General features: G+C 36.2%; 2 protein-coding genes and 2 long non-coding RNA genes across 5 annotated transcripts; 1 reads left to right on the top strand and 3 right to left on the bottom strand.

Annotated features, from left to right (window-relative positions):
- The first annotated feature begins 14,495 nt into the window (after positions 1-14,495).
- LOC149794109 (uncharacterized) lies at positions 14,496-23,603 on the top strand. The gene is made up of 3 exons (XR_016422959.1): positions 14,496-15,841; positions 16,942-17,016; positions 19,605-23,603. It is a non-coding gene; the product is annotated as an uncharacterized LOC149794109 (long non-coding RNA).
- Positions 17,030-26,144, bottom strand: LOC149794108 (uncharacterized). Its single transcript, XR_016422958.1, has 2 exons — positions 25,050-26,144; positions 17,030-17,786 (listed from the first exon to the last, which is right to left on the bottom strand). It is a non-coding gene; the product is annotated as an uncharacterized LOC149794108 (long non-coding RNA).
- A 7,181-nt stretch (positions 26,145-33,325) lies between these two features.
- LOC149794107 (uncharacterized) lies at positions 33,326-70,524 on the bottom strand. Of its 2 annotated transcripts, none has more exons than XM_089968080.1 (9): positions 70,495-70,524; positions 63,118-64,327; positions 61,312-61,548; positions 59,625-59,845; positions 52,245-52,522; positions 51,015-51,135; positions 45,846-45,966; positions 41,259-41,374; positions 33,326-37,730 (listed from the first exon to the last, which is right to left on the bottom strand). In XM_089968080.1, the coding sequence occupies exons 2-9, from the start codon at positions 64,319-64,321 to the stop codon at positions 37,695-37,697; spliced, it is 2,334 nt and encodes a 777-aa protein (XP_089824206.1). In that variant the 5' UTR covers positions 64,322-64,327; positions 70,495-70,524; the 3' UTR covers positions 33,326-37,694. The 2 variants fall into 2 exon arrangements, with proteins under 2 accessions (XP_089824206.1, XP_089824205.1); XM_089968079.1 differs by lacking the exon at positions 70,495-70,524 and adding an exon at positions 70,271-70,482.
- Positions 70,525-80,757: 10,233 nt separating this feature from the next.
- LOC149794106 (glyoxylate reductase/hydroxypyruvate reductase-like) lies at positions 80,758-86,622 on the bottom strand. Its single transcript, XM_089968077.1, has 3 exons — positions 86,292-86,622; positions 83,788-83,958; positions 80,758-81,431 (listed from the first exon to the last, which is right to left on the bottom strand). Exons 1-3 carry the CDS (start codon positions 86,593-86,595, stop codon positions 80,833-80,835), a joined length of 1,074 nt encoding a protein of 357 aa, XP_089824203.1. The 5' UTR covers positions 86,596-86,622; the 3' UTR covers positions 80,758-80,832.
- Positions 86,623-121,896: the final 35,274 nt, after the last annotated feature.

Raw genomic sequence — 121,896 nt, 5'->3', positions numbered from 1 at the left:
GTATGAAAATCTGAATAATTATCTAAGTAGAATCTAGATATATACTGCCTTTAGAAAAGAAACAAATAATCTTGAAAAACAAACCAACTTATAATTGTTATGTGATGCAAGAATCTCAAGCCATTGGCATTTATGTAAATCCGCATTGATGTGATTGTGATAAAAGACGAAGCAATGGGGTGCTCAGTCAACTCTTATGTACACAAGTTCTATGCAGGAGAAAATAGAAACATAATATCATTTGATATTATTACTGTATTATCACATTTAGTCAATGGATGTCATGTGAAAATATTAATAAGAAATTAATACTTTTTATACAGGTAACTTTAAATTTTCATCAGTTCAAATTTGGAAACAATTCTATGATAGGAAACAGTAGTGTAGAGTATACATCTCAGTCTAACAAAGTGTGTAACAACTGAAGAGATTTAAAATGCATGATATTCTTGGATATTTTCTGTCCTGCAAATACGCCAAGTGTTGCTCTTACTAGTACAGTGATATGCCACATGGAAATCTTTTTGTGGAATAGTGTGTGGACTAATGAATGAACCATTCTGATTGTTAAGTACAAAATTTTCATTTGTTTACAATGTTTGATTTGTATGGGCTGGTTGGAAATGCTTAACAAAGTTTGATGAATTAGATACATTTATTGACGCTAACCTGAAAATTTACTAAGTTACAAGTATGATAAAAATTTGCCATACTGTGTGAAGTTTTTAGCATAATACCAAATAACTCCACTTCATTTCTTTTTATTACATATCTGTTGTTTGATTTTATAACTACATCAGGCATATGAGAAGACAAGAGTTTTTCTTTCTTTCTTAAAAGTAGTTCCTAACATTGGATACCATGACTGAGATGACCTGTATGAAACAACCAGACTGTGATAAGAAAGTAAGGTTTGCAAAGCAGCTAGATTTCTCTGTCCCATGGGTGAGAAAAGGAAATCCCAGTCACTGGGTTATATTATTTGTCTCCCCAAGAGGCTATTTTGATGTAACCTGCGACTGGGATTTCCTTGTCTTGGTACAAACACTGACATTATTTTTCTCACCCAGTTTTTTCCAGTTAAAATAACCATGCATTTATGCAATATAGTTAGTAGATTCAACATATATTGTATTAATGAACTACTATTATTGCCTCTCACTTTATATAAAGGTCATCAGGTCTTGTACTCTTTTATGAAACTATGAATAATTATCAGAGTAGAATATAGTTATATATGTCACACTTAGAAAAGAAAAAGTGATAGAAGTATTGCACAACAAGCTTTTTACATAAATGCTGCCCATTAGACTGAAAATGTTAATGAGGTACTGCCCATTAGACTGAAAATGTTAATGAGGTACTGCCCATTAAACTGAAAATGTTAATGAGGTACTACCCATTAGACTAAAAATGTTAATGAGGTACTGCCTATTAAACTGAAAATGTTAATGAGGTACTACCCATGAAACTGAAAATGTTAATGAGGTACTTCCCATGAAACTGAAAATGTTAATGAGGTACTGCCCATGAAACTGAAAATGTTAATGAGGTACTGCCCATGAAACTGAAAATGTTCATCCCATAAAGATGTTGTAGAATATAGAATCACAACATTCTGATTGATTTTATTTGTGTTGGAATGTCAGGAAACAAATGCTCATATTCATATAATAGCTGTTTTAGTTCACTCTTTTCAATCTCGACCAAAACAATTTTATCATACATGTATTTATATAGCAAAGAAGTTTAATTTCCACTTACTAGGAGTGTTATTGACATAATGTAATCATTTACTTTCTTTTTAATTGCGTGAGTTTGAAAATGATTTGAGGTATGAGCAGGGAAGACTGAATTCTATCACCGGATCAAACTCCCTTTCCTTTGTATTTGTGTCATACCTTAATTACATTTATGACTGAGTAGAGTGAAGATTAGTTAATGCTACCTACAAATGTTTGATAACTTATATTTGAAATCAGAGACATAACTTTAATGGTCCATATACAGCATGTCCAAAAGTTATTTCAAAATATTTATAAATGATTTCCTAGCAGCAAACAACAAATGATCACCAACATCCCAATTTGTTCCTGTACCAAGGCAATATGATTGAATCATATTCTTCAAAGTTTGATGCAGTTAAGCCCTTTAAACTCTTTGATACCTTTATTCATGCATAGATTATCAGATTGGACAGAATTTTAGATGGCCAACAAGTATGAAAATGAACCTTTATCAAAGCTTTCACAATGGTTTTAGTTTTAATATTTCTCAACGGAATTGACTTTTGAAATCTTGTGGATGCACACATTATGATCAACAAGTATTGGTTGCCTGACTTGGTCTTAGATGAGGGATCAACACAGTATACCATTATTCTGCTAAATGGTTCCTCAAATGCAGGAATAGACTGCAGATCAGCCATAGGTTTCTTCTGATTGGATTTCCTACTATTTGTCAAGTATGACAAATCTACAGTATTTAGAAACAATTTTAAAAAACAACTTTGGCCAAAAAAAACGATTCAAGATCTTTTGATAAGTATTGTTGACTCCTAAGTGTCCAGCCAAAGGAGTTTCATGAGCTAGACTAAGAATTTCCTGTCGATATGACTTTGGAACAAAATTTGATAGCTCACTGACCTCTCATCACCAGTAGGTACCTCATGGTCTCCATTTTCTCATAAGGGCCCCATTTTCACAAAATAAACTGGGACTTGTGTGGATTCAGTTTAGCTAATAGTCCTCTGAAACAGATCTAAGGATCTTGTTCCTCTTCAACAATGAGTGATTTTCTTTTGTCACCCTGATTAGAGGGAATGAGTATTAATGAGAATCACTGTGGTCAGCGTATATTGTTTGCTCAACACTAGGAACAAAGTGACCTCATCAAAAGATTGACCAATAAATGTATCAGCTTAAGGAATAATTTCCTGATCAACATCATTCTCAAGAGTTCATTCTGCCATAGCACTAGTAACTGCACAAGCTGGGTATAAATCAGGAATTTCATTCTCAACAGGACTAATTTTTTGATCCAAACAAGGCTTGTCATTTACAAGTGGAATAGCCATGGTCTTATCTCCAGCATGGTCATTACATAATAATAAATAAATAAATACCCTCAATTGGTAAAGAACTCAATGCTCCGATAGTCATGGGTCGTGAGACTTAAGTCTGACACCACACTGACATGATGGAGAGGAACATGAACAAAGTCACACTGTACTCCCTGAATAAGAACAATTTCACTAGAAGACCCCTCAGACAAAGGCAAAGTGCCTGATAACAAAAGACTTTAATAAGCTCCTGTGTTCATTAATATTTTAGTAGAGGTAGGCTTCTTAGAATCACCGACAAGAGATACAGAACCTTTCAATCATGAATGGTTCATACTTCTCCAAGTAGAATCAGACAGGTTTGTTTGACCCAATGATTTAATTGCTTTCACTACCCAACCATGACCTTGAACTCTTAGAAATGAGAGCAATTGGAATAACTCTGTCTTTATTATGTTGCTTTTTTTTTTCATGGATAAGGATTTATTTTCTGTCTTATCACAAGTCTGATTTCTAAAAGTTGTGCCAGATTGAGATATGAAGTACACATATAATACTCTGATGATTTTATTAGCTGCCCCCCCCCCCCCAGCTCTCAACAGGAAGACTTGTTGATAAATGAAACTTGGTGAGTCAACAAATAATCATCAGCTATTTGAGCAGCAGTTTTCTAAGTGTTCACTTTCTGATCATCAAGATAGATTTTAACAATTCTGTGAATGCTAGTTTTTAATTTCTGTACTAATGGGAGCTGTCTAAGGTTATGGTAATCATGATCGACATTGGAAAAACACCAACTATCTAACGGTTCTTCTTTTTCCCTTTTAAATTCAACAGTTCCAGTTCCTTTTCTACAGTTCCTAAACCTTTGTCGATATGCCTCAGGTACCAACTCATATTGATCTACTTATCTGTCTTTAAAAGAGGGTGCCAAACAAATATTTCTGGTAACATCAAAACTTTAACTTTTATTTAAAGCGGGGGATTGCACTTGCCAGTTCTAATACTTTTAATCTAAATAGTATTTCTCGATATCTTATTTCTGCATCCATATTTGCTTATCTTGTCACTGCATTTATATTTCCTGTTCTTTATTTTTGCCACTCTGTTTCCTCTTTCTGCATATGTGACCGCTCCAGTGGCCTAGTGTTTAGAGTGTCCACCTCAGATGCAGGAGGTTGTGGGTTCAAATTCCAGCAGAGTCATACCAAAGACTTATAAAAATGGTACTAACAGCTGCCTCGCTTGGCGCTCAGTATTAAGATGTTAGTGTTAGGACTGGTTGGTCTGATGACAGGATAATGTGACTGGGTGAGACATCATGCTACATGTCTCTGTCATGATGTCCCAATGCTAGACATCACTATAAAGTGCCACACTGCAGACATCATAGTGATTTGCCTGAAAAATGATTAAAGCTACGTTAAAAATTCAAATCACACAAACATACTCTCTATTTGTGTGTGTGTGTGATTTTTAAGGTAGCTTTAATCAATTTAAGTCATATCGCTACAATGTCTGCAGTGTGGCAGTTTATAGTAGGATCTAGCAGTGAGGCATCAAGCCGCACGTAGCATCATGTCCCACCAAGCCACATTATTCTGACACGAGGCATACCAGTCCTAAAACTAATCTTTTAATTCTGAGCTTCATGTAATCCTGTACAATTTGTAAAAGTTTTTGCTGTGACTTTGCTGGGGTGCGAATCCACGACCGCCTGCATCTGGGGCAGATACTCTAACCACTTAGGCTACCATAACAATCTCTGCATTAGTATTTACCTCCCTTTTTTCTCTGCATTTGCATTGCTCTCTCTCTCTCTGCATTCAGATTTGTTTCTCTTATTCCTTTTCTGAATGAGCATTTCTACATTTCTTTATGAAGACCAAGTTTTGGAATTCAGATTCTATTTTTATATACCCCCCTCCAACAACATCCTTTAATTTTCCATCAAAACCAGAGAGACATTTACAAATCAAACCCAAAACATTATCAGCCAAAAATTAAGTTCCCGCCAAATACTGAACCAAACTACCCTTCATCACTTGTTTGGTTAAAGATACTTTCGCTTCTGAAAGATCACAATGTATGGCATCCTCAAGCAACTAGTCCTTTTTCAAAGACTCTTACCCTTCATGGGTAGGATTTAAAATAAAACTTTCCACTTTAGCTGACATTGTGAATACTTGCAGATTTCGCTTGGGTTTTCAAACGTGCAAAATTAAAATCTGTATTAGGGACAATGAAAATTTAGAAACAAAGTCAATTTACATTTAAAGAATTTTTAAAATATTTTTAATGTTTTAAAGAAATTCAGACCTTGGACAAGCCCCCAATTTTTGTTATAACATAATGATTATAAACTAAGTAACAGACTGAAGCAAAACCAACAAATTTTGTAAATTCAACAAACAATTTATTTCTCTAGAATGCATGAAAATTCAGAAGACAATATTGTGAGTTTCAATCCCAAATAATCCTTTATGTTCTAATACAAGTTCAAAAGTATAGAATGTTCTGAATTCCAATAGTCTTGAATGTCTTTATGTATCAAACTGATGTGATCCTAAATGTCTTTGAATGAGTCCCCAATAATCCAAAAGTTGTGATTTAGTCCAAATAGTCAAATTATATGTTGTTATTTCCGTGGATAATTTAAACAAATGATTCTCCTCAAACTATATATAAACACAACAGTAAATGATTCCACATACTGAACGTAAAACAGAAACAAAGACTTTGCTTACAAGACCGATATATACCATTTAACTTGACCAAAGACGCAATATAATTTCCTGGGGAAAACCCCGGCCTTGAACTCAGTTTGAAGTAAATATTTTTAAAAAGACAATAGTCAGATGGGCCAAAACTCGACTCTCACACACAAAGGTCAAGCACACTTTATAAATTAAATTTACTTAACACAAACATATGCTTTTTATATAGTAATGGTCATATAGATCATGTTAGCATTTCAATAATGGGTGTCATTTTATCAAATTTGATTATACATACCTTTAAATGGCAAATATTGACTTTATTTGGATTCTCATACATCCATATACCTTTGGAAGGTCATTATTTACATGCCCTGAGAAATGCATGTGGCAAAATAAATGTTAAATTGAGTGGACATTTTTTAATGTGGTCAACCTATAGCTGTGATCCAGTGGAAATCAAATTAAATGTCGCTTACTGTAATGTCTCAGTGAGAGCAGCGCATACTGAAAACAAATTCAAAACCAGTTATTGGGTACGATAGACCCGATGTCCTCTTTTCTTAATCCACTTTAATGCCTGGTCATTATCGTAAAAGTCCATAGCGATCAGTAATTTTTTTATTGAAGTTTTTGCTGGCAATTCAGGTGAAGATTATTCAACAATCATGATTAAATGGACTTCATTGAACTATTTTAATGTTAAATTATAAAACAACATTCAACAAGTAATATTTCATTTAATTTCAGTAAATGTGTCTACATGACATTGTCATATTCTTTATATAGATAGTAGTGCTGTTGTCTGTTTTAAGTGGATAGTTTTTGTTTAGTTTAACTTTTTATTTAATTTAGAGCTACGATGCTCTGCTGTGAGCTGAGACGTAGTTTTGGCAATGAATATTTTGAATGGAATGATATATATATACATAATTAACTTCATCTTGTGGTGCTTTATCTGCATAATTCATTAGTTTAATTTATGTTACTTAATCACAATGTATTGAAAATTGACAAATTCTTAAACTATCAGAATTGTATGTTTCAGAGTAAGACAGTGTCATCTGTTAATTATAGGGTTCGCACAGCCATGAAGGGTCAATGAGAAATAAACACCTCATTTCAAGGCTTGAAAGTAATATATTATTTACCTGGGTCATTGAAATTTCTTGAATTTTGGATAATTACCTCAAAATTAGAATATCATGGAAATTTTGCTTTCGAGTAATTTACTTTATTCTGTGCTAGGATGGGAACTAGTTAGATTTCATCTGTGAGCCATTCTGCCATTATCAGAATCCATGAGAAGTAGTCAGACAGTGTGAATAGCAACCCTTTTAAATTACTGCATGTGTACCATGTGTACTCATTCGCTTGACCTCGTGTTTACGTTAAGCAAAGATCGATCGTTAGCAACATTGTCTTTTATTTAGATGAATTTGTAGGGGTTGACTTTCTTTTCAAAGCGAATAAACATTTTCAAGAATTTGGTAGACTTTTACAAAGTTATAGTATAGACAGAGCTATGGAAAAAGCTGCATGACATCGACACAAATGGTTTTTGTAAGTATCACGTTCAAGACAGAATCTTTGAATTCAGCAATTACTTCAGAAATATTATTTGAAATTCCTTGGGGGTTTGAGTACTACAAGAAAAGAATTCAAATCATGAACTGAAAACTTAAATTTTACATTATTTGATATCACTGTAACAAGATAACCAGGTTGGGGTCAGATTATAATGAAGAACACTAATGATGATAAAAAAAACAATGTTTATTTATGAACGATTAAATGAAAAAGACTTATTTGTGCGCCAACAAAATCCAAATATTAGATAATAAACAAAATATGCATGAACCTGATAATGTACTGTGACTGAAATGATTTCTGATATGCAAGAAAAAAAATTAAATAGTAAAAAGATACAATAATTAATGATTCAAATTGATTGCACACACAAAATGGAAAAAATGATTCACGTAAACATTGACAATTTCCACATAAATAGTGAAATATGATGAGTTTTCACTCAAATAGTGACATATGAAATGAAAGATTGGGACATGTATCTTGCAGAGCCTTACACAAATCCAAAAGATCTCTGCCCCAATGCTCTGTGGAATGGTTGAGGAGCCACGACAAACTGTCTGCCCCTCCTGATCTGCCTAAAGATCCATAAAATCTCTTGTTCTCTGCAGACCCATTTGTCCAGAAGCCTTGTTTCTTCACCACATCATGACTTTTCATCTTCTTCCAGGCCAATGTCACTCCTGACAGCAGCACACTGGGTATATCAACCCAAATTAGCACCACGGCTAAACACCACCTACAGTACAGCGCATATATGGAGATACAGCATAACTATCACTCTGTCCATCGTTCACAACTACACTCAGCATTCACCAGTCACCATTCATCAGTAACTGGCCATCAATCAATCAGTCAGCGAAAATATAATAATTAAATCTGTGTACTACAAATGAACGGTCATGTATAACAGCACGTAATGACATTATGTACTGTATACTTGAGTTTATTTTATACACCTTATATTTTCGAGATTACTATACAAGGGAACCTGTGTTTGACAAGAATCTTATAGTACTTAATGTAACACCTTCTCTTCCTTAATAAATACAACATTACTGCAAATTGTTCTGTTAGGTTGCATACAAGTAAACTAGAAAAGAGATCATAACATTGCATTATACGACACAAATCGGAATTAACTAAAACGTTATAGTAAAACAACTATATCCTATAATAAAAATAGGAAAATAATATTTAACTCACATACCTCTACAGCTGGAGATCGTGCATCATAAAGTGGACTGCTCACTGACAAGACTCATCGTAATGTGATGTTTAGCTCTACGATGAGGTAATTTATATACAGACCATACACTGCCTGTGTGCTTAAGATATATCTGTTTTCCCATCATAAACACTTTGCTCATGCAGCATGGGATGAATCGAACTAACCATTTTGAAATAATATACGATATACATAAACCACCCTCGGGTAATGCTGTACACAGAAATGAAAACCCCGAGTACATGTATTTAATCCAAATGATAAATCATCATCATTGGTGACTCAGTCTCGAAAGACCATGCGAATAGCGCCCATGGGGTGTTGTCCGTCTCTGTTGGCATCGTCTGCTGTGACTGTGCAGACCTATACTTGAGTGACAGTCCCTATTGCAATTGATGCAGTTATACTGGGAAGTCTGTGTTACTGTGGTTGCTGCCACGTTCTTCTTTCTCTCACGTTTCTCCGCCGCCAACTGGCCTCTCCTCCCATCAGTGACCGATATGCCATTGTTTACCGTCAGTCTCCAGGTGCCTCGGTCCTCAGCCAGCTCTTCCCAGCCATCGGGTGAAATGTTGCATGCCTTCATGTCCCTTTTGCATACATCCTTGAAATGGAGTGAGGGGCGGCCGACTCTTCTCATGCCAGTGGCCAGCTGTCGATATAGGATATTCTTTGGCAGCCTTCCATCCTCCATGCGTCGGACGTGTCCCAGCCAACGAAGGCAGTGTTTGCTCAGCAGGGAGTATATGCTGGGGGTACTTGCACGCTGCAGGATCTCGCTGTGTGGAACACGGTCTTGCCAGCTGATTTTCAGGATGCGTTTTAGGCACCGTATGTGGAAGGAGTTGAGCCGGCATTCTTGCCTCATGTAGGTACTCCAGGTCTCACTTCCATATAGAAGGGTGCTGAGAACGCAGGCCTGGTAGACTCGGACCTTGGTGTGCTCTGTCAGCACATTGTTTTCCCACACCCTCTTCGTTAATCGAGCCATGATGGTGTTTGCCTTTCCAAGCCTTCTGTCCAGCTCCATATCAATCGAGAGAGTGTTGCTGATGGTTGACCCCAGGTAGGTAAAGTTGTTGACTGCTTCCAGGATGACACCGTTGATTTTGATGGAAGGGGTAATGGTAGTATCTTGCACGCTGATATTTGTTTTTTCCAAGCTGATGGTGAGACCAAACTGCATGCAGGCATCAGCAAAATGGTCTCCTAGTCTCTGGAGGGCTTCCTCGGTGTGGGTCACAAGAGCTGCGTCATCTGCAAAAAGCATCTCCCTGATGAGCACAGCTCTCACTTTGGTCTTTGAGCGCAGTCGGCCAGGTTGAACAGCCTCCCGTTGGACCTGGTGTGTAGATATATGCCATCTGTGGACGTATCGAAGGCGTAGGACAGGAGCAGGGAGAAGAAGATCCCAAAAAGTGTTGGTGCCAGCACGCAGCCCTGCTTCAGGCTGCTGTTAATTGGGAAGGAGGTTGAGTAGGATCCATCATACAGGACTGTTCCCTTCATATCTGCATGGAAAGAGACTATCATGCTGAGGAGTTTTGGGGGGCAACCGATCTTACTCAGAAGTTCAAAAAGGCCCTTCCTGCTGACCAAGTCAAAGGCCCAGTGAGGTCGATGAACATCATGTAGAGTGGTTGACCTTGCTCTCTGCTCTTCTTTTGGAGTTGTCGTAGAGAGAAGATCATGTCTGTCGTCGACCTGCCTGCTCTGAAGCCGCACTGAGATTCCGGGTACACACGGTCCGCCAGCAACTGCAGCCTGTTGAGTAAGATGCGGGCGTACACTTTACCAACGATACTCAAGAGCGAGATCCCTCTGTAATTATTACAGTCACTGCGGTCGCCCTTGTTTTTGTAAAGGGTCACAATTGTGGCATCGCGCATGTCTTGGGGGACTACTCCTTCTTCCCAGCAGAGGCAAAGTAGCTCATGCAGTGGTTTAATCAATGTTGGTTTTCCACATTTGATAGCTTCGGGCGGGATGCTGTCACTACCTGGTGCTTTGTCGTTTGGAAGGGAGTCGATTGCTTTGCTGAGCTCCTCTAAGGTTGGCACTTTGTCGAGCTCTTCCATGATGGGCAGATTCTTTATGCTGCTGAGGGCTGCATCGGTGACTGACGTTTCTTGGGAGTATAGCTCTGAGTAGTGCTCCACCCATCTGGCCATCTGTTGCCCACGGTCTGTGATCTTCTTTCCCATCAGAGATTTCAGTGGAGCGACCCCTTTCACTGTAGGGCCTAGAGCCTTCTTGATGCCACTGTACATACCTTGGATGTGTCTGGACTCGGCACTGCGCTGGATCCCTTCACACAGTTGTTGCCAGTACTCGTTTGCACACTGTCTAGCGATGCGTTGGGTGTTACTTCTGGCATTTCTGAGAGCAGCAAGCATCCGTTCATTAGGACATTTTTGTAAGCTATGAAGGCTTTTCGTTTCTCCTCGATTTGTGGTTCCATCCTTGATAGGTGTGCGTTGAACCAGTCCTGGCTGGGTCGTTCCTTCTTGCCGAACGTTGACATAGCTGTACTGTAGATGGCACCCTTCATGGCATTCCACTTGGCTGTAGCGTCGTGCTCAGGCAGGTCCTGGAGAGCCTTGTCCAGGGCGGACACATACTCCTCCACTTTGGCGGGGACTGACATCTGCTCGGTGTTTATGCGAGGACGTCCTTTTGGTTTTGAGTGGTGTAGTGTGTGTGGCTGTAGTCGTACTCTGCTGCTCACGAGGGCATGGTTGGAGTCGCAGTTTGAACTGTGGTAGGTTCTGGTGGAGAGGACACTGTTAAGGGCAGAGCGCCTGGTGATGACCAAGTCGAGTTGGTGCCAGTAATGAGATCTAGGGTGTTTCCATGACACTTTGTGTTGTGGCTTACACTTGAAGAAGGTGTTTGTGACACACAGGCCATGGTAGGTGCATAGCTTCAGCAGTCTCTGACCGTTTTCTTTGGTCTTTCCAGTGCCATGATATCCGAGGCAGGTAGGCCAGGACTCGTGGTCCGCACCTACTCTGGCATTAAAGTCGCCGAGGAGGAATAGTGGTTCATTTTTGGGGCATCCTTTGATCTGTTCGTCCAGCTGCCATAGAACTGATCCTTTGCATCTTCTGACGACGTGAGGGTTGGGGCGTAGACACTGATGATGTTGACAGGACCCGAAGCAGTGGTGAGACGGATAGACAAGAGACGCTCAGTACCCCTTGTGTGAGGTTCAACCGAGGCCAGGAGATTGTTTTTGATGGCGAAGCCCACTCCATGCTGGTGGGGCTCCTCAGGTTCTCGACCCTTCCAGAAGAACGTGTAGTTTTCTTCTCTGAGGGAGCCACTAGAGGCAAGCCTGGTTTCCTGGAGGGCAGCTATGCTGACATTTAGTCTGGTGAGTTCTCTATCGATGATGGCCATCTTTCTGGTGTCGTCCACTTCTCTGAGGTCGTTGGAGATGCCTGTACACATGGTGCGCACATTCCAGCTTGCAAATCGAAGAGCTGGAGTCTTCTTTATTGGTTTCTTGTTTCTTTTGTCTGGTGTGGAATTACCGTCTGCTTGTCATGCTGAACCAGTCCTGGCTGGGTCGTTCCTTCTTGCCAAACGTTGACATAGCTGTACTGTAGATGGCACCCTTCATGGCATTCCACTTGGCTGTAGCGTCATGCTCTGGCAGGTCCTGCAGAGCCTTGTCCAGGGCGGACACATATTCCTCCACTTTGGCGGGGACTGACATCACCAAACCACTGAGCGCCAGACACTCACTGGAGCAGGCAGATGATGGCGGGTCAACACCTTATTGACCGGTGGCTGCCTGGCTTGAGGCGGGCGATAGTTGGCCAGTGGGACACGATGATCCCTCCCACCGTCAAAGCTGACCCGTGGCGCCCGTTCTCTACGCCAATCGGGTGGGACTTATAACCTGTAAACTGTCAGCTTCCATGTTTTTTCCTCACTCTGTAGCGAGACTGGAGTGTCCTCTCCAGGGCGCAAGCCTGGGCGTGGAGTATGGAGATCCTGGGCTTCCCAGACGTCAGGATCCCCCTCTTGTCCTTGCTGGTGGGGTCCAAAGGAATGCTGAGCGTGACATTTGGCACCAGTTTGGATGCAGGAGCTGCCGGAAGGAAGTCGTAGTCGACCCCCAGCCACCTTAGGGACTCCGCTCCGGATTTTCTGTCTGGGTTTACTCCCGTAGCCTTTCCTTCTCCCGAAGAAATCCACAAGGCAGTGGAGCCAGAATCCAATGGATGGGACTTGGTAGGTTTTGAATCAGAGTTTCCTTCTCCTAGATGAACTGCCTGACAAGGCTAATGAGCTTCATCTGCCCGGGTTTGGAGTCAGAGTTTCCCTTCTCTTAGACTGGTTGCCTGCCAAGGCTAACAAGCCCAGTCTGCCCACCCAGTTATACCACCGGGCACTCGGTCGTGCCACACAGCAGGCTCTGTTAAAACAGGGGGCCCCGCATGAAGGTGCTGCTGTGGACACAATAGTGTAGGAGAGGCCATAAGCAAGTAACCTCCTGCCCCACAAAGCGAGACAGTGGTCCCACGGCGATCACTACACCTGGGAAGGAAAGGCTATGAGAGACGCTTCACTTTCCTTTGGCAAGCGGGACATCAGGCCCAGGCCTCGCACCCCCCCCCCATGATAAATAAATGATAGATATATACAATTCAGTGACAGTCACAATGGCGCTAATCAACAGAAATGTTGTTCGCCTTTGATCAGATAGTTCATGTGACTTTAGTTCAAATGAACTTTAAATGGAAATCTATTTCATGTAATCATTTTTAAGGTTACCAATACACCAAAAGAATAAATTGTAAGTTTACCAATTTTTCTGGTCATAAAGTCAAAATGTGCCCCATTTAAATATCTGGCATTACTGAAGTTATGTGTCACCAATCCATACTGTGTCCCATCGCAACGCATGAAGTACAACTATGTTCCCATAATTCCTAAGGTACAATTGTGTTCTTCGCAAAAGTAACCGTTACATTCTAAGTATTAATATTATTGAATGGAATATGGGTTGTTTTGGTGGTTGCTTTGGGGCTTTTGGTAAATCAGTAAGTACCAAAATGTTTTAAACATTGTTTCTATTACCATCGTCTTTCATTGGGTGGATGCAAGGGATGTTCAGATTTGTTCTTTATTTGTTGTTGTTGTTGTAGGGTTTAACGCCATTTTTCAGCACGCGATAGGCTATACATGGCGGCCAGTATTAATGGTGGAGGAAGAACCCAGGAAAACCCCGGAAAGAACCACCGACCCACGAGAAGCTTTCTCACATAACCACATTAGCCGAATCTGAGACTCAAACCGACGCAGACAGAGGTGAGATGGCAGTGATCCGTAATGGTGAGCACTTTAGACCACTGGGCCACTCGGTGCCCCGAAATAGAAATAGATATGGAATAGATGGAACATAATACGACAACATGTGAAATATATTGTTACATTAATTTATTTATTGACAGATATAACATATTAAACCTGAAAAAATCCTTTATTTGTCCCATTAAGAATTTGTTGTTTGTATATTTGGATAGATATATGGTTCCTTGACATATAAGTAGGTAATGTATCAGGTATAATTTATACGGGTACTTTGTCTGTTATCAGTTGACTTTCTATATATATCACAGGGATATATTGCAGCAAGTTCAATAGTTCAATGTTTAAGAGTCGCCGAGGTCCTGAAACAGGAGGTAACATTGTAACCGTTCACTTAAAAATCAGCAACACATCTTATACAGCTAAAAATCATTTTTGGTAAAGAATGAGGTCTGTCGGCTTAATAAATGTTATTTTAGTACATTTTTGGAGGTATTGGGATTTATTTTAATGAAATGTTGAGAATCAAGACTGAATAGGAAACCATTATTAAGAATGAATGAAATTAAGTTGCTATAGTTTTTTGACAAATTTCCCTGATCATGGTACATTTACAGTGTTGTGAGTTTAGAGCCACAATACGTCAAAGGCTTAGGAGAGGAAAAGTTGTAGCATGTGAATAATATAATTTAGTTTTATTAAAATGATGATTGTGTGTCTATGATTGTTGTTAAATTTCAACTCATGCATGTATTTCGATATTTTATGCATATCCCATAACTACAATACTTCCATTCCTTGAACAAGACATGAACATTTTTAAACATGCGCACACATTAAAAGATCTTCAAATCTAGTTCTGAAACTTAAGACAAATTTGAACATTCATACAGTTTCCTTTTCTGTGTTAAATACGAGCTAAATAAACCCGTTTTATTTTCTCTAAAACTAAATTCCTTGAGAGTGTACAAATATGTAGATTATCTAGACTGAACGAGAGATACAGATTTTGTCCGAATAATTGGTCATCTGAATGATCAAATTATTTGGTCAATAATTAGAACTGTTAGTGGCAGTCATCTAGATTAAATGTGATTGAAATGTTGCATCTGAGACTAAACCAGGATTTAGTCAGTCTTCAGTAATAGTGTAGCTTCCGAACACTAATTGTACATTTGCCTTTAATTAGCAGTAATTAAGTAAATATTAACATCTTTTGTAGACATTTGAGATGGATTCTACTCATATCTGTACTGGCATGTGTTGTGCTTTTATCACCTTGTAAGTCACCACTGATGATTGATGTACAGTTATATACTTTGTCTTGGATTACAGAATGCCTTTGATTGGACAGTTATGAGTCAATGCTTTATTCGATTGGTATTTTTGTATGCCAAATTACATACTGCCATATATGCACCAAATTAGCAACAAATTGGTTGATGAATAAATTTTCTTTTAATTTTACTCTCCTAATTCGATCTATATTCTAAAATACAATTTGATTATTCATCATACTAATGGAAGTATAATTGTTTGATATGATTTTCAATCGTTTGCTTCTGATTTGTGTTATTTTGTACTATGCTGGTGTCATTATCAGCAATTTCATTAAATTTATTTGGATTGCTGCCCTTTCAGTCTTAGCTACATATCTTACTCCTGCCAAAATAGCTTCCCATCTCCATCTGTACTGGCCTTTTTAGGATGTGCTTTTGGGTACAGTTCCCTGTTGTTTTCAGATGTAGTCAATAAACTTCTGTGAAGGGCCACAGGATAATGTATAATATAGTTCTGTTTATTTCACAGCTCTATCTGATCATGCAAAGGAACAGTGTAATGTTCCTGCCTGCCAACAAACCGTTGGTTCCACCACTTCAGTGGCCCAAGATTCGGATCGAGAGACTCCCGAAGCACTCATTTGTGAGTAGTTAAATGGTTTGTGTATTTAGCAATCATGAAATAAAAGTAGAAAAATAGGTGAATAGCAAGTGCAAGAAGGGGTTCCAAAGACCGATGACTGCTTAACATTGATTCATTTCAGATAGCGTTCAGTTGTAGTGATGGTAATAAGTGTGTGTGTGTGTGATTTGGATTTTTAACATAGCTTTAAAAAAATTAAGTCATATGACTATGATGTCTGCAGCATGACAATTTATAGTGATGTCCAGCACAGACATGTGGCATGATATCCCACCCAGTCACATTTTCCTGACACCAGGCCGACTAGTCCTAATATTAACCTCTTAATACTGAGTGCCAAACAAGGCAGTTGTTAGTACCATTTTTGCAAGTCTTTTCTATGACTCGGCCGGGGATCTAACCTTGTGGTAATAAGGAAGTTTGTGACTGTTTAATATAATTTGCATACTTACTACATTTAAAGTAAATAACAAAATATAAGATAAATAATCATATTTTAAAAAATTTCATATTTCATATGCTATGCAATATTAAATTGATTAAAAATCTCTCCAAATCAAGAACTGTTTAGTTATTAAATAGAGAAGAAAAAAAACTATTTGTACTAAAATCTTACACTTACACTAAGCCGACCAGTCCTAAGACTATTTTTAATGCTGAGCACCATGCGAGGGCAGCTGCAAGTACCATTTTTATAAGTTTTTTATATGACCTGTCCAGGGTTTAATCCTGCGACCTCCCACATAAGAGGCAGATGCTCTAACACCAGAGCGATCGAAACTCAGATTGCATTTTGAGTAACAATTTTTTTGTTTTTTTTTAAGACCCTGTACCCAATTATTACGCATGTACAATATATTGATAAACTAACTCATGAAAGTTCCTTCAAATTTGAGTATTTTTAAATGGATATGCTTTAAATACTTTATTCTATCATTGATTAACTGGCACTGGCTTAACAAGATTATTTGTTCATCTATTTAGACAGGAAACACTCATCTGGTATTATCTGTGATTATATGTAGCTTCAACAAAAGTAAATATGAATTATTAAACAGTACCATTAAATACAATAGGTCACAAGTCTATTATACTTGTAGGCGAGGCTGGTCATAAGTAGAGAGGCATGGCCAAGGTGGAAATCTAAGCCACAACCCAACGAAAAGGAAATAATGGTTAGTGAGAATAAATCTGAATTTGTTTTGGGAGTTTATGTTTCAAACTTGTATTTGTATTGACTGGCAATTAAACTATGATGCTGTATAGGTGACAGTACCTGCATTAGAAGGTAATGAAATATAGATTTTGCTGTAGCACTTCAATAGTGAGATTTACTTTTATTGGAATGTTTTCATTTTCCTTAAAGTCATACAATGCAATATTTATTATAGTCCAGTTGACACGTTAAGCCACAGCGAGTGTCTTTGAGCGAGTCAGTTAGTGTTGACCTGACAATATGAACATTGTTCGTGAATGTTATTCTAAAGTTCAGAACTCACATCACCTCAAAAGTGGGAGTGGACTAGAACAAAGACTTTGAATCTGCTTGATGCCTATTGAGTTATGGGGGTTGAGTTAATTACTGAGGCTACAATAACTTCACAGCTAGTATACAGTAATATCACTCATACTTAATACAGTGTGAGTTGATTTGATATTAATTAACACCAGATCAGATAAAAGAACACAACTCCGAGAGATACTGCTATTCATAGTCCATATATATGCTGTAATCAAACTGCTATGTGGTTCCCGGGTGACCGATTGGTCTAAGGTGCTCACCTTTATAGATCACTCCCATTTCATCTTTGTCTACATTGGTTTCATTCCCAGTCTTAGCCAACATATGTATGTGAGAGAGCTTTAAGTTTCCCTTTAGTCCGTGTTTGTTCCTAGGGTTTTCCTGGGTTCTTCCTCCACTAGATATTCTGGCCGCCATGAATAGCTGAAAAAATGGCGTTAAACCCACAATAACAATCAAAATGCTGTGGATGATTGGTTTAATACTTTTCTTAATTTACATTTCTTTCTATCACTAAAGAATTAATATTAAGATCAGCAGTATTAGTTAAGAAATTATTGTGAATTGTTTTTAAAATATATTACATATCTTGAAGAATACCAATTGATCATGTTAGTAAAATATGTCTCAAAATGCTCAGGACTGAAAGGTTTATCCCCCCCAAAATAATTAATAAAATAATTGGACATATTTATTTAATATGCATGAAAATATACTCAGGTCATCTACAGGTGTTAACAAAGTTATATCTACCTTATGTTTTAAGAAGTTTTTGCTGAATCATGCTAATACAGTTTGTGTGAAGTCTCAAAAAAGCCTCAAATGTGTGCAAGATTTAAAAAAAAATATCCTAGGATTTTCACAGGTTCGTCTTTTACTGGCCACTATGCCAGTTTTAGCAAAGCATATATTGTGCTGAAAAATGCCGTTAAACCCCTAATAACAATCATACTGCTCTAGATAATCTGAACAATATTTTTTTATATAAAATCCAGTTTCTTTTATATGTCTATAGAGAATTAATATCTGAAATACTAGTTCAGAAATTCTTGTGATTTCCTTTAAATAAGTTTACTCTTTAGTGGAAACAATAGCCAAGGGAGATAACCAGAAGCAGGGCTAAACATTATTCAAGGCAGAGAGGCAAAATAGGGTATTATTTACCATAATTTGAGTTGTCTACCTTAGTATGATTAAGTTAATCTGAAAGGCCAGTAGACTTGTTTTAGCAAAGCCATCAAGTTGGTTAAGATTTTTGTAATACTTATTTGGTAAGATACAATATGACGTTAAGCCAAAATCATGGAGTGTTAGAAATGCTATCAAGCTCTAAATGAGTAACAAGTTAATTTTTTACTTCCAAAACCAAATTCTTGAATTAATATCGGGAATAACAAAATTATCCACATAGGGAGTAATAACAAAGCTCTCAGTATAAGGAATAACAAAATTATAGATAGAAAAATTCCAAATTAATGATAATCCCATCCCCATTTTCAGTAATTTTGGGAAACATTTACTTAAAGTATCTTTGATCAAAAGAATACCTATATTTTAGGAAATTCATAAGATTAGTTCCTCATTGTAATTTTTCAGGATAAATGTTCTGATTCATCATTTTCCTGAAACATTAAAATTATGGACTGTACTGTGAGATAGGTGTGTTCATTTTTCAATGGTTTCTTGTTTCTCATGTATTGTGAATATGCCTTCAAAAATGGACTAGGCCCTGGGATGCCAAGTGGTCTAAGATGTTTATCTTTACAAATCACTCACATATCTCTTCTCTGTCTGCGTAAGCTCAAGTCTTGGCTAGACAAACATGGGTATCTGAGAATGCTTGCAATTTTCTACCCATGGGTCTGTGGTTCTATCCAGGGTCTTGTATAGCTCTGCATCTGTATGCATAGATATTCATATGCTGAATACTATATGTTCTAGTGCTCAAATAATATGATTGTCCAGGGTTACATATCTGGAAAAAGGTACTTTTTTCAGGCATAGATTTATCAGTGAAGAATTATTAATGCTGTCCAATGTCTATTGTTTTAAAGAAATATATTTCAGTAATCTTTCAAAGTTGGTGGGGGATTCTTTAACAAATATATTCCATCTATTGCATACATTTGTCACCTTTTCAGTTGTCATATCCTTTAAATATTTTCCCGTTTCACTGGAAATTTCTGATTGTACATGATACTAATGAAAACGATTCGATAATGGTTTCTTTTTCTTTTTCAGATTTTCGGGCATCCATTTCCACCACTAAAATTGTTGCATTTTTACTTAAATTTTAATGTACATGCTATTGTGATAATTGCCTCTAACTCTAACTCAGGTTTTCTGTTATGGTTGTACTATGAAAAACTGGCTGATGTAAATTCCATTTTATAATTATTTATAAGAGGAAAGCCTTAAAAATTTGATCTCACTTTCCAGATATGTTTGCCTAAAAATTGATTTTTTTTCTAGATACACACTAAATCTAAATGTTTTTATTCTTTAGTTTTCTTCTTTTCATTTCCTCATGAAATGTTTAGTGTATACATTTATAAATAATCAAAATTTCAATTCACTTTTGATTACTATGGTTTATTATCTTATTGTTTAATATTTATTCATGTAAACAACCTAAATAGAAAGAACTCTAATAAAAAGAAAACATTTTAACCGCAAACACTCCCATGATATACTTAATACCAAACAGTCTTTATCAACTTTGATGTAGAATTTTAGAATTTGGTTCCAATCATTTCCAGATCTAATGTTATGACGAGTGTGAAATTTAAGAAAATATTGACGTTGTGGTAATGTAGTTTAAACTTTTTTTCCATCAATTCTATTTCCTGATAAATATAAAGAGAAATTAACTGTATAGGAGGCTAAAATCAAAATTGGTTTCATGACAACACAATTCTTATTTTGCTTTATTTTTCACTTTAAATAACTCTGGGTTAAAATGATTTGGTTGCAATTGTACCTGAACAATAAACTAAGAGTTCATTACAGATAATTCTGCAAATTTTAATATCTTCCTTTTTCTTTGTTTATTTTTTACAAAAAGTATCCATGATTTGGATTGCATAATTTTAACTTTCTGCACACATGGCATGGAGCTTCCTGCCCATAACTATTTCATCCAAATAAAACAAAACGAAAGTGTCCAAAAATCTAAATAACAGATTGTTTCATTTGGCCTCATAACGCTTTCTGCTATGGTTTTACATCTTGAGTAATAAAAAATGGTCAAGAGAAGGTAAATGGTTTGAAATGATTGGTTTATGCACTGCTGGAAACGTCTTTAATGCATTTATTTTCCACTTGGCTGTGAAATATTTACATAAATTTCAGCCATGATTCTCTTAATTCAAAAAATAGTATGACCCAAAGGATATTTTCATGCCATTTGTATGAAGCTTTAAACAGATCCATGAATCTAAGAATTAAATAGAAATTTTAAAACCCTTTCCTGTTTTCCCACTCCCATGCACCAGTTTGGAACAGGAAAGTTGTCATGTATTAACCGTAAATTCTCAGTTCCTTAAAAAATAAATTAAACAGAAGCCAGCTGTTCGTAAGGGAAGTTGTTGGTTGTTCAAACAAATGGACAAAGTATGATGAGAACCAATTTTGATCCCTCATGCATCATGATGGCATTTATTCTTCCAAGAGTCAATCACATTTCCACCCCACCCCTCCTCTTTTTCTAGGCCTGAATAAGAAATGGTAGGTAAAATTATGGGAAGGGGTACATTTTTCGATTTGTAGTACTTGTCTTTATCATTTTATCATTGTCAAAGCCAGCTATTCATAATGAAAGTGGCTGTTTGTTCAAATAAATGGACAAAACTGTTGACCCCTCATGCATTCAATCGGTGTTCCTCTGTGAGTGATTTCACAACACTTTACAATCAATGTTTCATATTTCCTTTGAATTCCATTCTTAACAGCAATTTATTCTTCTTTCAGAAAGTATATTTGCACACTCAAAATTCATTAACACCATTCTTTTTCTGCATTTTATATTTGTTTGTTTTGTTTAGGGAATTAGTCATGTGAAAAGACGGACGCAGTTTAATCAGTTAGGGGTTCAATTAATCATTTAGTCAACTTTTGTCCCACATATGGGTGACTGGTTCTTTACTATATCAACCACAATCATCATCTATCAACAGTTGATTTGAATACATTTTAAATTTGTGAAGAAATTCCTTTTGTTTTGATGACTGAAAACTCATTGTGAAAAAAAGCAACAACAAAAAAACAAACCCTAATTCGATTTTCAAATTAAATATCAACAAAATTTATCTTTAAAACAATATAAATAACAAAACCCTAACATTGATTTGAAAATTGAATTCACTGTTTCGGTGACTAACAATCCACAAAGGTTAAGAAGTTTTATATATAAAATATATATAATTCAAGTCTTTGTCAAGAAGAACAACAATTACTGTGTATATTCATCATAATGATAACTCAGCTCACCCTAGTCTCTGTATCTTTCATAACATGACCAACTTTTCATTCAAAATTCATTTTCATCCTTCTTTTTGCTTTCTCCACTTAAAACAATTACTAAAAAAATGATTACATCTGTATCAATCAAATGTTTATTGTTTAATCAAAATTTCTTCACTCAAAATCTGGACTAATTAGTTGCTGTAGTAATGGTCAAAATTTGACATGAAGCATTTCATAATTTCAATATCCAGAAATCTTACTGATATTTGTAAATTCTTTTCAGACAACAAATATATCTCTCACCTCCTGCATAAAGTAAAGGATAATAAAATTAGAAATGTGTTTGTTTTTGCTTGATATCAAAGCTAGGTGGGAGAATTCAAAATATTTGTTCGGGTACATGTCAATAAAAAGAAGTCCTAATTAGCCTCCAAACAAATAATTCAATCCTTAAATGGTACATTCTAAATTAAGGAAAATGTTTTGTCTTTCAGTTAGATTCTTTTTGATCTTGCTTAGCAATTATCCATTTTCTTTCAAATTCAAGTGAGAAATTGTAGCCATGCACAAGGAAAGTGGTTAGGAACTGGTCTGCTCAGCACAGAAATTGTAAAATGAAAAGAAAAAGTTTCGCAAAAATGTCTGCTACTCTGATTAATTCAGTCTGCTTTACTAAATTTATGTATTCCTGGTATTAAACAGTTCAGATATTTTTAATAGACTGAAGGATTCATGCTTGGAAATCAATTTTTCTGCAAACTGCGATTTGATATAAAACTATTCACGTTTGTAAAGTTTTGAGATGTTTTGTTTTTTGAAATTTTAAACACGTCATCTAATCATAAGATTCCACATTTCGAAATTTGTGCATCTAAAGTTTTATCATGTTTTCCTATTACTATATTCTGTAAGGCTCAATGGCCATTATTAATGAAACATTACAATTTGAATGAGTGGCTCATTTTTGTAATTTCGCGATTTTGCGAGATAACCTGAGAGCATTATTTGCTTGTATTGTGAAACTGGTCCATTACCATCAGTAAAATATCTGGACCAACAAGCTGGTGAAGCATCGATGACAATTTATGACATATTAAAGGAGCAAAGTGTACCGATTGAACAGAACAGGTCCAAAGACAAACCCTGTAGAATGCCAAAAACAAAGATTAACTAGACTTAAATGTGTCATTTCAGTCAAATGTGAGTTTAACCATAGTAATTATGGCTGTATCCCGAATACCAAACACATACTGGATATGCTGAATATATCAATGTATATTGTGTCAAATGCTGCAGATAAGTCAAGGAAGGAAAGAACTGAAATCTGGAAGGTCAAGAGGAGTGTAGGTCATTGGAAGTAGTGTACATTTGCTCCTTGACATTAACTTTAGTAATACTGAGTCAACCCCATGGACCTCCTTCTTGCACAAAAATTAAAACATTTTATAGACAACCATTTTGGTGTCACCCCCTCTGATGGTGTCACCTGGTGCGGTCCACACCCCGCTAGTGATGCCACTGGATCTATGCAGCTATAAATTGTGTTATTGGAACTGAAGTAGATTTATTTCGCTGCATGAATTATTTTGTGACAGCAGCTTCATAGATGAAAACCAAAGCCACTCACCCGTAATGGCATTCTACTTTTAGTAGTGCAAAATCGTGGAGAACACTTCCTAACAGGGTTGCTGGTGCATGCTTGTCATCGAGAAATGAATGCAAGCACATATTAATTTATTTATATGTGATGTAATAAAAATGTTAGGTTCTCTTTATCATACGGAGGATTTTCTCAGTTGTAAACAAAAGTGGAGGATTGGCTACTGACATAGGTATTTGGTACAAGTAATTTTATGCAATTTAATGATACACAATGAAGACTGTAGAATATCATCTTCAGGTCTATGATAAATCCATTCTAATATGTGGCCATGTTTATGAGTTGGTTGTCTAACTGACTTCGAGGTTGAGGATATGAATCAGATATAAGAATTTTGATGTGTATGGGCTTCCAGAACAGTTAAAATTAAAGTTAAAATAAGTTTTTGTTCTTCAATCAAAATATGTTATTGTGCTAGTTGGTCCTAAATAAAAATGGTGCCAATCTGCGATCCATTATGGATACTAAGTTAGCCATCTTGAAAATCTTGTTATGGCTACTTATCCTGAATGGCACTGATCTGACCTCAGTTACCTTGAAAATCTTGTTATACTGATAGTCTTTTGAGATGGATGGTCATACTGACAAGGAGGTTTAACAAAAACTTCTTGTTTACTTGGTCCTAACATCTAATATGGTTACCACAGCAGCCATCTTGATAATCGTGTTACCACCACTGTTTGTAGTATGAGCTAAATGAGGTAACGACTTTTAAATGTGCTGCATAGATGCCTTTTATATTTCCTCCACAGTTTTGGCTCGAAATTCCCCAATAATTTTGATATTGTTTTCCTATATTTACTCTGATAGTCTGTTAAAAAGCAATGGATGCACAAGCATTTGTTTTAATGAATATCCATCTTAATTTAGCATGAATTTTTAAATATAAATACACAAATATAGATGCAATTTGATGAATGTGGACTCAGTTACAAACATATACATCCAAAGACGGGGCCCCGAGTGGCTGAGTGGTCTAAAGCGCTTTCTGTTACGGATCACTACTATCTCACCTCTGTCTGCGTGGGTTCGAGTCTAGGATTCAGCCAATGTGGGTATGTGAGAAAGCTTGCCAGTAGCTTCTCGTGGGTCGCTGGTTCTTTCCAGGGTTTTCCCGGGTTCTTCCTCCGCCATTAATACTGGCTGCCATGTATAGCCTATCGTGTGCTGAAAAACGGCGTTAAACCCCACAACAACAACATTTCAAGAGTTACTTTACTAGTGATATGTTTCCATGTAACATACACCGAAAGAGAAACGTAGTTAATTTCGGCTCAGCCCTGTGAAAATTACATCTGTCTGCATATTGATTATCTTAACTTTGAAAATTGCTTCAATAGCTTTGAATTTACTGAGAATACAAATAGCAGCATGTATGAAGTCTAGATTTCCCATTTAATTGAATTTGACCAAATTTGAGATAATGTATTCTTGCAACAAATTCTTTCAGTATTGAAGAAATGATGCTGATGCGTTATCAGATATGGATGAAGATACAAAAATAAGTAAATCCTTTAACTGATCTTTTTCTAAGATTTGAAATCAACATATTTTTACCTTACCTGGACAGGTAAGTTTATAATATGGCTCCACATCCGCTGTCCATCATCCCTCAACATTTGGTATTTTAAACTTCCTGTAAAGAACACAACCAATCTGAACCTAATTTGCAGGGAACATCACTAAATGAACGGTTTTCAAGTTTTACAACGATGCTGATTGGCCATCATATATGGCTGCTGTCACACAAAAAAAACAATGACTTCTTAAACAGTCAAAAAGAATTTGACAAAATTCTGTACAAATATTGGCGACATTAACTTTAAATTACTTATAACAAGATGCTCAAATGTGCCTGATATCGCTCTCATGGTTTACACAGTGGGTTTACGAAGTATTATCAGAGCACAATTTAGGCAAATTACCTCCCAAACATTATATCATGCTGTTTTTACATACTGTACTCTACCCTGATGCAAATTTTCTGAAAGAATAATGACACAATTAGTATGAAGTCTGTCACCAAGATTTTAAATATATAGCCCCCAGATCTAGAGAGGTATCCAACAAAACTAATCAGATGCAATTTAGCTCATTAATATGTGCAGAGGTCGCTTATTATAGGACCTAAAACTTGTCTAAGCTCAAATTCTGGTTGGATTTGGTCTCTGTAGTGGTTATCAGCCAATCATATACAAGGTTACCTCATTATTATGCACAGATCTTGTTCCAAATCAAGCTTGTTTAACATCTTGATAATAGACCAAAAGCCCCTTATTGGGATGTTCTTGCGCTTGTGTAAAGATTACAGACCAAAAGCCCCTTATTGGGATGTTCTTGCGCTTGTGTAAAGATTATAGACCAAAGCCCCTTATTGGGATGTTCTTGCGCTTGTGTAAAGATTATAGACCAAAGCCCTTTATTGGGATGTTCTAGCTATTGTGCAAAGATTATAAACCAAAACCCCCTTATTGGGATGTTTTAGCTCTTGTGTAAAGATTATAGACCAAAAGCCCCTTATTGCGATGTTTTAGCTCTTGTGTACAGATTATAGACCAAAAGCCCCTTATTGGGATGTTCCAGCTCTTGTGTAAAGATTATACACCAAAAGCCCCTTATTGGGATGTTCTAGCTCTTGTGTAAAGATTATACACCAAAAGCCCGTTATTGGGATGTTTTAGCTCTTGAGTAAAGATTATAGACCAAAAGCCCCTTATTGTGATGTTTTAGCTCTTGTGTACAGATTATAGACCAAAACCCCCTTATTGCGATGTTCCAGCTCTTGTGTAAAGATTATAGACCAAAAGCCCCTTATTGGGATGTTCTAGCTCTTGTGTAAAGATTATAGACCAAAAGCCCCTTATTGGGATGTTCTAGCTCTTGTGTAAAGATTATAGACCAAAAGCCCCTTATTGGGATGTTCTAGCTCTTGTGTAAAGATTATACACCAAAAGCCCCTTATTGGGATGTACTAGCTCTTGTGTAAAGATTATACACCAAATGTCCCTTATTGGGATGTTCTAGCTCTTGTGTAAAGATTATACACCAAAAGCCCCTTATTGGGATGTTCTAGCTCTTGTGTAAAGATTATAGACCAAAAGCCCCTTATTGGGATGTTCTAGCTCGTGTGTAAAGATTATACACCAAAAGCCCCTTATTGGGATGTTCTAGCTCTTGTGTAAAGATTATACACCAAAAGCCCCTTATTGGGATGTTCTAGCTCTTGTGTAAAGATTATAGACCAAAAGCCCCTTACTGGGATGTTCTAGCTCGTGTGTACAGATTATAGACCAAAACCCCCTTATTGGGATGTTTTAGCTTTTGTGTAAAGATTACAGACCAAAAGCCCCTTATTGGGATCTTCTAGCTCCTGTGTAAAGATTATAGACCAAAACCTCGTTATTCGGACGTTCTTGCGCTTGTGTAAAGATTATAGACAAAAACACCTTATTGGGATGTTCTTGCGCTTGTGTAAAGATTATAGACCAAAAGCCCCTTATTGGGATGTTCTAGCGCTTGTGTACAGATTATAGACCAAAAGCCACTTATTGGGATGTTCCAGCTCTTGTGTAAAGATTATAGACCAAAAGCCCCTTATTGGGACGTTCTTGCGCTTGTGTACAGATTATAGCCCAAAACCCCCTTATTGGGATGTTCTAGCTCTTGTGTAAAGATTATACACCAAAAGCCCCTTATTGGGATGTTCTTGCGCTTGTTTACAGATTACAGACCAAAAGCCCCTTATTGGGATGTTCTTGCGCTTGTGTACAGATTATAGACCAAAAGTCCCTTATTAGGATGTTATAGCTCTTGTGTACAGATTATAGACCAAAAACCCCTTATTGGGATGTTCTTGAGCTTGTGTACAGATTATATACCAAAAGCCCCTTATTGGGATGTTCTTGCGCTTGTGTAAAGATTATAGACCAAAAGCCCCTTATTGGGATGTTCTAGCTCTTGTGTAAAGATTATAGACCAAAAGCCCCTTATTGGGACGTTCTAACTCTTGTGTAAAGATTATAGACCAAAAGCCACTTATTGGGATGTTCCAGCTCTTGTGTAAAGATTATAGACCAAAAGCCCCTTATTGGGACATTCTTGTGCTTGTGTGCAGATTATAGACCAAAACCCCCTTATTGGGATGATCTAGCTCTTGTGTAAAGATTATAGACCAAAAGCCCCTTACTGCGATGTTCTAGCGCTTGTGTAAAGATTATAGACCAAAAGTCCCTTATTGGGATGTTCTAGCGCTTGTGTAAAGATTATAGACAAAAGCCCCTTATTGGGATGTTTTAGCGCTTGTGCAAAGATTATAGACCAAAAGCCCCTTATTGGGATGTTCTAGCTCTTGTGTAAAGATTATAGACCAAAAGCCCCTTATTTGGATGTTTTTGCACTTGTGTACAGATTATAGACCAAAAGCCCCTTATTGGGATGTTCTAGCTCCTGTGTAAAGATTATAGACCAAAGCCCCTTATTGGCATGTTCTTGCACTTGTGTACAGATTATAGACCAAAAGCCCCTTATTGGGATGTTCTTGTGCTTGTGTAAAGATTATAGACCAAAGCCCCTTATTGAGATGTTCTAGCTACTTTGTAAAGATTATAGACCAAAAGCCCCTTATTGGGATGTTCTTGCGCTTGTGTACAGATTATAGACCAAAACCCCCTTATTAGGATGTTCTAGCTCTTGTGTACAGATTATAGACCAAAAGCCCCTTATTGGGATGCTCTTGAGCTTGTGTACAGATTATATACCAAAAGCCCCTTATTGGGATGTTCTTGCGCTTGTGTAAAGATTATAGACCAAAAGCCCCTTATTGGGATGCTCTAGCTCTTGTGTAAAGATTATAGACCAAAAGCCCCTTATTGGTATGTTCTAGCTCTTGTGTAAAGATAATAGACCAAAGGTCCCTTATTGGGATGTTCTAACTCTTGTGTAAAGATTATAGACCAAAAGCCCCTTATTGGGATGTTGTAGCGCTTGTGTAAAGATTATAGACCAAAAGCCCCTTATTGGGATGTTCTTACACCTGTGTACAGATTATAGACCAAAAGCACCTTATTGGGATGTTCTTGCACTTGTGTAAAAATTATAGACCAAAAGCCCCTTATTGGGATGTTCTAGCTCTTGTGTAAAGATTATAGACCAAAAGCCCCTTTTTGGGATGTTCTAGCTCTTGTGTACAGATTATAGACCAAAAGCCCCTTATTGGGATGCTCTTGAGCTTGTGTACAGATTATATACCAAAAGCCCCTTATTGGGATGTTCTTGCGCTTGTGTAAAGATTATAGACCAAAAGCCCCTTATTGGGATGCTCTAGCTCTTGTGTAAAGATTATAGACCAAAAGCCCCTTATTGGTATGTTCTAGCTCTTGTGTAAAGATAATAGACCAAAGGTCCCTTATTGGGATGTTCTAACTCTTGTGTAAAGATTATAGACCAAAAGCCCCTTATTGGGATGTTGTAGCGCTTGTGTAAAGATTATAGACCAAAAGCCCCTTATTGGGATGTTCTTACACCTGTGTACAGATTATAGACCAAAAGCACCTTATTGGGATGTTCTTGCACTTGTGTAAAAATTATAGACCAAAAGCCCCTTATTGGGATGTTCTAGCTCTTGTGTAAAGATTATAGACCAAAAGCCCCTTTTTGGGATGTTCTAGCTCTTGTGTACAGATTATAGACCAAAAGCCCCTTATTGGGATGCTCTTGAGCTTGTGTACAGATTATATACCAAAAGCCCCTTATTGGGATGTTCTTGCGCTTGTGTAAAGATTATAGACCAAAAGCCCCTTATTGGGATGCTCTAGCTCTTGTGTAAAGATTATAGACCAAAAGCCCCTTATTGGTATGTTCTAGCTCTTGTGTAAAGATAATAGACCAAAGGTCCCTTATTGGGATGTTCTAACTCTTGTGTAAAGATTATAGACCAAAAGCCCCTTATTGGGATGCTCTAGCTCTTGTGTAAAGATTATAGACCAAAAGCCCCTTATTGGTATGTTCTAGCTCTTGTGTAAAGATAATAGACCAAAGGTCCCTTATTGGGATGTTCTAACTCTTGTGTAAAGATTATAGACCAAAAGCCCCTTATTGGGATGTTGTAGCGCTTGTGTAAAGATTATAGACCAAAAGCCCCTTAATGGGATGTTCTTACACCTGTGTACAGATTATAGACCAAAAGCACCTTATTGGGATGTTCTTGCACTTGTGTAAAAATTATAGACCAAAAGCCCCTTATTGGGATGTTCTAGCTCTTGTGTAAAGATTATAGACCAAAAGCCCCTTTTTGGGATGTTCTAGCTCTTGTGTACAGATTATAGACCAAAAGCCCCTTATTGGGATGCTCTTGAGCTTGTGTACAGATTATATACCAAAAGCCCCTTATTGGGATGTTCTTGCACTTGTGTAAAGATTATAGACCAAAAGCCCCTTATTGGGATGCTCTAGCTCTTGTGTAAAGATTATAGACCAAAAGCCCCTTATTTGGATGTTTTTGCACTTGTGTACAGATTATAGACCAAAAGCCCCTTATTGGGATGTTCTAGCTCCTGTGTAAAGATTATAGACCAAAGCCCCTTATTGGCATGTTCTTGCACTTGTGTACAGATTATAGACCAAAAGCCCCTTATTGGGATGTTCTTGTGCTTGTGTAAATATTATAGACCAAAGCCCCTTATTGAGATGTTCTAGCTACTGTGTAAAGATTATAGACCAAAAGCCCCTTATTGGGATGTTCTTGCGCTTGTGTACAGATTATAGACCAAAACCCCCTTATTAGGATGTTCTAGCTCTTGTGTACAGATTATAGACCAAAAGCCCCTTATTGGGATGCTCTTGAGCTTGTGTACAGATTATATACCAAAAGCCCCTTATTGGGATGTTCTTGCGCTTGTGTAAAGATTATAGACCAAAAGCCCCTTATTGGGATGCTCTAGCTCTTGTGTAAAGATTATAGACCAAAAGCCCCTTATTGGTATGTTCTAGCTCTTGTGTAAAGATAATAGACCAAAGGTCCCTTATTGGGATGTTCTAACTCTTGTGTAAAGATTATAGACCAAAAGCCCCTTATTGGGATGCTCTAGCTCTTGTGTAAAGATTATAGACCAAAAGCCCCTTATTGGTATGTTCTAGCTCTTGTGTAAAGATAATAGACCAAAGGTCCCTTATTGGGATGTTCTAACTCTTGTGTAAAGATTATAGACCAAAAGCCCCTTATTGGGATGTTGTAGCGCTTGTGTAAAGATTATAGACCAAAAGCCCCTTAATGGGATGTTCTTACACCTGTGTACAGATTATAGACCAAAAGCACCTTATTGGGATGTTCTTGCACTTGTGTAAAAATTATAGACCAAAAGCCCCTTATTGGGATGTTCTAGCTCTTGTGTAAAGATTATAGACCAAAAGCCCCTTTTTGGGATGTTCTAGCTCTTGTGTACAGATTATAGACCAAAAGCCCCTTTTTGGGATGCTCTTGAGCTTGTGTACAGATTATATACCAAAAGCCCCTTATTGGGATGTTCTTGCACTTGTGTAAAGATTATAGACCAAAAGCCCCTTATTGGGATGCTCTAGCTCTTGTGTAAAGATTATAGACCAAAAGCCCCTTATTTGGATGTTTTTGCACTTGTGTACAGATTATAGACCAAAAGCCCCTTATTGGGATGTTCTAGCTCCTGTGTAAAGATTATAGACCAAAGCCCCTTATTGGCATGTTCTTGCACTTGTGTACAGATTATAGACCAAAAGCCCCTTATTGGGATGTTCTTGTGCTTGTGTAAAGATTATAGACCAAAGCCCCTTATTGAGATGTTCTAGCTACTGTGTAAAGATTATAGACCAAAAGCCCCTTATTGGGATGTTCTTGCGCTTGTGTACAGATTATAGACCAAAACCCCCTTATTAGGATGTTCTAGCTCTTGTGTACAGATTATAGACCAAAAGCCCCTTATTGGGATGCTCTTGAGCTTGTGTACAGATTATATACCAAAAGCCCCTTATTGGGATGTTCTTGCGCTTGTGTAAAGATTATAGACCAAAAGCCCCTTATTGGGATGCTCTAGCTCTTGTGTAAAGATTATAGACCAAAAGCCCCTTATTGGTATGTTCTAGCTCTTGTGTAAAGATAATAGACCAAAGGTCCCTTATTGGGATGTTCTAACTCTTGTGTAAAGATTATAGACCAAAAGCCCCTTATTGGGATGTTGTAGCTCTTGTGTAAAGATTATAGACCAAAAGCCCCTTATTGGGATGTTCTTACACCTGTGTACAGATTATAGACCAAAAGCACCTTATTGGGATGTTCTTGCACTTGTGTAAAAATTATAGACCAAAAGCCCCTTATTGGGATGTTCTAGCTCTTGTGTAAAGATTATAGACCAAAAGCCCCTTTTTGGGATGTTCTAGCTCTTGTGTACAGATTACAGACCAAAAGCCCCTTATTGGGATGCTCTTGAGCTTGTGTACAGATTATATACCAAAAGCCCCTTATTGGGATGTTCTTGCGCTTGTGTAAAGATTATAGACCAAAAGCCCCTTATTGGGATGCTCTAGCTCTTGTGTAAAGATTATAGACCAAAAGCCCCTTATTGGTATGTTCTAGCTCTTGTGTAAAGATAATAGACCAAAGGTCCCTTATTGGGATGTTCTAACTCTTGTGTAAAGATTATAGACCAAAAGCCCCTTATTGGGATGTTGTAGCGCTTGTGTAAAGATTATAGACCAAAACCCCCTTATTGGGATGTTCTTACACCTGTGTACAGATTATAGACCAAAAGCACCTTATTGGGATGTTCTTGCACTTGTGTAAAAATTATAGACCAAAAGCCCCTTATTGGGATGTTCTAGCTCTTGTGTAAAGATTATAGACCAAAAGCCCCTTTTTGGGATGTTCTAGCTCTTGTGTAAAGATTATAGACCAAAAGCCCCTTATTGGGATGTTCTAGCTTTTGTGTAAAGATTATAGACCAAAGTCAATAACAATACATCCATGGAAAGAAACACTTCATGAAACCAATAATTCAGATCAAAACCTACAAGCAATCCATCATGACCTTTAACTCTTAATCCTAAAGAATGCTACATGTACATTGGAGAGCTGCGCACAATTTTAATGTGTTTCCATAAGCTATTTTTTGCTTACATAACAAAATGCTATGAACTTTGCTGTACAACTCCATCACAACCTATACCTTTGACTAATTGTTTCCATAATGTAAGGTTATTTCCACCCCTACAAAACATACCACCATGACTGTTACCTCCGACTATTCCTCACTTGACACACTTATCTCTAGTTTAATGAATAAGAGGATTTCAATATTTTTGTCATCTTCATTTTATCTTGCATTATTTTTTTTGTTTTACTTTTTCTCCACAAACGATTACATTTGTTTTGATATTTTTGTCAACAAAAATTCAGCCATATCTGCAAAATGACTTGCAGAAAATGTGTGAAGTGGCAAGTATTGTGTGAATTTGCTTCATTAAATAACATTACCATCACCAGACTTATAAATCTGTCTGTGAATATACAGTTTAATAAAATTAAAAAAGATATATATAAATATGCCTTCTGATGAAATTTACTTCCTCTTGTACTACTCATATCCATGGGCCATACAGTTATACAATCAATAAAAATGAGACTTAAATAACACAGCCATCTAAAAACATGTTAGGTGCTTTGAAGCTTACTCACACTAAAACATTATGACTTTCTTCAAAGACATGATTTTAATGTAACCTACCACACACTCTTCAAGGAGAACAATTTTCTTGCTGTACAAGAGTCTTCTTTAAGATACCCCCACCGCCCCATAAAAAACAAACATAGGTGTATCATTATTTTAAACATTTATTGCCAAGTTATTTTTATATCAACATACAATGAAGTCCAAGTGGACCTGACATCGCTAACCTGGCTAATGTACCTTAACAGTTGACCTTTGACTGAGCACTGTAAAAACAAAAGCATATTTAAACTATCTTCCAACCTTTATATCAAGTTCCTTTTAGTTACTGTACTATTGTTTGATAAAAGCTAATTGCCCAAACAAATGCATAATTAACATGCATACATTTCACCCATAACTGAACTATTCTAACATATTAACCAAGTTTGATTGAAATATGATGAACAGACACAACAAAGCTTGGCCAATCAGATGCACATCATCACATTAAAGAGTGTGTATCTCGTTTAAAAAGCCTGTCTAAAAGCATAATGATATAAGCATACTTCAAAAAATGGATCAAAATTTGATCTGAATTTGGTCTAATTAATATGCATAAGTATTGCTCACAATTAAACTCGTTAACAGCCAAATTATATAACCTTATATACCAAGTCTGATATACATCAACTCAGAAATAGTCTCTAAAGTTGTAACAAGTGATTAATTACATCACCTTATTATCAATCAGATTGTAATCAGACAGTACGTAGTTCACCTCTATTTTTACTAGTCTCCAGTAGTTATTGTTAACATTATCATGCACACACAAAAGTTTGTTGCAAGTAATCTTGGCCCATTTTCTAACTAAATATTTTTTTTGCATTCTTTTATATTTACATAAAAATGTTTAATGATTTAAAATGATTTTTAAAAAAAACTTGTAATTGACATGATATGGCCAGTTTTGTGCTACCATACTGTGAAGTCACCCACCCACCCATTTACCTACTGTGACAAGGCAAAAATGACAAAACAATAATAAAAATAACATATAAAAGCAGTGGTACTATAACGAGCTAATAATACAAAGACAATTTTATTTCTGTATCTTTTTAAAAGCAATGTTCTTGTTCATCCACAGAACCCACTAAGTAACCTTGGACTGACAGCCAGCAGTATATAGTTCAGGAATAAATAATTACCCTGATTAGCTACTACAGGTGAGGTCTCACATGAAAAGCATACAAAGTGCAGTCCACTCTACTAATTCCAATACTCATTCATATGTACAATATACAGTTAAGCTGCCAGGGTAAGATATCCAATAACAATGTATAGTCATAATTATAGAAAGTTTACCAAAGAATGAAAATAATTGTTCCTACTTTCATCTGCACTAGTCAAAAAGGACCTTCCAGTCTGCCAATGGAGTGATCTGATCAGGCTAATAGGCCATTCTGATCAGGCTAATAGGACATTCTGATCAGGCTAATAGGCCAATCTGATCAGTCTAATAGACCAATCCAATCAGATCAAAGATCTCATTAATATGTATGGATCTTGTTGATATAACCCTATATGCCAAGTCAGACAAAATTTGCAACAACTAAGGTCCAATTTACTATCATCTTACTGGACAGGAATGAAGATGGCATGAATGCAGGTAATATTAAGTGTGACAGTAATACTTCTAATGAAGGCTTTGTGCAAATGCACTATTTTTTGAAAAACAGGATCCCGAAAGATCTTTAAGTTTTCTATTTTCTCAGCATTGTTGAATAATTAGCATTACATTATATTTGAAAATAAAACATATCTCTTCATGAAACATTCTATATTGCTACTTTTCATAGTTGGTGTGAACTGTGAAAACAATATTGGGTCTAAACCAATCAGTATGAGTAGTCAGATAAATGTTACAACAACTCCCCTCATACTATACTCCCAGATCAGAAATATGGCCTCAAGAGTTGGTTGTTGTTGTTGTTGTGGGGTTTAATGCCATTTTTCAGCACACGATAGGCTATACATGGTGGCCAGTATTAATGGTGGAGGAAGAATCCGGGAAAACACCGGAAAGAACCACTGACCCATGAGAAGCTACTGGCAAGCCTTCTCACATACCCACATTGGCCGAATGCAAGACTCGAACCCACATAGACAGGTGAGATGGCAGTGATCCATAACGGAGCGCTTTAGACCACTCAGTGACCCACAAGAGTTGGTATCAAGCTCAGCAAATCAAAAGCAAGGTCACCTCATTAATATGTATGAATCTTGCTCATTGCCAAACACTTTGAAATCTTGATGATATAAACATGCATTCCAAGTTTGATTCCAATAGGACCAAAATAAAGCCTCCACAGTGGTAACGAGATTAAGCAAATTATGTGCATCATGGCATAAATATGCATAGATCTTGCTTCTTATAGAATCTATCTGAAATCTTATTAGCCAATATTCTAAATTTGATAACAATTAAATTAGAATATGGCCTCTAAAGTGGAAACAAGCAATTGTTGACAGATGGATAAAACAACAGATGCATGTCCATACCATAAGCTTACTATGGCCAGGTAACTAAAAATTAGCATGCTTGCAAATAATACAATCTAACTATGTGGCACTGCTTGGACGAGTTTGCAATTAGCATGATGGCACATTCAGTTGGTTTAAAATGAGGAAGTCTCTATTCTATGATCTTTCCATTCTTTTTATACATATTTTTGTAACATCTGTAAATGACCATGGATGTTAGAATTTCTTCTCATTTCTTCAGTTAACAAAAAAAAGTCACATCAAAACACTGATCTGAATAGACCTACATAACAAAATGTTTACAAAATCAGTAACAACTGCATAACATGTGGCAAAAAAAATATCTTGCCAGTGTACAGAGTAAATGTGATATTTAATACAATATCCTTAGAGTCTGTAACAATACATCTCTGGGAAAAGGGTTATCTTTCAAAGAAAAATTAACAAAAGTCTCAAGTAATGCAATGAGGCAAAGCAGAAACAAAAGGCATATTTCAGCTCACAATAGTCTTATATAGTGAGCATAGCATAAGAATACATGGCAAGTGACATAATGTCCAGTTTTACCTAATACATGTGTAAAACTTGTACACACACATATCTTAGCCCTGGAAATGTTATTAAGTAGGCATAATTACATGTATTATTGTCTCCAAAGCTGTGATGGTCTCTGTCTGTATGTCCATTTGTCCTATCTACAACTTTAGATGAACATTCACAAAAGCTGGTGCATTTTAGTTCCCCATTATGTTTTATGTTTCCAGCTCTGACACCCCCCATGAGGGGTCAAAAGTTCTAAGGACACAACGTGCAATTACTGACAATAAACATTAATGAAGTTTTGTATATGAAACATACATACATCCAATATTGACCCCTGAGTCTGTCTTTTCATATCCCCAGGGACTTGGACCCTGTGTTGTAACTTGGTAACTATAGATATCCCCACCCTATAACAATATATACACTTATTGGGCATGAAAAGGCAAATTCACACATATCAATCCTTAACAATAGGGACTTAGCCCTTAACCCTTTGTGACTTTTCTAAGAAACAGTAAAGATTCCTACTCCTATAAACATATGTTGGACAGGAAAAGAGAATACACATATGAAGCTAACCACAGCTTCTGAACAAAGAACCCTCGGTACTTGGACAGCAGGCTTAATTCGGGGTGATGGTCAAGATGTGTCAAACAAACTCATATTTAAGATTGCTATCCACTTCTGACCTAGAATTCTTAGCTATACAATCAGAAAAGAACACAGTGCCTAACTATGATGTTATGTTTGTTTCAGATCACATGACAATGTTTCCTGTGGTTAGAAAGAGATACAATTAGTGGTTAATACCTTTTAAGGTCCAAAATCATAAACCAGGCATAATTTGTTGAAGAACTTTCCAAATAAAAGTGCCTGAGAAACTGCCCTAAACACAGAAGTTACCTGAAGTATGTATATGTACCAATAGACAAAATGAACAGACAAGGTAGCACCTATCACATTTGTCCTGGGGTATAAAAATGTCACGTTTCACATTTGTGTTACCTTTGCCAACATACCATCCAGTCATGTTTGTCTGTGGGTCAAGCACCATCCCCATCACCACCACCCCAATGGTTAAAAACTTAAAAAATTCACACAGAAGTAATGGGATGGTGAGATTGATACTAGCATGAAATAAACCCAACTTTAAGATAGAAATGAACAGAAAAGGATTTCTTAAACAGATAAGTATGTTCTGCTGCACTGCCCAATATTTGATGAAGCCAGCCAAATGAATTCCTTGATATAGGCATATAATCACATCATGACTATATGTATCAGCTGAAGTATCACATAAACTGGGTCTCTGATGCATAAAAAGACACCTCTAATAATGTCTGGAATTCATTTCAGCTTAACTGATAATGTTTTTTTTTTAAATTAAAAAACAACTGTATTCTTATCACAGTTTTGCATAGCAATCTTCCGAGTACTGGAGAACCGACATCAGACTGTCTGGCGACAAACAGGGCAAGTCCCAGACTGAAATGATATTTTAAAGATGTAAAATTATATCTTCAGAATCAAAAATATCTATTATAGCACAGCTGACAACAAAGATATACTGCATACGCTCGCTTATAAGCCAGGTCTAATTGCAAACTGCACAGACCAAGATCTGCTATTGCATAATGTGCCAGCAGATCTAGGTCTGCAGCTTATTAGGAGTAATCAGTAGAACAAACAACACTGACCCTGATCTGGCAGCACAATACATGATGGCAGGTCAGGGACTATTTATACAGTATAGACAAACCGCTTTCATGGAACCAACCAAGTACTTACCATTCTAGCTATAAAGAGGGCATGGCAACTGTATGAAGTATATGACTTTCATTTGAAATGAAATCTATGAAATTAACAACAGTAAATGTAGGAAGCTGCTTGCAGTAAATATAACATTACTAAATGACTTCCAAAAATTTCATAAAGGAATATGAGTTTAAGATATTTTTTTTACAATAAAGCATTATGTACTTTGCAATAATATTACTATGTCATATTGCTAATTAATATGACACTAGTAAAGGTAAGCATCATGTAATTAATATAAATCTGAATATCAATTTCTGGCCCAACACCACAAAACATCACTGTTCCAGGGCAGAAGATTGTACTGATAATATTGTATGAAGATATTAACATGAAAACAAGTGTTACTTTTGTCACTCAGCTGTTTTTTTAAAATATATACCTCAGCTTGTGAATGTTCATCACGCACATACGGAAGCTACAGAGGGGAAAGAAAAGCTTGAAGCACAAAGTTGCTCCATCACTTGGTTAATGTCTATCTTCATTCCTAGACAGTATATGTATTTCTCAGCATAAAATGAACAAGCCATTTACAAGGAGCTTATCCTCTAGATCTATCCCAGGCCCAGGGACCATAACCAAAATTAATAACCAAAGAAGCTGTTCATAATGCCATACTTAAAACACTTACTTGGCATTACAAAGGGAGTTAATCAGCTGGATTGCAAGGTCTGTCTTTACCTCCAAGGGTCTATCCTAGAATCACGACTTGGATACCCTCGAGATCAGCATCCAAGAAAACTGTGACAGGTTAGTGGTTAAGGTATCAGACACATGACCAAACAGCTGCAGATTCAAGTCAAACCATCTAATCTGCCTTTATATATTATCAACTATCTCAGGATTAGTTTAAAGTCATGGGTCTCATTGCTCTTAGAAATTAAATATGACCATCAATGCTAAAAAAAAAGCCCATTACATCAGCATGCTATCAGATTTTGTCAAAATATTGCTTACGGGTGTTTGGGAAGTCATTTGATTTTATCAATATTTGTTTGATGATAGATTGGTATCGCATGTACAAGACAGACAGCCATGTATCTCAAGATGCTTACAGCCAAACATAGTCAAATTCTGCTGAGCAGTTGTTGAGAAGTGTTATGGTCAGACAACTAAAAATGTGTGCATTATCCATATGGACTGAATCTGGTCTACAAAGTTCAAATGCTTTTCTAGAACTGAACATTGATGAACACTCTGAACTGGATGGCAAAGGTCAATAGCAAGCAGTGTAGTATCATCTATATTTCTAAATTACCAACTTCCAGAAAAAGTTCATTCTTACAGATTTATTAATGTGTGTGTGTGTGTTTTGGATTTTTAATGTAGCTTTAACAATGCTATATCGCTATGATGTCTGCAGTGTGACAGATTATAGTGATGTCTAGCATTGGGGCATCATGCTGCAGACCTGTAGCATGATGTCCCACCCAGTCACATTATCCTGACACCAGGCCAACCAGTCCTAACATTAACCTCTTAATGCTGAGCACCAAGCGAGGTAGCTGTTAGTACCATTTTTGTAAGTCTTTGGTATGACTCAGCCGGGGATCGAAGCATGACCTCCCGCATACAGATTTCTTAAACAGCTTCTTTACATCAGCATGCATGTGATACACAGAAAACTGTAACTGGCCAATGTCATAAAATGTGATCTAAATGGGCTAATTATATCACACTGCATGGCATGGATAATAAATGTATAGGCTTCTATTTGAACAAAATCATTCAATAAATGTTGTGTCAATCAAGTTTCCAGGTACCAGTATATAAAAACATTTGCCACTCAAAATAATCCCCAAATTGTATAAATTGTCTAGCTTTGTCAAATTCATGGACAGTTGGAGCCAATTTCTCTGTCATTTCCTCATTGGCCATGATTATTTAATGTGAATCTGTTTATATTTTAATGTTTTTAAAGTCCATTTTCTTTTTGTTTTCTTTAGTCTCAGTATTTGCAATCCTTAATCGATGAAATTAAATACTTTATAAATAAGAAAACTTTGACAGAGGGAAATCCTGTAATTCAAGTACCAACAAAAATGTCTTTATTTTTTACAAAACGAAAAAAATATGCACATTTAAGAAAATAATTGAAGCCACAGTACAATACTCTTAGCAATCATCTCTTTCATTATAACACAATAGTTTGGGTCAACTGTATTATGTAATGAACTAAACTATCTTGAGAACAGTGTATGTACCAAACCACATTTAACAAGAACATGTATGTAACCATGTAAAGCAAGAACAGTGTATGTACCAGACTATGTAGAACAAGAACATGTATGAAACCATTTACAATGAGAACAGTGTATGCACCAGATCACACTATAGCAAGAACAGTGTTATGTACTAGACTACACTATAGCAACAGTGTATGTACCAGACCACACTATAGCAAGAACAGTGTATGTACCAGACCACACTGTAAAAAGAACAGTGTATGTACCAGACCACACTACAGCAAGAACAGTGTATGTACCAGACTATGCAGAACAAGAACATATATGAAACCATTCACAATGAGAACAGTGTATGTACCAGATCACACTATAGCAAGAACAGTATGAACCAAACCACAGTATTGCAGGAATTATTAAATTTTCTCAAACATGGTTTTAAATAGAAGAAAAAAAGATATACAGTGAACCCTACCACCCCAAACAAAAACACATGAGACCAAATTTAATTTTAGGTCTTTTAAAAGGATTTCAGCAAATTTTCACCTGACAATTTCACTGTAAACAGGATTCACATTAATGCCTTAATAGCATAGTCACGTAATTACTAATTGGTCATGACTAATGTAATATTTTAACAGCATACATGTAATTACTAATCAGTCACGATTAATACAATATTTTAACAGCATACATGTATTTACTAATCGGTCATGATTAAAACAATATTTTAACAGTATACATGTTATTACTATTCTGTCAGGCTTAATCTTCATAAATAGTTATGAAAGGAATGGAGATCAGATACTCTTACGTGTTCTGTATTACCTAGACAAAAATACTGGCATTTAAAAAGATAAATTCATGTACTCTCACTTTTTCTGTGGGGGAGGGGGGAGGAACAGACATAAATACTGGCATTTAAAAAGATAAATAGATAAATTCACGCGCTTTCGCTTTTTCTGCACGGGGGTTGCGGTGGGAACAGACAGACTGATAGTATACATGTTCTTACCTTGGCTAGCCATGCTTTTATGCATAGTGGGTGGAAAAGGTGTCGACATGGTAAGTTTGACATCACTTCCTGCAGTTCCCAAGGGCAGAGACATATTGGACATGAAACATTCTGTTCTGTAAATGAAAGAAAACAGTGTCTGATTTACTGCTAGTAACCTTAGTAAATCACCTTAAGTTTAGAAATACTATTCTTAGGAGAGTTATAGATACATGTACATCTAAATTGTTTAATTTTGTTCAGGATTTTAATCTTGCTTAGATATATTTTAGATATTTCAGATCCAATCAGGTTACAATATTTAAGGTAGACAATTCTGAAAAGATTTAGTTTTGCGATCTTACCTGGGGAAGTTAAATTAGTAAAAAACTATCTTCACTGAAGTTTGAACAACAGTACCTGCCAGTCTCTAATGAGTACAAAGATAAACACTATTATCACAAGCATGACCTTCAACCCCTCCAATGAACTACTAAGTTATAATGTCACATGCATGACCTTCAACCCCTTCAATGAACTACTAAACACTAATGTCACATGCATGACCTTCATCCCATCCAATGAACTACTAAACACTAATTTCACATGCATGACCTTCAACCCCTCCAATGAACTACTAAGACCATCAAAGTCAGAGAGTACAATTTAATATTGAATGCCACTGTCCAATAAATGTTAAAGATGGAAACTTGGTGTATTTTTTTAATTTAGCATCAGTGTGGTTGTATTTATCCAAGTGTGTGCACAAGTGTGTATGTGTGCATGGTATATGTGGAGATGATATATGACCATGCTATGTCTACCAAATATATTTTGTCTGAAAGTGTATTAAATGCTTCAAAGAAACATTTATTTTATTCAAATTTGTTAACTCCAGTACTTTTCTATAGTCTTATATAAGTAAATATTTTATATTAAAAATGTACAATGTTGCTTGTTTGGATCATGTGTAATGACCCCCAATAGGACAACAAAACACTTTTTGAAAGTGAAAAGTCAGCAGGTACAATAATGTACCTATATTAACATAAATCAGTCTGTGTCTATTACACCAGACAGTAATAACAATCTCTAAGCAGCCTCAAAAACAAATCTGTCTATTACATCAGACAGTAATAACAATTTCTTAGTAACTATATAAACAAATCTGTCTCTATTACATGAGATGATAATAATTTCTAAGCAACCTCATAAACAAATCTGTGTCTATAACATCAGACAACAATATCAATCTTTAAGCAGCCTTTTAAAAAAATCAGGAAGTAAGAAACAATTTCTAAGCAACCTTATAAACAAATCTGTCTGTCTATTACACGAAATAGTAATAACAATCTCTAAGCAACATCATAAACAAATCTGGGCCAAACTGGTACATACTGAAAGTCACAACAAAGCTTGCCAGGGCAGCACACATTGTTTGTTTATTCATTATTGGCTCAAGCAACAGCAAAGTCAATGATCATAAGCAACAGAAAGCTAATGAATGAATACTATATACGCTGTTAAATGACCTAGATACATGAAATGCTCGATTTCTTCTCAAAGATGTGTCAAGAATTAGTGAAGTGTACAATATGGTTGTGATCTGGAACATAGGTTATGGATATGGACTGATGAAACCAAAACTTCTGGCACTATGACACTGGATTCATTGCGAGCGGAATGCATTCTTATTGAGAGTGTTAACTTATACCCTGTGAAACTGAGGTATTTTTTATTCAAACTCGATGAAGAAATTGTATGGTGATGTACCACATATGAAAATTTTGGACTTTATGTAGTTTGTACAACAAATTCTGACCATATGTTTTATCACTATAAACTTATGTTCTTGAGGAGAAGTAACAAGATTTTCAAGATGTATGCCATGGTGGCCATAAGTAATTAGGATTGCCAACTTTTGCTAATTGGAGAGAGGGATGGATGACAGATGAAAGACACTCCCACAAGCTCTCTTCCGTCTATAAGCAGCAGAGCTAAAAATGGTCTAATTGCTTTGGTGGTTTTTGCCATCTTAGATTTGTCATCATGTGGATGCTTACATTATTGTAAAAAAAGTTTATCATGTACTCAACTTCAAGTAACTAATAAAAACTTTCACATTACATGTATCATGTTCATCCGAGGGAGGCACTATGAAATTTTCTGTTCTACATCTCAGGGCCCTTTCAGTAAAATGTTTGGAATGCATTTTATTCAACTTTTCCTTTATTCCACCCCCTTTATCTGACTTGATACCAAAGCAGTAATTAACATGATAATATAAAGCATGTATGCTTTTAATTGAGTCTAATAATACAACAAATACTTCTGCAAGTTGAAGAGCAAAACAGTCTGCATTTAATTAGCTTCCCACAGAGTTTTTTGTTGTTGTTATAGGGTTGAACACCATTTTTTGTTGTTGTGGGGTTTAACGCCATTTTTCAGCACACGATAGGCTATACATGGCTGCCAGTATTAACGGTGGAGGAAGAACCCCGGAAAGAACCACTGGACCACAAGAAGCTACTGGCAAGTTTCTCACATACCCACATTGGCTGAATTGGAGACTCGAACCCTGGCAGAAGTGAGATGGCAGTGATCCGTAACAGAGAATACTTTAGAGACTACTCGGTCCCTGTGTGGTAATAGGTATACCTATTCTTAGTAATGGTGGTCATAGGTATACCTATTCTTAGTAATGGTGGCCATAGGTATACCTATTCTTAGTAATGGTGATCATAGGTATACCTATTCTTAGTAATGGTGGCCATAGGTATACCTATTCTTAGTAATGGTGGTCATAGGTATACCTATTCTTAGTAATGGTGGTCATAGGTATACCTATTCTTAGTAATGGTGGTCATAGGTACACCTATTCTTAGTAATGGTGGCCATAGGTATACCTATTCTTAGTAATGGTGGCCATAAGTATACCTATTCTTAATAATGGTGGCCATAGGTATACCTATTCTTAGTAATGGTGGTCATAGGTATACCTATTCTTAGTAATGGTGGCCATAGGTATACCTATTCTTAGTAATGGTGATCATAGGTATACCTATTCTTAGTAATGGTGGCCATAAGTATACCTATTCTTAATAATGGTGGCCATAGGTATACCTATTCTTAGTAATGGTGGTCATAGGTATACCTATTCTTAGTAATGGTGGCCATAAGTATACCTATTCTTAATAATGGTGGCCATAGGTATACCTATTCTTAATAATGGAGGCCAAAGGTATCATTTGTAAAACTTGAAAGCTTTCCGTCATTCTTAATATTAAAGGTTTCTCTTGTTTAGTAACAACTGCCGTATCTGAACAAACTGGAAAGAGCTTCATGCCAGAATGGAATCTTTCTGTTATATTCTGTTGAGTGTTGTTTTGACAGGAATCCATTTAAAATTTAGCTTTATTTTTAGTAGCCATATTTAGTGGTGGATTGGCATCATATGAACAAAGTCTAAACGATGTTCATGCTAGGGTGTTTTCCATCAAATTTTGTCAAATTCTGATAAGCAATACTTTTAGAAGTTGTCAATTATGGCAAAGCTGCATCATTTGATCAAAAGTGAAAACACATAATTCCAGGATGCTTTCTATTAACTTTGGTTAAATTCTCTTTAGCGACCTTTAAAAAATTCAAATCAATAGGTTTCTTACCGTAAGCACTAAATCTGGGTCAGGTCTGTGATATAAAACAATGTTATTATGCAAAAACCATTGTTCTTGTTGTAGTCAATGAACTTTACTTTTGATATTTGTTTTTCTCCAAAATCAATAGGCTTCTTCCTTATCCCAAATGAAATCCATCCATAAATCTGGCAACCATTGACAATGGAGAACTTTTAAGATTTTATGGAGAAACCATTTTTCTTTCATCTGATTAAATGATCCTGACCTCTGACCTTTTCAGTCCAAAACTGACATGGCTCTTCCTTACCCTTAGTGCAAACCATTCAAAAAGTTTTACCATGGCAGATGTTAGAGAATATGAGTTATTCTACAGAAACCGTTTTCATATTTTAGTAAATGACCATAACCTTTGACCTTTAGGTTCTGAAACAGATAGGGTTTTTTCTTACCCTAAGTGCAAGCTATCTGCAAAGTTTGGTAGCTGAAGATTGTGGAGAACATGAGTTAATGTGAGGAAAACAAATTTTTTTCTATTTGGACAGATAGTGATTTTGACAATTAACTTATGAGTTTGAAATTGATATGGTTCCTCCATTTCTAATTCAAAGAGTTTGGTAACAGTAGGTGATGGACAACTAAATTTACTGTACAGAACCAAGCTGGTAACAGATTAATAGATGGACATCACAACATAATAAGCTCTGCATTATGGCAGGCATACAAAAACAGAACAAATTTTAATAAAAACTGAATGTATCTATGTTGTCTTTTATACCTAAATACTAAATTCTGATACTGAAAATTAGGTGAGAATAACTCATAACTGAGGGAAATATACTTCATTTTGAATAGAAATAGATATATGTAAAGACAGAAAACATCAAAATTATTGATGCCTACAATAAATTCTGTCAATATAATTTTACTGCAATAAATGAAAGCCACTTTTCTTTCAAAGTTGTTTATTTACCTATATCCTCTGCACTGGCAATTCTGGTGGGTAGGGCATCTATTGCAGCCTTGGAAGCTGGGGGTGGGGCCTGCTCTCCCAATAGATCTGGGTATACAGCTAACATCTGCAGGATCACATTCTACAAGAACACAAGGTTTCCATACTAAATCATGAAAATGAAGCTTTACACATAGCCATGCAGTGTAATGTAATTAGCCCATTTAGATCACAGCTTATGACATTGGCCAGTTACAGTTTTCTGTGTATCACATGCATGTTGATGTAAAGAAGCTGTTTGTTTTAATAATCGTGATGAAAACTGCATGTACAGTAACGAGTTATCTAGGCATCATTTTAACATGAAGAAATTTCATTTTTAATGAGCTATCATTACGAGTCCGACCTGTCAGAAGTTATCAGCCTCAGAATGTTAAAACTGGATTTTCTTTTTGTGTGGTCAGTATTATGCTCAACCCAAGTCACGCGTATGCTCAACACAGGTCACAGGTATGTTCAACACAGGTCACAGGTAAGTTCAAAACTGTGCAACTTTACTGATGTGTTGTCATGTCAAAACAAGAACACTGGGAAATATATCATCATAAATTTCACAATTCCTGTATCAATAATGCCTGAAAAATGAACATTAAATAAAACATGTCAGTGGAGCACAAAAAATAGGCTTTAATGACCTACTATTAAAATGATGAATCAGTATGCTTGGCCTCAACAAGTTTTGTGATTCTTGGAAGGAAGTTTGGAAGGAAGTACACACGTATAAGCTTTATATGTCTAGATACCCTTGAATGGGTGGACACTATACCGTCCAAAAAGAATTTCCATGAATTCAAGATAAGACCATTATTTCTTTTCAATGACTGAGTGTTGAAACCGCCTACAATATCTTTGAGCGAACAGATATTCAAATTAGTCACTGTGGCAGAGATAGAAGACTTAAGATCAGTACCATTATCCTTTAGGATCAAACTAGACACACACGATTTTCAACATGCTCCTTGTGGCAGTCACATTGGTTGTCTGCAGGGTACTATATTGTCATCAGGAGCAACAAGATGTCACAAAACCAGACAACCATCAAAGTCTTCCAGTAAAAAACCCATGTTCATAAGAATTTCAAACAGTCAGTAAAAAACCTACGATGATGTCACTCTCGACTGTTCTCTCATTACACCAACATAGCAAGGCTGCATATCTTAAGCTGAAATGCATCAGCTCCATTTGCTCTTTCCTTTCTGTTGATGCCACTGTAACACTTGTGTTCCTTAGTATTTTCAAGACTGGACTATTGTAATTCCCTACTACCTGGTTCATCTCAAGATCTACTACAGAAACTTCAAAATCCTTAGAGTGCAAAGAACCTAGCACACTTCTTTCCTGCTCTGTAACCTCCATTAACTACCCGATTAATCCAGAATCAAACAAAATCTGTTCACTATGCTGAATTTCATAGACTGGCTCCAGTCCAATATACCTATCTGAACTCATCCATGTGTACACCACATCTAGAAATTAAAGTTTCTTTTCTAACACTCATATTTTCCTTGTCCCCACTATTAAAATGTATTCAGATGAACCTTCTTTTGTGTACCAGAGCCTTGATAAATGGAACAAATTACCAAGGACTCTGTGATCTAATTCAAAAGTGCTCTTAAAATTCACCCATTTCTACTACAAGAACAGATTTAAAGACTTAACAATGTTTACTTCCTTAATTATTGGAAGCAAGTTTTTCTTGTGAAATTTCATGGTGTTTGTTTTTTAATCATTTTGTGTATATCTCTTTTCTGTGTTATTTTGTATATCACTTTGAGCCTCTAAAAATTAGGTGTTGTGTTAAGGCTACATTATTATTAATGTTGTTATTATTATTATTATTATTATTATTGTTGTTGTTATATATATTTTCATTTAGAAGTAGCAATAACAAGATTTTTAAGACATCTATTGTGGTGGCCAAAGTGGAAATCAGATTGTAACCATTTTCATTTTGGACCATCTAGATATGTCTTTTAATAAAAATCCCATGTTGATATGATCATCCATTCAAGATAAAGTAGTTGTAATAAGGTTTTCAATACGACTGCTGTGATGGTTAATATTGGATGTTCAAGCACCACCATTTTTATCTAAGCCTGACTGAACATCAAAGAAGTCTTCTGGTGAAAACCCCATGGTGACATTACTGGCTGTAACAGCAAGACTTACAAGACTGCTGTTGTGGTAGCCATACTGGATGCGACATGAGCACCGTTATCATTTAGGACAAAACAAACATATTAAACATCATTAGAAGTGAAAGCCCAATGTTGATATGACCATACATTTTAGAGGAGTTGTGATAATATTTTCATATTGGATGTCTGAGCAGAATCATTTAATTTATGGTGCTCATACCATACCATTTTCATTTAGGACCAACCAGACATCATATGAAGTCTTTTAGAGAAAACTCTATTTTGATATGGAGAAGATAAGATTTTCAAGATGGCCACTATGGCACCCATACTGGATTTCCTGGTGGGACCAACTAGACATGGGATGAATGTGTGTGGAATGTTTCATGGCAATTCTCCAAATAGTTTAGTAAGGACCAACTAGACATGGGATGAATGTGTGTGGAACATTTCATGGGAATTCTCCAAATAGTTTAGTAAGGACCAACTAGACATGGGATGAATGTGTGTGGAACATTTCATGGGAATTCTCCAAATAGTTTAGTAAGGACCAACTTGACATGGGATGAATGTGTGTGGAACATTTCATGGGAATTCTCCAAATAGTTCAGTAAGGACCAACTAGACATGGGATGAATATGTGTGGAACGTTTCATGGCAATTCCTCAAATAGTTAAGGAGTAGCAATAAGAAATTTATGCTAAAAAATGAATAGATGACTGACAAATGGGCATCCCATAAGCTCTTCAGTCTATGATACTAGAGGTACCAGTAGCATTCATAAAAATCACATTGTCAATACGTACATATCACATAGTAATCCATCAAAAACTAAAGAATCAGTTTTGTTCGAAATATTCAGTGATACACTGCATTCAGCTGAAAGACAGAACAGCAATAACAAAAACTGTGGGACACTAATTTGTAAATCTGTGAATGATGGCTAGGCGATAACCTTAATATTATTTATTTATAAAGTCTCACGGCAATCCATCAACAAGAAGCCCATATGGGCCTGATATTGCTCAACCTGCTTAAATAACTTATTACATGACCATTTTTTTAAAGCAGGCTTAACACAGTTTTTAAAAAAACCCAAATTTGATATATTTTCATTTCAAATATTTTACTTTATCCTGATAAAAAATCGTTCAAACAAAAAAGATATAAATAATGAATATGCATCATGTCTTGCTCATAATCATTTGTCATCCTGGAAAAGATGAAAGATCACATTATTAATGTGTATAGATCTTGCTCATTATTGAATTACTTGAACATCGTGAAGATAATACCCGCATAAACCCTTATAAACATCAAACCAGAAATGTGGCTTCCAGGGTGGTAACAAACTCTATAAAACAGATTAAGATCAAGTCATTAATATCCATATAGACCGCTCTGGTGGTCTAGTGGTTAGAGTGTCTGCCTCAGATGCAGGAGGTTGTGGGTTCGATCCCTGGCCGAGTCATACCAAAGACTTACAAAAATGGTACTAACAGCTGCCTTGCTAGGCGCTCAGCATTAAGAGGTTAGTGTTAGGACTGGTCGGCCTGGTGTCAGGATAATGTGAATGGGTGGGACATCATGCTACATGTCTGCAGCAAGATGCCCCAGTGCTAGACATCGCTATAAACTGCCACACTGCAGACATTGTAGCGATATGACTGAAATATTGTTAAAGCTATGTTAAAAATCATAATCTCACACACACATTAATATCCATGCATCTTACTCATTATCAAATATGTCAAAGATCATAATGATAAGAGTGTATATTCCAAGTTTGATTAAAATCAATTCAGCAATATGGCCAGCAGAAATCATATGCCAGATTACCATCAGTAAATGCATGGATTTTGCACATTTTTCACACTTCCAAGATCTTGAGGACATAAGCTTATATTTAAAGTTTGATCAAAATCAAATAAAAGGATTCCAGATTGTTAGCAAGCTCAGCCAATCATACGGAAGATCACCTTATTAATATGTATCTCACTCATTACTGAATTTGCCCAAGAGCATGATTATAAAAGCATATATTAAAATATGCCTTCCTTACTGGTAACAAGCTCAGCCAATCTGATGCAAACTTGTCTCATTAATATGCACGGGTCTCACTAATGATTAAAATAATCTATGATCTTAATGATGTAAGCTTAAATTTCAAGTTTGATCAATTAAAGTGGCTACCTGAGTGACTACAAGCTCAATCAATCAAATGCAAGATCACCTGTTTTATGTATCTTGCAAATTCTCAACATTGTTCACAATTTTAGTCATACAAGCCGATAATCCAATTTTCATTGAGACTTGATGAGAAATATGTCTTCAATATTGGTAATTCCATTAATATCATAGATCTTACTCCTGATCAAACTCACTTTAAGATTTCAATAATATCAGCATTTATTCCACATTTTACCAACATCAGATAATAAAAAAATGGTCTCCAGAGTTGAAACAAGGTCAGCCAATCAGATGCAAGATCACCTCATTAGTATGCATGGTTTTTGCTCATTATCAACCTCATCAGAGATTCTGATGATACAAACACATATACCAAGTTTAACAGAAATTTGAAGAGAAATATGGACTCCAGCATAGTAACAAGCAAATGATGATGGACCAATCACACAAGATGGACGGAAAATGGACACAGAGCCATACCATAAGCTCAAATGGCCTTATGATCAGGTGAGCTAAAATCTGCAAGACTAGTTGTGCTAACGAGTCTGTATCATACACTGCATTAAGCTACAAGACAAAAACAGCAATAACTCTTATAAAAATTGTATGAGCAAAGCGATTTGTTGAGGTGATGACCATACGATTTACCTGTGTACAGCCAGGGGTATAAAAAGTACATTATGTTTATACCCTGACTGTATAAACTGAAATTTCATGGAAGTTTAAAAAGAATTAAGAGCAGTAAGTGTCTAATAAGTGAGGTTTCACTATATTTATCTAGTGTGACAGCTATAGCACTGACTTCAAACATGACGTCAAGAATATCTCTGGACTCGGTGGTGATCATGTAATCCAATGGTGTGAGTTCCAAAATGCGGATGCTGAATATTCCAGTCTCTAGATCCAAGTCGTCTGGAGTTCTTCTGCAGGAAAGAAAAAGGCAATATGGTTTGACATGCTTCAGGAGTCATAAAAGCTTATGAAAACCAGTCACAATCAAATGTTAATGAATATGCATTGAAAGCCAAGTAAAAATAACAAAGACTTTTACTTTCAGTTAATGATATTCTTCCACAAGAATAACCATACAACATTAATAACTTATGGAAAAAGAAATTGCTAAAACATAATCACTGAAGATATAGAATCACTTCCTGTGAGTTAACTTCAACTTTTGTTGAAATCCAAAGAAAAAACATTACCTACGAAGAAAGCAGTGCCTTTCCTCCTCAAATGGCATATCCATAAGTCAAGAACCAATGAAATTGTAATTTTGTGCAAAACCACAGATCTGAAGATGACAACCACAAAAACAAAGTAATTCAAAGCTTGCAAAAGGCAGTGAGATCATACATGATTTGCAGTGATAACATTGGTTAGAACATGAGACTAAGTACTACAGCATATGTTTAATTAGCTCTGAATATATTTTCTATTAAAACATGTTAACGAGGTGCAAGATATATACTCAAGACTTTATTCTGTAAAACAGTGCAGTTCCAATGTAATGCTGTACACACAAGGCTCCCAAAATTTTACTTCACTAATCTGTACAAGATAACTCGGGAGAAAAGCGGCTCCTATTTGTAGGTAAAGAGTGCATTTCTCATATGTGTTATGTTGAGCAAACAAGTGTTTCTTTATCCTATAGCCTCTGATCATTTACCTGTGCACTATACCTGTTTAATGTACAATTAAATCCTCAGTATCCAAAAATGTAGCTGCACATGGCATGTTTGGTTTTAATTCTTTTTTCTCCTGGTTGATTAACAGTTCTGCTAAATGATTTCACACTGTGTGACACAGCACCAAGCAAATAACTGCAGACCTGCCAACCCTAACAAGACTTTCTCAATAAGGTAGATTATTTGTTTTCCATAAGAAGGACCAGTTTTCAGAAAGGTGTAGCAAAATATTATGTACTGTATTATGTACTTGTCCAGCTGGAAAACATGCATCTAAAAGTCCAGAACTATGATTTAAGACTTATGCAGTTACTGAGTTTAATTTTATGTATCAACTGAATACTCACAACCAATCCATGTCTGATCGAGAGCCGTAATCACGATTATCACCTGGTGCCCTGTGAGGGGATATGAGTACTGCTCTTAATGAAGGGTTACTTCTTGCTGGACTTGTTTCCTGCATAACCTGTTGCTGACCAGTATGTGCATGACGTCGCAGATACTGGCAGTGCTCACACTCACACTCAAACTCATCATCTGCCTCTCCGCTGTCTGAGGATTTTGATGAAGGTGTCATACAGCTGCTGCCACTGTGAACAGTTTTCTTTTGGTCATCGCTAGAACACTAAAACATAAAAAGACCTGATGAATCAGTATAATGACTGATAAAGGCAGGGTTGCTACTCATTTTTATATATTACCAGGCTCACAGCTGATCTGTTTTTACAATAGATGGTTCTCAAATTAGCTTCCACTCTGATAAAACATACTTAAAGTTTGGTAGGCATCATTTTAAGTCATACCAAACATATAGCTTGATTTAACTTGTACATTTTATGTGAAAATTCCATTGTTTCACTTTTCATACTGAAAATTGTATTGTTGTGATCTTGCTTGCATACTGTAGCTTGTATTATTGTGATTTCAATTACAGACTGTAACTTGTATAGTTGTAATCTCACTTTGCATATTATGGCTTGTAATGTTGTGATTTCACTTTGATTATTATGGCTTGTAATGTTGTGATTTCACTTTGCATATTATGGCTTGTAATGTTGTGATTTCACTTTGCATATTATGGCTAGTAATGTTGTGATTTCACTTTGCACATTGAAGTGAACAGCCTGGACCTTTATCTGGGACACATCATGTTGTTGGCTACAGTGTACATTGTTATTTCTATGGAACTTGTAAAGTGTAGCATCATTTATCTGGGACACATCATGTTGGCTACAGTGTACATTGTTATTTCTATGGAACTTGTAAAGTCTAGCATCATTTATCTGGGACACATCATGTTGTTGGCTACAGTGTACATTGTTATTTCTATGGAACTTGTAAAGTGTAGCATCATTTATCTGGGACACATCATGTTGTTGGCTACAGTGTACATTGTTATTTCTATGGAACTTGTAAAGTGTAGCATCATTTATCTGGGACACATCATGTTGTTGGCTACAGTGTACATTGTTATTTCTATGGAACTTGTAAAGTGTAGCATCATTTATCTGGGACACATCATGTTGTTGGCTACAGTGTACACTGTTATTTCTATGGAACTTGTAAAGTGTAGCATCATTTATCTGAGACACATCATGTTGTTGGCTACAGTGTACATTGTTATTTCTATGAACTTGTTAAGTGTAGCATCATTTATTTTCATGGGTCTCAACTTTTGTGGTTTTGTTAAAAAATGAAGACATTTTATGGGTACTTAAACTCGTGATTTTGCAAGTCAGCACATTTAGAGGCATTTAATTTCATAGATTAACTTCTACAAATACTTCAAATAAAGAATACAAAGAACAAAACTATGCTGACAACAAATGGTTGCTCCAATAATTAAAACTGGGGTGCAAAACATACAAATCACAGGATTCATGAAGCCCGCCCACACATTTTATGTGAGACCAATGGTGTATTTACTTACTTTTGCAGTGTGGTCCACTTAGGTCAAACCAGAGTCAATTTAAATGTCCAAGTTGTATAACCCCAGTTAAAACAATGCAACCCCTTGAATGAGCACAAATCGAACACCTGTTAAGATCAATCGCTAACTAAACTGACAAAAAAAAGGAATCACTCCTCTAAGTCTGCATCATGCATGAACTAACTTCAAACACTAGATTTAACTTAAAACTTCATGAATGAAGCCAGTTCACACATAATGGATAACTGCAACTCTGTGAATATTCATGAAATAGCAAATTTTGTGCTCCACTGAGAATGCTAACCCAATCATATTGTCAGATGTTGCTAGTTTTTAAGGTGAGCAATAAATTAACGAGCATGCTTGCATGGTGGGGTGGTTGGGAGGGGTTTTAAGTTATGTGATCAGTTAAGTATTCTCAGAGAAACACTGTTTACATAAAAAATTTCTTTCTCATTCAAATATATTCCCCTATCACATGAATTGTACGAGAATAGGTAATAGGAGGATGGACTGCTAATCATCTGATCTCAACCCTGGGTATCTTTTGCGGGAATGATGGAGGGATTCCCTAATGATAAAGATAACCTGTTCTCCTAGTTACACAAGCAACATAGCCTAGAGTCACATGATCTGTGACTCCTAAATATGGTTAAGATAATTACTGATATTTTCTTAGTAACAAAACTTCAGTGAAACTGATAGGCTGTGTTGTTTGAATTGGGTCTGCTGGTCATCTGGACTGCTGACACCAGACCTGCCAGATTCAAAGTTTGCCTCCGAAGATAAGCTTCTGAGAGGAAAGCTTTGCTGACTCTGCATGGCACCCTAAAAGCTTGTTCTGTATCTTGGATCAGAACATTACGTTTGTACATGAGGTTTACAGAGTTCGCTCTAATATCATTAGTGGTAATCTTCATGAGGGTCTTGTTGGACTTCTGAGTATGCCAAGTGTACAACCCATTTCAGCCATGATGCAAGGGCTTGAGGGATGATATCTTATTTCCTGGCTGTCACTGGAAAAAAGAGGCACTTGTGCATGGATGTAGTGCTTGAGTGTGTGAACAGGATCTTGCATGGCAGCTGCTCTTAAACCTGTATATGGAAGACAGCAAGCAAATGACAACTCTTTTACTGCAGACAGATGGTAACTTATTTTGGGCAAACCATCCAATCTGAAATGAAGATTATTTAGGTCAATGGAAAGGGCATGTAACTTGCTCACCCTGCATGCTGAAGCTAAAGCTATAAGGAAACATGGTTTATATGACAGTAACTTTAGCAAAATGTGGGCTAAAAGACTTAATTTTATTTTAATTGAGCCATGTTAAAAACCGTGATAGATTCCATTTTGGAAACAGAGTGAACGATTTTGGTTGATTGAGATCAAAATCAGCTAAAAAGAAAGATCTTTATCATGCCCAATATTGCATCTACACCACTCCCTCGATAACTCGTGAACCCGCTTATAACGCAGTGTCATGCGTGGATCCCATTTTTAAAACCCGAAAATACCCCAAAAATGTATCCCTATTTGTTCAACTTGAAGAAAATCATGATCAAAAGTGGTAACAGAAACTTTGATGTATCACTCGTTTTATCGTTGAAAACGGTAGATAGGACCTGGAAATTGTAATCAACACTATAAAATATCAAATTTAAAAATAGCTCATACAATTTTTTACATTTTCTTTCCAAATGACATTCCTAGTACACCGCAATTAACGATATGTAAGGAAATTTCTATCAATGAAAATGTCACTTACGCCGAGTGGAGGCAGTACTTTAATAAATAAAATACAAATTAAATGATTTTTTTATCAATTGAAATTTGTGTTATAGTTCCATCTTTTAGTTCCTTTTAAGTGTAATTGTCATAAATGCAATGTGTCCTCTTGTAATTAAATGTAAAATGCGTCAATCTACTGTAACAGCTATGTCCGCGTGTGTTTCTCTGAGAACCTAATTAAGTGTCGACTGTGTTTTGATAACTGAATTGCGGAAGTATTTGTTGTATTGTTGCACTGAATTAAAAGCTGGCCTCCTTTGTATTATCACGTTAATTATGTCTTTTGAATTAAAAACAAGGTGGAATAAAAGAAAAGTTAAAAGGCACAAAAAGTGGACTAACTTAAAATCTAGCGGCTTTGGTCGTATGAGCTCACTTCTTTTGAGCAATCAAACATTGTAATAAACGTTATTGTGTATGCAACAGAAACTACCTTAAATTAAAGATAACAAGGCAGCCAAGCAAACTGAACACTTCATAAAATATCGAGCTTGATTTCACAGATACGGACCATTGTGGGCAAGCGAGGTTCATAGAATTCTTGAACTGGCATTTAGAGATATCCTCAGGGATGATAAGAAATTTCATTATTACTTCCACTGAAATCACGACAATAACACTATACTAATTGAACAATAAAAAATTGAGTTTCAACGTAAATGTGTCACGAAATCAATGTCACATCTTTTTGAAAATAGGAATCTTGTTTGGTGGTGTATCAACAGTTAGTCTAGTTCCCAAATTATGACTACCAATTTGGCAAGATACTACTAAACACCACTACGGGAACCAGACTCATCAAGAAAACAAAAAAAACCTGACGCAATACACAGATTTTTCGCGTACACATGATGGTTGTTCAAACCAGTTGGAATGACCTTTCATATGTTGGACATTTTAAAACTTTTTTTTAATTTAACTGAATAACGAACAACTTCATTAGAAAAAGCATGTTATTAAAAGTTATTATTGACATGATTGTAAAATGAGGATTCAGTCATTAAACAGCCCAGTTCCCTAACGGTGGTCCCTCGGTAACTCGCGCATCACTTATAGTGCAGTCTATGTTTGTGAACTCCGTTGTTCGCGAGTTATCGAGGTAGAGGTGTACCATAACGCTAGAATGTGTCTGGAGCAGTAGGCTTGATAGTAATTGGGGCCAACTATTTCTCCTCATAGAGTCAGAGAAAAAACTTTGGCCAGTTAAGGGACTGAGGCACTCCTAGGGATGTTGTTACTGATATGGCACCAGTCCCCGAAAACACGCCAATTTGCCTTATAAGCCTTCTTGCTCTTGAGATTCTCTCCACAACTGAAGGTTTGAATTGTTTGTCTCACAAGGCTCTCCAGACAAGAGCCAAGCATGAAGATGGCAATGGTCCAGGCAGAGCTGCAACACCCAGACCATAGTTGCTTGAAATGATTTGGACTGGCTAGAATCTTCCCAGACTGAATAGCTCAGTAACCCAATACTTGTCCCATTGGAGAGGAGCTATCTGAATTGCTCTGCATTCCTTATCCTGTAACTTCTGAAGAAGAGGAGGTACATGGAAGGGTTTGGATAAATCAAAACCCTATCCAAAATTACCTGAATCAACCAATAATTTTGTTGTTGTTGAGGGAACAGGGTGATTCAGTGAGCCTGAAATTGCAGGAGGCAGCCACCCACTGGTAGAAGACAAAGTATAAATTAGCAATTCACCATGTTACTAACTCACTAATACTGTAGCCCAGGCTTCCCCTGTCAAGGTATTACACACGTTACATGGCATAACAATGTACCCTTAGTACATATGATAAAAGAATCATGGTTGTCTTCCTTTGTTATGAACTTTTTGCATTTCATGCATTTAACTGACATTTCAACTGAAACAACACAAGAGAAAACAAAGCATAAATTAGCTAATATCACCCCTGTTACTAAGAAAGTAGCTGAAAATGGTGTCCTGCTAACTCATAAATGAAAACACGAGTTCAACAATAGCATGCTGAAATATGATCTTAAGTCCATAAAGGTGATAAAGTCATACAAATTTAGAATTTTTAAAAAAAACTAATGTATACAGCCTGTGGAAGAATGTCCAAGACAGTAAATCCAATTTTAAATTTGGATGGTCAAGATTTATTATTAGATGGCTTGGATCGTTGGAGGTATAATGTATAATATAAATGTTATCAGTACAGCAGCAAAACTTAAAAACTAGCAAGACTTGACAGTGGCAATGGGAGGTAATTGGAAATTGTAGGCTGGATTTGTGAGGTAGCAGTATTATATCCCTAATATTAATGTGACTGGGGAAAGTATACGAAGGAGAAATAACTGGACTTGATTATCTATGTCTTTGAGAATGCTGCACTTGCTTATCTGAACAATTTCTGAATGTTTATGCAACAAACATTTGTGTTTGCCAAAAGACACGACTGATGTGCCGATTCAACGATTTTGTCCAAATATTGGTGAAGTGTGAGTTTCAGCGCCCTGCAGTAATTAGTGCTTATACCAAGTGTTTCACAAGAAATTGTGCTTCTCAGCAATAGTTCTATTACTGAGTAGCCATGCTGTTAGTGGGAGTGAACAGGCATGGATAAAATGAGACATGCTTTCATGATGATTTTAATCTTTTGGAAACAGTTTCAAACCAATGAAGAATGAATTTGAACAAGTATTGAACCTAATTTTCACTATTACTCATTTATTATTCTTTCTATCATTTTTAGTAATACTGGTGTTCAAATACCTTATGCTTTTTCTTCTTTTTCACTAAACTAACTTATGTCAAAGCACATATTAAAGGCTGTGAGTGGAAATTACAGCTACCAAATACCATATAGACACATGAATAATGAAACATTATAAGATGCATCAGAAGTTTTTTGTAACTGGTTAAAATAAGTAAATATTTTAATACCAGATTACAGAAATTATATTGATTTATCAAACAGAAATTATACTGATGTAACGAACAACATTGTTGACCTCTAGGAATGAAACACATTAAGAAAATGGAGGCTTATTTATTGTATCAGGATAATTTTGTCACTAGGTCTTTAAATTCATGGTTTGTTGCAGAAACGTGCTCCATGAAAACTGGTACCCCTTAGTGATATTGCAGTACTATCTAGAGCATGTCATGTCATTTGGTTGTACTCTATGTTGTTCATTCTAGGATTTCAAACAAACTGCTTGGACCTTTATCTGGAACACATCATGTCATTTGGTTGTACTCTATGTTGTTCATTCTAGGATTTCAAACAAACTGCTTGGACCTTTATCTGGACCATATCATGTCATTTGGTTGTACTCTATCCTGTTCATTCTAGGATTTCAAACAAACTGCTTGGACCTTTATCTGGAGCACGTCATGTCATCTGGTTGTACTCTATGCTGTTCATTCTAGGATTTCAAACAAACTGCTTGGACCTTTATCTGGAGCATGTCATGTCATTTGGTTGTACTCTATGCTGTTCATTCTAGGATTTCAAACAAACTGCTTGGACCTTTATCTGGAGCACGTCATGTCATTTGGTTGTACTCTATGATGTTCATTCTAGGATTTCAAACAAACTGCTTGGACCTTTATCTGGACCATATCATGTCATTTGGTTGTACTTTATGCTGTTCATTCTAGGATTTCAAACAAACTGCTTGGACCTTTATCTGGAGCCTGTCATGTCATTTGGTTGTACTCTATGCTGTTCATTCTAGGATTTCAAACAAACTGCTTGGACCTTTATCTGGACCATATCATGTCATTTGGTTGTACTCTATGCTGTTCATTCTAGGATTCCAAGCAAACTGGATCTTAGGCATATCATGTCTGATTGTTACAACCAATACTGTTCCTTGTAAGATTTCTACAAAATGCTTAGACTATTACATCACCTGAAGAACATTATGCTATGCTATGGCAGATCTGAGTGTAGTGTCACAGCTGATTACAGTTTACATACATGTATGAATATCAGTCATGTGCATTTCAACTGAAAGTATTATAAACCTGTAATTACCTCACTCCTTGCATGCTCCTCATCTCCTGACTGTGCTCTGATGCCACTGATGTTTTCACACAGCCCAAAGGGAGCAGTGTCTGGAGTATCCACTGTGTTAAGTAAATCACTCAGCATTCTATTAATTCCACCACCACTGGAATCATCATGAGTAGTCTCCCCCAATCCCATTGACATTTGCCTGCCATCGCTCAAGGTATCTGTGCTCCTTCTGTTAAATCCTGAAGACACAACAAAGCAAAATTAAAAAACATATCAAACCATGCCCACTGTCTAAATGAGTGGTGTGTGCTGAAATGAGCAATAACATGGGCAGAATATATGTACTTATGAATAAAGAACATGCTGGAGAAAATGGTGTATTATAAAAATGAAATTTTCTTATTCATATAATTTTAGTAAGAGAAAAACCTAACTGCAAAACTGTAATTCTCAATAGTCAATATCATGAACTACTTTTCTTGCTTTGCCGTAAAAGAGAAAAAATATTTGTTTATATTTTGCATACAATTTGAGAACAGTTTCAAATGGACAAGACATGACAGTACAGGATGGATAAAACAGGACAAAATGCGCTGGACAGGACACTGGGCAGAGTGGATAGATAAGGGTAATGATACATGCCTCCTCCACAGAATATAATCTAAGCAAAAACAGGGTTTGTGGCAAAAGGGGCAAAATATAAATGTACTGATGAAACCCTTTCAATTATCTGCTTTTTATATAGACCTGACTCCACTTCCATTTACCCTTGAAGCTGCATTAAGTAAACACAACTTCTGTTGTCAACTACTCACTCTCACAGAACATTTAAACCAGGTATAATAACAAAATGACCCTTGGTGTAAAGAGATAAAGATAACCTACTGGCAGACATTACCTGTCACTATATGAATTTTGGTCTAAATAATCCATTTGTCTTTAAAACAAGAGTAGACTAAACAGTACATTATATGCCTACAATGTGGTGAAAAGTATCAGACTTTTAATTAAAATTAAAAACCTTATTTTACCTTATGTCTACTTTGTCTTAAATGCAACCAAACCACAAAATTTGGTCATGGGAAAAGACAGAACTTGAACAATTTTTTTGAAACTATTCTGCTTCTTTCAATCTCAGTGAATTTGATCTTTGACCCCCACCCACAAATTATAGGTGCCTTTCTTAGCTCAAATGCAAGATATGTACAAAAGTTTGATCACAGTTGGTGCATAGGAGTTGGGTATTTTGTGGAAACTCTGATCCTAACCACTGCACTTCAATCTCTAAATGCTTGAGTGTCTTCCTTGTCTCAAATGCAAATCATCTACAGTTTTACCCGAGCATGTAATACATAACTTAATTCATTTTGTGGAAATTATTTTCCCTTCTTGCAAACCATGTGACTTGGCCTTTGACAACACGATTTTCCCATACAACATGAGCATAATAACATTAGCTTGGTAAAAACAGATCGAGTCTGTTGTAGAATACTGCCATATCTTTCAAACTAAACTAACCCCACCAAAATATCATTTAATGATGAGATACTTTTATTTGGTAATAATATTTAAGTGACAGATATTGCTACTGCATGTGGATGATTGCCGTTTCAATTTTTCCCCCAGAATTTCAATGGCTGGAATATGGTATACATAAATTCTAAACATAGTAGAATGCACATGAGTCTCATATTTGTTTACATACGATTTATGTTTTGTGTTCTATGTTGATCAGCAACTGACTCCCGCTGGCGGAACCTGTAAGGTAGATAGGGGATAGCAAAGTGAAGGGTTGACAGGACTTGAGAGGAACCTGCACTCAGTCCCTGATGGCTGGAGGGAGCAGACAGGGAACTTTGATATGCATCAGCCTGGTTAGAAGAAGGAGTACTGATATGATACTGCTCTGGTTTCACTTGCCTTTCTTCCCTTCTGTTCCTTCCTGAAATTTACCAAATGTTACAATAGTCAACAAGGTTTACAGTGCCCAAACAAAAAGTGGAATTTATACATGTGCATGCATGTGTGTGAGATCCTGAAATTAAAATGACTCTACCCTAACATTCTTTCCTGAAAATTAAAGAGGCAGCCACCACATATTTGTGAGATTCAATATAAAACCACTGAAAGATCATATGACAAATTGTGACAAAAAAGAAAACATTGATGCACCTGACTAATAAATGTACCATTATACCCTTTACTTCAAGAATCTTCTTTACTACTGCAAGAACAAACCAACAGGCTTCTTCACTAAGCCAAACCGGAATCATGTCTGTTTCCGATGGCATTGGCTTCAAAATCTGCGTAGGTATGTAGGTTTTTTAAACAATATATATATATATATATATATATATATATATATATATATATATATATATATATATATATATATATACCAGATCACTTAGGTGCACAATTCAATTTACATTTTTTTACATCTTTTTTCAAAAAGTATTTCTTTATTTATTTTATAAGTGCTTTAAGTACTGGTCAAATGCACAAATCAATTTTGGAATTAAAAAATGTACCATGGGAGAAAAAAGTGCTAGTCAGTACCTAAAAATAGGGATGGTTGGCCAACTGAAAACATTTTTTATGCTTTACCCATGAACAAGCTAACCACCACGTTTGGTCTAGGTCTGTGATGTATAAATTCCATTTATAACACATCAGTGAACTTTTTGGACTTCTATTTTGTGGACAAAAACATATGCTTACAAATATGCTAGTCACATTTCATTTGTCTAAACCGAATGCTTTTGTGCAATCTTGCTAACAAGTTTATTAAGGCAAACATACAGACAGAACCAAATTAGAACACACCTCTGCAGCAGTGGGCACATAGAGACAGAACCAAACCAGCACACGCCCTCTGCAAGCAGTGGGCACATAGAGACAGAACCAAACCAGCACACGCCCTCTGCAAGCAGTGGGCACAGAGAGACAGAAACAAACTAGCACATAACCTCTGCAAGCAGTGGGCATCTAGAGACAGAACCAAATCTGCACACTCTCTCTGCAAGCAGAGGGTACATAAAACTCCGAGGCTGATATGACCATCCTTTCAGAAGAAGTAGCAATAACCAGATTTCAAAATGGACACTAGAATGTATGTCTACATGTCATAATTTTCATTTTGTGACCAACTAGACTCTAGGATGAATGGGTGTGTAAAGTTTCATGGCAAACCTATTAGTTCAGGAGGAGTGATGACAAGAATGCCAACAGCTGGAAGATACACAATGACCTAGCCTCGTCTGGACTTTTGTCAACAGAACGAAATGAAGCAACTAAGGATTTTATTTTTCCCATCATAAGTTTACGGTCCAACTGCAATCTATTTGGAAAAGGCAAAGGACAATTATCAGAAAAAATCTTTAATACAAATCCACTAAAATTTAGAATTTTTAAAAAGCGGGGGATGGTATGATCACCAAGAATGGTTTTATAACGGAAGAATTACAGTAAGAGAAATTGAAATCTAGTTATGCATTACACGTTTCTTTACCATAATCTTCATCCGCTGAAGTGTCAGAGTGCTCACGATCCAGCAATGTAAAGCTGTGATTAGTTTTACCAAACTGTTCGGCTGATTTCCCCATTGTAGTGTCATGTCTTATCACATCACTAGTATCATTTATAGGAAATCTCTGTTCTTCATTTTCCATCTCTAAATTATGATCTATATCTGAAATTTCAGTGACAGTCTTTCTATCTGTTATTTTAGCCACATACAGTGATTCTTCACACATTGAACTAGTGTCTGTGATGGTGGAGTCCGAGGACACACTGGATAGCTTCAAATTATTCTTGATGTTACTCTTATTTTTCTTGTCCTTCTTGATATGTCTCTCAAAAAATTTCCTCTTGTCAAGCTTATTCAGCTGCTTTACGATACCATTCTTCTTACTGTTCTTCTTCGGACTTGCAAATTCATCACTCTGGGACGAACTAGATGAAAATGCACATGAACCGACTGGCTTAGAAAGATTACCAAACTCAACTAATTGTAGTTTCTCATTTTGAGCACCTACATTATTTTCCATACACAGGAATGCATCAGAATTCTTCACTGTATCACTCCTTTCCTTTGCAGCTGTTCTTTTATGTCCATTTTTTCGGAAACCAAACTTCCCTAACAAATATTTTCTCAATGCTAGCCCAGAACGTCTCCATTTGTCCATCATGGTATCACGACTTTTTGCTTTGATGTCACCATTTTGCACCATCAATTCCTCTGTGCACTTTAATTTACTATGATCATTCAATAGTTCCACCACACGTATCTGATCATCCAACTCATTACTGATGCCTGTTCTCATGTTCAGGGTCTGGTTACTGTTGCTGGGGTTAACATGGCTTAAGCTAGGTATATCATTTTTACTTTGGAAACTATTATTATGTAGTTCATTCCATGGCAAATTTTTTCTGCTTTCAGTTTCAGCATTTAAATCCTGAGTATCTGCCATGTTGGTGAGCATTTCACCATTCTGATATGCTGGTCTTCCAGTATGTGGAATACTATGAAACTGCATGTTCTCTCCACAAATGCAATTAACCTTCGAGTCATACTTAGCCTTTCTATGATGTTTCTTAGAACATCTGTGCTTTTCCTTGTCTGATGTGTCAAGCTTTAATGCCGACTTCTCCTTTGGTCTTGCTCCACCATGAGAGCTGCCTGGTCCAACATGTGCCTCCATTTTCTCTGCCATTTCTATCTGAAATCTGAACAAATTACAACTGACAAATAATTATAAATTATAACTCAGGATTTTGGACCCAAGAGACCCCATTATGATGTGGGGAGTAACATAGAATTTTACCAATTAATGGGCCAAGGACTTTCCGATCCTACTGGGTCCAGACAAAATTGTGATTATGTGATCTTCTACTAAAGAACAGAAATGAAAAACCAAAGGATAGGTTTGGAACCCAAAAATATCCCCACCCCACCCAAACCTGAGGATCAGAAGACCTTCCTATTCACTGGAATTCTTACCATGTATATGCATCTATGAACTATAAGGCCCAATTACCGGAACATCTTAACTATTACTCATACGTGTAGTACTGTACCGTTTGAGGCAATAAATCTATGGTTTGAACTTTGGAATCACACTGGTCTGAAATAAGGGCAAAGTGACTTTTCCCTCCTGTCTAAATAGGGTAATTTGATAGGAAAATATGAAGAAGGGACCTCAGGGTACAATTTCATAATTGCAAAGTGAGTTTATCAACAAGTGGTATTTTTCTGGTTCTGCAAATCAAACAGTACTATAATACATAAAATACCCACTTTATAAAAAAATAAAAAAAACATCCTTTCTTAAATTGGAACACGAGGGCCAAGTCAACCTTACAGTTATGAGTAAATGACAGATTTTTAAGCTTATGAAAGTAAATTCATACATTAATGAAAATGTGGAGCGAAGAGAAATGTTTGGTTTCATGCTTTACTAAATTTGGGATGGTCATTTAGAATATGATTTACATTCAATCTTCCCATCTCCATTTACTGAAAGTAAACCATGGGGATGTGTGACCTAATTTTATTCATATTAGAAAAGACCTTGTCATTATCCAATAACATGAAGCTATATGATAGTTAGGTAAGTACTCTATAAGTACTTCATTAAGTTATATTTACTATAATTTAATGTAAACTGGAATAACCTTGAGTAACAAATCAATATGAACATTTTATCTAGTCCATGTTCAATATGTACTAAAGAATAAAGTGAGAAATAGTAAGCATCGTAATGAGCGTAATATTAATATCTATGCAATATGGTCACAACAGTCTGAAAATCTAGAATTCATTTATTGCTTTGGGTTTTTTAAATGAACTTTTTATCAACAAAAAAATTCTAAGGTTGGCTTCAAGAAAATTGGGGTGATGGGTAGGGTGGTCTGGAAAATTGGATTCATGACTACTTAAAATTGGCAGTGTTTTAAGAGAAAAGTATATTGGATTTTTTTTTAAAAAAATTGTCTTTTTGTTTTAGCACACAAAACATAAATTGATAATAATTTGTGATAAATGGCATGTAATAAATAAAAACTATAAAAGATTTACATTTGTATAAGATTACTTTAAAACTGACATGATTAGCTACTGTTCTGCTGATGTGCCATTAAGTTCTACTACATACACACACATACTACATATATACTACATACATACACACACTACATACATATACACACAGTACATACATATACACACATAATACCAAAATTCAATGCTATGGCTCCTAACAGCATACAAATTTTTTTACAAACATTTTTAATACAGCAATAGTGTGTTTGCATGTCATTTGGCTTTTTAATGTAGCTTTAACAATTGTTCTGTCATACTGCTACGATGTCTGCAGTGTGACAGTTTATAGTGATGTCTAGCACTGGGGCATCATGCAGCAGACATGTAGCATGATGTCCCACCCAGTCACAATATCCTGACACCAGGCACTCACGTCTGTGTTGATTCTGTAGGAGAGAAGGGACTGCAACTTTTGATGGTGGGACTCCTATATTTACCAAAATGGGAGTCCTGGACTCCTAGTTTTAAAATCCTAGCGAGACCTCTGTGTTTGGGACTAACATTATGTCATTATTATTATTAAGAAAATACATGAAAAACTGTGTTATCTTCATCATAAAAAGCTGCATAAGGCCAATGAAAGCCTTTGTACCATCCATTTTTAAGGAACTACTTCAAGGTTGTCCAGGACTGACTAGAATCCATTTCATTTGCAAACATTAGGTACAGAAAAACAGCTCATGCTCAATTTTTATTCAAATTCCACTTTTTGCTGCTAATTGGATTATTCATAAGTGTCAGTTGCATTTCTGTTTCACTATATACAGATTCCATATTGCTGTACACTGCATCCAAGTCTGTGGACAAAATGGTATGGAATTGTTTTTATTATAAGTTATTCTTTCACACACTCACTGCTAAATGGTGCATAAAACCTAACTATAGTACAAGTCACATGGGTTATGTGTGCACATTTACTCATATTAAATTAAATATAAATTGTTCTTTTACAATTTAACACTAATTTTCTTTAACCAGAGTCTATTCAAGCCTGATTGTTGAATGCTCTGCCCCTTAGCTGTCACCAAGAAACTTCCAGACAAAAATCTATTGCTACTGACTTCTATAACAGTGGCTATGTACTAAACCTGGGTCCTACAGAATCTATGATGGGGTTGGGGTTTGGATTGAGACAATGAAATTCCAGTCAAGGGGTTACATTATTTGTCTCCCCACAAGGCTTGCAGAGTGGGGAGACATATAATGTAACCCGTGACTGGGATTTCCTTGTCTCGGTCCAAACCCCAATGTAAACTATTTTTCTCACCCAATATTTTTCTTTACAGTAGTTCACGTGCAAAATGTTTACATGCAGCTCTTTATTAAATATATGTTAATAAGGGCTGTGGTTTGACCCTTGCATCCAAAGTACACAGTTCATAAATGTGAACTAAGAAAAATAACAACATAAGACATCGCATAGTAATAAGGTATTATCACATTTAATATATGGATGTTATATGAAATTGAAAATAAATAATTAATATGTATTACAAGGAAATGTTTCATTTTCACCAGTTTCTATTTGAAAAGTTATATTATAAATAATGAAATGATACGGGTACTCAGCTCTATTGTAGTAATACAAGCTGTTAACAGTTTCACGTTGCATTAGATTATTCATGGGTAATTAGCGATCTGTGTCACTATCGTATATAGCTCTCCTTTTCTCTGGAGGTGAAACTGTGTGACATACTTGTGTTGTCCTTAATATTGATTGTAAAATTACCCCATGTATAAAAGACCCTGCAAATACGGACCCTAGCAGATAACCATGTGCTAAACTTTCAAGTTCACAGATTGTTTGAAAATGTATTTTTCTGTCTTGGAATTATGGCAAGTGCTACAGTGAAATGTGCTTATGGATTAATTGTTTGCGGATAAGTGATTCCTTCTGGTTGGTAAATACATTATTTGTCATAAAATATTGTAGGCATATTTTTTATTCAACTGGGGCACAACGAAGATACTTAACAAAATTAGAATAAAGTATGTTTGACATAACACATTTCTGGCTGTTACTAAGCTTTCCGTAGTTGTTAAGTGAGTTGGAGGCTATGAAGTATATAGGTCTATAGTCTATGTGCATGGATCAGTGTTTTCTATTATAGTTCATTTCACACAGCATTGAGAATTTTATCCTATCTGTAGCAATATTCAGGCCAGAGTCATTAACCCTTTACCTCATAGAGCATAGTGACAAAGTGCAGCACGCTATAAATAGAACACCTGTTACCTAGTCGACAGCATATGCATAGGCCTGCCTGTGAATTGTTAAGCAATGTAGTGTATGTTACGTTTAACAGCAGTTTTAACCATTTTACATATTTGGTACACATCTATTATATGTGGAAAAATGTAAGAGTAAAGTGCGATTGTTATATCTGTGTAATTATTTTTCACGGAAGAATTTGTTATGTGCTTTAAAATTGAGAGAGAACTCGTTCACCGTCATGTCAGTGAGGCCGCGTGACCAACCATAGCTGCCATTTCCCATACTCGAAATTTACATGTTTTTCGTCTGCGTCTACATCACTAAGTCATCTGAATTTGATAATCAATAAAAACTAATTGCTGCCTACATAAATATCAGAGCCTTTACCTAAGTTATTGAATCTTTCATAGTTGTGATTCTAATTGTGAAAACTTCGTAAGTACTGAATGAAATCCTGCCTGTGAACTGTTAAGCAATGTAGTGTATGTTACATTTAACAGCAGTTTTAACCATTTTACATATTTGGTACACATCTATTATATGTGGAAAAATTTAAGAGTAAAGTGTGATTGTTATAGCTGTGTAATTATTTTTCACGGAAGAATTTTTTATGTGCTTTAAAATCGAGAGAGAACTCGTTCACCGTCATGTCAGTGAGGCTGCATGACCAACCGTAGCTGCCGTTTCCCATACTCGAAATTTACAAGGTTTTCGTGTGCGTCTACATCACTAAGTCATCTGAATATGATAATTTATAAAAACTAATTGCTGCCTACATCAATATCTGAGCCTTTACCCAAGTTATTAAATCTTTTGTGGTTTTGATTCTAATCGTGAAAACTTCATACGTACTGAATGAAATCCGCGGCCGCCATTTTGGAGAGGGGAGATTATGACCCAGTTACTTTAAATAGCAGATATCGACCAGTACATAAATAGCGACCACGTGATCTGACATAATTGTCATTCACAGAAATGAATGTAGTATCTAATGGAGGGTGTGTGTGTTTCCCCCGAAGGTGGCGCTACGAAAACCAGCTCAAAATGGCTGATGTTTACAGCAGGCGTCAAAAGGCGCTTCCATGCAAATTTTGTAGAGGTGTCAAAAGGCGCTTCCATGCGAATGGAGTAGAGGTGTCCAAAGACACTTGCATGAGGTAAAGGGTTAAATGTAGCTAACAGTGCGTAATTTGTTTCACACAAAGTATTTAAAAGTCTATAATTTGTTTCACACAAAGTATTTAAAACTACTTAGGTAGCTTTAGCTACCTTTAATGATAATGACCTGAAAATGTACTGAACCAGGCCTGCATGTATGACAAAATTGACCATGGTGTTTGGAATGAACTAGCACAATACCAAAAAGCTCGACATCATATGCGTGTGTCTTTGTCTCTCTTGAAATGGTTTTGTATGGTGTGTTCTCAAGGATGAATTGACTTTAAGTTACTAAGTTTCTGTTATATATTTGTTGTTGTTTGATTCAGAACAACTGCATCAGGTACAGCAGAAGACAACAAGGGTTTCTCTTTTTAAAAGTAGTTCTGAGTATGTGGACACATTGACTGAGATGACTAGACTGAGATAAGAAAAGTAAGGTTAGCAAAACAACTAGATTTCTCTTTTGCATGGGAGAGAAAAATAAGAGCATGTAGAATGGAATCATCACAATATAGGGTAGTATGAATTTGTTTAGCAATATGCGTAACTTACACTGTGACATCACAGCGTGTGAAATTAAACTTGGATTATACTGGATTACACATTTAGGTTTATTTCATCCAAAAATGTCAACATATTTTAACACTGACATTGCCGTAAGCATATCTCGGGAATCTAAATAATGACCTTCCAAAGGAACATAAATGTATGCAAATCCAAATGAAGTGAATACTTGCCATTTCAGGGTATGCAGAATCAAATTCTAAAAAATGATATCCATTACTAAAATAGTCGGTGCTGAATGCCTACATGACCCGTGCTATAAAAGAAACGGGATATCACTATCACCACAATTGTTTGGCATTTCTTCAGAGTACCATACTCCACGCATCTATATTGAATTGTGCTCTTAAGCATGATTTTATAATATTCGCACATCTATAACAGTTTTAAGTTTAATGGCATTGGAAACTTTCTGACTTCTGGTAAGAATAAAGGACTAGATTCTTCGGACGGATATTTGCTATACAACATAAGCGGGGTGGGGGTGGGTCAACGTAACTTCATTATCCCAGTCTACAGGACCTTTTTATTTACGCTTGACAATAAAGTTAAGGCTGCTAGGTGTGCAAAAAATGATGTCGTATTGAGAAAACAAAACCACGCTGTTACTTCTGAACCTACCGAAAATCAAAAATACAAATCCGAATGGAGCGGGGTCATATTGTCTTCCGCCTTGATTGTCAACAATGAGACATCGACCGAAAACGACAAATTCAGACTTTTTCTGGTACAATTTTAAGTTTAAAGGAAAACATTATATGAAGTATTTTGACTATAAAAACAATACATATATGCCTGTTTCTTGCATAAAAAGAGAATATATTTTATGTCCCACCAACACTCACCGGAAACGATGATCTCCTATCCTAATCAACACAACTCACGTGGATAGGTCCGGAATGTAATAAGTGGTTAGCGTTCATCCGTTACAATGGGTCATAAGTTATTTTAAAAGATTACCCCAATGAAATACTGCTCGTTACTTTTTTCATAGTATCCCTTACAAAAATTAAACATGAAATGACACTCAATTCTGATTTGCAATACTCAGTTGATAAAAATTAAGGTATAACTTTTTTTTATCTGCGCTTAGGGGATTGGACCGATTTGGCCCAATCAGGCCCCGCCCCGCTCACAGGGGTCCCACGTCTTAACACACACACACACACACACACACACACACAGAGAAAGTAATTTTACAGCGATGGAAGAAAATTTTAAGTTCAATATAAAAGAAAACGTGTTTAAAAGTTTATTTCCATATGCTGTGAACACAGGGGGCCCCGCGCGTAAATTCGGGGGGCCAAAATGGTCAACACCTTTGCTAAGGCCGCTACTGACTGTCAATGGACTCGGTTTGACTGGGGAAGAATAAAACCCACTACAATGAGCTAACATAATTTTTTGTATTGTTTGTGCATTACTGATATTTCTACCAACATGTTGCATCAAAACAAAATGCACACCAAAAAACGAATAGTAACATACAGTGATATATAAACACTAACAAACAGGGCCGCAGAGAGCGATCACGGGCCCTGGGGGTAAGAAAAACCCAGGCCTCTCCTAGTTCTTGTTCAAACCAAAATGTTCCTTTATAAAATTAAAAGTGTTGTTCGGCCCGGGTCCCCTTACGGGCCCGGGCCGCGGGGATAAATCCCCATCTGCCCCCTCTCTCGGCCTTGCTAGCAAAAAACTGGAAAGATATATTGATAGTACAAACTAGCGAGAAATACTATGCTGATGCTAGCCAACCAAACAAAGACAGCAAGCACGCTACGGTCTATTTCAATATTTCTTAGTAGGTGACTATCATAGCTGCGAAATTACTCGAGCAAACATCGAGTAATATTTTTTTTTTATAATTTTTTTATATATTTTTTTTTTTACATAATGGCATAAAGCTACGTTGCACTAAAGTTAATATTCAAAGAATTTAAAGAAATGTTTCACGAGTTTAACGTGAAAGCGGAGGGGAAGGCATACAAGTTATACAGCTGAATAAGATTTTTGCCAATGTGTTGGCTTCGCACATCTTGAAAAGATATACTACAATGATTCAGAAAAGGTGTTGATATAAAGATTTCATTAAAAGACGATAACATTGAAATTTTTAGCATCTAAATTCTCACCATCGACTACAAGAAACAAACTGCGAGTTTCCTGGTATATACTAAAATTAAATTGTTCTCATTTATATATCTGATCACCAGAAGTTTAACTAAACTTAGACTGTTGTAAATAAAAAGATGTAAGCCTCATTGTACAAACAGGTTGGACAGATTATTACAATAATAAAAAAGTGTTTTTTTTTTTCAATCCAATCTTGTCTTGTCGCACTTTGTAACACCACATAAAACCATATTACGAGGTTGTTTTATATACATTTATTAGTTATTATTTGTTTAATATGGATGTGATGACTCTTTATGAGAATAGATTTTAATTGCATCGGAATATTTACTTGGGCTTCAGAACCAAAATAAATGCTCATTTTGTATCCCTCTACATTTTCATTTGTTTATTTAGCTGTATTCCTTGTTGACAATTCGCTAATTTATGTCCTCACCCCATTTATTGTATCATCAAGTGTGCTTCTTAAATCAAGCCATAAGTAATGCTAAACAGTATAAGATGGTCTATGTTATATATATATATATATATATATATATATATATATATATATATATATATATATATATATATATATATATATATATATATATATATATATATATATATATATATATATATATATATATTGTGAAGTGTCAAATTTTGAATTACAGCGAACTTCAAAGTTGAACGCACTGAGCATTAAAATGTTATCGCATTTAAGCCAAAAAGTCTTTGTGATGGGTCACTTCAGCCTTTCTTCGTTCATCGCCCCCATGTCAGTGTAAACTTCAAAGGGGCAGAATTCCAACTCAGCGTAATTGACTGGGGTATCTTAACACGGTCTTTAGAAAGTAAACATTTGAGCTACCAACCCTAACCGTTTGGTAGGAACCCGTGTCCACTTACCATTTTTTCAAAGGGAAATTGTCACGCACTGTTATTCACAGATTCTGAGCTGTCAGACCTGATTAATGGAATTATTTCTTTGGGAAAAATAAGGGACCGCTGCCTACGATTGGGCAGAAAAAATTAGGCGTACACCATAGAGCAATCAGACTTTAAGATTGACGACCTTAGTCGAAATTCTTTAGTCTGAAAAGTTCCTAGAAGAAGAAACGTAGTCGATTCCGTGGAAAGCCTAAAGAGAATAGTGCTTTCATCGTGAAACAAGAAAGATCAAGGTGGTCGAACTGTAAAAAGAAAGACAGGTTTTAGTGCTAGGATGCACAAGTTCTGAAAGAGAACAACAATAATGTACGCAATGTTAGTTTCACTTAATATTCTATTATTTGATTGTTTGTTTGTGCAAATGTGCGTGCTATTATTAGGTTTCCTTATTATGTATCGTCTATTTAATTTTATGGAAATGTGTTGATGCTAGAGTTGTTATGCAACTTATGTTATTCACTTTCATGGAAAGTGTTGATGCTAGACTTGTTATGCAACTTATTTTATTCAATTTCACGAAAAGTGTTAATGCTAGAATTGTTATGCAATTTACCTTTTAATTATACAGTTATTAGTTCACTGGTAGAACTGACTGCATGCGATCCAAATGTTCATATGTGTAGGATTTCATAGGGTTATATGAAATAACTTCCTGTTTGTTAGGACGATACAGATTATCACGAGTTAACGATAATTACCTAATTATATCCGATTTTGTAATGTTTGAATAATCTTGTAGGTTAAGGATTGCTGTGAGGCACAATTTGTGAATTTCATGTAATAGTAATCTAACATGAAGTAGCATGCAAAAGAATACGATAATATTCGATAGACGCTCACGTGGTAATTTAAGACCTGCCGCTGGAAAGCGAGATCAATGTCCTACCGTACTATGTCAGAATTTACGCAGTGTGTAGAGCCAACATGCTCTGAGTAACGCAAGTGAATTGTATGTACCGCTAGAGAGTGGGGTGTACATAATTTTGCTAATTTTGTTTTTTAAGGAACAGTTTTCTGAGAGAAAGACGGGAAAGTCTGAAGATAGAAGTCCGGGGAAAGGAAGAACGAAGTCAGAATAAAAGGACCAGGAAGTCTATGAAGGGACAAAGCATAGAGCTTAGGAAGAATGAACTTGGAGACGTTGATATACGGTCCAGACAGGAAGGTAATGCAAGTCGGTCGTGGAGATCGCGCTCTTTTCACCTCTCGTTATGATATGAAATAAATCCCAGTTGGATAAATTCTATTGATATAATCTAACTTGAACTGGAATTGCCGTTATTAATTTGTTCTTAGTAAATTTGTTATTTTCTTGTCAAAGGGGGCTCGTATTGCTTTATTTCATCTCAGTATTCTCGCTCAGTTCACTGTTGAAATTCCATTTCTCTTTCACTCCCGCCGGACTATAATATCGAGGGAGGTCATCCTCTTGACAACGCCAGCCAAATCCAATTAACCGCCCCTCTTACTAAGGGGGCGACGTTACACACACACACACAGACACACACACACACACTTGTTATGATAATGTATATAATTTATGAGGCTACGTCAGTGACGTTATGTGTTGTTTTTATTTTAAAATACAAAGATGTTTCCTTCAAAACATGTTGTGCCTGAGGAAGCACACAGTAAATGCGAAACTAACTGCATAGACTTATCAGCGTTTGTGGGTTTAAAAAAAATCCCAATTCTTAATTCATTCAAAGACATTCTTGATTATATCATTATGATACATCAAGACAATTTGTACATCAACTCATTAAAAAACCCTTGGTACAGTAGCACACTGAAGACTTCAAATTCAGTCGGAATAATCTGAAAAATCGCAACCTTTTTGTCATAATTTGCTTGTGTATACATTTTTTGTGTTCGGTAGATTTTTGCGATACTCTAATTCACAACAATCAATTTATTATTACCTGCGTGTCTACGTGTTTTTTTTTTTCTTCATGTGTGTGTGTGATTCAGTATCTACGCTTTGGTTATTGTCGCCATTAGCAGACGTTCCTTCGTTGACTATTTTCATGTACATTAAAAAATTATAGAAATCATTAAGTATTGATATGGTTTTTGTTCACTCTCAAAGGTTACACAATAGAAATATTGTAATATAAAAACTATTATCTGCAATGAAATATACAATTTTTCGTGGACTGGATTTGTAAAATATATTTATTCTCAGACTGTCTTTTTACAGTAATGTGTCTAGGCTACTGCTGTATGAACTTTCTGTTTTACAGTAACGTATTTATGCTATTGCCGTATGAACTTAGGCTAAATAGGCATCGGAATTAGGTGTCTCGTGATTCCATTTAAATAACTGCAAGATAAATTTGATGTACTACTTTGTGCGTACCAGTGAAGCAGTCCTGAGGTTCCATCCCGTCACACACAATTTGTTGTATTCATGTACTATCATGCTAAATTTATCGTGACATATTTTATTATCGCTTTACTCACTATCTCATCTATACTATTAAAGCTACTAATAATAGAACTTAAACTCTCATCCATGGGTGCTAGCATGATTTTTTGGAAGGGGTGGGGTCATTCTGTCAGTCACGGCCGGGAGAGTTAGTTGTGTAGTTCCGTGCGTAAGCAGTCTGAAACTAAAGCTAATATTTATTAAGCGTTTTTAACAGAATATTGTTACATATTTTCAGCTTTATTTGCATGATTAAATTTGTAGGAATGAATATATATATATATATATATATATATATATATATATATATATATATATATATATATATACACACACACACACTTTTTAATAGTACAGCAAAAAATTCTAAAAGACAAAACAAAGCAAAGTGAGCAAAAATTATGAACAAAAGAAGGATTGCGATGATGATATTTCATTAGAATAAACCGCTTCAAGCGGCGATGGCCCTCATGGTTGAGATTCCCTATTTGGATGTTTAAAGGACAAAATGTAGTCATGAAGTACTAACACTGTCCCAGTTAGAAGATTACAACTGCTGAGTATGAGGTAAACAAGCACTCAGTAATACTGATATTAATGGTTGCAGAAACGTTTTGAAATAGTTTATGAACCTCTGATCCCGCTAAATACTTTGCTTATACCTATGATCAAAAATCCAAGCAACAAACCCACTAATGCCAAAACAAATAAAATAACATATTCAACAAGAAAAGAAACGAGTTGACTAGCACTCTTGATAAACAAAATTACCACACTACGACCATCTAAGATGCTGCTGCTTTTTTCCCTCGATGAAATATATACTATTTATCAATTTAAAAAAAAATAATAAGAGAACAAATTGCATTTGCCCCCTGCTGAAGCAGTAGCATAGTTTGCTCCACAAGAAGGTGCGAGTAATCCTCACCAATCTCTTTTCTTGCCTCGGTTTGGAATGATATCATGTGCATAAGTAACCATAACTACCATTTCCCTCGTTTGTTTTGTTTTGCAAGGTGAGTTATATGACATAACTCTCATTTCGTTCATCTGTATGTGCTGGCGTTTTCCTTTAAGAACGTGTATAAACAGGTGTTATTCCTCATATCTTTGGGCATACCCGACATCCTCGTACACGTAAGGTTGCACATGTGATTGCTGGACAGTAAGGGTTGGTATCAGTAAGTAAGGATGTGTTTTGGTTCAGGAAATATGTGCGTCGATCCCTAACGACACGCTTTGCTAAGACGAGGTCGATCCATTGTTTTAAAGAAAATTCCAGTGATGAAAATATGTTTATTATTTTTTTAATTTTTTTAAAATTTAAACATGCTTTCTTCAAATTCTTTTTTAGCATTAAAACATTTTGCTTTAAACGTTTTATTCGATATTTTCAGTTAAATGTACTAAAATGTTTATTTAAATTTTTAAGAATTGTATCAGTTCTCATTGAAACTGTTTTGTCTTTAAATTCGTTTTTTTTGCTTTTTTAATTTTCTTTAACGTTTTCTTTAAAAACTAATTTTTTAAAATATTTTCTTCAACAATTCAATTGTTTCGCTCAATTTGTAATCTTTAAAAATTACTTATAATTTTTAGGTATTTGATATGATCTTTTATTTGTTAGTTTGTTTTAAGGAGTCTGCATCATTTGCATTAATTTTTAAAAAAATATTTATTTGGTTTGCGGATATATTAGTTTCCGCTAAGCCTCGGCCATAAAATAGAATATTCCGACTTTATTGTTGTTGTGCTTATCATTGCAACTGTCCCTTAAATTCCGTGACAGACTCGGAATTTAGAATTACTTTAACTCTCACTCTAATGAGCGCCATGTTTGGATTTTAAAAGGGTAAATTTGAATGTTTTTGGCCATGATGTGTCGATCAGTACGTGTGCGTGTGGGTGGTTGTAAGACTATGTTGGTCAGTAGAAATCGGTGCTTGTTTTCAGAGTGACCAGCAATATTATCTCCTGTTGGACACCAGAGTGCCATCCTGTTAAATTTCTCTTTGTCTCTACAGTTCCATCCCAGTTGACGTTTTCAAATCCCCATTGTGTCCCTAGTTGAATTTTTTTCATTATAAAAAAGAAAAAATTATATATTTTTTTTAAACATATCGCTCCAATCGCTTTTACACAAAAATAATTTAAATAGTTTACACAATTATAACATACTTCTTATTAAAAGGAAGGGGAAGGATTATCAAGAATATTTACAGAAAAAACAAGAAAAAGAAAACCACCACCCACTCCACAACCCAAAACATCGAATTAATGATCGTCTGAGTCTATCACACGCACTCTTTACCCTAAGCAACACCAGAGCTGGAACAGACGGTGAACGTTCTCATAAGCATTATATAGCAATCAGAATCTGTGTTCTGTTCTACGCGGAAAAGATGCGAGGTTACCGTCACTCAGTGATTGCTGCACAAAGCAAACCAGCATTCTTTGCTTCGCAGAGAAAATATTTTTACGTAAACTTCCTTATTTATCTTTTTATCGCCAAAGGGCGGGTATAAGTGAGTAAGGATGTATGGTGGTTTACTAGATATACCCATTGTTCAGAAAGGCTGTTTTGATCAGTATGGGTTGACGCTGTTTTGCTTGTGTTTTTTTTTTTTCTTCTTCTGTTTTGTTTTTAAAATATTATTTCTTTAAAATATCAATGTATATTTTAATATCGTTTCTTTATTTTAAAAATATCATTTCACATACTGTCATTCATAGATTGATGCACAAACCAAACCGTTATTCTGTGCGTTCTGTGCCTCGCTGAGTAAGCACTTTTCAATGATCTTCTTTACTTATCTTATTGTCACCCCACACCACCCTATTCAGATTATGCTTAGCAGAAGAAAAAAAAACTCTTTCTTGACTGGTTCAAATAAGAAATTTATTCCTAATAAAAACTGGGGGGGGGGGATCAGGATACTAGGGGTTAGAGGGATATAAGAACTAAATATGTTGGGATATCTCTTTTGTCTCCACCCTGTTAAATTCTCATAAGACTCCAGAGCTGCCGTCAATGTTATTACTATGGACGATCTTAACATTATCTTCACAGCAGATCCCCGGTGGTAATGCTATGGATGATTTTATAATTAACTCCCGAGAAACCCGGAAACCGACCCAATATATCTGGAGAGTGGACTATCCCCATAGCCCTAGACCCATATTTTGGGACATCATGCCGACTCCGTTTACTATCTATTGCTATATGATTTTGCAGTTCTATAGGTTCTGGTACTAAATATAACACGTATCTATATATGTATGAAATTGTACAAAAGTCTGACAAAACTGGATACAAATGAACATCATCAAATGCCATTTAATCCATTTGTACAAGCTTAAGCAAGACCCTTTGAACAGGCTCTAGAAATGGAATACACGGCAGATCATTCTTCTTTGTTATTTGACGTCAATGGATCAAGCCAACACTTTTGCGGTTGCTTCCTTACGATGCAGATGTAGAAGATGAATGTTGCTGAGTACCGGCAGCCATGGTAAAGAAGTAGGACGTAGTGTTCCAGAGATTATGTTGTTTTGAGCTAGACATCAATTCACTTGGTGTAGGATGATCGAGCCCAGGCAGGAGCGCAACACTCTGCTGTTGAATAACAGAGGGCCAGTGCTGATGTCTTTAGTGTCTGAGTACTAGCGCCCCAGGTTGAGCCAGCCAGTTTGCAGAGTAGGTTATTTCGAGTGCTAAGCTTAGCTGTAGTTTTCTTCAGGTGCTTGTAGAATGTCAGTGACCTCTCCTAGAGTGTCAGTGACCTGTTCAGAGTCACCAAGGTATGTTGGCGTTGGGTCGTGTTTTATTTGCTGCCCACTGAAGAGGATGCAAAGCTCACAGTTCGCAGTTGCATTGTTAAGGTGAAAGACGCCGCAGACTGTCTTTGTTGCGCTTGGCTATAGACGCCATTTCTTGAAGCAATCCGTCGTATTCTCCAGGTCCTTGTTCAATACCTCTTCAAGCTTCAGACCTCTTCAAGGTCTCTGCCAGTGTTTCACTGTACATGTACATCACTTCACACCCAGCAGTCTGCTTGCTTTCGAGACGCCCAATCTTGTTAGGTTCGTTGCCGGAGGACATGACAGCTATTTCGGTATGGAGTCTAGAGTGACCTTCAACATATATTGTAAACCACTCCCTCGTAGCTGAGCCCTTTTTCTGCTCTCCTGGCTTCAACCTTCCACGTCATCTGTGGACCACACCGAACCGCTTCCGGACAGGACATGGTCATTGTGCAGTTAACCTTGTTCGATGGGGTCAATGACTCTTCCTGTTGCTGTGGAGCTCTACAGACCATGTAACACGTTGTGAACAACTGTTCACCAATGACAAAGTTCCCCATAGGACTGCTGACTATGAACCTAGCTGATGATGCCGCTGTTGTTGTTGTTTTTGTGGGGTTTAACGCCATTTTCAAGCATACGATAGGCTATACATGGCGACCAGTATTAATGGTGGAGGAATAACCCGGGAAAACCCCGGAAAGAACCACCGACCCACGAGAAACTACTGGCAAGCTTTCTCACATACCCACATTGGCTGAATCCGAGACTCGAACCTGCGCAGACAGGTGAGATGGCAGTGGTCCGTAACGGAGAGCGCCTTAGACCACTCGGGGGATGATACCGCAGTTAAATAGCTTTGCACGCACTGCACGCGATAAATAAGTAAATGGATCAAGTAAGATACTTTGTGTTTAAGTTTGTTTGTAAGGTAAATGACATCAAAGGCCAATTATCAGGAATCCACTGACAATTAGTATGAGGCGTGCACCAATGTTTTTCACGTGTCGATGACGTGGGTCAAATCATACGGCAGGTTTATCGCTATAGTATAGACATATAAGTTGATGAAAAGTGTCTCGCTTGCGACCCGAGCTGCATTTTGTTATCCCGTTATATAACTTACCATACAAGCTTTAAACACATTTTCACAAAAATACTCTTCACACAAAAGTTGCCACCAACGACAATTTCACTATTTGCAAACACAAACTAGACAAAAACCACTTGTCAACTGGATCTGATTTGGGATATGATACAGAAACCACACAATTTTAATGGGGGCTAAAAGAAGATAGAGTTCACCAGTTAAGGATATACTGACAAAGGATGTAGTACAATACAACATAATGTATGGATATGCATGAGCACGTAATAGATCATTTTAAGATCTGATACTGCACGCTTCAAGATTTCTAGAAGCAAAATGTCAAAAATGTAAGTCAAACTGTACATGTTATTTTGGAATAAAGGACCTGCATTTTAATGTACTATGGACATCAATCATTTAAAGAATATAAATGTTATTGATATTTTCTTTATTTTCTAAGGTTATCATGCATTTCACAGCGAATATCTCTTTACTAATGTAACGATATTCAGACAAACAGATACGTGCAAGTCACAGACGATTGAGGAACTTTAGACTCTGGTTTGTGAACACTTGTCCGCTGTTTCATAGCATTTACATATTTAAATAGTATATACCTTCATAAGATAATCTTTGACTTATTGACCTATATATTCTCTTATCTATGTGACAGAAATATAGATGCAGATACAGAGATGAAAAGAGATAGAGCATGTAAACTTGTGTTATTATTATGTCTTTATTTACATCTTGCTGATGAGTTACAGTGACTTGTAACAAAACAATATGGCACAGTTATACTTTCACTCGACAAGGCATTTCCTGACCCAGCAGGGCAGCTGAAATATTTCTTGCAGTAAGTTCTGACATTGCATTTCTGGATTTGTACGTAGCACTGGCGATATGAGGGAGTATAACACAGTTGTCCAGAGTCAGTAGTGGATGATTTGTGGGAAGTGGTTCTGGAGTTGTAACGTCAAGACCCGCCCCTGCAATCTGACCAGTACTAAGCGCCTTGTAGAGAACATCTTGATTCACCAATCCTCCTCGACTTGTGTTGATGAAAATTGCATTTTTCTTCATCTTGCTGAAGGCTGCCTCGTTAAATAAACCCTTGTTCTCATTCGTAAGAGCACAACAACAGAGAACAAAATCTGAGTTCTTAAGCAACTCATCTAGAGACACAAAGTGAGCACCAACCTCCTTGGCACTTTCTGTTTCAATGGCATCATTATACAACATCTTATCAACTCCAAAAGGCTGGAGTCTCTTGGCAACCGCTGTTCCGATACGACCTAGTCCGACTATCCCAATGGTAGCGCCATCTAAGCCTTGTCCACATAACCAGAGAGGTTTCCAAGTACCCCAACTACCATCCTTAACGGCAGCAATGCCTGAATAATAACAATAATAACATTAATAATAATAATAATAATAATAATGACGACGACGACGACGACGAAGATGATGATGATGATGATGATGATGATGAAATGGTTCGAAAGCTTGACAAAACGGGGTGAAACAATTTTTAGACATCTTACACAATGTAGAATGTACAGTAAGGCTTAAACAGTCCCCTCATGAGCTGAAAAATATCCCGGTCACAGAAAATGAAATTCGCTAAAAGTTGCTTAAGGAACATTTCGAACATATTTTGTGAAATGAAATAATACAGTTTCAGAGATATCTGGAAGAGAAGCATGTGCAGAATACATAATGCACAGTCCCTGGATCCCCTGGAAAGAAGGAAAATGTTACTAAAAGCTTATGAATTCTAGCAATCGACCACTGATAGTTTCTTTACAAGCTGGACAAGATTTTATGAAACTATTTTAGCGATATTTAGAAGAGAAGCAAGTGTGGTGCAATGGGAAACAAAAAAGAGAAGAAGGAAAAAATATGCCCACACACCAACACTCAGCATGAGGGCACATGCTGGTGAAATCATTCGCTTTATTTTTCAGTATTTCTTTTTGACAACTACATCCAGTTCAAACAAGTCGGTCACGTTATTTTTTCTTTCTTTTAAAAGCAATCAAGTTGTCAAGGGTTCTGGTCAAATATTTAATCTACCATACCCTTATGACGCCAGATACAATTAAAACACGCTGACCTAACCCAACTCACGAACACCGTTCGTGATCTTGCAAGAGACGTAAATTGTATTTACATATTGCTACATGATTGAGTGTATTTTTTGGAACTTCGTGCAGCTCATTATACGCAGAAATATCGACACAATGACACTAATTTACATGCCACAGAACAACTGTTGTTAACCATCAATTATTCCTTCTACTACTAACAAGACCTAAGTTTTTATTTTTGACCAAGAACCAGGTACACTCATATATTTTCTTATATTAAAAAGAGAATATATGAGTGTGTACCTGTTTCTTTGTCAGAAAATTAATAAAAAAATTAATTTAGTAAAAGAAAACGCTGTATTATCTATGTGTTTCTAGAATAAAGCCAATGTTGAAACATATCTTGAGTTTCAGGTATGGCCTTTAAACAGTCGTGCACCCAAACAATCCGTTAATGTGACAAATAGCTTTATTTCGTGCGACCAATCGACTCATTGAACATTCATCAAGTCTCAGTCCACGCGAGATAGTGACGTCAGAAAAAGGACTTCATACGAAATTCCATTACACATATAAGACTGCATATACGACATTGTTACGTTCTTGTTAAAACGTGTTAACTATGGTTGTTATTGTTGTTATTGTTATAGGGTTTAACGCCAAGAGAGGCTATGCATGGTGGAGGAAGATGCCGGAAAAAACCCGGATAAAACTCCGACCCACGAAAAGCTACCGGAAAAGCTATCTCACATATCCACTTTGGCCGAGCCTGAACCTCGAACCTACGCAGACATAGGTGAGATGGCAGTGATCCGTAAGGGTGAGCGCTTTAGACCACTCAGACACTCGGGTCCCCTGTTAGCTATGGAATTTATCACAATAATTTGATCATAATGCAGCAATTGATCATCAATACCGATTTTATTTAAAATAGTTGATATTGCTGTGATGAGCAGCAATAGTGTATCATGTAAAACTGATATGGTAACTTTGAGTGTAGTAATTCCTCATTCATTTAAACACTATAATCAGATCATTTTTTAACTTCATCATATCATTTAACACAGGAGAATTTTAAGTCATTAATCTACAGCGAAACTTTGGAACAAACTTTATGACATACCCTAGCCACCATAAACACCACCCTACGTCTGCAGCAAAGAAACAAATATACCATCGTTTTTCTCATTACTTCCATGGTCACAACTCATCCTACTGTACGTACACGCGTGTCTTCAACCAGAAGTCGTTGCCTTCATAGAGTACATCACAATGTCTAAACTGTTATGTACATCTGCCGATCACCCATAATAACATTGCATTTATCTGCTATATCTGTTGCGCGACATTACGAACTACATATATACAGGGCCGCAGAGAGCGATCACGGGCCCTTAGAAACATACGGGTCTTTCCTAGTTCATGTTCAAACAAAAAGTTTCTCTTATACAATTAAAAAGTGTTGTTCGGCCCGGGCCCCGGGATATATCCCCGTACCCTCTTGTCAGCCATGTGGATGAGTGCAGGTGTCCCCATGCCCCAGGATTTACTTTTACAGGCTAAAGTCTATAATATGCTAGCGTGTGTGTGTGTGTGTGTGTGTGTGTGAGAGAGAGAGAGAGAGAGAGAGAGAGAGAGAGAGAGAGAGAGTATGGATGACCTTCCTTTAGCCTGCGTGCAGTTGCAAGCAGAAGTGACACAGTCAGTTCTGCGGTAGCACTCGTCAGGACGTCCGGGGTGAACCCCACAGATATGTTCCTCCGTAAACACTCCACCACGTCTATGTGGTCATAGCCAACCGACATAGTGGCCACGGCCCGCAACATGGGACCTGCAGATGGAAAACACGCAAACAAACATTTCCTTTTTTGTTGAAGTTAAAAAATAATAAATAAGTATTAGGACATAAATGAACCATTCATTAAAATTCATTAAAGGTTCACAATTGCACATCTACCTGTTTTCTTATATGGCTAACCTTGTAAAACCTAGATCATGACCCGATATTCGTATCAAATGTTGCAAAACAAACAGTAACAACAAAAGCTAGAACAAATGTCATCGAATTTAAAGTCTGGCATATTGTGATCCCAGATGGTGCCATATCTTTAAAACCTTTTGGCATATTGTGATCCCAGATGGTGCCATATCTTTAAAACCTTCTTCGGTATGCTTAGCATGTGAACCATATACTATAGCATTCGTTTACTCCCCTTCGGCTTGTATCCCCCTTGTGATTTTGAAAACGAAAAACACCAAGATAAACAAAATCCACGAACTTGCTCATTTCATTAATTGATTTATAATTTCTAACTCGACTACCACCAATCGGTCCCTAACATTGTACTTTTCTTCACATTTAAAATCAAACGTACGTTTTTGATGACAACGAGGAGCCTGCTCACTGTCATTTTCCGGAAGAGGTGGATGCAAGGCCTACATATACATTGAAAGTAAACACTGTGAATGTATGCAATGTCTAATGATAACATTTCCACCCCCAAAAAATTAAAGGAAAAAGGGAGCTTGGTGACATCCCTTTACATATTAGCGTGACGGAATTTTATGGAGCTTACCGAACACTACGATCTACATCTCTCTTGTTGATTCTAATATCAAGAACTTTGACACAGAAACTTAAGACACAATAAGAGGACCAGTATGATGGTGAAAACTTCACTTTTACAACATGCTAACTTGTTAACAAGCTCAAGTCTAGTACTAAATGGTAAAAATCAGGTAGACGAATAATTCCCAAGGAGAAAAACAATGCCCTGGACCTAAATCAAAGTAAACATCTTACTCTACAAATAATAATAATCATCTTGAAATATAGTCAACAATCGAGACAAAACTTATCTCTGTAATATGTTGTTTACAACAAAAAAAAAAACAGACTAATCAGGTAGGTCCAAATTCCAACCCTCAATTATAGACAAAGGTCAATCACACACTACAAATTAAATATACATAATAATATAGTGACAACATTTTTTAACGGCGTAGTTACAAAACAGTTCCCAACATCTCGAGTTAATTAAGCTCTTCGTCAGTGGAAGAACCCCCCCCACCAACATAACACAAAGCCGGTGTCTTACCTGCCTCAAACGGTCAATTTAGCTGATATGCAGGTCAGGTTATTATGTGGAATCATTCCAACTTCTTTCATTTATATGATCTTGAAATCAGGCGTCCTGCTTGCCGTAAATGCAAGATTCTTACCAAGTTTAGTAATGATAGACGGCCGAGAACTCGAGTTACGGTATGGAACGAAACGTGCTGGGGGGTGGGGGAGAACATTTTCCCATGTATTCTCCCTAAATTAATCTGCCTTTATAAAAAAATTCTCTGTTGTATGTTCAAAATAGAGATTATTCTTTCTGCAAATAAATCATTACAGGGGCAATACCCCCTGATTAATTATAGTTACTAATCATGATGCTAGTGACGTAGTGTTATAGTTATTTATATAGAATTAGATTTGGGGGCCCAACGTGCTTATTTCGCACCAGGCCCGCACAGCCCTAAAACCGCCGATGTTTGAACTCGTGCATCTTTATCTGTCTGATGATTGAGGTGATATGTAAAACCTCGTAAAAACAAACATCTGCATCACGTATTTGGGTCAATTCGGGTTAAACTGGAGTACAATCATGTGCCACAACTTCCCATTTACCTAACCGTCCACTACTAATCTCTTCTTTTATGGACGACATACACTTGATCCCATCAGAAAAACGAGAAGTTCGTGGTAACACCCTTCTCTGCTCACCATTTGGGTATCCCAAGTTTCTCCATGCCTTTAAACTGATAAAATCAAGTGCCTGTGGTATTGACCTATTTAAATCCCGGTGATACGTTTACAGACAATTATATATATATATATATATATATATATATATATATATATATATATATATATATATATATATATATATATATATATATATAGACTGGTGGAGAGTTTTATACTTGCCATTGCACCACGATAGTCAGTGCTGATATATTAATTTTGGTATATATTATGATAGCGAATACAATGTTATGTTCAAACCATTCGTAGGAACTGATACATATCTAGCCTAGAACATTACTAAGATGCATGGATCTCAATTTTAGAACCCATACTCTTAGTGCAAAATGAAGGTAAAACATCTTTCTTACCTGCTCGATCTAGTAGCTCTTTATCAATCTTATCAGTCAAGAGACAAAACAGAGCGTCCTTCCCCTCCACATTTCTTAGAAGCACGTCCCGAGGAACGGGATCGTCTGAATCCCATTGACAGATGTCACACGTTTTCTTGAGGATGTCTACTCCAATCTGGGGCACTCTCCTGGTCACGTAGACAGATGGCCTGGATGACATGATGGCTGTGGAAGAGAAATAACGTTTCCTGATGAACTGTTTTCTACAGACTAAATACCGAATTCTGAACCCCGCTTTAACCAGCCCTTCAGTAGACTGCATTTTAACGACACTAATATGTAGGGGAGGCCACTCTGCACGCCGTTTAAAAATTCATCAGGAGTAAGGTAACTAAGGTTGTGTGTGTGTGTGTGTATATATATTGTGGATTATACAAGAAACTGAACTTTTTAGATATGTACTTTATGCAAATTTACCATACGACGTTTGCACAAATTATACAATCACCGAACAGTACTTTAATTCAACTGAAAAACACGTACCAATATTTAAAGACCCAAATTCACTAATGAGGTACAAATCAATGTCGCTGATAGGTTAACTCATTATATACGTTTCTTTCCTTAATGCATACATTTTTTTTTCTATATCAATATAAGTCTATGATTCCCCCCCAAAATCAATGTAAACAATAAATAAAGCTAAGATCTGAAAATATCGCAACCTAAATGGTGTATATCAATGCCTCCGTTACTGTCGCTAGTGTTATTAGGAGCCAGTTCTGTCAGATAAAATGAAAAATAAAACTGAAGATTGAATTAAAAAGTTTCTGAATTAATCGTGTATACTCTTTGAGAAATCTAAAAGCACATTTTGAATAATTATACCCTGATCATTCATTCACGAGACTTCAGAATGTAGGTCGCTAAGGTCATGATACAAGGTCCCTCATTTACGCACGACAAGGCACTCAAAATTCACTTGTACGTTTTATTATATAAAAAAACACAAAAACCAACAAAATAAATAATTATTGTTGATGCATCTTTTTTTTACGTGCCATATGTTGTGATGTTTTTTGATTATAAAAGCTGGGATACTTACTTTACTTGGTCCAAATAATTTGAAATCGAAATCAAAGGATTGAATAAGCCCTTCGAAAATGTAATCATGTTTCATATATGTCTGAAAATAAAATCTTGATAAATCTATCAATTAATATTTTGACAAATTTTAGCATAAATAATGCTTAATAATACGTACGTTACCGATACATACGTGACAAAGATATACTAAACAACGGAACACGTGATGATAGCCGGCCAACTTTGCATGCTGAAAGGTGTCATGCCGCTTTCTTTCAATTCTCAGTAATAAAAAAAAAGCACCAAGTACAACGAGGTCAAGCCAGTAAAACTGTGTTATACTCTATGTACTAAAGCCCACCTATAGGTAAGCGATTCCAATTAAAACTTTTGATTGACGCTTACGTTTTTATTGGACATGAATCAGTAAAAAAAAGAAAGAGAAGATATTATACATTAAAATATAGTGACCTCTTTGTTTACAAGCGATGTACTCACTGCGTATAAAGTACTGATACATACGTTACAGAGAGTAACGTATGTATTAAGACTTAATCCAGAACAAAAATGATTGTCAGTGTAAAATATGACTACAATTTAGATCTTGAATTGAGCTCTACTATACAGTTATTGCTAAAAACACAATATTGTATACATTTTAAAAAGTTTTCAAAGTGACTATGAATGACATGAGTATATTCGGTAACTAATGGTTGAAGGACTAGAATAAAAAAGAACAAATCTTTAGTGCGAAGGTAAATTATAAACAAACTAGGATTTTTTTTAATGCAAAGGTAAATTAGAAACAAACCATGAGTGTAAATATTTATTTAAAAAAATAAATTAATTTCAGCTATACTCAATACTTCACGTGATAATTTCGTAACGTATTATCGATACCTACGTTATTAGTCCCCTACCGGTGAAACCGGGGGTGGGGGGGGGGAGACTCTAGGTTTGCACTGACTCGTTCTTGTCTTATGTTACGTGTTTAGGATCTACTAATAACTAGAAAAAAGTGAAGACATCAAGCTTTTTAAAATTTAACAAACAAAGTAAAAAGGAAAATAAATGGAACTTATGGTTTTAAGAATCAAATCCAAAAATAATCCAAGAATTAAAAATTAAAAGTCCTAATAATATAATGTCGAAAGGCATTTGAGTTCAAGTCCCAACGAAAATCCTAAATGGACTGTGATAACGTATACTATAGCTAGTATTGTGTGCTGTTATGTCTTCAGTTGTTTGTTATTCCACAGACAATAATATTCCGGTGTTTGAATTCCGAATAAAATTCACAGAAATGTCTTTGTCCAAGAATTATGTATTAGCACTAAAATATTTCCAGGAAAACGAATTAATCTGTTAGAATCCAAATAATTTGAATACAAATTAAAATGTAACTCTAAACTGGTCACAACAAAACGAACACCTTGACATCAAGTGTTTTCATGCCCAAATTGACTAAATTCTCTATAAACATCAGTATTAAACATGACTACTGCGCAATTCCGGTAAAACCAGAATTTCGAAATAGAGGCTGTTTACATGTAAAGTCACGTATTCCCAGTACGACCTTGACAAAACCAATCATTTTACTCCAAGAATAAGATAAAAATAGAAAGTTGTTTACTTGACTCACTGATTTCTGAATCAAGGTCGGGAACTAGGTCAGTTTTAGGTGTTTACGACAAAGCATTAAGGTCAAACTAATGTCTGGAAAATGCCAAATTCAGTAAACAAAATTATATTACTTTAACATGCAATACATTTTTTTTAAAAAACTTACAGACAATTAAATTAAAGCAAATATAAATTAAATCAAAAAGACATAACACTTGTTTATTTTAGAATGGCCTAAACAAAAAATGAAATACAAAAGGCCTACAGGGAACACCAGACGGCTAAAGGTCCGGTGTTCCTCCCAAAAGAGAGAGCTAGGCAAAGGCAATATTATGTGCCATCGTCACAAGTAAGTAAGAAGAAAAGCGAGGAGAGAAACATGAAAAAATAAATTAAGAAACAGACTTTCACGGCTGAGATAAAAGAAAAAGAAGAAAGCACAAGTGAACAGACAAGTGGATATGACAGCGATATTGTACCAAGAACTGAAGAGCAGAATGATCACCTGATAGTAAGGATACCATTTTTTAAAACTAAAAGTAACAAAGGAAAATGTTTGCAGATGATCAGACGTAGAGCTCTTGCGCGTTCCCACAAAACTATAGTATTCTGAAATCTGATGTTTCAAACCCGAGAGTAAGATAAAGACAGACAAAAAATAAGAAAACTGAGCGACTAAGTAAAAAACTCAGACTGTTGACAGCACCTAAGGAATTAACATCAAGTAAACGAGCCGTTGCAGATGTTGAAAATTTATGCCTGACCTCAAGAAGACGGAATCTTGTAAGAAGAAAACTCTTTGTATGCAATGCAGTTTGTCTGAAATAAAAGCGTCAAAATAGTTGTTTGAACTTCCGTGTTTTACACTACGACACGTACGTTACCATTCTACGTTACAAAAACATTTTATAAAATACATTAGTTATTTTGTTTTATTTTAAAAAATTCATAAATTCAATTAATTAGGCATAACATTTTTAATCATTTTATCTTCCTATAAAATATAAAATAAGTCATAATGATTATATCAGATCAATGCTCATGTGAAAAATGATGATGTTCAACTGTCACATACAGGAGAAAATACTAAAATGACGAATGTACGTGTTTAACATGGTTAATCAAACATATTTGTAATAATTTCATGCCATATTTTCATGACCAAATGGGAACCAAGAAAACTGAGTGAAAACACTATTAAATTTAATGAACAGTCTCTTGTCTTGTGTATCTGATACATAGATTATATTTTTGGTTGTTGTTGTTGTAGGGTTTAACGCCATTTTTCAGCACACGATACTCTATACATGGCGGCCAGTATTAATTGTGGAGGAAGAACCTAGAAAACCCCAGAAAGAACACCCGACCCACGAGAAGCTACTGGCAAGCTTTCTCACATACCCACATTGGCTGAATCCGAGACTAGAACCCACGCAGACAGAGGTGAGATGGCAGTGATCCGTAACGGAGAACGCTTTAGACCAATCGGCCACTCGGGGCCCCTATATTTTTGGAGTGATTGGAAATGCATACACATTTCAAACTTTCGTGATTATATTTTGAATCGGAAACTGTTGTAGTTAGAATGGTATTAATTTGACAACATAAAATGTTTCTTTTATTTATGTTTTGAATATTCATTTTTATCAATTAAAATGAAATTTAAGATACGAGAAATTTTGGTAAAGATGCATTTTACTTTACGCACATTTATATGTCTTTTTTCATATCTCATAATAGCAAAAGGCAATAATATTTTGAATTAAATTTATGTTAAATTATCGCAAAATACCTAATTATACATTTTTCAACCATTTTCCCGGTATAATTTCATTTGTAAATCATAAAAAATACTTTCAAATACGAGAAGATGTCTTGTAACGTATGTATTTCGCTTGAGAATTAAGGTTTAGAGACCATATTTGTGAGTTAACATAAACAAAATATGGGTCAATTGGTGTTGTTGAAATTTTTACAGTTTAAATTTCAGATATTTCTCTGTAAAATAGGCGAATAAAGTTGTGGTTTCTAGATCATTTTTTTCTTCCATTTTTATACGTCTGATTGCGCTTCATTGGTGAATTTGGGTCTAAAGCAGCAGTGGTTAATTTCAACAGCTATAAAGCTATAATTTATCGAGTTCTATGAATCGGCCATGATAGGGCAACCAAATAGTTAAGAATACGAGATTTCTAGCAAGTTCACCTGATATTTATTATTTTAATTTTGGATACACCATAGTTGTCGTGCTTGGATACGGCAACTATAATAAAAAATCCTATGAACATTTTTGTCAGGGCCGTCATTTTGGGGTTGGGTGGGGGAAGGGGGCATTGCCCCTTCCCCCGCCGAATTTGCATGTGCTGTAAAATTGCTGTAGCCTATATACGAAAATTAACAAGCCCATCAAGTTTTGCCTGCCCCCGAAAAATTGAAATGACGTCGCTGCTATTACTATCTCTCTAATCTGTTATTCAGCCCGAGCCAGCGAGTTGATATTTGCATAAATCAAGTTTTGCTCCCCCCCCCCAATGAAATTTTGCCCCACCCCCCTGAAAAAAGTTGAAATGATGTCCCTGTTTCGAGTCCCTAGTAAAAATGATTTAAACCATCCACTTGTGTAGGGATACGACAATACTAACATAACAATTCATACTGACAGTTCTAGCGAGAACAGCTCTATATATTATTTTTAGCGATTAGTACTTTTCTAGACCAACGTACTCGTGTCAGGATATAACAAAAATAACATAAAATAATTCGTGTGAGCACACATTTATTCTGAATGTTCGCAAAAACACAAATCATGCCTCAAAGTCATATTGTAAAGACTTCAGGCTTTGTGAGAATTGTTAGGAATATTTAATCATGAGATAATACATATTTTAACCTACTGTATATGAATGTCCTGCGTTGATACACACTTAAAAATCAAATTATCAAGCATTAGGTACTCTTTGGATGTAATAATACTAGGGGTGAAACAAGTAATTGATAAATCAATATTTTTACTATATCGATATTCATATCGATACAAGAGGTGAAGGATCGATAAAAACGATACTTACCCATACAAATTATTTTATTCTTCACAGGTCGTGAATAATTATTAGTCGTTTTTTTTTTTAATTGAAAATCGGAGACATGCGTAGCAAGCTCATGCATTATGTCCATAACAAAGAAAAAACTATTGAGAACTGTTATGTTTATTTAACTTATATTATGTGATTGACTTTTGTCTATGACTGAGGTTTGTGGATGGAGTCTTTGCACAACCGACTTTTGTCACGATTGTATGTGGTGAAAAAGATGTTTACTAGAATTTTCCAGAGCATACTATCGCGTCGTAGGTCAAGTGAAATATGTATAAATAGGGGTTTGATAAACAAATTATTCATTTCTGTTGCAAGGTTGGTCATTGGAGTCATTCACATTTGTGTTCAGATATAATTTTAGAGGAATTATTTAAATTATTCACTGGAATTACTGGAATCACAAAGTGCTCATTGACTTCTGGGCTAGTACAATACTTTGGGATTATTGAGAACTCATTCAAAGACATTCAAGACTATTAGCTCATTAGGACATTGAAGACTATTGATACATCAGGACATTCAAGACTATTGATACATAAGGACATTCAAGACAATTAGAATTTATTCGGAACATTCTATACTTTTACACTTGAGATAGGACATTTTGGATTATTTGCGATTTAATTCACAATACTTTAAGTGTCTCTTAAAGTTTCACTCTGTAACTTAGAGAAATAAATTGTTTGTTGATTTTACTAAACCTGTTAGTTTTGCCTCTTTCTGTTACATAGTTAAAAGACTTAGAATCGTTAAGAGAACATCCATTCACCTTCTACAAATTTGAAAACAGAAGATGACTAACTTGCATGGCTTGAAAAATGCCAGATCCTCCTCGCCAATTCTATTTTGATTATTGTATCCAATCAGAATGCGCAGCTAACAAAAACATTTATCAACGTAAAAAAGACGTTCCAGATTTGTTCCCCGTGTATGATTTAAGTACTCTTCTGGACATGTAATAACCAGTTTTATGCGATGTTTCTCTGTTGCTTCACATCTTGTCTACTTATATCCAATAAAAGGGTTACAGTTCCGGTGTGTCTTGCAGTGAAATATGTTACATTCCATTGTGACTGGTAGTTGTTGTTTGTTCAATTCGAGAGTAAAACAATAGCCTCCAATCAGAACTAACTGTAGATTATTCACTGCATGACACGCCAGAAGTACTGGCATCCAAATTCAGTAGAAATATATAAAAAGCCACAGAAACACTTCGTGAGAAAGTGGTTTTTAAATGAGATGTACAATACTTGAATAATACATGGGAACCAGACTGGAATGTCATCATTTACGCTGATAGATGCAATCAGCGACTGAACCTGCCGATGGGATAAATACATTTTTAGCGCAGAATCGAGAAGGGGTCAGATTCCAACTACAAGAGTTACAGTCACCTTGTTAATTTGAAGAAGAGAATGGAATGCTTTTATTAATTTCCCTTTTCACTCATAGAAAATAGTTTATATTCGCGGCAGTTATTTTGCAACTGCATGAGGTACAGTGTAAAGGTTTTAGCTGTTAATCATTTCCGCTATCATACTCAGTTCTAGGTAAGATTTTGCTTACACTAGGAAACTGCACTGTTTTCTTCTGTTCTGAAGATAACACCACAATGCTTTTCAAATTTAGTCGAATTTATGAAATTGGTAATAAAATCTTTTAATAAGCATTCATGCAGCGCAAATCAAAATGCGTGGTGACAAAGACGAGCCATGCACCTGATCAAACAGAACGGCCTAAAATCACTGGCACCTAACATGTAGTCTGTTTGGACGCATTATTGTATGTTTTCAAGAATGAGAATGGCATATTAACAGATGATTAAGTCTGTCTGTCTTCAATCTGCATGATGGAAACAACCAAAATGTCAACACACATAAAACGGTAATACGCTGGGAAAGTGTGTGTGTGTGATTTGGATTTTTAACGTAGCTTAAACAATTTTTCAGTCATATCGCTACGATGTCTGCAGTGTGGCAGTTTATTGTGATATCTAGCACTGGGGCATCATGCCGCAGACATGTAGCATGATGTCCCACCAAGTCACATTATCCTGACACCATGTCGACCAGTCCTAACACTATCCTCTTAATGCTGAGCGCAAAGCGAGTCAGCTGTTAGTACCAATTTTATAAGTCTTTGGTATGACTCGGCTGGGGATCGAACCCAAGACCTCCCGCATCCGAAGCGGATGTTGTAACCATCAGGCCATCGGAGTGGTCTCGCTACTAGTGAGAGAGACTTTTTAAAGATGAAAAGACCATCAAGGTGACACGTGTATCGATAATTTATTGTATAAAAGGCTGTGTATCGTGAAGTGTATAGTTACATCCCTAACTAATACCACTTTAGATGACGTGCCAAAAGTACAAATCCCTGTTGGAGATGACCAGCAAAGAAATGTAGTTAGGACATTTTTACTACGATCCAGGAAATCCACCTCCTTGTACAAATATCAATCAATTGTATAAATAATTGAAACAGAATAAAATAAGAACAGCTGAACTAAAAGAACGATTAACTGAGCAATATACTTACATATATTACATAAGAAAGCCAGGAAAATATTTGTTTATTATAGAGTTTGTTAGTCAAATGGATGCATAATGGCAGGCAGATATAGTCGATATACAACCATACGAAAATACAATAAAAGATAAGCTATATTTTGACGGTAATAAATCTCTTTTCTAAATACGCTTTGTATGAAAAGTTAAAACGAACAAAGAAGATGACATATATGTGGCTGTTAACATAATCTTTAAAGAGGGGAAATATGAAATTCGAAGAAGGAAAATAATTGTACAACAAAAATTCAAAGTATTGGAAAAAGGAAACATCCAATAATTCTCAAACTGAAGAGCATCTGTAGTGGAAGTGCTAGCTGATCTATAGATTGTCCCATGTATTTAAACCCACCTACAAACCTAATTGTCTTTCTATAATTTCTTGTTCTCCTTTCATGAAACAATCAAATAAACTCCATGCTGACGGAAATATATTTCTGGTTGTTGTTCATTATGGTTTTTGCTGCTTCATCTGTATAATTTATTACAAGTGTCTTGATAGATAGGTATATGATAATTGGACATGTGCTAAATCAATAATGGCATGAGCTTAAGATAGCTAAAATTCAAATTGCATTCACTATGTCTTAGACCGGACAGCTCTAGTGGCCTAGTGGTTAGAGCGCCCGCCTCGGGTGCGAGTAAATGGTTTGTGAGATTCGCTGTTGCTCTTTGTGTGTGTGTGTGTGTGTGTGTGTGCGCGCGCGCGCGCGTGTGTGTGTGTGTGTCAGAGAGAGAGAGAGAGTATGGGTCACTTTTGATGTCATCCTTAGTAGTAGAAATAAGTTTGTTTACTTCCTAATGGAAAATTTAACACGAACAATCATAGTTTCAAACTGAGATTTAATATTTTGCAAACAAATTTTCTCTATAAATGTAAGAAGCGTATGTGGTGATTTTGTCATGTTGCACTGAAATATCAAATATGAGAGAGAGAGAGAGAGAGAGAGAGAGAGAGAGAGAATACACGGGGCTAAATGTTCTATCTTGGAATACAATCTCTATATACCATAATATAAGCAAATATTGGTGACTTGGACAATTTAACAATATTTTCTGCATGCTACTGGAAAATGATTAAATGAACTTAAGCGGTGATCAATGAACCTATTTTTGTATTGTTAGAGTTACGTAAACACAACATCCTCTTTATAACTTATTTTGTTTAATTTTATCCATGACTTTGTTTTTAGAAAGTGTCTCATTTGAGTGAAGTTTCAACAGTATCGCAGGGGAAAGACCAGCAAGTCTTAGCTTTGGCCCAAAGCATACAATATAGTAATGTTGGTGTCAAGTCAAATGCAAACTTCAAATTGAATATATATGTTACTGACTCTAGTAGTTCAGATTAATAATTTTTGGGTGGAGCGAAAAATAGCACTTAATTTTTTTTTTTTATGAAGCTATAAACTTGCTTTCCACGTCACCTAGTAACAAGAGTTTTAATACAAGCTGGATTTTATAAAGTATTTTACAAAAATATGTGCTATTAAAAGTATGTGCTATTAAGGTAGGTACAAACTAAAAAACACCTATAAGTTTTTCAATGTTTACAAACTTTGACCTTTGCTTCGTCATATCCATTATAAAAAATACAAGACTGAAGTTATAAATTGACTTTTAAAAAGTGAACTTTTTCATTGTGTGAGTATCTTACGGATCCACCTTTTAATACAATTAAAAATATCGCCTGTTGCTGGCCTCTAAGAAGGTATACAAAACAAAAATAATTATATGCACACACGCATCAAGACTCACAAAATGGTGTTCTTTTTCCTTACCATTACCTGTCAGCAAACGTTACTATTATTCATTGTGAGATATTTGCAAAGATAAATAGTACTTGAAACTATGAACATTCAAATGTGATTATATTCTACGACTGGAAAATATATTAATGGTTAAGCAAAAGATATGTTGCAGTGGCTTTGTATTGAATTGAGATTACATGGTAACACTGTTATTGGTGATTGTCGTTTACACTGTTTGTATCGTACAAAGTATTAGTGATAGATCGTATGCTGCAAGGGAAGATTTTTTTTGTCAAATACCTTCTTGAATATACATAATGTAAGCATTTTTATAGTATTCACATTATTAATTACCGTTCAAACATTTAGGAACCGCAATAAAATGCAACACAATTTACACTTAGGTTACATGCAGTACACGTTTTAGTGTAGTGTAGGAATCAGAAATATCAACGTAAATGGATTCTGTAAGAATTTGTTTTTTAGGAATGTTTGCCGTTCCATTTATTGATACAACATAGCAAGTTACCAACGTATAAATCAACGTTTTCTTCTTCTTTATATCATCCGCAAGCTGATGTCCGAGTACAGGTACGGCTGTTAGTAAAAAGTAATGTGATTAATCGGGAAATCTGATGGTAATGCCCAAGAGTCCGTGTTTTCAACTGGTACCGAAGGCATATACTTTTTTGTTCGTCTTCACTGAGAAAAAAAATAACATTTTCTTACGACTACTATAATGTGGAACACAAGAATATGATTCATGTTCAAAATATGTTTACAGTGTCGGTTTAGCTTGAATTCTGGCAAAAGAAATGTTTAAATATCTAGATAATTACATACAACTTAGTTGATATATAGCATTCCATTATAATGACCCTGAACACAGTCAAACGAAAGTTCTTCCGCCTGACCAATTTAGATTTTGTTTTTCCGATTTTTGTTGTTGTTATTGTTGTTGTTGTTGTTGATATTTTTCTGGTCGATTCTAATCGTAATTATTGTGCATATCTCTGGTGTCAATATATCCATAATTTATTAGGCAAAAGGGAGAATAATACTACACCGCAGACATGAAAGTTCTGAAAATGACGTCCTTGAAGATATCTTCTTCGACAGACTCGTGATTGTATGGAATAGATTTTTCAGAGCACCATATTTCCTCCTATAAAGTCCAATCGTTTTCAACTTTTGCTTTGACAGAAACTTTTATTACGCGCACATTGAATACAATTTTAATCCGTCACTTGCTAATGAAATCGATGGAAATTAGTTAAGATAGTAAACAATCTTAAACCATTTGCCTGTGTAATTACATTTCACTTGGAGGACCTATTCTGAATTAATGTGCAAATCTTTTGTTGTCATCTGTTGGGCTAATTTTCTTATTTATTTCATTGACAATTGAAATTGACAATGCTTATATTTTATAATAACCACATGACATGTTTCATTAGTTTGTTTGGGGATGGAGGGAAGTTTTCCGTATATGCACCCCTCCACGGGCAAGATCATATAAAATAATAATATGAAAAATAAGGACATATGGAATAATGGACCTAATTTTGAAATAAAGTTCACCTGTACACTATGTAAAAATTGTGGCAGTGACTTCCTTTATATGAAGGTTTAATATTTATTAAGCAGATTATTGTTATGATTGGATTATCAAGACCACTCACTAGTTAATTGCTGTAGTTGGACCTAAAGCTATCAAGTTTGCATCAAAAATCTTAATGTTCCAAGAACATTCTGAGCTAAATGTGACTTGCCTTGCCGAATGTTTTCAAATTTGAGCTTGGAAGTGGTCAAACATGAATTTGTCATTGGGACAAAATCAGATTATCTCAATAGAAAACACATTATACATTCAGAATATTATAAGACAGGCCGTAAGACCCAATCGGAAACAATTTCGTATGGTATCAGTTTGTACGGGGGTGGGGGGGGGGGTAAGAAGGCGGGTAACATTGTGTTTCTGACCCGCATGGTCCATTGATGCATTTACAATCTCTTATCATACTGATTTCCAGGATTTCAAACGCGCTGGAAAACAAGCAGCAAAGCTTCCACCAGCTACAGCGAGAATGATTGCAAGCCCTTCCAACGGATAGAGACCTGCTACCAACATCAGTCGTAAGTGGATTGACAATCGCGTGGTGTCCCTACGCGTACGTGATGATTCTGTCAGTGAATAGCCATCGCTTGGTGTCAAGCTTTGACAAACTCTCCAACAGGAATGGGCTACATCATTGCCCAAGTTGTTAATGTCATATTACTTGAGATAACTGTTTGGGAGAGCGTGGTAATATTAATGAATCGCAAAGAATATCAGGTTGAATAAACAGATGTTGAACAATATCATCCCATGCCATTTCGGTGACGAAAAGTAGTGCGAAATTGTGCTCACGCAAGGCTGAATCACGAAACATATAAAATACATCTGCGAGCAGAATACGCAGATACAGATTATGACTGTCGCCTAGGTTTTGACAACGAAACGCAGACAACACATTATTCACATGTGCATAGGCGCTGACGCGATACATTGCCGTATGGAATACCTCGATCATTGGTACTTGAGTTCAACAAACTTGTTCTAATCCCTCATGCACTCGTAGGTATAGATTCCTTTTCATCAATGGAACCACGGTATCGACTAGTGATTATGAATTGATCATTGCTATTTGCTGCAAGTTCGCTTACGAATTTATCCAGGCTGAAATTGACCAGCTACAAGTGGCCCAATTAAAGTGGCCCAACCGAAACGTAAAATATTTTCCGTCGTGTAATGGAAGAGATATACTGGTGAATTTGGCGCTGGTGCCAGTACTTGCATTATTAAGTGGCCATCATAGCCGTAAATGTCATGTAAGTAGTACGAAATGTGTAGTTTGGTTATATTCACAACTGCATGCGTTGTGTGTAGGTCCTCTATTTGCACCTGCAATATGACAGTGATCATGAATTTTTATATAAACGGAGTCGAAAGTACCATCACACATCATGCAGTGCGTGCCAATTTAAACCAGTGAATGTTATCACGCTTTATGATCATGTCTACGGAGAAGAAGCGTTCTTGTCGGGTCAAATTCTCAGCAACATCGAAAGATTTAAGAAACATCCCAGCTTAGCCCAAGAAACGATACAATATTAGTTGATCGGTTGCCCCATCACATCTGAATACAGTGAAACAAATTTCGCACGGAACTCGTTCAGCTAATTGTGTTATCTCTGCCTAAACTTCGCTGGAACATTCGCTTCCCATATTCCCTTGTAATATTCAGATTCCCTATACATGATTATATGGTACTTTTATCTTACGTTGAACCTATGAACCATTCATATAACTCAGCAACATCAGATCAATCAAGGTCCGTACAAGCGAATGTTTGCTTTGCACATGTAGTGATAGTGCAAGCGCATAAAACCTTTATTCCAAACAAACATTTTTAAAACGATACCGGGTTTAAGATCTTCAAACTTTTGGGGTAAGGCATATTGTAACCTGCACCAGAAATTATGTCGCTAAAATTCGGATATTGCTGGTCTTTCAATGGCAGTTACATGTTGTCGTTCGTCCTGTCAAAACATCCACTGACTGCATTTTTCAGATTTATAACCGACCGCGTCGGATCATACTTTGGCGTTGGTACGTAACTCGACCCGCGAAAAGAATTTAATGAGGAAATATCAACTTTAAGTGCCATACATCTTCATAGAGACCATCCTGAGCCAGTGTTGGTATAATTTTTCGAAAATTCTTTTAGTGCCGTTGTCGATAACAGCGATACTACGTTTAAGTCCCTCTAATATTATAACTTATCATTCTGTATGATTTAAGATCACACGGCCACTGCTGTGAATCTACGGGTTGCAATTTTGAACCCATCATTGTCTGACTATTTATGTGGCATAGCCAATGTAGGAATCTTCTTTCGATAAAGGTTTCCTACAGTCTGTGCTCGGTGCATATGCTTTCGTAATAATCACATGATAATCTTCATAATCATCAGACGGTTTTATTACTGGGGTCGTTGAAGAACGGTAATAGTGGCTGCAATACATAGGCTCGAGTTTGCTTATGCTCAACTATACGTGCGATATTCGGACGCTTGCTTTCCGGGGTAATTTCGATATTTATTCATGCTGCTTTTGCACGAAGCTCTCTCGTGGACAGACACGCAACAAACGCTAGCTCGTGTATGTCAGTTTATTGAACCTGTTGCTATTTGCATACTGCGCCCGAGCGAGGATTGTTTCAGTTGTTGTACTGTTAACTCTGCTGCCGTTTCAACTGGCTGTGATTTATCCGAGGAAAGTATTGTGGTTCATATTCAGGTCCTAATAACTCAAGTATGTGAAATGAAACACACTAGGTTACGTCGAAAATTCGAAACAGAGACCTGAAAAAGAAAAACACGAAATTAAAATATTAAATACTATGACTAATGAGCTATTTAGAAATAAATTGTTTCCATGTTTACTAATTTAGAAACAATATCTCCTTTCTTCTTTCCCCGATTGATGTTATGTTGTTCTTAATATTATCAATAGTAAACTAAGGGGAAAACTGATTTATAAAAAATCGTTCTCATAAGACGAGAAACACACACGGTCCCCACCCACCTGCACCACCCGCGATATGAACAGCTCCGCAATAAGATATTGAGAAAGTCATCACTATTCAGTGTACGTACATTGAATTGTTTGACAACGATTTCTAAATTCATACACCTTTGCATCCCGTATTACCTCTATTTAATTTAACAAAATTAGGTTTACAAAGAAAATAAAAAATAAAAAGCACACAAAACAAATCAAGATATTGGTTTTCTTCTGTGTCAACTTCTGTAATGTTCTTTTTACAATTATGTGTTATGCAATCCATCTATTTTCTATATATTTCACGTCGTGTTTTTCTGTATATCCTTGCATTGACCATTATGTGTATATGAAGCCTATATACTATATTTTCTCATAAGTATGCCGTATGCTACTTGATATTCTAATTAGTTCTTGTAAATAAGAGGACCCTCGAGTAATTATGATAAACTTGCATTATATCCTTATATCCAATGCCTACTTTAATTTTTTTTATCTCATTGGAACACACACACACACACACACACACACACACACGCACACACACACACACACACGAAAACACGTACTCACACATAATAACAAGTGCAACAATCTTGTTGTTTTCTTTCCGAGTTTCCTTCCAAGTGCAATTGTCTACATGTTCTTCTTGTAAGTGGATTTTGTAGCTGTTCTTTTGATGCTCTGTTTTATGCACATAATTCGGACGTGGTAAGATGCATGATGACCTATTTAAGCCCAAAACTAACAACTTTGCAAGTTAAAGGTCAAAATATGTAGTAAGAAAGAAATTAAAAATGTTGCTTCTTAATCAAATGCATGCATATTTATTGTGGATATAACACTTACGATATTCGTACAATTCCTACACTCTTTGCTAAAGATAAAATATATAACAGTTTTATGCGTTATGAATCAACTTACTCAATACTTTAACAACTATGTCATGGAAATTTCATACATCTCTATTAAATGGCAGAAAGAACTTATAGAAACGTTTCCTTTTATGTCAATATATAACTTATGTAAAATTTATATTAATAACAACCTATTTCGCATTGGAATTATGATTATACAGGAGCAATGTATACATGCACACATACACACCTACCTACACACATAGATATATACGTACGCTCGTACACACACAGGTATGTATATATATATATATACAGTGATGTCCAAATTCACGATAACTACGATGGGTATTGCAATCAAGTTCAGTCACGTATATATATATATATATGACTTGTCTATTATAGTTTACATGTTGACAGAGTCTCACATTTAGCAGTACAGAGGATGGACACGTATGCCTACGTCTGGAAATTACTGGACCATTGTAAGCTATGAAGACGGAGAAATGAGCAGTGTCATCGAAACCCATTTTTAACGATGCAGGTAAAAATGTTCGTTCAACAAAGTATAGTTTCTACGAATAATGACCCAGGACAACTAGCGGAACCCGATGAAGTCAATGTAATGAACAAATCGACGGATCAATCCAAATCACTCACGATAAGTACAACGATCCTGTTCACTCAGATGACAACGAAATAAATTTTGAAGGATGCGGAGAACAACTGATAATTGGATACAATTTGGTTACAACGGCTACTATACATTATGATTCAGAAAAAGTGATGGAGTTAGATGACACCAAAAGTTAAGGAGGAAATCGATGGATATCTTAATCCAGTTAACTCATGTCATGTACATTTTGGTGATCATATCCATCCATTTCATTCAGCTGACATTGAAACAGATTTTGAACGACGCAGAAAACAAATACAAATTGAACAGAATATAGTTTCGACACATAAAGACTAAGAGCAAGTAGTGGCTCCCAATGATGTCGAATTAACGATAACAGCGATGGGTATTGCAATCAAGTTCAGTCACGTGAGCTGCAATTCGAGGGACATCGTGTGAAAACATTATTTGCATCCTATGTGCTTATTTTGAACGTCCTTTATGCATGACGCAATATTTGTCTGTTTGCTTAAGACCTATTGCGCGGTTTATAACACAAACGATATGAAACAAGTACATTTGTAGAAACCGTAGCCTGACTGAACTATCGTGGTCATGTTTCTACGAAATGAAAATGCTTGACCACTTGTCAAATTTGGTTCAGCTTGATTAAAACAAACATCTGAATTTTTGTAAAAACACTGGTGATGGTGCCTACGTTGCAATACAGTTTTACATAACCTGCAAAACAAATGAAAAACGTACTGTCAAACCAGTCCCGTCATATTACATTAAAATATATTTAATGGTTTATAAAAATATTTGTTCTGGTAGATTAAATGCATAGCTGCAGGGATTCTATGTCCTCGATTTCATAATAATGGACTGATCAGAGGCTGATGAGGAGAGCATTTCATTTTATTCTCGTAGTATTTATGCCTGCTATATTGCATGGAAGTGTAACGCCGAATCCGCAAGCCTAAATGGTCTTCATGTTCGGGTGCTTGCCTCTGATAGAAACTTGTTATTCTTATAGGCAAAGTTGTTCTTTTGACATTGAGATGGTTTATGTTAGATTTTATCAATATTGGTCAGTTTATTTTGAAGAAGGTGTTGTCGAGATATTCGACTATAATAAATCTTTTAATTCTATCCTTAAAGGCATTATCAATATTAATGATATCAATAACTTGTACTGACCATGTGTATTTAATCCATCATCACCATCATCTTAAACGGAATTCGCACAGACTAATTCAAATCATTCACCGCCTTTTTCAGTTTATTTTCGGATCATGTAAATAGTTACTAGTTGAAAGTGTTAGCAGGAGGGTTGTGCTAAGGGCAATGGGTACTGGAGGTACAGTCATCTAATTTTTAGATGACAACGTAACAAATAAAGTACTAATAAAATCTGAAGAGTATAAACTGCAATTGAATATATTGCTAACATATTTAAAATACAAAGAAAACTCTGGTAAAACACTTTCATTTGTTTATTATTTTATGGGTATAATCCATCTTTTAGTCATTAGAATTAAGTTGATGGTTTCAAATTAGTTTGAATTGCTCTAAACTTTCTTGCAGGTAGTATTAGTTCAGATTATGTTGCATCTTTATTTAAAAATTTTATAACAAATAAAACAGCTCCGGTGGCCTGTGGTTAGAGCATCCGCCAGGGCCAGGCGAAATAGACTGTGTAATGATTGCAATTGGCGTCCATCAAGGGAAATGTTTATGTCCCTTTTTTGTTCCATGCTTATTAATAACATAGTATAATCATTTATTAACAGAGTTGTTCAAGTTGCTGACATACAAATGATACAGCCGTTAACCATTACGTTATCTAGTTATATTTTCTGAATCAAAATAGGGCCTGCAAAAGAGCCTATGTGCTCTTGGTACATGTTACAATGAGTGGAGCCTTACAGTTATTACAAAGTAAACCAAATGATGGTAAGCAGGTACTAATATACTCTTCTATAAATATTTATAGTCAGAGGTTGTTAAAAACATATTTCTTATAAAATTTGGTTTGAAAAATTACCCAAAATAGTTTTATATATGGTGAATAGAGGACAAAGTTGCAGATCTATGAATATTACCGCATTCTGAAATACTGGATTAATCCTATCTCTCGGAGAATAGAAAATGTATATCCGTCATATATCACCTTGACTGACATAAAAACCGTCCTGAAAAGAAGCATTACGCATCGCCAATCAGGGATTAGTTAAATAATCTTGATCTGGGAAAGTGTCAATAAGCTAAGCTGTTCAGGCATAGAGGTTTTCTTATCTTTGGTCAAGCAAGGGGTAGCTGACCAGTTTATTCAAAATGTTCTATCCAGAATTATATTTTTTTTAAGAGCACGAAAATATAGACGTTTGTGGTGACATTGTGGCTATAAGGATTAATTATATATGGTAACAGTGACACAATTTAGAAAATACTGTTCTAAATAAGGATGTCGTCCCATATTTTACATATTCAATCAGAGAAATAAAGAGACCACAAAGCTCCTTGCTCGTTTAAAGAACTTACATTTCTTGCAACGTTCTGGAAGACAGGTATCGCTTTGTATTCAAATGCCAATGTTATTTGCTGCAAAGAAAGAAATATATCACTTTTTAGTTTTGGAAAAATTTGATTGTGTTGAAATTTATTAAAATACTAAATTCTACCAAGTTATATTCATGAAGCACTAATATTAAAATGAATCCTGCTTAAAATGACATGATTTGATTAATTCGGTATTATTATTATTTTTATTACTATTATGTTCTAAATTGAACTGTTACTTTCTTTCCCTCACGATATCATTATTTACTACAAGTATTACTATCATATTTCATGTATACTATTCGTGTTTATAATACTGAGAAAACCGTTTTTAATACTCTTATATAATGATGAACATTTTGGCGTCTTGCCCAAAATATCTTGTAAACTGAACATACATATTCGGTTGCAATTTATATGTCGCACATTAAGTGGTCATTTACTTATTTTGTATCACACTGCATATATGTTTGTATGCATGTATGAATATGCATATACATATACACTCATCGACACGGACTCGCAAAGTCCCGCAAGAAGTAACTAATACAAACAGAATGGTATCTTCATCTCTCGGTTTTCAGTCCACAGGTGCCCACTGGAATAAACCTATAATGAACCGTTTGGCGGCAAGGTGAAATGCCAAAATTCCAACCTTTGTCTCACCAATTCTGGATCGAAAAGGTCTGGATAATCAATGCTTATTTTATAGATTGCAACGTCCAAATGTATACATTTTCCTCCACACCCCAGGTTCCGAAGGTGATAATGGAAACAAAAGAATCAGCGTAACTCCTCGTCCTGATTACTCAACTAAATGGGATCTCATGGATAAACTGCATCGATCTCGCAACAGAATCGCCAGAAATTGAGACATTCTCTCATCGGCCTATATCAATTACGACGGCAGTTTCTTCATCCATGCCCAGAGTTCCTGAACCTGCATGTCTAGATTTTATACAAATCCGCTCTTATATACAAACAAGTTCTCAAATCAAATGGTGGAGAATCCCTCAAGCAAGATAGCACATCCTCCTTAAGGGCGTACACAGATAATGTAATATATTTTCATAATTTTGCAAACAAAAACACTTGATAACACTACAGGCATTTATACGTCAATACTAACTTTCTCTGTCTCTTCCACGAGAAACAGCTAGCACCAATCGCTATTAAAATGTACCGGTCCACGATCACTGGCACTCTGCGCTATCATAGAAGAACGGCTATCGGACAAACAAAAAACCTATTCGATCAAAGTTTAGATTCAGTTTGGTTTACGCATCTATAAATGCATAAATGGAATCTATCATGAGAACTAAACAAGACAACATTTGAACTGCGCTCAAGAGCTTCATTGATTTACTTCTCATGTAAGATCTTCATCCACACCTCATCGACGTTAGGCAGGCAGAATCAACGAATGCGTATCCTATTGGTGGATTCGTTTACATTTAGTCCAGACAAGATGGATCAGTACCATCTGTGACACACTTTGCTTTCATTACCAAAAAGAAGCCACCATTCATGGGTTATCAGACTTCGGTTATAACTCCTGTCTTCTCTGGACACTTCACCTCAATGTCATCTACAGGACTCTGAAAGTTTTGAAATGGTACTTAAAGAAGACGATCTAATTTATCAAGGGACGTAGCATACATACATACATACATACATAATCTACCTACTTGAAGTCTATTCATGACGAAGATACGAATGCTGTGGAAGGAATAAAGAATTTGTACATTATTGATATCTTGCTCAGTGAAACGATTTTTCTACATAGGACAGCCACAACGTTGTTTGCTTGCCATAAGAAGCAACTAATGAAGATGAACATTTTGACCTAAGGTGCCTGAAGTGATGATATTACGTCCTGTAAAGGTTTTGGCTTTTCAAAGCGTGCGATATACATAAAAAAGTCACTTTATATTTACACGTTTCGTCTTACTCTTTGTTTTTATACCTTTGTAGTGGATACTTAGACAGGCTCAAAAAAACAGAAGTGGGATTGTGTTGACCTACCGCTAAGCCCGATTGGAATAATGAATTTTATTTTCATGTTCAACTCTATATGCTGTTTTCTGCGTCATGGCTTACGTAGTCATTTTAATGAGGTCTTATTTATAGATGGCTTCGTTAGAAGGAATGTTACTGCATTTTATTTGATCGGCTTTGTGGGGGAGCAGCATTAACTTAGTTGGTACAACGTCGGGCTATTAACCCATCTTTGGCAGTTTAGATACCATCCCATGCCAGCTTGTGCAGGATGCCTGAGTGTATTCTTGAGGAAGGCACTTAGCCCCGATTCAGCGACATGACGTAGCCAATAATGTGTCAAAATCACGATGCGAACCGAAGTAACAAGCAACCAAATTAGTTTTGTGGTACTTCAAGATAGTAGCAAGTTTTAGTATTGGATAATACAGACATAAAGATGAATGTTCACAGGCTTGCAATAGTTCCTGGACTTGGGTATCCAATTATCTTTGGCTGGGTTTGCCGAAGTTTAGCCTCTGCGTGGTTCGAGTCCGCTAGAACACAGTTAAGACATATACATAGCGTTCTATTTTTAAAATTTTATTTCAGCCAGTTCTTCACTTTTCTGTTTCCATTTGTGTACAATCATCTTGGGAAGACATTTGTTAATTAGATCATTTTTCTCACCTTTTCTTCTATATGTTCTCGCAGAATACTTAGGCAACTCTTAACTCGCAAGACTGTGCAATGAAATTCCGGGCTCTCGCAGATCAAAATTATATAAATGCGTACAAGTTAATTTTCTACAATATCAACTTCCAATGCCTTTTCCTTGTCGTAAAAACGAAAATGTCAGAGAATGGTCCAATTGATATTTCTGCCATTGATAGAAAGGTAAGTAAAGTTTACATTGTAATATAAATAATTTGAACTTATGCGAAAACACTGATGTCATCTTAAGGATTAGGTTGACAGAAAACAGACTTACAAAATACCAACACAAATGCTCCCAATAAAATCCATGGTATGTCACCGAAAATGTTGCTAATTATTTTGTTTTGTTGTTGTTTTTGTTATATACCCTTCAAACTTGTTTCATTATGTTATATACATAACATGCAATTAAATGCCCCTCGCCACGGCAATAACGAGTAAATAAAATTTAATGTATAATACAAATGATACTTCTTGTAGGGATAGTCGGTAAGCAGTTGTGATTTTCTTCAGATATATTTTCTGACTTTGAAAAGGTATTACGACTGTTTTTGTTACTTACATGGTAAATAATTATTATTCTCAACCCCATTTTTGTTAATATGTTCACATGCATGAATAAAAATTATCGGATATGTATGTTATGAAACTTTAAACACATTGTAGTGTGTATGGAAACACAAAACCATCACAGATGTAAAACCCAATATTAATAGTTGTGTATAAAATGGAAAAATGTAAGAATAAAAACTCATTACATCATTTCCAGTGTTAGCTAAATAAATACATTAACATTATTTCTTTATGTAACGTTTATTCTAATATACTATTATTGTTTTTATACTGACAATAGTGTAAATATATTGCCTCTTGTGAATGTATATATTCATTTGCCTTGTAAATTTAATAAATAAATGTGATGTTAGTTGATCATAATCTGTTTTATTTATGATCTGCTCTGCTCCGAAGCAGCTCTATATCTTCAATGTTTTCAGTTTTCCATTAACATGAAGCTTGCTGATTGATTTGTATTGTAATACCGAAATTGTTAAGTTTATTTTTACTTTAAAAATTTATTTTTGTGTCAAAACTACTAGTTTTTCTATCAGTTAACAAAGTTGAGATATCAGTAGTTTATTTAACAATGATAAAATACTGAGAGAAGATTTAAATCTTTCTTTCATTAAGCCAAATCAATGACCCGATCTAGCCATTTACCATTATAGGTTTAATTTAAATAATAACATATTCCTTTATTCATATCTATCCAGAATTCTCCAAGCGGCATGTGTGCTGTTACTAAACATGTTGGACACAATTCGTAACAGTGTGGTGATTCGACACCACCAGAAGTGACTCGATACTGTCCAGACTAGAGACTTTATTTAAACGCTAATTAATACACGACAATTTCGAAGAAAACCTAAACTGTATTGTATATGGATTGTTTCGACTCATTGCTCATGGTGATTCGACACCGCCAGAAGTGACTCGATACTGTCCAGACTAGAGACTTTATTTAAACGCTAATTAATACACGATAATTTCGAAGAAAACCTAAACTGTATTGTATATGGATTGTTTCGACTCATTGCTCATGGTGATTCAACACCGCCAGAAGTGACTCGATACTGTCCAGACTAGAGACTTTATTTAAACGTTAATTAATACACGACAATTTCGAAGAAAACCTAAGCTGTATTGTATATGGATTGTTACGACTCTTTGCTCATGAACCTAGAAACATAAAGAAGAAAACAAACAAGTTTTCTTATACGTAACAAATAATTTAATTATCAAAGTTATAAAATGAAAATGTAAGAGGATTTTATAGTATTTTGAAGTGATTCCAAATGAGTCATATATATATATATATATATATATATATATATATATATATATATATATATATATATATATATATATATATATATATATATATATATATATATATATATACTGATGGCATCCGTTAGTCTCGAGAGACGATGGTACTGCGCCCATGAGAGATGTCCCGGTTGGTGGTTGTGCAGCGTCTGCTGTGGCCAAGTAGTCCAATGCGGGAGTGGCAGTCCCTGCTGCACTTGCTGCACTTGAAGGTTGTGTCAGGTGTTGGTTGGAGCTGCTTCTTCTTCCTCTGCGATCGTCTTTCATCAGCTAGCAAGCGTTGCATGTCCTCTCCGGCTTTCAGACCAGTGATCAGAGCATGTCTCCATCTTGATCTGTCTAGAGCGAGCTCGTCCCAGGTGTTGACATCGATATCAAGGGCTTTCATATCATGCTTACAGACATCCTTGAAGCGGAGATGTGGCCGTCAGATCGACCTTTTGCCAGAGGCGAGTTCCGAATAACCCAAAGTCATCACATGCTTTAGCAAAGCGGGCCATCAGGCGCTGAAGCTCAGCTTCTCTGTGGGTGGCTAGAGCAGCATCGTCTGCGAAGAGCATGTCCCTGATGGTTACTTCACGCACTTTGCTCTTTCACTTCAGTCGTGCCAGGTTGAACAGTCTGCCGTCTGATCGTGTGTGCAGGTAAATCCCTTCTGTGGACGTCCCAAAGGCGTGCTTGAGCAGGACTGCGAAGAAGATGCCGAAGAGCGTGGGGGCAAGGACACAGCCCTGTTTAACTCCACTGCGGATGTCAAAGGGATCGGATGTTGAGCCATCGTACTGCGCTGTGCCTTTCATGTCATCGTGGAAGGACTGGATCATGCTTAGCAGCTTTGGAGGGCAATTAATTTTTGCCAGGTTGTGAAGAGTCCGTCTCTGCTGACCAGATCGAATGCCTTGCTGAGGTCTATAAAGGCCAGGAAGAAGGGTCTGTGTTGTTCTCTGCATTTTTCCTGCAGTTGCCTGACAGAGAAGATCATGTCGATTGTGGACCTCTCTGCGCTGAACTCGCACTGCGACTCTGGGTAAACTCTGTCAGCAAGTGTCTGCAGTCTGTTCAGGATGACGCGTGCGAAAACTTTACCCACGATGCTGAGAACTGATATGCCTCTGTAGTTGTTGCAGTCGCTTATGTCGCCCTTGCTCTTGTACAGGGTTATGATGTTAGCATCTCTCTTGTCCTGAGGCACTGCATCCTCGTCCCAGCACTGGCAGAGAGGTCGTGCAAGTGTGTGAGCAGCACGCTACATCCACACTTGATGATGCTGTGATGCCATCCTTCCCTGGGGCTTTACCTAGGGACAGTTTCTCTAAGGCCTTCTTTTGTTCGTCTGCAGTAGGTTTCTCGTCCAGTTCGGCCATGAGATGGAGGTTTTCAATGGCGTTGAGGGCATCATTGGTTACGTGGTTCTGTTTAGAGTACAGTTTGGAGTAGTATTCCACCCAACGCTCCATCTGCTTTTCCTTGTTGTGGATGGTATCGCCTGTGGCAGACTTCAGTGGTGCTGTCAGTTTCTTCGTGGGACCCATTGCTTTCTTTATGCCATCGTACATGCCTCTGGTGTTTCCAATATCTGCTGCTGACTGGATACTCTGACAGAGTTGAAGCCAGTATTCATTGGCACACTGCCGTGCTAATCTCTGCACTTTGCTTCTGGTAGACCTGTATGCCTGTGGTGTCTTCTGACAGGGGGATCGCTTGTATTGCAGGTGAGCACTGCGACGCTCTTCTATGGCTGGCATGAGTGTGGCAGAGTTAGCCTCAAACCAGTCATTGTTCTTTGATTGCTTCTTACCAAAGATCCGTGTGGCTGTGCTTTATACAGTCTCTCTGATGTGATCCCATCTTTCTTTGGCACTGCCGTTGGGGTGCTCTGAGTCAAACGTCTTGGAAAGAGCATAGGTGAATTCCTCAGCCTTGTCTGGATATGATGTCTTGCTCACATCAATGCGTGGTTGACCCTCTTGCCTAGAGCGGTGGATCTTCTTTGCCTGAAGCTTCATTTTGCAGCACACCAGCGAGTGGTCGGTGTCGCAGTCAGTACTGTTGAAGGTACGGGTAAGAAGCACACCCTTCATGGCTGACCGTCTTGTAACGATCAAGTCCAGCTGGTGCCAGTGTTAAGACCGGGGATGCCTCCAAGACACTTTGTGCCGTGGCTTTGTCTGAAAGAATGAATTGGTGATGCTGAGTTCGTGGTAAGAGCACATCTCTAGAAGGCGCTACCCATTCTCATTCATCTTCCCAACGCCAAACTTGCCAAGACAGGAGGGCCAAGAGTCATGATCGGCACCCACTCTAGCATTGAAGTCGCCCAGCTAAATCAAGTTCTCTTCATTGGGAATTTTGTCGATGAGCGAGTTTAACTCATCATCAAACTCATCCTTGGTATCTGTGGAGGATCTTAGTGTGGGAGCGTAAACACTGATCAGGTTGACAGGCCCGTTTGTGGTGTACAGGCGGAGGGATAGCAGTCTTCCATTTCCTTGTTGGCAGGGTTCGATCATCCCCAGCAGTGTTGCTGACAGCGAATCCAACACCAAACTCTCTGGCTTCATCTGCACTCTTTCCTTGCCAGAAGAATGTGTAGTTCTTTTCTCTGAGGGACCCATTATCTGGTAGTCGTGTCTCCTGTAGTGAGGGAATGTCGACCTGGAGCTTTGTAAGTTCATTGTTGATGACTGAAGTCTTACGAACATCACTGATTGTCTGGAGATCATCTGAAAGCCCAGTCAGCATGGTCCGGACATTCCAGGTACCTAGTCTGAGGATTGAAGTCTTCTTTTTTATTTTTATTTTGTTATTTCTTGGTGCAGTAGTTGCAGGACGCTTGTCAGGTACCCGCGTACCTTAAGCCTTACGCACCCAGCAAGGCAGGCGAACTGTGAGGGGACGGCACCTTATTGGCTGGGGGCTGCCCAGTTTGAGGCGGGCGGTAGCTGTCCAGTGAAACATGTTGGTCTCTCCCACCGTCAGAAGCAACCCCTGGCGTCTGGTTCTATGCAAATCGAGAGGTGACTTAAAACCGGTAGACTGTTGATTCCCGTGTTGTGTCGACGCTATGGAGCGAAGCTGGAGTGTCCTCTCCAGGGCGCAAGCCTGGTCAGGGTGATATGGAGAATCAACTGTTGCCCATGCAGCTGATCCCCGCTCTCCACGCAGCTGATGGATCCAAGGGAAAGGACAAGGCGATACGTCAGGGCACCAGCTGCGTCGCAGGAGTTGCCGAGATAACACTGAAATCAATGCCAAGTCGCCTTAGGGACTCCGTCTCCGGATTTTCTGTTCGGGTTTACTCCCTTAGCCTTTCCCATGAGAGGGTATTGTCGCAAGGCAGTGAAGGTTTGAAATCGGAGTTTACCTTCTCCTAGATCGGCGACCACCCAAGGTTAACGAGCCCCATCTGCCCGAAGCATCTGGTTTTGAGGCACCAGAAGCTCGCCTGTCATCTCTTCTCCAGTCAGTTTAAACAGGTTCCGCCACTCGTGAAGGCCTGGAGCTGGATTTGGTTGTCAGAGGCTCTATCAGACGCAAACCATTGGGAAATTTCCAAGGGAAGTGGGTGCTTATCTCCCACATCCGCCTCCGGCGATGACAACCCTTGAAACCCCCACACCATATAACACCATAACGGATCGAAATAAAAACATCAATTGTACATGGTTTGGTATGCGATTTTGCAGACATTATATGACATTCTATGAGAAATGATTCGTTGCTATCATTAGTGCTCTATAAATCTAATTATTTATATCTACTTTCCTGAATGACTCTTAACATGCATGGAAACATACACCCATCCACAGACATACATACACACACACAAATACGTACATACGTATATCCCTCATCAATAACGATAATCATATATGGTTGCATATAATTGTACATAATTTATACCAAACACGCATCGGCACGTACATACAAAAAATGCAATTTGCAAATAAACATTGTATGTAGCTGGAGTAATGATGCGTGTAAGACGATCAAGATAATTATACATATATATTTTATCTGTATTTGTCACAGTGACATCCAAAATATAAACGTGGCAGAATCAGATAATAGTGTTTCGGAGAATGTCATATATATATATATATATATATATATATATATATATATATATATATATATATATATATATATATATATATATATATATATATATATATATATATATATATATATATATATATATATATATATATATATATATATATATATATATATATACCTTTACCTCCACCTCAGGCTCCACGTCGACTTCGAGGTCGACCTAAACCTAAACTTAAATTTAAATTTAAACCTAAACCTAAACCTCAAGCTCAAGCTCAACTTGTTGAAGAAACACCCGAAGGTGACACAGATATAACAGCTGATGATGATGATACAGAACAAGTCAGTGTTAAGGTTACTGCGATTGAAAAATTTACCGAAGATAGTATTAGCGGTATAAGAGCAATTAAAGGCATTGATAATCTAGCTGAAATTGCTGTGGTGACATATAATCAACGAGAACGGGTTTTAAAACATGAATATGCTAATGACGCTGGAGATCGTGAAACATGGTACAAATGGATATATTATGTATATTATAAAGTTAATCAGGCTAGAAAAACCGATCCTAGATTTATTTCATTTAGTAATGCAATATATATATATTTTGCACGATTACGACAATAACAAACACAACCTCCCTCATATCAACTTCCTCCACCTTCACCTCAATCTGAAAAATTACCACCACCTTCGATGATATTTACCGATGATGCGCTTGATATCTTTGAGGACAAGGAAAAATTAATTAATATTGCTGCGTTTGATTATGATCAAAGGGAGAAATATTTAAAAACAGAACATATTAATAAAATAAGACCTAATAATTGGATTCCTGCAGTATATTTTGCTGCTAAAAATATGAAGGTTGATTTAAAAGATCCAGGTTATATCCAATTTAGAAAAAATGTGGAAATATCAAAGACACAATCTCAACGACCACAATCTCCAGAAGAATTTTATGATACACCACAATCTCCCGGTGCTACCGGTAGTGGTTTTGGAAATAATTCTATCTGCCCCGATAATGTTGTCAATGATGTATCACGATTAGAGGTTCTTATTGGAGGAAAACGAGCAGGTTCTTATTGGAGGAAAACGAGCTGGAAATAATTCATCAGAAATAATCAACGAGGCAACTGATATCTGCCGAAGATTATTTTAAGGTGGTATCATGGATATTGGTGTTTACAGAAATCTCATTGATGAAATTATCGACGAGTACAGTGACTAGTTGTTGAATAAATAATTAATTAAATAAAATGATTGTGCACAAGAATCATCGTAAACCTATACCTGTTCGGGTAGTAAACGCGCGGTTACCCATGTACAAAGTCACTTACGGAGATGGATTTGGTGATGTTGTTGAAGGTTTTGTTACGAGAATAGCTCCTAAAGCGGGAACCATTGTAAAACAATTATCAATGAAAGCGATGGATTTTGTTCGTGATAAAGCCACTGCTGCTGTTGGTAGCGCTGCCAGTAAAGCGTTTAATACCATCAAAGACAGAATATTAAATTTAATACGCAGAAAAAACAAGCGGTCGCTAATGTGGTTCCGGTCAAATTGCCAAACACATTAGTGATGCCTAGCGATGTCAGTAAGGTAATAAATGATGCAGCAAATCAAAAACTGATAAATCAAGGAACCGAACAAATAATAAATACAATATATCGGGAAGTGGTCTTCGTTTTAGAAGATACTCTTTATAATAAAATATTTAAACGGACATCCAACGAGGCTTTCGACATGGATGAACATATAGATAAAGATGGACCAGTACGCGATTATCAACCATATTCATATGATGCAATAGACCCAAATGCGAGTGGACGAATTGAGCTACGAGTCCAGGATACAAGTAGATATTTTTTGCCTTGTGAAGGATTTATTGAGGTTATAGGTGAACTTGTAAAAAACAATAATGATCCATACGGAGAAAATTTCAGAGTCGGTTTTGTCAATAATGGTATCATGGCATTATTTAAAAGTGCAGTATACATGATTGATGGAAAAGAAATTGAGTCAATTAATGAAAATGTTGATATTGCTACAACGATCATAGGCGTAGCGAGATATTCAGATGATTTTACTACATCAGCTGGTCCAGGTATGATGTTTGCCAAGGATAATTTTGGTGAGGCTAATCATAACCCATTTCTTAAAGTACAATTGGCTCAAAATGCTTCGGCTGTTCAAGTAGCTGGAACGATAGCTCAGCCAGGTGCTGCATTTTCAGTACTACAAAGTGCTAATTATAATTTTAATCTAGGTTTTGCTACACGTAAAAATGTTAAGAGGTAATCGTAAAAGATTCTCATGTGTAATTCCATTATCTCATATATTTGGATTTTGTAGACATTTTATAAAAGTAATTTTTGGAGCCAAACACAATTGTTCTTCATCGAAAAGATAATAGTAATGATGCTATCTGGAGACAGGAGGGTGATGCTGATCCAGTTGTTGATGCTAATAATAATGGCAAAGTAGTATAATCTAAACTTACATTATGGATGCCAGTGATGACTCCATCAATTATTGAAGAAAATAAACTACTTGCTTTTATGGATCAAGGTGGTAAATCAGTAATGTCGTGGTTAACAACAATTGTTGATAGTATTAATACTAGAATAAACAATCTTTTTACTTGGCAGATGTCATCATAGCAAGGAGTTTCTGCACCTAGACATATATTTATTGCTCTTCAAATGTCTGCTAGATCAAATAATCAATTGCAAAGTCATATGATATTTGATCCATTGGGTGGCACTGAAGTATCATTGAGAATAAATGGACATCAAGAACCATCTGAGGAAATATCATTGAATTTTGCTGATGATTCTGTTTCAGTGGCACGTGCATATCATCGTTTGCTTAGTTTTACGGGGCGAGATCAAAACATTGATACTGGTTTGCAAATATGATAATTAGATTTTATGACATTATATCCGATCTATTATTTTTGACTTGAACATATTGATTTAGTAAAACAGTCCGTCGTTGATATATATTTCAAAGCTAAAATACGTAATCCGGGTGCCGTTGAATTTAAAGTAGTTGCCGTCATACTTAGCGATAGAACTATGATTCTCGAAGATATTGGTGGACGAATGAGAGTCATTGATGCTGCAGTGGAAAAAATGTGAGATTAATTTAAATTAATCACTTTTATTATAATGCCATACGATCATGTTAGTGTGACTCTGACTTCGGGTCAGGTGAAAAAACGTCAATCAAATACAACAAAAATCTGTGGAGCAAAAATAACATTAAAACACAATCAGATTTCCAACGGTTGTCCAAATAAATTATCGCTCACTAAAACTCAGCATAAACATTTTACTAAAGCTAAATCAGCAAATACTGGGGTTCAAATTGATCTTTCCCCTAGCGCCGTCAAGGATATGATTAAAATAAGTGTTTTTTTTCCCCACTTCTCGCTGGTTTAATACCAGCATTAATTGCAAAAGTAGCCGCTGCTGCTCCAATCGCAGAAAAGGCAGCTGCGTTAGGTGCTGCTGGATACGCCGGTAGCAAAATAGCAGAAAAAATAACGGGAGGAAAATACGGTAAAAAAAAAATGTACGCGGCCTAAGATTACCAGGAACACCCCCATCATGGTACGGAAAAGGCCTTCGACTACCAGGAACACCTCCGTCGTGGTACCTAAAACGCTTTTAGACGCAAAGCGTCTCACGCCAATGTCAAATTTTGATTTAACCGACGCCGCTAAAAAATTAAAAATAAAATTCTTCAGAGGTGTATTTATGCGGGATCAGATACCAGAGCAACCTAATCGCGATGAAACCGGAATTATAAATCTCGATTCTCGCCATGGTCCTGGCACACACTGGGTTGCTTACGCAATTAATCCACGTGAAATTATTTACTTAGACTCGTACGGGTTAGCGCTACCACGGGAATTTCTAACTTATGCAAAACAATCAAACGCTCCAATTTGGTATTCGACGTTACCGACACAAACACTAACTGATCCGCCAATATGCGGCAGCTAAGCAATTAATGTCCTTGATGCAATATCAGCATCAGCTAAACCATATCATAAAGTCATTACGAGCACACGTCTGATAAATTAAATCAATCGCTGATAAATAATGGTTGATATTTACGGAAGATCCCTATCATCGCGAACGTTAAAAAAACCTGACGTGGATTTGTCGAAGTAAGCAACAAAAGATGACGTTAACAATCTTTTAGCAACATCAGGAATAGATCCTGACGAAGTTCTTATTTTTCAAGATCAACATGGAAAATTAAAAACGAGTAATATCAAATTAAATGATATATTTCGACGAACCGAGTATGACACTCACGTGAATGATTTTACTAGCCTCCAAGAAACTATTAGAAAAACCGATGAAGCTATAAAAAAAAAACCGATGAAGCTATCAAAAAACCCCGATGAAGCTGTTAAAAGAACAGATTCTTATGTTACTGCAAAAACAGTTGAAACTATTACTATTACTGTTACTTCAAAAATCGATAGAATGACTGAAAGATATAATGAAGATATTGTTAATATTAGTACAAGACTTGCTAATATCAAGACCAGCATTGACCTGTTTGAAGGGGTTGGAACACTGATTCCTGGAATTATTGAAAAAACTGGATTTATTAAGATTCCACCAGGGATAACCTCATCACAGGTCAGTACTATCATATTTACAACGTCGACGGGATCATCAATGTGGACACCAGAAAATAATAACATCAAATACACCACATTAGTTACTGGCGTGTACAGATGATATGTTTTTTCCCCTGTAAGATTCAGAATAATTACTAAAGAGTACGACTGGAGACATCCCAGCGATATATTTCTCGGATTTTTGACTGTATTATTAAATAAAAATGTCGAAGAAACATTTACGTTGGAAACTGATAAAACAACAGCGCCAACATCATTCTGGTGGTGCATGGAATTTATATTTGAGTCACCTCAATTATTTACTAGGTAAGATAAAAATAATGAACCCCCCAGTGATGCATCTCAATACAGATACAATCAAGCGCGCGAGTGGCAGTCGTCGCTGAAAAATATCATTGACGTGTACACAGGAAAAATAAAAAAATATCGACGACGACTAGTTATCGTTGACGTGATTGTTTATTCGGTATCAGCCGTCGTTGCTGGAGCTGGAATAATATTATCCGCGGTAACAATGATGGTACCGATAGCTGTAACAATTTGTCTTTCCGCGGCAACAACGGTCGCGGGTGTCCTTAATATCATTGCAAAAATAGTATGTTCGTGTGCGAATGAGAAATTGTGCGAGTACGTAATTAAATTATACGCGGCAACGGTCGCATATTCAAAATTATCTTCGCTGTTATTGGAGAGTTTAAATGACGGAAATATATCAGATTTTGAATTTTCATTAATGATCAGCTTATATAATCAAGCTTATATTAAAGCTACGAATAATAATAATGTCGGAATTACTTCAACAGATTGCAACAAACACAATTCCGCGCAAAACCACGATGATCTCGGTAAGTTCGACTAATCCAGAATTTAGTATTAATTTTCCGATTGCAATTTCCGTTGACGAGATCGCGTTGGCACAATTACTAGTATATCACAGCTGGCCCAACATTATATCTAAATCATTTGGTAATTCATTATCAAATAATTCATTTGTTTTTGCTAATAAAAATAAACCTGACGGCACCCCTGACTGGATTACCAACAGGTATCTATCAAGTCGAAGAAATTAATGATGAATTATTGCGTAGAATAAAAAACATAACCGGAGAAAAAGAACCTGGAATAAAAATATCCGCTCAAGAACCAACGCTGACTTCGATCATCGAGATAGAATCACCTAATTATGCCGAAGATATTTATCAGAGTTCAATAAGAACCGTTCTAGGATGGCCTGAAATTCAACCACCAACACAACCGCATCCACCATAACCTAAAAAATGAAATTATACCTCAGACAGGCAATCATATCACGGAAATTGGTCAAGTTACGGAGAAGATTTACTTAATATAAAAAAAAGAATACAACATTAGGAACTAATTTTTTCTTTAGAAAAAAAGACGATATGATGTGGATTTTTGTTATTAGTGCAATAGAAGGTATAGAGAGTGGTTCTATCTTTGAACAAAGAGAGATCACTGAATATTTTAAAGAAATTAATCAAAAACATAAAGAACAACTACAGCTGCTACGAAATTATTTTCAGGAGTGTATTTTTAATTTATCAAGTTCGTGTAGCGAGATCATCAAACACGTAGGAATATTAAATCAGCTCGCATTCGACATGGAATATTTTCACCAGTGAATGATTCAGGGAATAATTGATAATAAAACTGACAGCAAACAAAATTTTTTAACCGCGTATTCGCTGACAATGGCGTCATTACCAAATTATTAATTTCCCGGTTATAAAGCGGACGAATTAAGAAAATCCGTCAATGATGTCATTGATGAGTTATTTTCTGAGATGCTAGCCGCGTGGAGAAGATCATTACCGCCACCAGCTATCCTTAGACACAATAATGATCCATCTGGGCGTGGTGGACGACATATTTCACCGGATATTGTAAATATAACAAACGTTGTAGAAGTTAATCTTAGTTGTGATATCGTTGAAAACAGCTACAGCGCCGACGCGACAATATCAAATCAAGCTCGACAGGGATTTATTCCCTATTCATTTTCACCAAAAGAACCACCTGGATTTTTATTCATGCAAGAACCAATTAATCCGGTTTATCTGCGATGTCATAATCGTTTGTTATCAAGGATGAATTTCAGATTAACAGATCAGTCTGGAAATTTACTTGCTCTTAGAAACGAAGTATTAAGTATTATTACTTGTAAGATCGTAGATCTTTGAGATCCTAAATATTTTGACCTTCTCTACGTAAAAAAAAACAACAAAAAATAGATAAAAATCAGTAAAAATTAACAAAATATCATTTTTTTTTAATTCTCACAGTTCTGATGGGGTATTTGATACTCAAAATTGAGCAATTTGTGTGATTTTGTAATTCTGATGGGGTATTTGGCACTCAAAATCATAAATTTGTTCAATTTTGTAATTCTGATGGGTATTTGTTACTCAAAATTAAGCAATTTGTACAATTTTACAGAATAATTTATTTTTACATGATATTTATTTTACTGAAGTATTTATTTTTTGCATAATATTTATTTTACTGAAATATTTATTTTACTGAATTTCGTTAATTTTGATGGGGTATTTGGTACTCAAAATTATAAAATTGTTCGATTTTTGATTTCTGATCGGGTATTTGGTACTCATAATTGTGCAAACTGCATAATTTGTTAATTTTGATGGGGTATTTGGTACTCAAAATCAAACAATTTTACTTTTCGTCGTTTATTATTTTTCTTAGTTGCCTTACGCGAGTATTAATTATTTTTTTTTTGCCTCATACCTGTCAGATAATTCTGATCTAATTTTCTCAATTGCCCTAGATAGCGCAGCAAAATCTTTTATTTGTGCTTCATCTACGCCAGCCAGCGACTGATACATCGCTGAATGAATTTTCTTGATAAATCTATATTCGGCTGGTAGAATATATCTACCCACATGTTTGTTTTGTGCTAGTATTTCAAAGTCAACGATGATCTTTTCGGTGGATAATTCATCTGGTATTTTTATTTCCTTAATTTTCAATTCTTCGATGGCATAAATTACATTCTTGATATTTTCGTCATTCATTATACTGAATATCATATTTCTAAAAGCAAAAAAAAAAATATAATTTGATAAGTAAATTACTGAAATAAGACGATTTTAGTTATCATCAAGTATCAGAAGAATATAATGAAATGAAATCCAATCTCCAAACCGATAAGAAAATGTTGATTTGATTCTATTTTCTGCAACATGTCGCACTAAGGCAGGATGAACGTCAAAATATTTTCCAGCCAAATACATCGATTGAAATATCATCTCTTCACCGGTCTCTAAATTTATTGATTTAACGGCTTTGTCACTATTATTATTATGTTTACCAGCATTTCCTCGTGCACAATTTTCACTCTGCGTGATCGCCTGGAGGTTGGATATGGAATTATTCAATTTATTTCCGTCAATATGATTAATTACAAAGCCGTCTTTTATTAATCCATGAAAACACTCATAAACGAACCGGTGACAATAACAATCTTTCCTTTCTGGCCTAAATTTAAGAAAACCAGTATTACTGACAGTACC

This window comes from Sinohyriopsis cumingii, chromosome 8 (assembly GCF_028554795.1).
Source record: "Sinohyriopsis cumingii isolate HCF-2022 chromosome 8, ASM2855479v2, whole genome shotgun sequence".
NCBI lineage: Eukaryota > Metazoa > Mollusca > Bivalvia > Unionida > Unionidae > Sinohyriopsis > Sinohyriopsis cumingii.
The sequence above is the reverse complement of the archived record's forward strand: the minus strand, read 5'-3'. Positions and strand labels throughout refer to the sequence as shown.

Coding starts and splice junctions, on each gene's coding strand:
- LOC149794107 (XM_089968080.1), bottom strand. CDS start 64,321: ATGGCAGAGAAAATGGAGGCACATGTTGGACCAGGCAGCTCTCATGGT. Junction 61,549..63,117: donor TTCAGCGGATGAAGATTATG/GTAAAGAAACGT, acceptor GGTAAATTTCAG/GAAGGAACAGAAGGGAAGAA. Junction 59,846..61,311: donor TAGAACACAAAACATAAATC/GTATGTAAACAA, acceptor TTGTGTCTTCAG/GATTTAACAGAAGGAGCACA.
- LOC149794106 (XM_089968077.1), bottom strand. CDS start 86,595: ATGCAGTCTACTGAAGGGCTGGTTAAAGCGGGGTTCAGAATTCGGTAT. Junction 83,959..86,291: donor AGAGCTACTAGATCGAGCAG/GTAAGAAAGATG, acceptor TTCCATCTGCAG/GTCCCATGTTGCGGGCCGTG. Junction 81,432..83,787: donor TGCACGCAGGCTAAAGGAAG/GTCATCCATACT, acceptor GTTATTATTCAG/GCATTGCTGCCGTTAAGGAT.